This window comes from Anguilla rostrata, chromosome 8, assembly GCF_018555375.3.
Source record: "Anguilla rostrata isolate EN2019 chromosome 8, ASM1855537v3, whole genome shotgun sequence".
NCBI lineage: Eukaryota > Metazoa > Chordata > Actinopteri > Anguilliformes > Anguillidae > Anguilla > Anguilla rostrata.
In genome coordinates, this window is record NC_057940.1 from 7,963,882 (window position 1) to 8,086,429 (window position 122,548).

At 45.8% G+C, this 122,548-nt stretch overlaps 6 protein-coding genes across 10 annotated transcripts; 3 read left to right on the top strand and 3 right to left on the bottom strand.

Annotated features, from left to right (window-relative positions):
• Positions 1-38,315: 38,315 nt before the first annotated feature.
• LOC135260712 (uncharacterized) lies at positions 38,316-42,917 on the top strand. Of its 2 annotated transcripts, none has more exons than XM_064346172.1 (2): positions 38,316-39,084; positions 39,749-42,917. In XM_064346172.1, exon 2 carries the CDS (start codon positions 39,760-39,762, stop codon positions 40,534-40,536), a length of 777 nt encoding a protein of 258 aa, XP_064202242.1. In that variant the 5' UTR covers positions 38,316-39,084; positions 39,749-39,759; the 3' UTR covers positions 40,537-42,917. The 2 variants fall into 2 exon arrangements, with proteins under 2 accessions (XP_064202242.1, XP_064202243.1); XM_064346173.1 differs by having other exon boundaries at positions 38,317-39,084; positions 39,753-42,917.
• A 4,004-nt stretch (positions 42,918-46,921) lies between these two features.
• On the top strand, positions 46,922-50,772 carry LOC135260713 (uncharacterized). Of its 3 annotated transcripts, none has more exons than XM_064346174.1 (2): positions 46,922-47,027; positions 49,080-50,772. In XM_064346174.1, exons 1-2 carry the CDS (start codon positions 47,014-47,016, stop codon positions 49,690-49,692), a joined length of 627 nt encoding a protein of 208 aa, XP_064202244.1. In that variant the 5' UTR covers positions 46,922-47,013; the 3' UTR covers positions 49,693-50,772. The 3 variants fall into 3 exon arrangements, 1 of the variants encoding a protein (XP_064202244.1); XR_010331734.1 differs by having other exon boundaries at positions 46,928-47,027; positions 49,076-50,772; XR_010331735.1 differs by lacking the exon at positions 46,922-47,027 and adding an exon at positions 47,642-48,124 and having other exon boundaries at positions 49,076-50,772.
• Positions 50,773-64,424: 13,652 nt separating this feature from the next.
• On the bottom strand, positions 64,425-97,103 carry LOC135260715 (protein disulfide-isomerase TMX3-like). Of its 2 annotated transcripts, none has more exons than XM_064346175.1 (16): positions 96,968-97,103; positions 96,682-96,736; positions 96,008-96,047; positions 95,323-95,446; positions 93,088-93,133; positions 92,220-92,300; positions 90,817-90,916; positions 90,084-90,161; positions 86,631-86,697; positions 78,477-78,575; positions 75,060-75,117; positions 74,288-74,341; positions 71,356-71,412; positions 68,936-69,065; positions 67,370-67,438; positions 64,425-65,812 (listed from the first exon to the last, which is right to left on the bottom strand). In XM_064346175.1, the coding sequence occupies exons 1-16, from the start codon at positions 96,999-97,001 to the stop codon at positions 65,441-65,443; spliced, it is 1,464 nt and encodes a 487-aa protein (XP_064202245.1). In that variant the 5' UTR covers positions 97,002-97,103; the 3' UTR covers positions 64,425-65,440. The 2 variants fall into 2 exon arrangements, with proteins under 2 accessions (XP_064202245.1, XP_064202246.1); XM_064346176.1 differs by having other exon boundaries at positions 65,672-65,812; positions 68,932-69,065; positions 96,968-97,102.
• LOC135260716 (uncharacterized) lies at positions 81,516-85,018 on the top strand. The gene is made up of 2 exons (XM_064346177.1): positions 81,516-81,796; positions 84,314-85,018. Exons 1-2 carry the CDS (start codon positions 81,754-81,756, stop codon positions 84,892-84,894), a joined length of 624 nt encoding a protein of 207 aa, XP_064202247.1. The 5' UTR covers positions 81,516-81,753; the 3' UTR covers positions 84,895-85,018.
• A 535-nt stretch (positions 97,104-97,638) lies between the features above and the next one.
• On the bottom strand, positions 97,639-101,663 carry opn4.1 (opsin 4.1). The gene has a single exon (XM_064346178.1). The coding sequence runs from the start codon at positions 99,863-99,865 to the stop codon at positions 98,399-98,401; it is 1,467 nt and encodes a 488-aa protein (XP_064202248.1). The 5' UTR covers positions 99,866-101,663; the 3' UTR covers positions 97,639-98,398.
• A 156-nt stretch (positions 101,664-101,819) lies between these two features.
• Positions 101,820-117,032, bottom strand: LOC135260718 (PX domain-containing protein 1-like). Its single transcript, XM_064346179.1, has 5 exons — positions 116,496-117,032; positions 106,603-106,694; positions 106,017-106,134; positions 105,391-105,502; positions 101,820-104,391 (listed from the first exon to the last, which is right to left on the bottom strand). Exons 1-5 carry the CDS (start codon positions 116,749-116,751, stop codon positions 104,268-104,270), a joined length of 702 nt encoding a protein of 233 aa, XP_064202249.1. The 5' UTR covers positions 116,752-117,032; the 3' UTR covers positions 101,820-104,267.
• Between the last annotated feature and the right edge of the window lie 5,516 nt (positions 117,033-122,548).

A 122,548-nucleotide genomic window follows, 5' to 3' on the forward strand; every position in this document is an offset into this window, starting at 1 on the left:
GTTCAGTGAAGGAGAAGGCCACGGTGTTCCTTCTGTAGAGTTGCACTTTTGTTGACGACTGGCTGCAAGACAGCCATCTTTGACCTTGTTTCGGTTGGAACACCCTATATGGGGTATGGGGTATGCAGGGTACTCCTGAACAAATGCTTGGAGTTTCCCCACAACAGAAGCATCTCAACTCCTACGATTTCAGAGCAGTGTACTACCACATTTCTATGCGTCTGCACCGTTCACCCAGATGAACCCCTTTAAGGTGAGAGATTGCAAATATGTGAGCAGAATGTTCTCAACTGAACATTCTAATGCTGATGTAACAATCACTACTGGTAACTTTAAGCAATGGAGTTCTAGAACAGCGACTTAGAAGTCAATTTTTTTAAACATTCCAAAAAAACAACTCTTCAAAGGGTTAAACCAATTTAATGATTCCGTAGTGATGCGGTGGATGCAACTGATGGAGCACTGCCGTTGTTCCCCAGAGCAGGTACTTAGCCGAAATTGCTTCGGTATGTATCCAGCTGTATAAGTGGATGCCACGATTAAAAAGTGTAAAATGAATGCAAGTTACTGTGGATAAGAGCATCTGTTAAATGCCAGTAATGTAATGTATGAACAGAAACAAAGGCGCTGGGAAGAGATTTAATGACACCACACCCTAATCCACGGTGATCTCACCATGGGTGGAACATTCAGTTAAAATTGAGGACCCTGGGGAAGTTGCATATACATTTCCTGCAGCTGCAAAATATGTAGACTCCAACTTTTAAACAGCATAAAGATTAGTCATCATTCCCACTCATTATGTGATACATCTGATGTATTTTAAGTGCTTCTCGTTAAAAAGGTGGTTCTGGCAAAATTAGTCTAAACTTTCCGATCTGTATTTTTGAAATCTGTTCAGTTCTGTGACATTATCTGTTTAAGCTTTTGATTTTTTTAAAATAAAAATCTGCATGTCGCCGTTAATAAATTGTAGGAAATGAGCCAAGAAACAGGTCTGGCAGGAGTATCTACACTTCATTGCCCAATTAATTCTGTCACCATCTTAGAAAATTGAAACGGTTGATGCAGAAAGCCCAGAATTAAAAGAAATATATATTTAGATTTATTTCATATTAAGATAAATGCTCGAGAAAAGTGTTCAGTTTGCTCTAGTTTAATTTCCACGTGTGCGAGTGTGAAATGCATATCAAGAGCATTTCTGGCAATAATTAAACAAATAAAAAAATAGCACTGGATAGCATGCAAATCACTGCCAGGAAAGGTCTCCGGTAAATTCCGGGGATTTGAACTTACGACCCTCATTTTCTGAACCTCAGCACCCTAAACCACTAGTCCCTCCTGCGCAACCCACTGCTGCCATTTCCTCTGGCGGAAATGCACCAGAAGTCTCGGCTCCAGAGTTAAGCGGAATCTCCGCAAAGCAGGAGTGAAACGCGGACGATGAGAGAGCGCTATGGACGCTATCGAGGAGCTTTGAGGGCCAGAAAGTAAAGACATCAGGCTCACTAGCTGCTGAAGAGCTTGTACAGTAGCTTCGGGCTACAAGCTACGTTATATTTGTTCTGGCTCAACATCTGGCGGGAGGGAGATTGCACTCAGGATGCGTATGCCAGTCAAATAGTTTTTTTGTTTTTGTTTTTTTTTTACCAACTGAGCGCTCAGCCCCCGCGACCAGAGAGCTGCAGCTGAAATCAAAATGGAGGTGAGGGGCTCGGGGAGTGAGATGTAGAAGGAAAGGGGGGAACTGTTACGGGAAGGGAAAGAAGGTTTTTTTACCGTTCCAAGATGTCGATGCGTGGCTCTTAATGACTTGACACCTCTTGAAACGGTATTGGGAGGAAATGTGGGATTTGCTGCGGATTCGCGGATTAGCGAGAACACAACGCCCGAGCAAAAGAAAGAGCGTAAAATTGGCTTTGATACCGAAATGCCTGAAACCAAGTTTCATCTCTGCAGTGCCCCTCTTTATGAAGGGAGTCACAGTGTACTATTCTGACAGAGAAAGGTTTACCCTCAAGGAAGCTGTCTAGTAGACATTAACGGTGGTCTTGCTCTCGAGAAGTTTGATCACCCAGCCTATTCCCCTTCCCGCAGCAGTGACTGGAAGTACAAATTCTCTCTCTGTGGTCCAACTTCTAACTTTTGAAATGGATTTCACTTTGGACTTTCGGCCTTGCTTTGTTGGTTTTCACTGATCTCACATTCACAAAGCTCTTTCCACTGTGCTAACTTCCAAGTACCAAGAGCTCTGTTGGACCTGTTTTCACTCAAGGATCGACCCACCTCTCCACACCTCAGTTCTGATGTCATCTAGCCAGGCAGACAGACCCTAAATCACAGTGAAGGAGGGGGGGGGGATGGGGTGTGAGAGTGAGAGGGATAGAGAGGAGGTTGGAGAGGGTGTGGGTGCGTGTGTGTGTGTGTGTGTAGTGTGTGTGTGTGAGTGAGTGTGAGTGGGAGGAATGAGAGAGAGAGAGACCTTAGAGAGCGAGAGATAGGGTGTGTGTGAGTGTGCGTGTGAGAGAGAGAGAGAGAGAGAGAGAGAACTAGGTTTAAGCTGTTTTCTAGATTAGGCTCATCCCCACGCCTTCCCTGCATATTGCTACTCAGGGAGCTCAGGGACCAGGTGAGTGATGATGCACAGTGACTAAAGTGACAGTGAAATGCCTGCTGCAGTAATCATCCATGTTGTGTGAACTGTGATGGAAATGTAAGGAACAGTTCAGTCTTGTATGGTTATATGGGAAGGGGTAATACAGTATATTTAATTCAAAACTGAGTTGCTTTTTGTTGTTTATAAAACGGTAGGTCGAAAAAGGAGAAACAAAAAATCTTGTTCCAAGGAGCAGGTGTAGAAACGCTTCCAGAGAGATCGTAGAAGTAACAGACAATCTAGCCAGGCCACCCACTCTTGCAAACACTGAATCAAGCACCCTTTTCCTGCAGCCGTATGTTCCGGTCTCTTCTGCGGTATGAAACCCTCCCACAAAGTACGACACACGTGTCTGTATCGGACCCAAGGTAGCCCAACGGCTAAAAAAAAAAAAAAAACGCTATTGAGATTCGGTGAATCGATTTTAACAGTGGATCGCAGTGTGGATAAAGCAGTGTGGCGGCTTCGTATGACAGCCTTCAGGACAGCATTAAACTAACAGTGGGCAATTTGCACTTATGAAACACTTGAACCGGCTTGTAACATGTTATCGCCGAGAGCCTCGGACCCTTGCTGCTTTCAGGAAGGCAGAAAACTCAGACGGCATACGTCCCGTCACCTGGCCTGCCCCTTTCTTCATGGTTCCCAGGATGTGTATTTCACCTGAGAGGGACTTGAGTATGAATACAAAGCATAGACGCATAATGTTTATATATGTGGCATCATAAAACCTAAAAATGCAAACGGTAAACTGTGTATTCCCCCACTGTGGATATTTCCTGTCCTCTTTCAGTTCCTGCAATGATGTTTTGTTTTTTCTCGTCAATTTCGTGGTTTTATGTCGATATACTAACATTACCGCGCTATGTTGCTAAAGCCGGTGGGAATCGTTTTGAAGGACTGAGCTCATATATTTTTGGATAAAACTAGAAGCCACTTCCTGTCTTGCAATCTTTTGATTTAGGTTGGGCAAAAAAGCCCTGCTTTTTGTAACCTGAGATGTATTTTAGCATTTAGCACTCTGCTAAAGTGCAGAGTAACTTACTTACTTTTTTTTTTTTTTTTGGCATTTTTAGAATTTTTATATAGTATCCTTTTTTTTTACTGCTGGATATGCAGTGTACCCTACCCATTATACCACACTGTCACCCAAATTTGCAGATGAACAGCTGTTTCAATTTTGGTACAATTTGAAAACCTGTTCTATCCAAACAGAAGAAGTGATAAAGTAATATTGAATATTCTTTTTTCTATGAATTTTTTTTTCTATGAATTCTGTGATGGATGAATACTCTCTTCTCATTGGCTGATATCCGTGCATATGTATCAATACATACTGCGTAGGGAAGTCCTTCTCATGAATCCTTGTACATACAGGACACATTCAGGTTCTCGGGTACTTTGCCGGACCAATGTCATCATCCTTTATTGGCAGGTATTTTACACCTGTGTGCCTTTAATTAAACGTGCACATCAAACCGGTCCCCTTAACGGTCGCAACACTTTAGCTTCACTTCACTGCATTGATGGAGGAAGCCCCCCCCCCCCAGCTGACAGGATACTGATTTCTCAGACACAAGGGGGGGGGGAGGGGGGGTTAACCGCACATAGAGAGCAGACTCAGGGGTTATATCTCTTCACCTTCAACGGAAAATCCAAGGAATAACTCACGGAGGATCTCCGTCCCCCGTTCTCCTCCGGTACAGGTCAGTTCAGGACCTCTCCCCCCCCCCCCCTCTCGAAAACCTCGGCACAGCAGGAGCACAAGAGGGCCGTGATGGGCTTGCAAATTTTCCCGCCTGCCTTCTCCGGACAAACGGGCGCGCGGCTGTGACAGAAATCAATCTTTTGCGTTTGAGGAGATTGAAGAAAAAGGGCAGCAGCGCTGTCCAATGAATGCTTATGTCTTATAGCGCTGCTCGACCATCAAGAACACTGATGTGTTGCAAGCGGTCTGTTAGTCACATGGATAAATTGCAATTCAAATATTTTCTAAATGTAAAATAATAATTATTATTATCATTATTATGTGATTATAGGGCGGTGCAGTGGGTAGCACTGTTGTCTCACAGCAAGAAGGTCCTGTGCGGAGTTTGCATGTTTTCCCCGTGTCCGCGTGGGTTTCCTCTGGGTACTCCGGTTTCCTCCCACAGTCCAAAGACATGCAGCTAAGCTAATTGGAGAGGCTAAATTACGATAAGTATGAGTGTGTGAGTGAATGGTGAGTGAATGTTGTGTGTGCCCTGTGGTGTATTGCAGGGTGTATTCCTTCCTCTCGCCCAGTGCATGCTCCAGCATCCCCCCGTGACCCTGCCCAGGATAAGCGGGTATAGATAATGGATGGATGGATGTGATCATATTATTACAGTTTCCATCTAGTAGTTCTGCTTCAGTATATGTTTAGGTTTTTTTTTTTTTTCTTCCTTTTTTTGGCATAGTCAGTGTTGCACCACAAAACGATGGACTTGGTTGGCCGAGTATATTTAGGCCGACTTCGTTCGCCGACCACGGAGTGGAACGCACTCGCTCCGACTGCAGTCTGGCTTCTGGCCTCGTCTGGCGCACGATCAGAGAGCGCGGAGGAATTCCTGCGCATAGCTCTGCGTGTGGAGAGAGACCCAGACAGCGTCTTCTGGACCCACTGGTGGCTCAACCTCAAGTGAAGTGACACCACCCTGTGGGACCGCTGCCCACACATGTTACATGAGTGGTTAGGTCCTCTACGTAAGGGGGGGGGGGGGAGGCGGTTCCCCGGGACCGCTGGGGAAGCTAATTGTAGCCCAGGGGATGAACAAGGCAGTTAACGCCTCTGTGTTACATCTTTAAATAGGGCACAGAAGGGTAGGTGGGTGCAAATGAGAGGCCTCTCAAACTGGGCTGTGGACAGACACCATGGAGGCGACGCCAGAGATTCTGGGCCCAATGAGAAGATCTCGCAGCGGGCCCCCAACAGCCCCCCCCCCCCCCCCCATCCCTGCATAATTACAGCACTATTTTTTTAGGAGTCCCTGTCAGTCTGGGCCCTTGGAACCCCCTCACGTCCATCCCCCCAACCAACCGAACACCACCAACACCACCCACTACAGCCACCCTGTGGACAGAAATGGCAATGTCTGTCTCAGAAAGAAGACCTTTTGAGGTTCCAAGTTCTTCTAAATGAATTTGGATGTGCCCAATCAGTCGTCTCCAGGGAAACACCTGCTTATGATATAACACATCCTCTTGACTTTTGAAATAGTTCCTTTATACTTTTCTGCTAATCTTTGGTATTACAGCTAAGTCCCTGAGTGGTTTTGGAAGTTCGTTGTGTGAAGCTCATTTGAGCCATTCTTATTCAGCACAGACATTATTAATTTAATGAGTTCATTCCACTAATTTTGTCAATTGAATCATTTTTGCTCCTGAGCATCACATTTGCTGCAGCAAAGGGTCTGAATGAAATCGAGACATGTCTTTTTGACGTGTCGTTTGTAATTAATGGATTACTATGTATTGGTTTGTTTAGTTGACTATGCCACGAGCAGAAATATCAATTCTTATTTAGAAGTTTCATGATGTTTCATAACAGTATGCTCGCTCTGTTTTTTCTTTGTTTTTAGTTTTTTGTTATACCCCTCTCTCTCTCAGAGGCTTCAATAGATCATTTTGCAAATTATAATTGTAAATAAAAAGGGAAGGGGGGGAGGCAGTAGTCGAGGGGATTAAAAGAAAAAAAAAGGTTTCATGATTTCAATCTCTGAGCCAGCAGAAACCTTCAAGGGACTGAACGAAACTTCAGAACATACTGGCCGCATACTTTCGCAAAACATCATTGGCTGCATAACCGAGGAGCGGAATTACCTCTTCTGTTCCAGTTTTCTTTCAACAGTGTCCTTTTCCCAGATCAAGGGATAGAAATGATCCAAACATCTGCCACAGACAGATTGGGTTTTTTTTTTTTTTTTGCGTGTGGTGATGTAATTACTGACAATCTGAAAACCATAACATGGGCCACATATTGTGAGGTACAGTGCAAACAGAGAATTCAGCAAGAGGCAAAAAATAAAAAAAATCAATCCCAAGTATTTTAGTCTCATATTTAGAATTAAAATTTTACTTTTGCTGAATAGGAAAATATTGCCATATGAGTTTGTTTCATTTCAATGACCCTAATTCATGCCAACAGAGTAAGAAAATTTCACTCATTTTCTACTTGAGGAAAAAAATTATGTCTCATTTATGAATTATGACTAAAACACTTGTTAAGACAGACATAAGACAGACAGACTTTTTGCAGTATATTATCCACAGTGATCTTACAGTGATGACTTGGGCCCATCAAATGTGTAAATACACAAACCTGCCAGTGAATGATGGAAGATAACATATTTTACAGTGACATCATGAAACATAGTCCTGAATTAAAGCCAATTCATGTGTATACTTTAGAGAGGGAAATGTCTTATAAGTGTCTTGTAAATGTTTGGCAAATGTTTTGGGGGAAGAAATGACTTAAAATTGTGTGTTTTGGATACATGGCAATCATAGTAAAAAAAAAAAAGTGATTTCAACACTAATGCATTTTTTAGTTCTTTTGTTTTAGGTATAAAGGTAAGAGAATGATGGAATCTAAAATTAGTGGGGCGGGGGAGGGGGTGGTAAGCAAATGAACCTGCTTTGGCCTCTATTTTTTTCAATTTATTGTTTTACTAGTTATGGAGTTTTGAGTCAGACATGAAATTTAATAAGCAGCCGGTGCTCACAGCAGTTAGCACGCCTAACCTTTCCGTGTGCTAGCTGAAACTCTGGGTGGCTCATGTTTCATTCAGTAGGTTAGGCCTCGCTCTCCCTGCGGGGTGCATCTGAGTAGCTACAGTAACACAGTGGTCAGGATTTTAGGAAGTTAGCTTATCAAACGTTAAACATTGAAAAATATAAATAATATTAATAATGAAAAGTATAATGCATTTTCACACAAAAAAATAAATGATCATTTTCAGTTCTGGAATGGCACATTCTATCCTGACCAACTTATATTTATTTATTTATTTACTTACTTACTTATTTACGCAGTCACTTTGTATTGTTATTGCTTCCCTGCCTGTGGTAAATATACATACTGCTTCCTTTCAAGCTTGTGGAAAAACTTGAGTGTGACATCCAGCATGGCATTTTGCTTTTTTGCTTCTTTGTCACAAGGTCTGGATGTTTCTGTGTTTTGCTGTGATGAACAGAAAGCCTGAGCTAACAGAATGAGTCACTTTTTATGAGTCTTGTTTTGTGTGTGTGTGTGTGTGTGTGTGTGTGTGTGTGTGTGTGTGACAGGCCAATGCATTTTTCTTTCATTTTTGGCATGCCAGCCTTTCTGTTTTCAGAGCCAGAAATGACCTACCCTTATCCCTCTCTGCCTTTCTTTCATGGCACATTTAACAAGTTATTTTAAAAATCATTTTAAGCCGAATTCTATTTTATATGACATATAAAGCACGGTGGAGGCGTTGCTCTGGATGAATGAATTGCCTCGGTGTTCATAGAGTCATGCCCCATTGTATATTGGGTAATACCTTTTGACAGCAAGAAGCATATTTCTTGTGGCTTTCTAGTGTTGCAGAGCACAGTTTACAAGTTTCACTCCCGCAATGACAACAGAGAACAGCAGCAACAATCAATGTGTAATTGTCCCTGAAGGGAAGCAAGGGACACCTGCTTGCTGCCAGCGATCAAAGCGTAATCAATAGAGTGGCAATCCATTAGTCTGCCTCCACCAAACAGGAACATGAGGGGCTAGCTTTTGATAAGAGGTATGAGCCTCACTATACTGTCACAGGAGAACCACAAGGCATGGATGTGACAGTAACGAGAGCACTGTGCGCCTTCCAACCTTGAATTCTCAAGGTTTATAGATTTTGTTTAATGTATTTTTGTTTTATTTGCGCATCTTTTAATCCGCTAATGAATAGTTATTGTCTTTTTCTCACAGTTCAGAGTTTGTTGTTTTTCAGCCCATAAACTGAATGTTCCAGGCTGGAGTAGCGCACGCAGGCACATCCATGCACAAACATGCACAAGCATGCACATCCATGCACAAACATGCACAAGCATGCACATCCATGTTCAAACATGCAAACATGCACAAGCCTGTGCATCCATGAGAAAACATGCACACATGCGCATACATGCGTAAACATGCACACATGCATATCCATGCACAAACGTGCACACATGCACACCATGCACGCACATGCACACATACGCACATCCGTGCACAAATATTCACATCTATGCACGGACGTGCATCCATGCGCAAACATGCCCATCCATGCGCAGACGTGCTCTACACTCTCAAAACAGATGTGTTAAAAACAACAAACAATGTGCCATACCCTGGGCCCCCATCAGACCTGGGCCTGGGAGAAATTGACCAAGTTGCCCCCCCCCATCTGTGGCCTCGTGCGGAACCACAGCCGGCACTGGTACAGTGGAGATTTCATTCCTGGGCCAGGACTAGTACTTTGGCCGGACATGTCACTCAAAGGAGACGGAGAAGCATAAGAATAAAAGCTGAACTGGCGTCAGCTGCAGGGGGAAGTGAAAGTAAAATGGTGGCTGAACAGGGCACATCTGAGATTTCCGAGTCTAACACGCAGTTAGCTTTAAACGGTGTTCCTTTATTCAGGGGTGTCCACTTACGTCGTGTATAATTTTCAGCAGGTCCTTCCAATTCGAGGCTTTTCAATGTGAAGACGACACAGAGGGTGGAGGAGAATTTTGGAGGGAAGGGGTAAATTCAGCCAGGAAGTGGAATGGCGGAGAAAGGAGATGCAGTCAGGGAAAGCTTATTTGAGCTGATCCAGATATCCTTTTCTGTGGTTTTGCCGTTTTGCAAAATTACTGAGAAAGAGTGTGAAAGCTGTTACTGGACAGATCAAAACAACGTTCCTCTGTGATTTTACAGCCTTTGAAGCTTTCAGAAGTTGTCAACCAGTTGGTTTTGGTTTTTTTTGGTCATCTTCACAACAAAAAGGATGAAACAAAAATAAGTTAGAAGTCCTACACGGTTTATTCAGTGTGTGTGTGTGTGTGTGTGTGTGCAGACTAACGGGTGAAATTACGTTACATTACATCATTACATTATAGGCATTTAGCAGCGCTCTTGTCCAGAGCGACTTACACAGCATTTGCATTGTATCCAATTATACAGCTGGACATATACTGAAGCAATGCAGGTTATGACCTTAAGGTTACAAGCCCAACTCCTTACCCATTATACTACACTGACGTCCATGTCCAGTATAAGTTTTCCCAGATGATACTGTATGCATGTACCTATAATGCGCTCTCTTATCACCAACCTCGTCAGGGTTATGATAAGTGTGATTGCGTGGCACGTCACTAGTTCCATTGCCTGGTGGTGCATCTCATGTGGAAGGGCGTTTTGTACTTCCGCTGCCTCTTGCCCCTGGAGATGGAGATCTTTTTTGCTAAGGAGTAATTTTATTCACAACTTAATGACTTAACAAATTACCCACTAAGTGTCTGCGCTCTCATCAATGGCAAGGAAACTTACAATGCGATGCCCGGTAATTAATTTGAATTCTTCCCAGAGGGGAAATTTCAGTCTCGTGTTGTATTATTTCTTACACTTGAGAAAGAAAAAAAAAAAAAGTATCTCATAAATGGATGTTCAGTGCCCGAAACTGAATTTGTGAAATCCAAACAAGCCTAACAAGACACACCAAAACAAATGAGAAAATTGAGATTCCAAAGACGCCTTGTAAAGTGTTAGGTTCAAATGATATCTTCAAATTTATCTGAAACCTTTATTTCCCTTCATGCTGAGAAAAAACGTTAGTGAATTGTTTGGAGGATACTGGAGAAAACTTTTTTAAGAGCATTCTGAGCCTAAAATGAGATTACAGTATTTCCCTCAGGGGAATGGCAGCCACTGTCTAAAAGATTAGTTTGTAATAGCTAGTCACACGGTCAGGCTAACAAGGGATAATCATGGGCTACACATTTACTTTTAATGAGAATCCAACCATAATTCTGTATAAATATTGTGTTCTCTGACAAACTGATTTGGAAATTGATTTTTGTACCGTGTTTTCCTTTCTGTTAAACATGTGATGGCTGTAACAATTCGTAGAGATATCTGAGATAAATAAAACGTAGTAAAATATTTACGAACCAAATGCAGCACAAAGTATTCATTAGCATCGTTGGGGTTGTTAACTTGTAAGACACCACATCACAGTTTCTGTGGTTACGCTGCACATTCCATTCAAGGTGGTGAGATGATAAATTAGCCTGTAGCTTGTGGTGATGTCAATGTGCGTGCCATCCCAAAAATGAAATACAATGGATATCTGAATTAAGCTATTGTGCTTGTAAGCTATTAGCATGAACCATTATGTTAGCTGTGAATAAGCTATTATGCTTTTACGCTATTATGTTTGCCTGGAAAAAAGTTTTTTTTTTAATTTAATTTTTTATAACAAAACTAATTTTATGACAGATTTTTTTTATACCTTTTTTCTTTGCTCGCGATATGGAATGGCCAGTTGCATTTCTAAGCTCATTCCATTTGTTCTACGCCATTCATCCGTTTGTGAACAGCACAGGGCTTTCGCATTCTTCCTCCAAAACGTTGCAAGTCAGCCAGTGGTTCCGTTCACTGTTCAGACCCCCCTGCTGGGGCTGCACGGTCATTGCATTGCATTGCAGAGGGGGTGCTGTGCACACCTAATCAGCCAGACGAATCGCTTTCGCGTGCAGCAGGGAAAGGGACTCGGCACTAGAGGGACCAGTTTCAGGTGTCATAAATCTCGGAGGCTTGATTGGAACTGGTCTTTAAAAGCATGCTTACTTATAAGATTCCTGCAAAAACATGTAAATCCCTGAAAAAAAACCAGAAGCATATCCATTTTAAATTATGGTGGCTCTTGACAATGCAACAGTTGATGAATGCCTTGTGTTGGGAATATACTGTTCTTTTTTTATCGTATAAAAGAAATGACAACGTTAGGGCCCTGCACCTGACACAGCACTTTGTGCTAAGACTAATTCCATCAGAGACCTTAAAAATGACAATTCTTGGTCACTAGCCAATACAGAACTGGGGGTGGGGGGTTTGGCGGGGCAACGATACTGTAAAAGTAAGATCTTAAAAACATCCTAGAGTAACTAGTCTTGCGTAGATATCTCCATGCAGGAGAGGAATGGCGATTTAGAGAGTAACTCAGAAACAACCACTGGAAACAAGAGCACTAAATTTATTGGAGAACCCACACATAGCTGTCTCATTGAGAGAGACAGGGACCAGTCACCGCCCCCCCATTAAATCTCAATTTCAGACCCAGGAGGTGCACTGGCTTGTCACAAAGATGCTGCCGTTCCGAACAAAGATTATTACGCGATACTCTCCCGGGGGGCAGCTGCCTCATATTATTGCGCTGATTGCTTCGGGGACCGACATGGTTTCTTTGATGCATTGTTGTGGTGGCTTCGCCTGCCATCCACGCCTGAGGGATTGGATCGCCCACTCCATTTGCAGTAAAAAAAAAAAAAGTACGGTCGGCTGGAACACGTATTCTGGCAGAAACCAGCGCTGTACTGCGGGATAACAGGAGATAAATTAGGCAAAAAATACAGCTTGTTAAAATTAGCGAACGCCAAATTTAATGAGAAAGCAGTTCCTACACTGAATGGAACAATACAAGCATCTCTTTTTCAATTTTATGAATTTTTTTATTTTTTATTATAATTTTTTTATTCAATATTACATACATTTTTTTTGACTGACTCCATACTACAGTGTCATACACAATTATATCTGACCACCCGACGTGTCCTCCTCCCCTACTTCTCGCCGAGCAGCCATTTGGATTCCGTACCTGCGGCAGAAACTGAAGATCTGAAGAAGGGGAGACTGCCTGCCTGCCTGCCTGCCTGCTGCTGAGCCCCATTTTCTCTTATCTTTCATGTCTTTCCCCCTTTCATCAGCGCGATGCCGGGCGGCCTCACATCAAAGATCACGTCAAGCAGCAGGGGGGAGAGCAGGTGGGAGCGTGCGAGAGTGAGGGTAGTGAGCCTAGCACCCCGCGTGTTATTATTATTTTTATTATTATTATTATTCGCGATGATTTATGATTATTGGACGTAGGACAATAGCTATTTGTGATTTTTCCAAAGTCACCCTACCCATGATTCAGAAAGAAGACCAATGTGGGTCAACTGCGATAGTGAGATGGAAGCCATAGTCACCTCACTGGTGCTGATAAGACTGCTGAATAAATTAGTTGACTGATGAAAGGGGGGGGGGGTACAAAGCTGTGTTGTTGGCATATAAAACGCAGCTCTCTTCTAGAAATTTTGTATAATCACAAAATGTTGCGCCAGAACTTCTTCAACGTGAAAAGGCCTTGATGGAGTAGATACTAAGCACGTGCAAGAAAACAAATCTGCCAACAGCCAACAGAAAACAGCTTTTCTGTTGGCTAAGCATACAAATTATTTTTAAAAGCTGAAATCGTTCTCGCTCTCCATGAAGGAGTATGGCTCATGGAAAATCGAACAGCTCAGGTAATTGACTGCCAGTGAATAGCCAATCACCGCGCATTAAATAATGTTTAATTCCATTCAAATGAGCATTATCTTCCCTCAGGGCAAACTAATTTGGTTTAAGAACATTGAATTTGGATTAAGCCATAAAGGCAACATATAAAACGGAGACAGCCATTAATGACAATTGCATAATGCCTGGTATAAATACATATAAATGTGCATTAAAGTAGTGTTTGTTCAAAAGCAACCAAATTCTAAGCATTTTACTGTCTATCAAAAATATTGAATTTTATGTGGCAGGTTCTCATTGAAAAGCTGAATGCCTGCAAATCAGGCTTTTTATGCTAATCCCCTGTTCTAGCCCATATGTAAAAATGATATGGAACTATATGAGAACTGCGTGTATTTTAATATGTACTTACAACACAGTTTTGTATGTATTTACATCATCTATTTACATACATATCAAATATTGTGAAAATGTATTTAAATATTCAAAATTGGGCACTTTTGCATGTATTTATGGCATGTATTTACATTTAAATTTAAATACATTTAAATATTTAAGTATACTAATATTTGTGAGGCATATGTGAACTACAGATATTATACATTATATTTAAATATACCTCTGTTTATGGAAGTTTGCAATATTTAATCATCTATGTGACTGAACTATTACTTGAAGATTTTTCATCAACGTAATGAAAAGGTCCTTCGTTATCTTCATGTATGTTCTTGTAGTTGTGAGTGCATTCACATTTCATTAGTTCCCCCCCATTAATTCAGTCCTTTCCTGAATTCTACCCTTTTCCTTTTATAGTGCTGTTCTATGATCTCTGTGGAGGTTCTTCTCTCTTCAACCACCAATGAGAAAGAACTTCAGAGAAACACGGGGTATGCTACCATAACACAGTGTTTGGTGTTAATTCAACAGTCGCAGAACCTATTTTGAATCTGATGAAAGGGATTGAACCAGAGGAAAAAAATGTATGTTAAAAATTTTGCTTTTAGACTTTTGCTGATATGAAATCAAATTCCTGTGTGCAGGAATTTCAAAGGTTGGGATTAGGCGACAGGTATGGAAGGAAGTCAACGAAATCACCTACCCCCACAGAAGCTTGAAGGACAGGATGGTGCGCTAGATTTTCAAAGGGGGGCATGCCTTCCCACTGCAAATTTGATGTTGCTGTCAAATCTGGTCATTGAAAATGAACGGCTATTACAGCGTTTCTATTTATGCTCTCGTGTGCCGGGTGACTTCTGTCAGACTGGCAGGCTATTCTGTGCTCAGAATTGTATGCTTTTTTTATGTAAAATAACCGAAACTGAATGGGCGGTTATTGAAATGATTTTCAGATGGATCTGAACTGCCAGCTTTATTATGGTAATGCATGTAGCAGTAATGCATGTTTAAACAGTCATCATAACACACTGCAGAAATATTAGCTTGCCATTATTGTGGATAATTTAGTCATTGATATTAACCGTACGCCAGAAAAATAATACATTTAGAACCTAGGGCATTGATCCACTCATGCTATCATATGGGTTGTCCGTATCTTTGAATAACAAATTAAGCAAGCATCCTTTTTTCATTTGTTTTGCACCAATGACAAAATGTTAAGTACATTTGAAGTAAAAAAAAAAAAAAACTGTATATTTGAACCTAATGTGAAAACGGTCTATGAAGAGATTACACTAATCCTTAGCCTACACTGGTCAGTGATAACATTTCACACGGTGGCAAGATCACAAAACAAAAACACTGTTAGTTTTAAGGAAATTCAGGGGCCCCTCAGATTTAGTTGAGTCACGTTGAACAAAGAGCCTCAGAGCCCAGGGGTTTGTGGTCAAAGCTTGGAGGGTTGAGGCCTTTGAAATTAAGTGGCACAAAGTCCTCAGAAGAGTCCTACCGTATGCTTTCAAAGAGTAATTCAGCCAAAAGCAGTTATTCGATCAAAGCAAACACTTTCAGCGCCCTGAACTACAACGAGCCCGAAGTCGAGAACGAGACCGACCAACATCTCAGTCGTCTAGGAGCGCAAATACAGGAGGACACCCTCGCGGGGGTGGGGGGGTGTGAGGGGCGGATGCGAGGGGGGGTCAGAAAGTTCAGAGCAGAGCCAGATAGCTCTATCCATGAAAGCCCTGTGGGGGATCTGCGGTCGATGCCTTCGCGAACCCGCGGGGTCGACAAAAAAACAAGAATGATGGGACACGGGAGGAGGCCTCAGGTCCTGACCAGCGGGAGGCTCACTCGCACGCGCGCGGAGCCGGGCGGAGCTCCTGAGCGCAGGGCGGGCAGCAGGAATCGCGCGAGGGCGCCATGTTTCACAGCGGGTGCGATCTGGCTTCCGGCAAAATCCCGCTAGGGGACGGGGAGGAGGATATAAGGGGTAGGTTTGGGTGGTAAAATCCTGTAGAATCGCGGTGCGGAATGGGACGAGGGGGGTTCCGTTGTGCTGGGGAAAGAGTCTCGGGAGGTTTGAACAGAAGGAGAGGATTAATTTGGATTTCCCATTGATGCCGAAGCCTCTGATGCCTGTTTGGGATTCAATGGCTGTGGATTGACCTGAAAAAACGCTTCATGTTAGCACGCCGTCCTGACTGTGGTCTCAAGACCTGAAGCGAGATTCCCACGAATGCTACTTCTGTAGAGCACAATGAGTGGACTCATGAGACCACTGGAAAAAAAAAAACCTTGCATTACTATAATTACTTTGCAATATCATTAATGGTATTTAACGGCTCCAATGTAATTTGAGACCGAGAGGGTTTTTTTATGAAGTTTTGCGTTTTCTGAAAATGAACACCAGGGAAACGGTTTCGTTCACTCTTGCCTGATGACGGCTAACAATGACAGGAAGTTGCACCGGACGTGATTTGAACCTACAGCCATCTGGTGCTCAGTACTGATGAATAGGCAGGTGCTTCCTGTTCAACAGTGACTGACAGCTGACTACTCAGACATGCTGATGAAGCGGACCGTGGAGACCTTGAAGGACTCGGGTAGCACTGATAATTTAATTATGTTTACTATGCAAAGTGCCTTCCTGATTATACGAGTGATAGGATGAAAATGGTAATACACGAAATTAGAATTTAAATGGAAAAATCTATCGCTTTTCCGTTCTTATCGTTATTGGTAAATAATGGAGAGCAGGAAGTGAAAATTAACTGTCAAAGCAGTGTGTGTGTGTGTGTGTGTGTGTGTGTATGAGAGAGAAACAGCGAGAGAGAGTGAGAGAGAGGTGTGTGTTGAAGAAAGGGAAATGAACTGGAAATGTCAGTCTCTTTCTTTTCCTCCATGAATATATTGATTGGATTTATTATTCTCAGAAATTGCTATTGGGGGTGGAGGTGATTTAAAATTTCTGCCAACATGCTCTTGTGAATGAAGAGCAGTTGTATAATGCGTCTTTTTATTTTTTTTCAACTTCTCAGTCAGGACTTCTTTTGCTTCTGTTTTTCAGCCTGTGCAAAGATATAGGCTATACAGTAATATAAGAGGCAAGAATTCAATATCCTTTTATATCACGTATGTGTGTGTGTGCGTGTGTGTGCGTGCATCTGTGTGTATCTGTATGTGTGTTTGTGTGTGTGTGTGTATGTGCATCTGTGAGTGTGCATGTGTTTCTGTGTGTGTGTGTGTGTGTACATGCATCTGTGTGTATCTGTGTGTGTTTGTGTGTGCGTGCGTGTGCGTGTGCGTGTGTGTGTGTGTATGTGTGTGTTTGTGTGTGTGTGTGTGTGCGTGCGTGTGCATGTGCGTGTGCATGTGTGTATGTGTGTGTGTGAGTGTGTGCGTGTGTGTATGTGTGTGTGTGTGAGTGTGTGCGTGCGTGCGTGCGTGTGTGTGTGTGTTTGTGTGAGCGTGTGTGTGTGTGTGTGTTTGTGTGTGTGTGTGCGTGCGTGTGCGTGTGTGTGTGTATGCGTGCGTGTGTGTGTGTGTGTGTGTGTGCGTGTGTGTGTGTGTGTGTGTGTGTGTGTGTGTGTGAGTGTGTGCGTGCGTGCGTGCGTGTGCGTGTGTGTGTGCGTGTGTGTGTGCGTGCATGTGTGATTATTTATTAATCTGTATCATGGCACCTCATTTCTGCTCGGTGCTCTCTGAAAGACAGAGAATATTAATTCTGCGCATCGGTGTGTTTTAAAAACACGGGTGCTGCGAGGCACGGCGGTGCTGGATCTCCCAGAGGTGAGGACTTTTGTTTTGACAGACGGTTATCTCGCGATAAACCCGATGACCCCCGAATCGAACGCCCTCGGCGCTGGCGTAGCGCCGCGCCGGTATGATTGACGTGACTCGTGATCTGTGCCGCCCCCGCATGTGCTTCTGAAATTATGCGTAAAATATCAGAAGGGCTCTTTTTTTTTTCTTTTCTTTAAAAGAGCACCTCGGAGGGGGGGGGGGGGGTTGAAATCATCTCTACAGCGCTCTGTATCGCGAGCTCTCGCGCCGCCACTTATCCAATAATCTACCGGCACTTCCTCTTGCGAAAACTCCCACGGGGGGATTCGAGTCCAGGGATACAATATTCAGAGATTTCATTGCGTATCGTCGCTCGATTGTCGGAGAATAATCTTTCTGGCGTCAGGAGACTCCAGCTCCGCAATCGACTGAGCGCGCGTCGAGCGTACAAAACACCTGCTTCGGCAAAAACCTAACGGGTGTATTAATAAACACGACAGGCCGCCACGTCGCGGCCGGGTGATACGTTTGCGTGACTGAATCCCGCAAATTTGCCTTTCGCGTCTTCCTAATTCATTTCACCTGTTCCTCACCTGCCTGCTGGATCGGATTTCACAGAAACCCGGCGTTCCTGCTAATGAACTGCGGAGTCTGGAAACCGTTTCCGGCGACACCCGACGTGAGCGCGGTGTGACACTGGGCTTCGGAAAGCTCTTTCTAAAGAGCCGGCGGTAACTTTCCCCCCCTAAATTTAATTGTTTCTGTATAAACTCTGGCCCCCAAAGAATATCCCTGTGAGAGGGGGGGGGGTTTTGCTTTCATATCCCAGGAAGAGATACGAGCAGCTCAAGTGTAATAAAGATAAACTTAGGCCAAGTTATAATTTCGAAAAAAAGGGCAGCCTGCTCCCATTGCCATCCCCACTGGGGTGATGAATGTAATAAAGTGAAATATGGCACGGAAACCCAAACCAATGGGAAGAGAGCTCAAGTCCTCAATGATTGTGTGAACAGGGAGGTGGGGGGTGGGGGGGGGGGGCGCTAAGCCAGTTCTATCCAGGATTCTGGCATTGGTAAGCAACTCCCCAGCACAAGCCCCAATGCCATAAGCTTTTATTAATGCTGTGCTCTTGAGAGCAAGCTAATCGGCGCAGGCAAGATCCGGGGACCAGTTCAGCAGAAGCACTGGTACCCAGCGCTGAGACGAGCCTCGCGTTCTAGCCCTAGCTGAGCCGGCGCTGATCATGGCCCAGAATCCCACAGGGCGGCGCGTTAATCGGTCGCACTGTCATCCTTTAACTTTGACCGTAGACTGTATTGTCTACAACACTTGAGGAAAAGTGTGTTTTTTCTGCTTCGAGTTACAGTGTACAAACTTTAAAAACATAAACAGTCGCCACTCACGTTGAAGTCTCATTCATATTTGAACATTCAGCCGTTCAAATAGCAAGATGTGATGCGTACATAAAAGGACTGCCGCATCGGTCCAAGGTTCAGTAGTATAAGTGGCACAAAACCTTATCCTGTGAGGTAGAGATTCAGTCATCAAGGACGGAAATTGGGGAAGGTGGGGGAGGGGGGGGGCGGGTTGCCACTCAACTGGTGGACTGTAGAGTGAGAAGGACAGGGGGGCGTGGCTATGTCCATTTCAGAGGACACGCATGCTAGCATTTACCTCACAGGACTTTACCTTGAGATTGCCCAATTTGGAAGGCTACAATTACAAAGGAATATTCCAAATTGTGCAATCAAGAAAAAAAGAACTTGTGATTTAAAAGTAGATGCAGAACGCCAAGACACATCAACTCCACTTTGAGGCCTTCATTTTGTGATTGCCCAATTTGGAAGTCCACAATTACAAAAGAGCATTTCAAATTTGGGAAATCAAGAAAAGAAGAACTTGTGATTTAAAAGTGGATGCAGAAAGCCAAGACACATCATCTCTACGTTGGAGCCAAGAAGTGACAGTTACCTGTGCCCAGCCACCCTGCGAATCAGCCATCAGCCAATCCAGCGTTTTCAGCCAGAGATCTCAATTAACCTCCACGGTGTCCATCAACTTGGAGAGCTGATAGTATCTGGAGGTCCTGCTATCTCTGGGCCACTGAGAGAGAGAGAAGGAAGAGTGAGCGGCTATGTTCTCTCTCTGTCTGAAAAGCCTCCACTCTTTCCTCCATCCCTTTTCTCCGGGTCCCAGGTGCTCTGTGGCGATAATATATATATATATTTTTTTAACTGGAGGGGAAATCCTGGCACCAGTACAATAGGCATTTGTTCAGCTGCCAGCCTCCGCGGGGGTCTGACTTATCGGATATCGATGAATAAGTGACGGTTTCTCACACACACACACACACACACAGGGCCTGACGAGGCCTGCTGGCAGCACTCCCAGGTCTCAAACTTCGGCTTCCCTCGTCGGTATGCAGGTGTGTTCTCCTCTCCCTTGCCTTGACACCTTTCAAGTTGTATGCCTTATCTTTGAACTCGCTGTAATGTTAGCCGCGGCAGTTAGGAGGTAAGGACACAGGGCACAGGCTAATAAGTGCGGTTCCTTGAAGGCTGTAATAATGGAGGGTTTCCAGCTCTCTAAAAAAACCGTTAACTTGATGCAGCAGAGATGATTAGTCTGCCTGGAATGAAAAGCTTGCAGTTCTGGGAACTGCTTTCATCCAGGACTGTGCTGAGTAGCCCTGGCCTACTAAAGGTGTCCCTCACAACATAGTAGTGTCATTCCTTAAATTATTCACCTTTATCAGCTCTCTTTTTAAATGAGAAAAAGGGCTAAGCTTCAAATAAAATTGAAGGCCGGCATCTGTTATTTGAGCAAGGAAGTGTTCGGATAATGTTAACATTTAATGAATAGGACTTTTGTGGTTGAATTTAATCCTGTCTAATATATATTTTTTTAATGCATAGAATAACATTGCACACAATATGTCCTCCAAACCGTACTGCTAATCTTCTGTCAAAGGAATTGTCGAAGAAGCAGATGGATTTGAGAAAGAACCAATCACTATGTCACCCCCCACTGGACGCAAAACCAACGGCAAGCAGCCGATGGCTGACTAACAGGAAGTGGCAATAGCGGCCATGTCGGTGACAGCTCAGGGCCTTTGCGACGAACAGATTGAAACTGATGCTGTGGCCTCCATCTTAAATCCTGTCTTCAGCTATGCAGAATTTATTTAATCCCTTTTAACCCAGTTTCAGGTACAGAAAAAAATATTGCATCTCTCGGTCGGTTATGGCATTTTATCGGGACCCAAACTGGAAATTTACTGAATGAGGGCGGAAATTGTTTTTTAAAAACTTTTCAGGCTTGCAAAAAAAACATGAGGTTTGACGGTGGAATTCTGGGAATCCTCGACATGATGATGATTATTTGTCGGGACATCTGATATTTGACAGCCTTAGCGGAGCTGGATGCTTGCTTAAAGCAATTCAGGTTTAGTTTCCTGACACTGTGGACCGCATGGGTCCAACAACCCAGACTCCTAGCCTGTAGGCTCTTGCAAGTAAATGAAAATACATGAAGGTAGCTAGCTGTAGGAAGCCAAAAAATCGAGTTTTGCAAGCACAGGTTTGCAGGCGCAGAAATGATAGCATTACTTCCAATAAAGCTGGCTGTGTACCATTTATTCAAGAGCCGGTGTCTGTTTGGGGGAGGAATTCATTTTACGGTGTAGCTTTTAGGAGCAAGATTTTTATAGCAGACTGAGGTGCATTCAGCAACACAGATGTTCACAGCGCAATATACTGTCTTCAAGCATATGCTTGCCAACATGGTAATTATGCAGTTTTTTTGGGTTTTTTTTGTGACCCCGGTGCATTCTCCTCTTTCCTCGGCTGCTTTGTCTTTAATCTCAAACAACCAGATAAATAGCTTTTCTATTTCCTATCCATAAATACCTCAGCAGTTCCAGGTCCACAGAGCAACTAGAATAATTATGTTTGGATCAGTGGTGGCTGCTGAGCGGGGGGGGTTGTAACCTCACCTACAAACCAATCATTACGCTCAACCTGTTTTCATTTACTAATTTACTTTCCTTTATTAGCTATCCAGAAGTTAATTAACAGCTAATGCCAAATAATCATGTTCTTAATCATATCCTCTAACCAAATAAACATATCCTTCATTATCCATGCCCTAATTCTAGGAACATCAGCATCATCAATGGCATACAGATCCAGTCACCTAATTTGAGTACGTTCAACAGTAATTATTCTCATGATAAAATAAAACACAATTTGCTTGCAAATGCGCTTTATTGTGTTCAACACTAAACTAATACACAGTTAAGAGAGCTAGTTATACCTCTTAGGTGACAGGAAGCAATGTTTAAACATGCAGTTAAGAGAAAGCTCGGGGATCACTTGCCATTGGACGTTTCAGATATTTGACACTTGTTAATCAATCCAAATGAATTCAAACTGTTTGAAATAGCCGGTGAAACCAGTTTAAAGATACAAATTCTTCCACCTCACCAACCGCCACTGGGCAGAATTATCACTATGACGCGGGCTGCCATTTTAACTTTTAATGTTTAACGAGCTTTTGGCTCATTTACACGGCCTCTTACTCCGCTGGCGATGAGGACCGGGGCGTGTAGGCCAAATGGGGCCAGAACCGAGGAGGGAGGACTATAAATAGGGGGAGGGCGTGTGGAGAGGCTAACAGAACCTCATTCACTCTGATTCATTATTCATTAATGCAGCCTGCAGCTGTGGCGTGGTTTGAAGTGGTGTGTACTGTACTGTGCGTATGCCTTCACCAACAGGCATGAAGTGCATTCCCTTGTAGCATTTACTTAATTGCTTGGGCGGGGGGGGGGGGGTCATAAAATAAGTGGTCGTTAGGAAGTAGGAGATGTATTTGAGGAGGGTAACACTGCATGATGCTGTTGCAGGTGTATGCGTGTGGGATTACATTTTTTACGTTCAGCTAATTTAAAAAAAGAATAACAATTCCATTCAGCTAAACATCCCATTCAGTTTTACAGAATTATTTCTTTACCAAAAGAAATCAAATTCAATCCTCAATGCTTATTCACTCCACAAAATTTGCCTTGTAGTCGTGCATCAAGAAACATACTTATTCTTGAGTATAATCGGCAATTCTCTCATGCTGGTGTTCACCAGAATTTGAAATTAGTTGTTATCAATGAACATCACATCAGTAATCCAGCTGTTTTGGTTACAGGGTCACCAGTAATACAGTATTTGTTGCTACGGTTACAGTCGTAATCCACCTGCCATGTGTAATCATTCCCTTTGTAGTCACCTGTCCTATTTCATGCTCCAATATCCGTATGTCTGCATTTAGCAGGCATTTATCAAGAGCAACTGACATCTTTGAATACAATCCACGCACAGAGCTAGATATTTTACTGAAGCAAAGCAGACTGTTCAAGGCATAATGGCAGTGCCCTACCTGGTATTCAAGCCTGAGTTACAGGCCAGGTTCCCTACCCATTATACTACAATTATCTCCCCCCCCCCCCCCCCCCAAGAGAGGGAGGAGGGATTCAAATGGAAGTGAAGTCATCTTCTGGATGGTAATGCACTCTGCCACGGAAGGACGTTATTAGCAGAAATGTGAGAGACTGGGGGGAGGAAGGATAAGTTTTGCTTGCGAAAAGAGCAATCCTTGCACCTCCGTACTGGCTGACTCACCGCCCTCTTTGCGTTGGGTTCTGCGCGTATTAGGGCATCGTGTTATGATTTTTTTTGTTCTTTCCTCTTGGAGGAATTAATGATGTGCGGTATTTTACGGATACATAATTAACCGCAGTGACTGACAGCTCAAGCCTTGGAGATGAAAGTGGATGCACGGTATGGTAAACACACACATTACCTTAGTAACGCACGTTTATTCCCGTCTAATAATTGTTTTTCTTTTCCAGGGGTTTTTTCATCTTGACATGCGAGTCTTTAAATAGGCAAGTAGATACTTTTCCTTAGCGAGAGAGAAGAGGGCGGTTTCAGATTAAATGAACAATTGTGTTCAAGCCACACACCGGCTGACAACCAAATACCTTTCCATAAATCCCAAAATCAATATTCACAATATTCACTCAGTCTTCAGGTAAGGGGATAAAAGTAATACATTGGAATTGAAATAAGTTTAGACAAGTGAAAACTGGGAGGTGGAAGGATTTGAGGCCATGGATGTTTTTTTTTTTTTCTTGTGAAATTGGGCAAAGGCAAAAGAATATAATAGAAGTGCAGGATCAAACTGATACCGTGCTGGGAATGAATTTTTAAAAAGGCATAGAAAAATGTATTGAACTAGAGAGTTTTATATATATATATATATATATATATATCGCTTTTTTTGCTGCGTACTTTTCGATTTGTGTGTTCGTGATAACGAGCTCTCCCTGCCGTGACTCCAGCTTGTTAGCGGGAGAAACCATGACAATGAACTGCAAACAAAAGGCTCTTCGCCGGCAGATGGGAATAGAAGAGGTTAAATCTGGAGGTTAATAAGTCGGCCTCCCCTGTGAAGTGGCTCCTTCATCAGGAGAAATTCAGTTAAATGTGTTTGTTTGTGTTAGGGTTGAGATGCCGTTGGTCCCTGCGGTACTCTGACAGGAACTTACACAAAGTTCCACAAAGATTTTGCACAGCAGCTACTCCCAGGGACCATCTCCAAATGTTTGTCTTTTCTTCTGGTGATGTCCTGCATCACTGTATCAAACCAGAAAGCGTTATTGCTTTTGTATTGTAATTCAGCATGCACCCTTGCCCAGGGCAGCTAGCCATGTATGTCATTGTGAGAGTGGTCTTCATTCCTTGTTCTGGAGAGCCAGAAGAGATTCTTCTGGATTTAATTTTCACCTTAAGATCAGCAACCGATTCAGACTCAAAAAACCAGGCAACCTGAGTTACCCCTGCAATTAGCTGCTATAATTGCTCAATTTCTGTGCTAATTAAGTGCGGAGTAGCAACAAAAGCCAGCACACCCTACACCACTTCTCTACAATATTAAAAACAACAAGATCTAGAAATAAATATTAAATTTTTGAAATCTCTCAGACTGGAGCATACGGACATAAGTGATACGGACAGTGTTAAATATTCGTCATTTAGGAAGTTCATGATTTCTATTAAGAGTCTTTTTAAAACTCTATCTATTCCACATTGCATGTGCAGAGTAGCCTGTTAGATTAGGTTTGTTCATGGAGTGTTTTAATTTGCTGCATAGTCCAAACTGAATGCTGCAAGGTTCCAGTGGTGCGCAATTGTACATAGCATCGCCCATAGAAGGAAGATTTTGGTCAGCAGGACATTAGCCATTCCTATCATAATGAAAGTACTGTACACAGATGGTAAAGAGTAATTTTAGGATTATTTAGCTCTGTTTTTTGATTAAAGCTAAGCCCGGATTCTGGTATGCATCTGTGTCTAACATGAGAATCTTTAGGTGCGCGCTAGAGAGCACATTAAATGGACTGGGAAGAGTCGAATTCACTGCCGCTAAATATTTTATAGACAAGTTAGCTATCCATAAGGAGGCTTTATGAGCCAATGGCAAATGTGATATTCCATGTTGCACGCATCATTTCCCGTTAAGTTAATTAACTCCGCGTGGAGTACCGGTGACATCACTGCTCCAAGTCATCAGTTTCATCTTCTCTCTGGCTCAGCAAGAATGGCGGACGAGGCTGGATACACTTTCACGAGAAAGTTCTCGTATTTACGAGTAAAGTTTTCCCTTTACGCTTTTTAACGATATGAATACTGGTTGCTGTAAAATATTTACTTGATTTAATGCGGGGGAAAAATGAACCCTGATGGTGTTTAGTTGCACAAGCCAAAAGCCAATTACATCAATGGCCCTGACCAGGAAAATTTTAAATAAAGATGCCTTTCCAGAATTATTATTCCCAGAAAAAGTGTCTTATTTAGCAGTTTACGCTATAAAGGACGGTGACCGTAAACCTCTTAGCTGAGTACCTCTGTTCTGATCAATTAAGTTCATTTCCTGAAACAGAAAGACAGGGGGAAAACGATCGTAAATGAATGGCTAGCGCAGCAGAGAGAGGCAGAACTCTCGTGATGTTTGTTTGCTCCGCTTTGCTCCCCCCTCCCCTCAGGCGCTTACCTTGTCGAGCGACCGGAGGGGCGGACTGCGATCTCCTCAGGAAGCGGCGCGTTTGTCACCCGACAGAACGTCGCGCTTAATCAGCGCGCGGGTGACGGGAAAGCAGATCCGCGCGCGGCGGGGCGGCGGGAACTCGGCGGGAAACTGGCGGTGGGGGGTGGGGGGGGGGGGAAGGGGGGAGGGGAGGGGAGGGTGGGCAAGTGAAGAAGCTCGGCGACCGGCGTTCTTCTGAGGATTCCCCACGGCTGTTTCGCGCTCGCCATTTGGCGCTTAAAACGATCGGCCTCAAAGGAGGAATAACCCGTCTGATGGGGGAAGAAGAAGAGAGGATCGTTGCATATTTTATGAAGGGGGGCGGGGGAGTTGGGGGTGGGGGGGGGAGAAAGTCTGGCAATTTGAGTTTCTCTAGGCAGATTGTTTGTTGCCGCTTTGGGAAATGCGTTGCCATCTGTGGAGAGGAATGCAAATCACTCTGGATCATCCGCTCAGAGCATGGTTAAAGTCGTCCAAAACCCTGCTGGATCAGACATTTTCTCTTCATTTTTTCCCCTTACACAGCTACTTGTATCTAGTGCTTTGTAATCATTCATCTTTTTTTTTTTTTTTTTAAACGGCTGTCTTTAAGTGAAACTGACGTTATAGCGTGAGTAAATCTTCAATCAGGGGTTCATACACACAGGACTTACAGTGAGGCCGTTTTATAGTTATGTGAAAACAACGGGGTTCCCATGTGTGCAATGCAGTGCAATACTGTTGAACAGGTTTGGCAAATCATCCTCCTGCATCGGTTGTACACAGTGGTAGTGCGTACATGTCATCACACTGACGTCTAATAGGAAGCCCCACCTTCATTCACTAAACAACCGATAATTGCTTGTGTGACACTGGTTGCATAGTTACAGCCTCCTCCTTGACGGTCACAAAACCTGTACAACCCTATGCAAACCGCCCCTTCCTTTGCATCGTTTTGGCCTTTAGTTTTCTTGAAGCTCTGTCCTGACAGCTAATCTCCTGAGGGCAGACCATTTGGAACTGGTAAGCAAGAATGAGCAAACAAAAAAGCGTGTTGCAGATTTTATTTAATCTATTGTCCATTGTAGAGTGCGAGTGAACGGTGAGTGAATGGTGTGTGTGCCCTGCGATAGACTGGCGACCTGTCCAGGGTGTGTTCCTGCCTCTCCATGCTGGGATGGGCTCTAGCATTCCCTGCGACCCTGCCCAGGATAAGCGGGTATGGATGATGGATGGATTGATGGATGGATGGATGGATGGAGTGTTATTTATTGTCATTCTGAAGAGGCTGCAGCCAGTTCCACGTCCTCGATATAGTACATCAAGAAATTCAATTTCTGAGCCCCGTTTGTTAACAAAGTGCAGTGATGTTGTGCTCCTGAATTCTAATATGCTTCCTTCTTCATTTGCGGCATTCCGGAACCTTCCACCCTCACAGCGCCATTTTGTATTGCTGTGATTTTTTTATAAAGCTCGCACCCTCTGTTTGCCTCCCCCCTCTCCTCCTTTTGTACGACTCTGTGTCACGCAGTAGCTCAGGAATGAGGCTCTGCCGTCTGTTTCCAATACTCCACTAATTTTTTCCAATCACGTCTCCGGGTGTCTGGAGTATTCTCCAAGCGAAACGCAAAAGTTTGTTTTCTGACTCGGTCCGACGATGTTCGGGGTAAAGCACCGCGAAAGCGAAAGTTGTCTCCTCGCCATCTCACTTGTTTCATTTAACAATAATCAGCAAATCAGCCAAAAGATAAGCAAGACAGAGCCTCCGAGAGATATGCTCAGAGTGCTTTTTATTGTGCAAAAGCAGTATGACCAAGATGTATGCGATTTACACAGAGGTGATATTTACAATGGCGAGAACAATATCTTTGTAATGAAACCATCTCATCTGTATTGTAATAAAACCACACAGAAAAATATATTTTTATCAGCCTTGTAAAGGCCATCTGTTTTCCTTCCTCAAAAGCTTGGTATTTCCAGCAAGCACTTTCCCAGATTACAATTTTTCTTTGAGTGTTTGTTCGGTCATTTTTCAACCGCTTAAAAATTGAATAAAGCACAGAAAGTTCATATATAAACCTAAAATAGTACTATTTGTGAGCTGACATTTTACTGAAGAGGGAAAAAAAATTGGCTCTGTGCTGTTAAATGTGCATTTCATTCGTCTCAGAGATGAGATGCTGTGTGTGTGTGTGTGCCCAAGAAGCAACATATCCGATTACCATTCATTGATTCAGAAAATACACACCGCAAAAAAATCAAAGATTGCAATTTCACGCTTTTTTGGAGTTATTGATGGCGGAATGAAATCCAAGGGGATGAGGCATGCCGCAGAACGTTGGCTCGCAAGCCGCCCGAATTGAAAATAGAGATGCAACACAATGCGGGCCAGGCAGCCAGACAAACATATTGTTTCAAGACAAATACATGGAAGACTGCGGAAGAAAGTATAAATGAATTTTTTTGCAGGCCTTGCAGAAGGAAAGGCTGAGCAGGATCCATGGGTGTAGGACACAGAATTTGGACACCCTTAAACTTAAGAAAAAAGAAGTAAAACCAGATACAAATCTATATAAAGTCATGGGGGCGACATTAACTCAGGAGGTAAAACTGGTCGTCGGGCAGCTGGAAGGTAGTCAGTTCAATCCCCGGTCTTCTGAGTGTGTCGAAATGTTCTTGAGCAGGACACCAAATACCGAATTGCTCCCGATAAGCTGGTTTGCGCCTTGCATGGCTGCCATGATCACCACTGGGTGTAAATGTGAGTGAATGGGTGAATGCAAAGCATTCATTGTAAAGCGATTTGCACAGTTGTTGCTGTAAAATGCGCTATATAAATACAGTCTGTTCACCATTAATACCACTGTGAGTGGGCCAGTACAGCTTCTGTGCTCCCTGGCATTGTGAAGCAGATGAGATTCTGCTGTGTGAATACTACACCATGGTAATGCCGAGTCCTGCTTAACTGATGAAAGCTGATCCTTCCAGGACATCCCACAAATGTTTGATTGGCTTAAGACGCACTGAGAAAGTTGTGCTTAGTGGATAATATCATTGCCATGCTTCACAAACCACTGTGTGACTACTTGGCAAAGTCTTGACAAACACCACTCTGCTGGAACACTTTTTTAATTTTTTTTTTTTTTTTTTTTTTTTTAGCAAACCCTCTGAAAGCGAAGATTGTCCTAACACACTTTCCCTACCTCAACACTGAGTTCCGAGCAATCACCCTGAGTAAAATAATTTACTGGTCAAATTTGTAAACAAAACACAACATAGGTCAACATATGTTAGCTGTTGTCGGGATGCAATTACTACTAAGGATTAAATTAAAAAAACAACGACTGCTTAAATCAAGATTAATTTCCTGCTGAGAAGGGTTAGGCCTAATCAATCTGTCTTGTTTAAAGGGTGAAAGGTTTTCTATCATCATTTGGAGCAAATCACTTCTGGTAGTTTGCAGCCTTAAATGTCCCATAAATCTTACAGGGGACATAATTTGTCTGCACTACTTGTCTATAAGGGGGTGAGGTTTATACTGAATTATATTTCTGTTTTTCCTCCTCGCTAATTACTCATTTGTCATTATTTGTGAGGGGCCTCAAGAAGTTGAAAAGAAAGATCATTTTTTATACATTAATATTAATTGAATTTAAATCATTTTTGCAATTAATCTGTATTGTCTCGGTCAATGTGCAGAGGAGCAAAGTAGCTGGTCATTTGGTTTTGTTTTTCATATTTGTATCATTTTCCAGGCCTACCTCATTCCCAGTACATTCTGCATGTATAGACTCACACTTTCCTCTATGGAGTAATCTTCTGCCATAAGTTACATAAGATGATTGATTTATGCTGCAGGGGGGGGGGCGTTTGGGATGTTTTCCCATCTATTTGCTTACTGTCAATGTACGTCTACAGATGATAAGTTTTTGATTGAAGATGTCTAAGCCACATTATCATTGCCAAAGTGTAATGCAGCTTGAAGGTTAAGTTGTGGTTAGCAGCTGGTGGCTGTACTTAAAATAGATAGAAGGAAACGATTGCTAATGATCATTCTTTAAGACAAAGCATTTTTCCATTATCGCCTTTTTGTGTACTTTTACACATTGTTTTTTTTTATATATTCTATAAAATAAGATGCATTAGTTAAGACAATGATCACAACTAACAAGAATCTATCATTGAGCTACTGATCCAAAAATTATTTCAATGTTAAATAGCAATGAAAGTGCATTGCCAGAAATGCATTACATAAGAATGCCTTAAACAGACGAATCGGGGAAGTACTAGAACCGCTAAATGACTTTGAAACAGTCCGGGCCATGCATGTTTGGGAAAAGATCAATGACATTATAAAGCACTTGAAGCGCTCTGAAAATCTGTTTCCTTTTCAGAGATCTTTTTGATCTTTAAAATTAACCAGTAAATGTGATTTTCGGAGAGAGAGAGAGGATACAGGAGAAATGTTATTTGCGTGTGGGGGGGGGGTCAGGAGGAGGGAACGTCAGACAGTCTGCCCGGGCCCATTATCGAGGAGTCACGCCCCGGCACTCAGACAGTCCATTCGGGGGGGGGGGGGGGGACTTTGACAGACTATCGAAGCGACTTTAATTAATCAATGTTTTCCTCAGTGGCTGCCCAATCATTTCTGTGTTAGAGATGAGCCATTGGTTTAGGTACCGCGGTAATTGCTCGGCCGAGCCATAAGCATGCTAACTGGAGAGCACAGGGCCCATTAGTTAATTACGGTGCATTTTCTGCAAAGCCTCCCTGTAGTCATTCTGGTCTCTTGCTCTTTTTTTTCTTTTTTTTAATTGAAACTGCAATTTTTTTTTTTTAACATATTGATGATTTTAAAAGGGCCGGGTGGAGGGCTGGATGGAACTAGATTACCGGAGTGGTCCATATGATTTAATGGCATTGATCTTTTCCCCAGCAGTTAGGGAACCGGCAACCTCGTTATCTTGCGGCCTGATCCATGTGCTTGTTTACCGTCCAGGCTTCAAGGCCCGTTCCGTCGTGCCTGCAGGCATTTTTGTTCTTCTGTTTTGTTTTGTTTTCTTTTTTTTTTTCTTCCTTGCATAACACAGTGTGAAATTGTGTACAAACTGCACGGATCCTGGCATGATTATCAGGCAAACTGTTTAGACGCACAGAATAGATTTCCCATCCCGTTTCCCATTTCCCATAGCACCCCTTCCCCCCAGACATGTGTGATAAGGTAAAACTGAAAATATATCAAAATAAAAATTATGATAAGTTTTACTCTGCTTCGCCAGATTTCATAAGCCTCCAAAATGAAAAAGGGCAGGATGTATATACTGTATTTGCAGTCAATAATGTCTAGACACATTTCCTCATGGAATTCAGGAGGAATAGCTGGTATAAGGTAGGCCAGCCCTGATGCTTGCAGAGCTATGTGTTTCTAGCTGGTTTCGCTTGCACTATTTGCTCAAGTTCATGCAGGACGACCCAGGGTTGTCTCTGACCCTCAGTCTTCCTGCTTGGGGGGTGTTGTCTGTTCCTCTTCTGTGGTTTACTGGTGTGGCAGTGGTAGTAGTCAAACTAATTACCGGATTGCTAACACCTGGCAAGCGATTAGCCTATAAGAAGACTGCATTTGCCACCCTACGATGTCTCTCTTTTCCTCCGACCTCAGCCCCTCCCCCGACCATGACCAGGAATAAGTGGGTATAAATAATGGATGTATGGATTTATTATGTATTTATTTTAGTCATTTAGCATTTGACATGCATACAATCAAGTTGTATATTATAAAGTAATGCTTTTCTTTATAGTATTTTATAATGCTAATTACATAGCAAGTTGATTTTATTATTTTTGTTTTATTAATGCGTCATTTACATACATTCCTTCAGTCTCAAAGGATTTTTTAAAAATATTACAATTTTAAGCAGGGTGTGCCAACCAGCCTTATGACACGATCTTCTGCTTCAGCCTCAAGCTACATTACCAATAACCATGCTACAATGTACTCTTTTTTTTGTAATGTAAAATTAAAAATGGATTTTACCATATGCTACAGTACATAACCGTAGTTGGACTTATTGCTTTGCCAGACTGTTACGGGTTAGTATGCAGGACACTGCCGTTGCGCTGTTGAACGGGGCATGAAACCCAAATCCCTTCAGTAAACATCCAGCGTTATAAATGGGTATAAGTTATTAAACTGCGAGCTGTAGACCTGTCTTCGGATTGAGGGCGTCCGCTGAGAGAGTAAATGATGATGATGATGATGATAAGCTGTCACGGGCGCGTCGTGATGAAGGCTGCGCCCATCATCTCTCGCGGGGGCCCCGGAGCGCAGGCACGCATCGTGGATCAACGCGCTATCGTGCTATCGTGCTATCGCTCTCCCTTCCCATGAAATGCGTGTCAGGGGCTGTTTAAAAAAAAACTGCAGGCTGGATGCTTCCCTACAAGCGCAAGCGCACGTGGGAAATCTGTGCATCCCGGCCAATTATTTGCAAGAGTGGTGGGGGGGTGGTGGGGGGTGGGGGGGTGGATATTCTGAACGATATCCTGTTCATTCCGGCAGACGCTCCTGCGCCTTGTGACATCCGTGCTCCGGGACGCATTCAGCGAAGCAGGCGAGGCGGAATATCAGAAGCCGTCAAACAAAATTCCCTGTGAGAGGGGGCGAAATTCCCGAAGGGGCTGGAGTACGCAACCGGAGAACAGACGATCGGATGCGAAACCAGTGTTCCGTCTGTCAAGGTGACATGCAAATACGGTAGCTGTGGATTCACCGCTGTTGAGTTTCTCAAGGGGCTGAGGATCGTTTTGTGTACCGAGAAGAGGCATTAAAAAAATCACTCGCTTACAGCCGTTTACCGCCTTTTTCCCGGAAACGTACAAATACCCGTGCGAGAGGCTTGGTACACACTGAAAATTACGGAGCTTAATTTTCTGCAGTGTTCATTCCTTCTTTCAGTGTAATCACTACAACCCCCACGACCCAGACGAGGATTAAGTGGGTATAGATAATGAATGGATGGATGGATGGATGGACTACAATCACCAGCATGTTATATAAAAAAATCACAGTGTGCTGCACACGTCTCCCATGATCCCACAGAGACCAACCGACGTTGTTTGTGACATCATCGCCCTGCCAGACACCAATCACTGTTGGACACTAATGGAGCGCAGATGAAGAATCCCTGTGATACGGGGCTCTCGCCTGATAGGCACCCGAGGGCATTTATTTATTATTTTGGGCTGATGTACCCCACAGCCTAAAACGTATTCCTACACATAACAGTGGCTACTGTTGTCAGCCGCAGGGGCATCATAGTTGGGGGGGTAGGGGGGGGGGGGTTAAGAATTTTTTATTTCTTTTTATTTCTTTTAAGAATCCAATATATTAATTTAATACAGGGGTTATCATGTTTTAAATCTACTGAAATTATCTCGAAAGCTAGTACCGCACATGTAATAACAAAGGCACGATCGCCTACGAGTGGCAATCTGACCGTTTTGCGGAGAAGCCACTGGCGGCGTTGACTGAAAAGCTAACAGAAGGGTATAAACATCCTCCTGTCTGTCACCTCCTTCAGGAGAGTAATTATTTTCGCCAACTTTCAAGTCGCAGCAAAATGCCTATTCTTAGCAGCCAGCTACAGAGAAACAGAGGGAAGGGTTTCGATCGCTGTGTGTTTTTAACACACCCAGACGAGGCCTCTGTGAGAAAACCATAAAAGTTAAATATCAAATTATCTTAGATGACCATTTATTTCCCTTACATCAGATATCTGAATTGATTCTCAAACCTTTTGTCATGTATCTTCTAAAACTAGTTTTCTAGTTTTCAGGGTAGAAATTAGAAAGGAATGAGATCTAGATTGAGAAAACGGCATTGCACAAAATGGCGGCAGGTCCAGCTTCAGTGACAGACTGTAGCCATTGTGGTTGGTCATAGGCAGGCCAGGTCATACCTTCCTTCTCAGTGATGTCACCTTTCACAAGCTATGAATCCATTTTATGTCCTAGAACAGCACCAAAGTGACTATTTGTTGCCCTACCTGTCAGTTGCCTTAATCCTGTCACCATTCGACCAGTAGGGTTGAAGGGCTTGAAAAATCATAAAAACTGTCAATAGTGTTGATTGAACAATTCCCGAGTTTTCCTCATCGATGTCTTGATAGACTAGTTAATTAGTCGAATCAGGAGTCATAGCGCTGGGCTAAAACAAAAACCTGCACCCACACCGGGCCTTTTCGGATAAGACTGGACACCCCTGATATAGAATGTTCCGGCAGACACACTGCCTGGATGGGAACTGTCCCTGACAAGCGCATGCCAGCTCACCTTCATCACTGTAGTACAGGCTCAGCCATTTTCAAGATATACAAGAAGAAAATACGGACATTATAAAAACCAATTTTATTTAATTGCTAAAAAATGTCATTCCCAAAATGGGGAAAGAAATAACTGTAATCGCTCCTCTGAAGACAGAGCTTGCGAGCACAATCTCGGAAAGAAAATTACACGGAACGCTCCGTATCCACCTGCAATCCTTTTACATTTGTGACTGCTGCCATTAAGAGAGAAGATTTTTTTCTTTATTTTTTTTTTTGTTTCACTCGACGGGCTGAACACGTTTGAGGACAACCGCGTTCTGTTCGAACGGCTTTTGAAAGGCAGTGGCCGAAAACACAGCGTGCGCTCTCGTCTCGCGGAGATGAAAACGACAGGCGGTTTGACTGGGACGGCGAACGGTGAACGGCGCCGCGCCCGCGCGCGCGGTCGCTGAACTAAACTGATGCCTGCAGACACCTGCCCATCAATCATCATCATCATCATCAGCGGCAGGTGACAGGGCGAGCGCGGGCGGGCGGGCGGGGCGGCAGCAGCCTTCGTTTCCGCCGAGGTTTTTTTTCCTTTTGCCGGTGCGACGCTGCTCTCGCACGCCGCCGCCGCCGCCGACCGTCTCTGACCGGCGCGGCGTGACTCAAACTCGCAGCCCCCCGCACTGTACCGCATCCAAATAACCGCGGGAACCGCGGGGGAGCCTGCAAGAGACAGTGGAGAGGGAGCGAGAGGGAGAGAGAGAGAGAGAGAGCGCGGGGAGTCTGCAAGAGACGGTGGAGAGGGAGCGGGGGAGAGAGAGAGAGCGAGAGCGCAAGGAGTCTGCAAGAGACGGTGGAAAGGGAGCGAGAGAGAGAGAGGGAGAGAGTGACAAAGAGAGGGTTTTAAACTGTCACTCCTCCCTGGTGATGGATGAACGTTTGCTTTGCAGGAAAGCAGCAGAGAGGGAAACAGCAAGCAACTGAGACTGCTGTGAGATGTGCATTAGGCCCTACCCTCTCGCTCTCTCTCCCTCCCACCCCCCCCTCTCTCTCTCCCTCTCTCCCTCTCTCTTCTTTCTGTCTGAGGCACTGGCACTAATAACTTCTCTCTCTGATGGATTTACCTCCAAGAACCGGCCTGTTTGTGGTCCGCAGCCAACCACAGAGAGAGAGAGACAAGCACAAGCAAACAGGCTTGCCCACTGAGAGGGCCAGAGGCCTGGAGGTTTCCTGGCAAGTAACGAACAGGAAGCACAGAGGTATTAAAAAGTCAGTTATCTGCACTGAGACCATTCCTGCCTGCCTGTGTATCACCCATTAGAAAAAGTCTTCATAATCATAACATGCAGAATAATCTTATTAAACAAATGAATGGGACCGACTTACATTTGCCTTTTTTTTTTTTTTCTTGCATTTACCCTATAGTAAACTTTGTGACTTTGCCGTTGAGTTCTGGTCTTTTACAAAGGGTTTAGTGCAATTGCTCAATGGAGCTTCAATCCTTCTTTAGTGATGTCACAGAAGCGTATGTGTAACATGGAGCTAGTAGTGAGAATGACTGTCACTACTCAGATATCATTAATACACCGATATTTCATGAAACTCCCAGCGCCCAGTTTCTTGGTCCTTCTCATTTCCTTACGTTTGTTCTAGAGACACAAGGAAGGGGCTCAGTGACGAAGCACGTCGTCGCGCGAGGTTTGGGACACGGCGAAACCTTTCTCCGCTAAGCAGCGGAGCGCCTCGACACGGGAGCTCGTTTCTGGTATCACCGTGGCGATGGCGCGCGCGCGGCATGTGATCTGCACGAAGGCCGAGGAGAACGCCTTGATGAGAAACGCATTGATCTACCCACCACCCCCCCACCCCCCCCAGCCTTTCAACGCGCTCCCAAGTAATCCTGTCTCTTTGTGACCTTTGATGTGGAAATTGGCCCATTGTTCCAATTTATTAATTTATTTTTTTGTGTGTGGGGGGGGGGCAGTGGGGGGGGGCAGTGGGTGCTGGCCACGTGCAGCAGCTTCGTATGTTCTCCTAAGCATGTCTGACTATGCGTGGAAAGAACAAATGACATTATACTTGCAGATAGGACCCACGGAACGGCTCTGCCTCCTGCCACAGGCGGGGCACGGAATCAAACAGTCCGCCCAAAGGTAATCTCGGCTCCCGTGTGGAGGCGTGTCACCTGTCGCCATGGCGAGGGGAAGAGGAGGAGTCTGCCGGAGTGTTTGGCAGGGGGGTAACAAGTGAACCCCCCCCCCCCCCCAACTGGAACAAGGGGACAAAACCACAACTGCCGCTGAAATATCCTCATGAAAAATCAATAATTCATCAATCCTCATTGCTAAAATAAGATACACGATAAAATGTTCTGTTCATGCATCCAAAAGCCGTAGTAAAGTTAGCACTGGACATTTTTTTCTGTGTCGCCCTTTACACTGGGTGGCAGTGTGGTGTAAAGGTTTGGGAACTGGACTTGTAACCCAAAGGTTGTGGGTTGTTTCAGTAAAAATACATTTAAAAAATGAGAAAGTTGTGTAAATTGCTCTAGATTGGAGCATCTGCCAAATGCCTTTGATGTGACGTACTGAAAATTGAAATTCAAACCCAGACAGTTATATTTGAGTTTCGCATTGAACAAGTTTTGAGCAACAAACACCTTGGGTAAAAAATCAGTTTCATTATAGCTCACTTCAAGCTTGAGGCATGGGCTTGATACATCTCCCTCAAAAATGACTGCACTTGAGGTTCTGAAGAGGCCCTCGACTATAATCTCGCAACACAGCTAACAAAGTTTCACAACTCTCCAAAGTTTTGGTCAAAATGTCACAAGTATAATTTTGATTTTTGTCTGTTTATGCACAGTCAGATCGTGCTCAGCGTCATAATGTATCCTGTGTACGTACTGTACCTGCAACTGGACTATTTGCTTGTTTTCAAACTCATTCCATATACTTAAATCCAACAAACCAATGAAAACGGAATCCTAAAGTAAACTATTACATTTGTGCGTCACAAAACTTTGTGAGTACCAAATTAGAACCGGACCTTCACAGATCCGCAATAATCTTGGGATAGCATCGAAGTCTCATTCCAGCTATCTTTGTCCTCTACGAGTCCACTCAGATGGCATAAAGGCTTTTGGATCAGCACGAAATCTGCGGCAAACCAATCTGGCGAACAAGCAGATGGTTATGTGTTCATAAAAAATGTCACACAACTGATAAAACAACAATGGTAAAAAACCATGCGGTAACGGTAGGCTATTGTCAAGCTTTGACGCGTGTAAAATTTGTTTCGAGCTGCAGTGAGCGGGTTAAGTAGCTGTCTGGATAAACAACCCAAATGTCAGGATGACAGAATGCTGTGTCTACATGCGGAATGTTGTGGTTAGCAGTTTAGAAAATTAAGAGGCGTTCTCCAGGAAACCTCAAAAAAAAAAAAAAATGCACTTCATCATGACATCAGCAGCCTTTTTGCCATTTTCGCCATTTTCTCCACCCAAGTCCAGTTTAAAAGGAGTCCAGGCAGTCGGCACACGCCGAGAGAAATTAACGCTGACCTCACTGTGGGGAATTCTGCTCTTGCAGACGGCTCCTTCACAGCCCGCTTTCGAGCGATCAGACGAACGCGAGCCGCTTTGTCGCGTTATCGCGCCGCGCACGTCCTCCGGTGAGGTGCATTGTGGGATATCGGAGTTTCCTGCGTGGCGTCCGGCTGTCTCCGTCTCGGGGCCTGACCCCGATGACACGATTTCGTTCAATTACGGGCCAGAGAGATAAGCGTGTGGGGTGCGTACGACGCTCCGGTGAGAATGACAGCACGCGCGCAGCGCTATGTTACACGGACTGCGTTCATGTAGCGCTTTTATAGCGAAATCAGTGGGAACGTTTTTTTTTTTTTTTTTAAACGTCTCCTCTTTGCTGTTTTTCAGGAACAAGCTGAGGCAAAGTTGGAAGGTCAACGTTTCAGAAGGTCGACATTTTGTTGTCGTTTTGTAATTATGTGCAGCATATTTTCCATTGAAATTGTATTTTATCAAAGGAAGTGCGTTCCATTTGCCATGTTTTGTAACCCTTTTCCTTTTTAACATTTCATTGTGAGCACAGCTCATTCTGATTTCAGAAAAAAACATCATGAACTGTGCCTTTCCCACAAGTGGCTAGGTACTAGTAACTAGTGTTTAGGTATATAGGTACTGAAACGTTTCAACAAGATCCACACTGCAACAATAACAGCAACAGAGTGCGTGCGTGTATGTGTGCATGGGCGGACTTTAAATCATTATCTTGATTTTGTCTTGCTTGCTAAAATTCAGTTATTGGAGTTTATAGGCAATTTATAGGGTTGGCAATTTTCCTCCACTGGCTGGAATGAGATTTGGGGGGGGGGGGTGGACGATTGCGATCATAACCAGGGGAGGGAGGGGAATTTTGTCCGGCCAGCTGACACATAATTTGCTTACTCAGGGAGTGGCCTTGTTTAAAGTTTGTGGCATTTCTATTTGGCATGAGATGCGTCTGGGTAGCGTGAGAGCATTAGACCGAGCCTGCGAAAGCTTGTGTCTGACTCCTAAAACCGTGAGAGTTGGCAACACTGATCGGTTAGATTCAGATGTTCTTCAACCAAAAAATCCAGGCACAGTAAAGAAATAAACTAACTTGCACGTAGCAACGCTGTGTCCACATCCTCACAGTGTTTATAAATATTTTAACAAAACGACAGTAAAATTGTGCAGTAGAGCATGCAGTGCAGTCCTGCTCCCAGGAGTTACTAAATTGTTCCCACATGACACTAATCTTCTCTGCTCATGTCCCCTCTGGGCTTCCGTACAGCGATGCAGGGAGAGAGCTCATGTAACAGCTCGTCTGCTCCACTTCCATTTCGCTCTCGGTGCAGACTGCTGCTGCTAAGCACACAGTTCCCAGGATAACTCCCATCAGAAGGTCCACAGTGTAGTCCAAAGGAACGTTTATACTTATCAAACTTTGCAGCACCTCGACCGTGTTTCTTATCAAAGGCTCCACGCCCAGGCTTAGGGACGGTGTCCCGGGTTTTTGCAAGGCGAGCAGCTGCCACTCATTTGGACTTCCATACGTCTGCTTCCGTACGTCTGTAGGAGGAAGTGGGACGTCAGTTCTGGTTGCGCTCGGATTGACAACCTTCAGAGGAGACTGGGAAGGACTGGGAGTCGCCCTGCTGTTTACTTCACAGCGGACTAATACCGTCTCCTTCGTCTGGTTGTGGACCGTGAGACAATAGCGGTAAGGAAAACTTTTGTACACTGTAAAATGCCCATGTGTTAAGTCAACTCGAACAGAGTACACATGGTCCAATAGGAACCAATATGTACTCTATAGGAGTCAATGTAACAATAAACATTTTGCTGTGTATGATTAGCTGATTTATTTTAATAATAATCTAAAAGAAAATACATTAAATTAGCATATTAATGAATGAATAAATCATACATTGCATTTATATAGGACTTTTCCAGACACTTAACATAAACTGTGGTACTTACTGCCTGGTAGTAATGGAAATGTTGTCGATGAGACAATGACTCACATTACAGACTTGTGCCAGTACAAAAAAATATTTAACTATAACTATTACCACATGGAGATATGCTATCAGTTCATGGAGATTCTGCTTATTTCAAGAGTGTGTAATACTGAGTGCCTGACTGGCTAGGCCCTGATAGACACATACAACACACATGCATTCAACTTTTTTCACTAGGAAATAGCCAATACTGGAACTGATATAATGTAGATAATTAATGCAAGATCAGAGTAATGTGGATTGTGGCCAATATAATTAATAAGGTTTTTTAGTGATTGTGAGTATTTGTTGATTTCTGAAGTGATTTGAACCATCTTGCCTCCATAGCTTTGAACAATGTTCCCTCTGTGTTCCTTACCTCAGACAGGTGCATTATGGGAGACACACGTTTTCTGTGCATTCTCCTGCTGGCTCTCAGCTTGGCGTCCGTCTCAGGCCGCCCTGAGGACACCCTGAGAAAAATAAAAGATCTTGGGGACAAAGACTTTGGCCACAATTTCCCACGGCATGGGCTGAATCTCCTGTACTGGTTCTGCCGTGAGTACATCACGTTTGATAACAACGACAACATGCAACCGGCAAAGGACCCAAAACAAGCTGCATTTGGATTTCATTACTATGGAAACAAAGAGGACCTTCTCCCTTCGTTGCGCAACCAGAAGGGGTACGCCTACTACACCGTTGGCAACCTGTTCGACGACAGAAACTTACCCCAGGACGAAAAAATGCCAGATTACGTCTCGGAGGAGTTCGGACGTTCCAAGAACCTGGATTCCCGCGATCAGAACAACAAGGACCGGATCATCGTCAGGAGGACGCCGTACGGCGCTATCGACCGCGTCTACATCACGCAGCACTACGACTACAGCAGCGACCGCGGGAGCCAGTACGACCCGGACAACACGTACGCCGTCGGCACCGAGCTCATCAGGGCCGTACGCAACCTCACGCGCGAGAAGTTCCTCAAACCCTTCGCTCCGAGGACCAGGGGCCACTACGCCCTGTGCCATCCGGAGAGAGGCTCCGGCCCGCCGAAAAACTCCGAGGAGTGCAGCCACAGGTTCTCGGACGGAAGCCGCCAGTCACCCGGCAGCACCCTGGTGTGCCTGTGCTGTGCGGTGCTGGGACTGCTCATTGGCTGTTTCCAGTAAGGGTGTTAACCTCGGCCTTCAGCACAAAAGCAATACCATTTTGATTCTTGAGGTGACGGTTCGATATTTGGCAATACCGAAAAGTTTGATACGATCCAAAAGCTATATATATATATATAATATATACAGTACTGTCCAAAAGTCTTAGGCACCCTAGATTTTTAAATATAATATATAGTATATATTTGGTCTTAGATGTTTATTTTTTGTTTTCTGAATTAGTGTGTCAGTAGAAAAGAGCAAATTTGAGATTTCCAAACATGAATTTTCCAAAAAATGAAATTTTACAGATACATTTTTGTATTTTGTTAAATAAAGTAATATTTTATGTAACAGACTACTTTTCAGATAAAAACTTGATCAAGGGCCTCTGGGAGCGAAACAGCCTAAATCTGCAGAAGAACTGTGGCAAAATGCTTGGAACAACATACCAGCCGATTTTCTTATAAAACTGCAGGACAGTGTACCTAAGAGAATTGATGCAGTTTTATTATAACCTTTCATTTCATGATTTTTGAAAGCATCTTAGCTGTACAGTATTTTACAGGTGCCTAACACTTTTGCACAGTACTGTGTATATATATATATATATATATATATATATATATATATATATATACAATCCAGCTAACATAAGCCTGTGACAACATACACATACAACAAAAATGAAGTTGAGGATGCAAAAACCTTTTGACGTCACATTCAACAGAAGGAAAAACAGCACTACCGTGAGGTGAAGCCGGAAATATAAACAACGATGTTGCTTCAGAGCGAACCGCTGTAAGATTACGGGCATTTAAAAAGAAATATTTTGCTATGATTCATAACGATATGGATCGATTTTTGCATGTTGCATCGATTGGATCGTATTGTCCATGTATCCTTACAACCCTACTTTTTAGGTGTTTACAACCCGTACTGCAGATTATTGCACTGCCAGTATTACAATGCCTGTAACTGTATCCATTTCTTTTGCAATATATATATTCGATATATTTTGGCGATATATATTCCATATGTTTTACAATGTTCAGACGTGTTAGAAATGTTATCCATTGACTGTTCATGCGGTCCCTGCATTGTCCTTATCTGACCTAGGAAACCCGGTGTCCCTGTTGCTTCCCCACTCATTTGCATCAGGGACTACTGGTGCTGTAAATCAGTGGTTTCCATTGGGAACCCCACAGACCACCAACCTGCTGCCTACCGAGTCGATCATTAATGTCCCCTTCACAGCTCCCGGTGTTTGAGAAGTTATAAGTACAGTAAAACAAGAAGTGCACATTGCAAGGTATTAAATCAAGCAAAATCTGAAGTTCCTGTTATTAAGGAAACTCCGGTATATCACAGTATTAAGTCAACGTGGGGCATTTGCACTAGTACCCTGATGCATGCTATTTATATTATCCACTTCAAACGCATCCTAAAGTATTGTTTAACTGTATGTAAATGAAAGGTGCATGGTTAGTGCGAACAGGTTCCGAAAAGCACAATACCACCAGGAACTGAACTTTCTAACCCATCTGTAGACTGAAGTTTAAATTTCATTATTGATTAGATGCTGAAATTATTTTTTACCAGGTTCCTCGCCTTGAAATTAATTTCCCTTCCCATATACTAAATCTGCTATATAGTTAGCTGTTTGTGTTTGTTTACAAATAACATATTTATTGATTCACATCAAAACCCAATTTATTCCTACAAATGTGGGTTATGGAAAATATTAGCAATACTTGTATATGTATCTAGTATGGTGACATTTGCACTGTAATACGAGATGGATTCATTGTTTTTTTTTTTCACATACCAAAATGAAATATTATTTCCATATTATGTTTAGCACTGTGTCAGGGTTTCTTACCAACTTGTGCACTTAGTTAGCCAAATAATTTTTTTTTATCTGATTTTTTCTTGATAATGTAATGTAATGTAATGCATGTGCTGCAGCTTCAGATTGTATATGTATAATTGTTTTTTTTTTCTATAACCCCATAATTTGTATGCAAATTAAAATATTTAATTTGTTATGATATATGGACATAAATATGTGCAGGTATGGATGGTCACTACCCTTCAGTCTAACATGACCATTTGACTTGCTTTTTTTGGACAATGTCAAACCTCAGGTGCATTGTTTAATGTTTCCCACTTTCATCCTAAAACATTGTTCAACAGTCTTTTCTTGGATGGTGCTAAGATGTCCACTTCTATAGGTATGTTTTGTCAAAATGACCTTGATTGGAGGTGACAGAAAATTTCACGCACCAGGATACCTGTCTCCCCTCTTCAGTGAAGTGAGATAGTATTCATGCCCTTGTTTGTATGCAGATGGTTTTCTTTAATATTTTGTATGTTTGAATAAATAAGTTTAAAAAAACTGATACATTTTCAATGAAGTCAATCTGCAAAGAATACAATTTTAAATTAGCCCACGTTCTGGAGAATGGAATAAGCACACACAAGTGTGAACGTGATCGTCCTCTGTTGTCCTTAAAGTGTTTCCGTTTGTTTCATTTGTGAAGTAACATCTGTGAAGTCCATAACCTCAAAGCTGATGTTCACCTGCCATGATGTGTTGCCTGCACCTAAACCCTTTGAAGAGAAGATTTTTGGAATGTTTTTTTTTTCATAATTCTAAGCCACTTTTCTAGAACTCCATTGCTTTTCAATTGCTTTCATGTGATTATTACATCACCATTAGAATGTTCATTCTGATTTCATATTTATGATCGGACACCTTAAAGGGTTAAAGTGCCGCTATGGCTGAAACAGTTAGCTACTGCTAGATAGATAGGCATTTCAGAATAAAGACCGCATTGAAAACTATTTGTCTGAATGCACCAGTCTTAGCCTGTCTCTGCCATGATTTACACGGGTTTGTGTGCTTAAAAATAATCCCTTTTTATTCGAAACAACCGTTTTTGAACAAGAGATTTAAAAAAGACACATTGTTTTGATTTCGTACAGTTTGCAAGTACATAGACCTCCCCCTGTCTGCAATTAGTCCATCCAAATATCCCATGGTTGGTTCCCATGGTTTGCATCATGGTTGAATGGCCGGGGGCAGAGTTCAAATTTACTTTTCTGTTCATCTCATTTCTGCACTGTCATGTCTACATGGGATACAGATTTCAGAAAGAGGTGTCCTATCCAATTGGTTTGCCAACAATAGAAGAATTAAATCATGCCTTATTCCTCCTTGCAAGAGGAAAGTTCGACCTCATTTGTTAGCCAAACCTAGGATAAATCGTTCGGACGAAAAGGTAGACAAGCAGAAGACAGGGAAACTAGCAACATTAGGTAGCTGAGTTCTACCAAATGAGCTCAAAATTTCCTCAGTTTTTCTTCTATCGTGGCAAACCTATCGGATGGGACGCCAGTTCCGTTAGTGTCTTTATTCATGCTATATTAATACATCGGCACATTCACTAAAGATAGCCACGCGGCACTAAAATGGAATGGGATTAAATACTTCCACCAAACATCACTAGACAATGATAATAAAACTGGCATGTGTCAATTGCCATTAGTTTTAACCATAGGGTTTAACCCAGTTTTGTTTTAAAATGATTTAAAGACATTCCAGGAGGCTAAGGCCCTGTTCAGACCTGGCATTAAAATGCGTCTTGGGTGACCCGATCACAAGTGGACAGCTCTAACTACAGGTGTGAATGCACCCAAGACGCATTGAGATCCGATCACTCAGACCACATTCGGAGGTGGTCTGGGGTCGCATATGGCCACATTATTTTAGCAGTGCGTGCACGAATGCGTCCTGGGCCACACTGAAGGACCGCCTAGTCAACTGACGTCCTCCGCTTGAGCGGAAGTACGCACTCATTCGCACGCCAACGGCGTCATATTAAAGTGCGAAACAACAAGAAGAAGCCACAACAACAGGCAAAATGGATTCTCGTGGATGGAGTACACACGAAACACGCTGTCTGATTCTGAACACGTCAAGGAATAGACCCAGTCTGTTTTTGTTTTGATTTTGCCCACGCGCCAAGGTCTTTGCAAACTTCTTCTTCTTCTTCTTCTGCTTCTTTTAATTTCCGGCAGACCAGGCACAGGTAGTGCATTGCTGCCTCCCGCCGGTTAAAAACAGCAACGCACTTGGTCTTTGGAAACGGAAATGATGTACGTGTTTATTTGCATATTGAGCGGGGAAGTGAGATCCGATCACAAGTGGTCACTCGAGACGCATGTGGAGACGCATTCTGACGCCAGGTGGGAACTGACATCCGTCTCGACAGAATCTAGACACAATCTGGATATATCGGGATACAAAGTACAGGTCTGCACAGGGCCTAAGTTAAAATTAGGTTAGATGTCAGTCTGGACCGGGCTAAGAAAGGAATAGCATAACAGTGAGTTTCATTGATGCCACACATATCTGCATTCAGTGGACAGGCCTATAGAGCTAGCCACAAACTTTGCATGGCACTAAAAGTTAAGTGGATCACAACTACTGCTTCTCATCAAAGATGCCACTAGACATAGATAATAAAACTGGCTTACAGAATAGGAAAGTTAACATAGGCAATGTCAGTTGCAGTTGGGCACCTTTAGTTGCTAAGTCCCCTCCCACCCGACCAAAAGGATCACAGAGCTTCTCCACCCTAGCTCCCCAGTGGTGGAACGAACTCCCTGTCCCTCTCCGAACCTCTGCCTCACTACCCATCATCCGCCGTGGCCTGAAGACTCATCTCTTCAGACTATACCTGGACTAACTACCACCACTCTGTATATTTCACTCTAAATCCACCCCCCCCCCCCTTTCCATGACACTTGTTACATCTTGTTACGTCTCTCATATGCAGTGTCACTGGTGATTTGGTGAGTGGGTGGCTAGGGAATTCTCAGCAGAAGGCTTTGAAGCAGACTCATTATTGGAAAGATCAAGTTTGAAGTACAAGCTGAACACATTTCAATCAAAGTTTCTGAGGAGGCTTTTATCTTCAACCTCAAAGGACAGAGCATAGCTGCTGTAGTGAGGTGGGATATTCCGTCTAACTGACACTGTGAGGTTCTTTGATCTCAATTATGAAAGACAAATTGAAGCAGCTTTCCATTGTTTCAATTCTTACACGATATTTCCTATAACCCAACGGACTGTAGATAATGGTGGCAGTGTAGTATAATGGGCAAGGAACCAGTCTTGTAACCTTAAGGTCACCAGTAAGATCGACTCCCAGTAGGAAACTGCTGTTTGTACACATGAGCACGGTACTTAATCTGCATTGCTTCAGTATATGTCCAGCTGTATAAATAGATAAAATGTAAAATGTTGTGTAAGTTGCTCTGGATAAGAGCATCTGCTAAATTCCTGTAATGTAATTGTGACACAGCTCCATAGGACACGAGGCTTCTTGGCCTCAGCCAGAGACACAGGATCCAACTGTCCGTTATACAGGTTTGGCATGGACGCCATACATTTAAACTCTGTCATGACAGAGCTTCCATGTGATGGGATGTAGATAACTGGCAGAACCTCCTGCGACACAGTGACAGCCACTCCTGTGCTGGTAATTGCTGGCCATTATCTCATTCTATATATGGCCAGTCTATAGCGACCAGGGCAGGTGTGCTCTTTAATATCCCCACACTAGTACAGTTAGTTTCATATAATTTAAATCAGTACTGTTGTCATGCTGACCTCTGAACTGGCCCTTAAAAGCTCTTCCTGGACCCTACCATTTAAATTTAGTAGACACTGCTAAATTTAGAAAGGTCCTGACAGGATTGACAACTATCTGCAGGAACTGAGCTGGTTCTATCATTATCAAAGCAATGATGTTCTGGATACCCACTAGTACAGTTAGGCTGTGCCTAGTTCAAACACCCACTTCAGCTGAGCTTGCCTCTCTGAAAGCACAAGCCACATTAGTGTCCGGATGTTTTTCTAGAATGGCAGCTGTGTTTAGTGAAAATAAGAAAAGATACTTAGCGGCTGCATCGTATCGGCTCACACTATCAATCAGGAAGTGGTCGTGAAATCTTGGTTTTTAATGGCTCTTGCTGTCCTTCGAAGCTGAGCAGTTGGAACAGTCAGAATTTTGTTGTTGTTGTTTTTTTAATTATGTGCAACATATTTTCCATTGAAATTTTATTTCATCAAAGGAAGTGTGTTTCCATTTGCCATATTTTGTCAAAAGAAAAAGTTCTGATTGCGCTTAGATCAAGTTTCAAGTTTCATTTATTAAAGTTTGACAAGGCAGGGTGCAGCAGCATAAAAACACCGTTTTCAAACAGTGAATCCTGAAATGCGTCAAACAGCAGCGATCAACGCCGTAAGCAAAAAGCATGAAAGCCCAAATTCGCGCGGGTGCCCTCAGAAGCGCCACCTAGGGAGAACGTCTAACCTTCAGAGGAAACAGGAAGGAGTCGCCCTGCTGTTCACTTCACAGTCGACTAATACCGTCTCCTTCGTCTGGTTGTGGACCATATACCGTCTCCTTCGTCTGGTTGGGGACCATGCGACAAAAGCGGTAAGGAAAACTTTTGTGCACTGTAAAACGTCCAGTGTTAACTCAACTAGAACAGAGTGTACATGGTCCAATAGGAGTTACATGTACTCAATAAGAGTTCATGTAACAATGAACATTTTACTGTGTATGATTAGCCGTTTTATTTGTTTATTATAATCTACCAGCTTAAAAAACACATTAAATTAACATATTTAATGAATTGATTAATCGAACATTGCATTTATATAGCACTTTTCCAGACATTTAACATTAAATGTGGTACTTACTGCCTGGTAGCGTGCAAATGTAGTCTATGAGACAGTGACTCAAATTACAGACCTGCGCCAGTACAAAAAATATATTTTACTACAACTATTACCGCATTGAGATATGCTACAAGTTCATGGAGATTCTGCTTATTTCAAGGGTGTGTAATACTCAATGCCTGACTGGCTAAGTCCTGATAGACACATACAACACACATGCATTCAACTTTTTTCACTAGGAAATAGCCAATACTGGAACTGATATAATGCAGATAATTAATGCAAGATCAGAGTAATGTAGCGTAGGATATGTAGTGTTTAGATTTTGGCCTTGGAGAGGGAAACAGTGAATAAGAATGCGGCCTCCCTGTCACAAGCATCAAAGCAAATGTGATTAGGGTATCAGTGGATTTTAAATTGCCCCAATCTAGGCAGATAATCTATGGGTCTCACCTCCTCAGAAGAGACAAACCAGATGACACAGAACACCACATCGCGGGTCAGAGACCCTGCATAGCTACGCGCCTAACATTTCTCTTTACCATGTCCTCTTTAAGTTTGAATGCAATCTTTAGGTAGGCCAGTCCTTGTCATAAATTAGTCTGACCCCCCCCCCCCTTCCCTTCACTCCTACACCTCAACTCGGCATCATCCAATCAGGGCAAACATCCTCAAGCCATGCTAGGTAAGGTATTTAAGAGAAAAAGCTGTGATTTGCGTTTGGTTTCTGAGCCTGGAAGTAGAAGTTTACATCTTTTTATTTTGGTGGCGGTTCCTTGGTTGTGTGTGTTTTTAGCTTGTTTCCTTTCATCCTGTGGCACTTATACTGGAAGTGGGTGATACTTTGGCAAGGTCTGGTTTATGAATCTCTCTCTCTCTCTCTCTCTCTCTATTTTTGATATTTCTAGATTAATTGTTTAATGTTTTGTTTAACGTCTTCTGTTTTGTAATTTAGACGTAGTGTACTTAGACGTAACTTAAGTTAAAGTTAAAGTTAAAAGCCTGGCTCGCGGTTGGTTTTGGATGGGCTTGAGGTCAGGGCTCTGTGCAAGCCAGTCAAGTTCTTCCACACTGTTCTCGACAAAATCATGTCTATATGGACCTCGCAGTGTGTGCCCGGGGGCATTGTCATGTGTGGTGGAAATTCTATCAAAAACTGATAAGCAGGATACATATGCATACTCAGTAACATTCATTTTAGAAATTATATTTTGGTAGATGTGTGCTGAGGTGGCTTGTCTGTCTCTTGGCATATCCATTTCTCGGAAACGTCTCACTTCACAAGAGAGCAGGCATGTGTTTGTGGTTGGCACATCCTGTAGCACGTCAGGGCTGCAGGCCTCTTTTTCACGCACGCACGCACGCACGCACGCACACACGCACACACGCACACACACTTGCCAAAATGTAGACACACACATCTTTACTTTGAATTTCCCCAACACACATGCTGATACAGACTGAAGCTCAGGATAGTCTAGAATGTAAATGCTAATATACTCAAAATATGTGTGTAGCAGTTGGTCCGCCTGAGAGGCGGATTGGTCTGGGCCATGCCGGCTGTTGGAGAGAGCACATGCACCTGGGCTGATTAGCCAACGCAGCCACATAAAATATATTTTACATGTAGGTTCAGTGAGGGGTTCTAGCACGCAATATTTCTTGTGTTCAGTATTCAGATTGTGGCCAATAGAATTAATAATGTTTTTAGTGATTGTGAGTATTTGTTAATGTCTGAAGTGATTTGAACCAATCTTGCCTCCATAGCTTTGAACACTGTTCCCTCTGTGTTCCTTACCTCAGACAGGTGCATTATGGGACACACACGTTTCCTCTGCATTCTCCTGCTGGCTCTCAGCCTGGCGTCTGTCTCAGGCCACCCTGAGGACACTCTGGAAGAAATAAATGATCTTGTGGGCAATGATTTTGGCCACAATTTCCCACGGCATGGGTTGAACCTCCTGTACTGGTTCTCCAGTGAGTACATCACGTTTGATAACAACGACAACATGCAACCGGCAACGGACCCCGAACAAGGTGCGTATGGATTTCATAAGTATCAAAACAGAGAGGACCTCCTCCCTTCATTGTGCAACCAGATTGGGTACGAATACTACACTGTGGGCAACCTGCTCAAGAACGAAAACTTACCACAGGGCGAAAGGCTGCCAGATTACGTCTTGGAGGAGTTCAGACAGTCCATGACACTGAATTCCCGCAATCAGAACAACAAGGACCGGATCATCGTCAGAAGGACGCCGGGCGGCGCTATCGACCGCGTCTACATCACACAGCACTACGACATCAACAGCGACCGTGGAAGCGAGTACGACCTGAACAACACTTACCGCATCAGCAAAGACCTCATCAAGGCTGTACGCAACCTGATGCGTGAGAGGTTTCTCCAGCATTTCGCCTAGAGGACCTGGAGCCCCTACAGCTCGTCTCATCCGCACATATGCTTAGGCAGGTGGCCATGAAGCACTGAGGAATTTGATTTGATTTATTTGCACTTATCATATAAAAATTACAAAATAGAACAAATACACTTACTTAAAACAATACAAAGAGGACTAGTGAGATGTTAAAATGAGAAACAATTTGCAAGGTACTGAGTGCGAGGCTTATCCATTAAGCCAGCAATAGCTGGCTCATTTTCAATGGGGTCCTAGACTGGACTATTGACATAACTAAATATACAACAAATATACAAATCTGGATCTCTACATTTAAAAATGTCTACAGTACAAAGGCACGCACGCGCGCGCACACATACACAGGGCATCAACAACCACAGACAACAGTGGTATTCTCACTTCCTTCTGGTCGAGAGAATGTCACGCACATCTGTGTTGCCGCTTCTCGCCGCTGCTTCTTCTCCTTCGGCGTCCAAGCTCTGTGTGTTTCCTGGTTCTGCCTTTCATTGTTGGCAATTGCTAGCTAATATACCGTCTATATTTTTGCTGTACAATGCAAATACATCTTTTATACTACTATTTCCCTAGCCTTCCCCCTCTGTCCATCACACCCCCTCCTACCACCACTGCACCACTGGTCCCATTGCATTTTCTCTATTGTATGTGTTTTTATTGTATCTTTGTTTCTTTGTCTTTTTTTTGTGATAATTATGCTTGTATTCCCTGTGTTGTAAAGGGTCTTTGAGACTGTGAAAAGAGCTATATAAAATAAATTTATTATTATTATTATTATTATTATTATTATTATTATTAAGGGTCACTGGGCAAGAAGAAAGCGCTTTAAATGATATTTAAATACATTCAGAGAACTAGCCGATTTGATTGAGTCAGGAAGAGCATTCCAATCTCGGATTCCAGTAAAATAAAATGAGGTTGATGCGATGCCTTTAATCTTGGGAACAGCATAATTGAATAGACTATGCCTAGTGAAGTAACTATGAACAGAAATAATTGTGTTACTGTTTTTAAATCAAAATTAAAGATGAATGAATTGCATAATAAAAGCACAAACACTGAAAACAAGCTTTACAACTGTGTTTCTTTTATTTACACGCACCATATATACATTTTAGAGCACTCGTGAAGTCAGTTTGGCTCCACTAACACACTGACATACAGAAACTTTGATCAATCTCACATCGTTTGCATCTACAAACGATCTATGATCAAATTCGTTCAGCTCACCTTCAACAAGTAAGGTCCAAAGTGTAAACGGGATCATCCTCAGATCAACAGTTTTCCTTAAAGTGCTTCGGTTTACTTTGTCTGTCAACAAACATCGAGGAAGTATCTACCCTCCTAGCTCATATTCACATACCATCTGTTGCCTGCACCTTTGAACCCTAACCCTTTGATCAGTAGTTATATATTTTATTTTATTTTTTCAAAAATCTCAGTGCAATCAGTGCAAATTTTTTGCTGGAATTTTATCCTATTTTATATTTTCACCCAATTTAGAATGCACTGTAACAGGGGTGTCCTGTCTTATCCGAAAGGGCCGGTGTGGGCGCAGGTTTTCGTATTAGCCCAGCGCTACAACACCTGATTGAACAATTTAACTAATCATGGCCTTCAATCAAGACCTTGATAGGTAGAATCAGGTGTACTAATTCTGGATTAAAACAAAAACCTGCACCCACTCTGGCCCTTTTCGGATAGGATTGGAAACCCCTGTTATAGAGCATTCTAAATAGCTAAATAACTGCTCCATAGCTTTGGGAGCACTCTGATGGTAATTATAATTATAAATAATAGCAGTTAATAATAATAGCACTTAATAGCTAACATGACAGGTATGGACTTTGGAGCAAGTTCCCCCTTGTCTATTTTGCCAATCACAGCTTCCCTGTCATTCAACGAGCCAAACTGCCGGACCATGGTGCTTGTCCGACAGAGCGAAGCGGGTGAGTGTGTTGGCGGTATTGGATGATGTAGGAGGCTCCTGACACCTGGAGATGCCTGCCAGGTGACAGTCATGGAACTTTGACTTAAGGGACCAGGGGCTGGGTATAATAATTTTTTTTTTAAACCCTTCGAAGAGCAGGTTTTTTGGAATGTTTGTAACTAATTCTACCTCAGTGTTCTAGAACTCCATTGCCTTCATTTATTCATGCAGTGATTGTTACATCGCCATTAGAACGTTCAGTTAAGAACATTCTAATCACGTGTCTGTGATCTCACGCCTTATCAGGTTAAAAGGAGGTTCGGTTGAACACATGCAAGGTCAAGCCCCTTGGGGACGTCATGCAGGGTATGAGAAATTGCACGGTGCACCATTTAACCGCAGGTTAATTTATTTGGTCTTTACTTCCGTGGAGCTCCAGCAGTAGGACTGCAACGCATGAGATGTTGCCGGCTTTCTGAGCGGTCGAAAGAAAATCTTTAAGTGTGGTCAGTTTCGAGTTCAACATCGACAGCAATTGTTCTTGCTGTTGCCTTTCTGTGGTCAGTTCACGAAATGTGTTGAAAAGGGCCCCCTCAAACCACGAATTATAAATGAGACAGAAGAGAGGTAGAAGCCGGAAGCTCCGTAGTTGTGAGAAGCTGGCTAACAGCTGGCTGGATCAAATCAGCCTCATTCCCTGCGGAACAGAGTCAAAATGAGCCAGCCCTTCTCGTTTTTTTAAATGCACGAGTTGCTGCTGCTAAATCAGTTCTCGGAGCGTCGCAAGTGGAACGAAAGCTGACACCCGTCGTCGTATTTCACGCCTGAAACCTAATAACCTGACGTTGGTGCCATGCTCTTCAAACGGTCGGGGGGAAAAAAACATCATAAAAGAACAATATCTCACTGCGAGCAGTTTGTTACTTGTGAGAGGAAGAGCGAGCGGGTCAGAGATGTAACAGACATGCATCTGATACCGAGCATTTTATAAAGGCTCAGGATTTTTTGTTTTGTTTTTTTTTTCGTCCTGTCCGACCACCAGATGTGGCCCTTAAATTTTCAAACCTGTGAGCTTAAAAACTCGGTTTAGAAAAACATGGACTGTAATGTACATGCGATAATTACTTATTTACCTGTTAGTACAGGTCTGCTGCATTGAGGATAAAAAAATCAACGCCCAGCAGTAGTTTGTTTCGAACGACAAAATAGTGCAATTTGGTTAGATGGATAACTGCCCAGGGTAAGTGGATGAATGGATGGATGGATGGAACAATAGAAAGCAAAACATGATGGAAGATTAATAATTACAGTAACCACCTTGATTTTTAATGCATTAGAGAGGGTTTGGTGGCCTTCTGATCACACAAAGTGATAGACCAACACCAAATACCAACAAACAAAAAATACTTTTATTAAATTAATATAATATTTGTGTTCCCCTTGTTTTCCTTTTGGGCCACCCACCAAAGCCTCCATCCATAGGTCCCCCCCCCCACTGGAACCTAAAATTCTCCCCACTCGCTATCGTTGATGCCTACTGGGGCCATGGTGTTAAGCTGGAAAATCCGCTGGGACTCAACCCGCTTCCCTTGTATGGTGATCCAAGCGCCCTGGGTTTGCAAGGCAGTGCTCTTCAGAGAGGTAACGGGTGGATCTGGACATTATATGGTCACTATATGGTCATTTATCTTTCTTACAATTAATACATCTAATTAAACATAAATGGCCTCAATAAGAGTTCTAAGTGACCGAGGGCACTAAGCCTGAATGAATGAATGAATGAATGAATGAATGAATCATTGCGTTTATATAGCACTTTTCCAGACGCTCAAAGTGCTTTACAGTGACCAGGGGGAAACTCACCTCAGCCACCACCAACGCGCAGCGCCCACCTGGGTGATGCTTCGGCAGCCATTTTGTGCCAGGACGCTCACCACACATCAGCTGAGGGTGAGAGGAAAGATGACGATTTTGACCAATTAAATCAGGAGCATGTCATCCAATAGATCTGCTTGGGCCTTGACTCCCAGTCCTATCACAGGCTGCTAACAGGTCCACAGGGCTTCTTTGTCATCCGCAGTGTTCCCCCGTGCGTTTCTGCGAGCAGACGCAAACTCCATCTTAGGGCGACGCTTGGCGTTACATTGTACCCGGCGTCCCAGGAGCCCCATTATAAATGGTCACATGACGCTGGAGAACACATTACATTACATTACATTACAGGCATTTGGCAGACACTCTTATCCAGAGCGACGTACAACAAAGTGTATAACCATAGCCAGGAACAAGTATGACGAAACCCCTAGAGAGAAGTGCCCGGTCCAAGTGCAGGGAACAACCGCATAGTTCAACTTGGACCCTGAAGGTTAAACTGATTAACACTAACACAAACGAGAACAGCAATAACGCAGTCTATGCAAAAATACAAGCAGTAGATACGACGTGTGCATTAAATAAGTCACCTACGAAACAGCTACCTAGTTACAACCCTAAGCTTACAGTCATTTAAGAGATTACAGGGGGGAAGGGAGGGATGGGGAGAGGTGCAGCCTGAAGAGGTGAGTCTTCAGTCGTCGTTTGAAATGGGTCAGTGTCTCAGCTGTTCTGACCTCCACAGGGAGGTCATTCCACCATCGTGGGGCCAGAACAGACAGGAGACGTGTTCTGGAAGTGCAGGTGCGAAGAGGGGGAGGTGCTAGGCGTCCTGAGGTAGCAGAACGGAGGGATCTGGCTGGCATATAGGGTTTGAATATCTTGTGGAGGTATGCTGGGGCTGATCCCTTGACTGCCTGGTATGCTAGGACCAAAGTTTTAAATTTGATGCAAGCTATAACAGGCAGCCAGTGGAGGGTAGTGAGCAGGGGAGTTACGTGGGAGTGTCTGGGGAGGTTGAAGACCAGACGAGCCGCAGCATTCTGAATGAGTTGCAGGGGTCTGGTGGCAGAAGCCGGTAGTCCAGCCAGAAGAGAGTTAGGTATTTAACAGTAGTTGACTTAAAACAATATACACATATATATGGCTATACTGTTCCACCAGTTAATTTTTTTTTTCTCACCCGAAATCAAAAAGTAACAGGTTCTCTCCTCTTCCAAATTTCCTGAACAGGACCCTAATCTTGTCTAAGTCCTAACCCCAACCCAAACATGGAATCACAGTTTTCAAATATTAATAATCTTAAGTGGTTAGGTAACGAATTATGAGGTGTGGAGGTAATGCTGCCTGTCAAAATTAGTCTATGTTATAGCCTGCATAAGTTAGCACACAATGCATTTCCCTCGTGCATAGCCACCGACGTGACGAATTACGAGTTTTTGCGCATTTGATTGGTTTAAAATCCATCACAGAGTCAGCCTCGGCTTACCTGGTCCAACTAAGAGCAGCTGAACCTGTTAACCACCTCCAGTTCCTCACAGCTGTAACTTTCCCTGCTGGACGGTTCGTTCATTTACATAATTAAACTGTATTGTGTGCATTACATTACATTACATTATAGGCATTTAGCAGACGCTCTTATCCAGAGCGACGTACAACAAGTGCATAGGTTTCATGATGTAGAGGCGCAAAAGAAACACTAGAGTGAAGTAAGGATCGTAGTGCCAGAAGTGACCACATCGATCAGGACTCCAACCCTGTAGAGTAAGCTTGTTCAGCAAGCAAGAATCCTACCAAGTACAAACTAGCACTGGAATCACACCTAATCATACAAGTGTGCACACTCCCATAACTTGTTCCGACAACATATGGATCTTGTTCCCGCACATTAATAACTTGTACCGACAAGATGCAATTTTGTTCCCACAACACGTGAAGCTTGTTCCCACCACGCGTTAACTTGTTCTCACAATAAACAGATCTTGTTCCCACATAACAATAACCTGTTCCCATAAACATAAGACCTTGTTCCCACCAGATAAAATAAATCATTTTTCATAACTTTGGCGGGGAGTTCCGTACCTCCTTGGCTAAGATGTGCGCTAGTTATGGACACCAGGAGGTCATAAGATCAATCACCGTTCAGCTACGGAGACTCAATTTTATTTTTGTACAGCAATGCAATTTCCAATGTGTCTCTGGACGGGCAAGAAGCATACTCCATTTACTCGTTCCCCTTAAAACGAAGGTGAAATAAAAATCCATTTCGCTGCACGTGTCAGTGCAGAGGGGCACAGTGGTGCTTTAATGCACTCTGATTGGTCGGAGCCTTGGTCGCGATTTGCGATGGCTCAGTAAGTAAGTGGGAGAGGGGCAGCACTGTTAGACCGCATAATTTGGCAAAGAAAGACAAATGAGAGCGTAACGCTGGAGCCAGGGCAGGGAAATAAATCAGCAGAGCTGATAAGTAACATTGCATTACATTTATTAGACTTATTCTTCTGAGAAATTGCAAGAAAAAAAATAATAACAATAATAATAATGCCGGCTATGCATTATTGACATTGCATGCTTAAATAATCTCTTTCTGTTTTTTGTTCCTGCGCGCTTTCCAACGCGATGCGCAAACCAAATGAAGTTTGTTGTACAAGAAAGCATTTACGAGCGCTTGAAATGACGGACTTGCAGGAGTAGGAGTTTTCTATTAATAAGCAACTGTCAGCATTGATTCATGCACTGTTTTGGCCTCGCCCCCTGGCTTTTTTTTCCTAATTGAGCGACTTGTTCTTTGTGCAAACGATAGGTCCCTTGGTCTGTATAGAATCCTAATTGTACCAGTGCGGTCTGTGGTCAGACTCCTGCAGGGTAATATATAATATATACTCTATATGGCCATATTGTTACCAGGGAGGGAACATTTCTGTCAGAGAGTTATTCCCTGCCTTGTTGCTAGAAGACATCTCTAGTCAATCATGACCCGCAGTCAGATCTGTTCTGTTGGGTCAGTCCTCCTGGGCAGTAACTGTGTTCAGGCAGTAACAGAGATCAGTCCTGCAGGGAAGTAACAGCTCACTGGTAGAAATAGGGACTTACTGTACAGCTCACTGGTAGAAATAGAGACTTACTGTACAGCTCACTGGTAGAAATAGAGACTTACTGTACAGCTCACTGGTAGAAATAGAGACTTACTGTACAGCTCACTGGTAGAAATAGAGACTTACTGTACGGCTCACTGGTAGAAATAGAAACTTACTGTACAGCTCACTGGTAAAAATAGAGACTTACTGTACAGCTCAATGGTAGAAATAGAAACTTACTGTACAGCTCACTGGTAGAGACAGGGACTCATAGCTCACTGGTAGAAAAATTTTGCAGACATTTATGACTGTCATATATTTTTATACTCAACGGATCCATTGTGTATTTATACACGTCACAAGGCAATTGAATTTGACAGAGATAAAGGACATTTCTAATCTGCACTGTGGTGTTTCTTGGCCTGTTTTATGAGAGGTGATAATAATGTGTTCCTGATGCATTTCCACATGCTTCGTTCTGTCCACTCTCTGACCGGTACACACACACACACGCACACTGGTGCACAATGAGCGAGCGGTGGTTATTTTCCCATCTATGACAGTGACGGATGTCTCCGCTAACCGGGTGTGACAGAGGAGGATATTCCAGGACCTTGCGGATCCACTCTCTGTCCTCGCCGCCTCGCTGCTAACTACCGCCTCCAAGCTGGGCCCCACGCAGCACCACCGCCTCTACGCTGGGCCCCACGCAGCACCACCGCCTCTACGCTGGGCCCCACACAGCACCACCACCTCTACGCTGGGCCCCACACAGCAACACCGCCTCTACGCTGGGCCCCACGCAGCACCACCGCCTCTACGCTGGGCCCCACGCAGCACCACCACCTCTACGCTGGGCCCCACACAGCTCCACCACCTCTACGCTGGGCCCCACGCAGCTCCACCACCTCTATGCTGGGCCCCACACAGCTCCACCACCTCTACGCTGGGCCCCACACAGCACCACCACCTCTACACTGGGCCACACACAACAGCACCACCACCTCTACGCTGGGCCACACACAGCTCCACCACCTCTACGCTGGGCCACACACAACACACGGTCAGGTCTGCTCCATGAGACTCCATTTTTATTCTTTCCTTCCCCATCTGATTTGCACTCACTAATTCTGTGCCTCCCCAGTGAAGACGACTGCTGGTAGAGACAACTGCACGAGAAACATGGTATGCTGATGCACAGTGCATCCCTGCAATGGAGTCACCTGTGAGCTACTGACGGGCAGGTAGAACACCAGGAGAGAGCCAGTGTCCATCTGAGTATCCCTCACTCACTGAAGATACCTAGTAACCAGTGGCAGCGCTGGCAAGCTTAATGTATATTTTTTATTATTATTTAACCAGGGTAGTCACATTGAGATGCCTTTTGCTAGTGGGCACTTTTTCACGGCACAGTGTAGATCGTGGCCAAACAGGAGCCCCCTGAATCTCCACTTCAAAACAATTGGTCCGAATCATAACACTGAAAACAATATCCAGTCACAGGTCATAGGTCATAGGTCATAGGTCATATAGTAACTGACAAGTCGCAGCTATATTCAGGCAAGCAGCCATGTTAGGCCACAGCATCCGGCCTCGGTCAACAGGAGGAATGAACCGGTTGGCTCTCTCAGGGCCAGGAGGTTACTTTGACACGGAGGCGAATAACTGCTCAAAAATAACAAGGTCTTGCAATTTCCTGCCCGTAGTGCCTATTCCCGATCTCACACAATGTTTGGGAAATCATTTGGGATGGGGGGGGGGGGGGGGGGGGGGTGGAGGGGGCGGGGAGTCATTCTGAGAATCTCATCTGACACGAGGCTAAGGGAGACAGCCAAGAACGGAGCGGAACGCGTTTCCATAACGGGTTACAGAGGTAGCTTCTCCAGCGTGCTTGGCGGATCCGTCCTTGGCCTTACCAGACCCGCGCTATACGCCTCTCGAAGTTTGGACGCCGCCCACCGCCTGCTTAGATGGTGGCCAACAGACCAGACCACCGCTTCTGCTTAGCCCTCACAGGGCACCACCACCTTACGCTGTGACACCAACAAACACACCCCTGTAACTGTGGCCAAGCACACACTCTAGTGTGACACAACAACACCACAACTACGTGGGCCCAAAACAACAAACACTCTACGTCTGGGCAAAACAGTCAACTTTTATCGTGGGAAGATGACTCACAAGTATACGTGGCAAAGAAGTCACACTTAGGAGTGGGTCAAAATGACACATCCGCTCTCTGGCATGCAGCTCCCACTTCTAAATGGCACACAAACAGCCTTCGACCATCTACAGGGCTGGGCCAAAAAAACAAACTTCAGTCTCTCCATGTAGAGCCATTTTATTTTTTCTTGAGTCATCTGAGGCAGTCAAAATCTGTGCCAAACCCAGAAAGCACATACATGACGCTGCGGAGAACCGATCTGTCACGAGGAAAAGCAGGTATGCTGATGCGGACAGGAAACCTGCAGCAGGCCTGTGAAGCTACAGACAGGGCTAAGAACAGAACACCAGCAGAGGCCCAGTGTTCGCATCTGATCCATCGATACAGTGCACGAAAACTTCCCTGAACTCCTCCATTGGCAATTGTGAATGAATTTATTTAAATGTATTTAACAAGGGTATCGACATTGCTTAGAGGACATCAGAGGGCACTTTTTCACGGCACAGTGTAGATCGTGGCCAAACAGGAGCCCCCTGAATCTCCACTTCAAAACAATTGGTCCGAATCATAACACTGAAAACAATATCCAGTCATAGGTCATAGGTCATAGGTCATATAGTAACAGACAAGTCGCAGGGATATTCAGGCAAGCAGTCATGTTAGGCCACAGTATCCGGCCTCGGTCAACAGGAGAAATTAACCGGTTGGCTCTCTCAGGGCCAGGAGGTTACTTTGACACGGAGGCGAATAACTGCTCAAAAATAACAAGGTCTTGCAATTTCCTGCCCGTAGTGCCTATTCCCGATCTTACACAATGTTTGGGAAATCATTTGGGATGGGGGGGGGGGGGTGGGTGGGGGGGGCGGGGGAGTCATTCTGAGAATCTCATCTGACACGAGGCTAAGGGAGACAGCCAAGAACGGAGCGGAACAGGTCGTTTCCATAGAAGCAAAGTTCAGAGGTCACAGCTGTCCTCCGTCGTTGCTAATGAAGGCGATCCGTCCTTGGACCTTACCAAAAGACCACAGCGGACATACGCCTCTGCGGTGGAGGGAGGTTATGAGACGCCGCTCCCTCCCATAAAATGTGCTTAGATTGGAAGTGTAAGGCAGTGACAGATTCTTCAGACTCACCAGCTTCTGCTTCATAGCCCTTTAAGGTATGAGGTCACAAATATGTGATTAGAATGTTCTTAACTGAACACTCTAATGCTGATGTAACAATCACTACTGGTAATTGTGAGCAGTGGAGCACTGACTTGGAGTTTTGAAAAAAAAAACATTCCAGAAAACTCTGGCGCCAAATTACACTACTAAACATTCATTGCTACAATATTGTGCTTGGTAATGGCAAGTTAGAGTTTTCAGAATGGAATCTTTTGGCATTCGTAGTAGGAAGATGGAACTTTCAAAGTTGAGAATATAGTGCAGTATTTAGTATAGTATATTAATATAGTGAGTATTTGATGAGTCAAAATGACACATGGCCGCTTCTGGTATTGATCAGTGCCACTTCTAAAATGTGAGGAAGAACGTCCTTCGAGATCGTAAATGGCTTTGGAAAAAAAAACAAGAAACATTTCCATCTCTCCATGTGGCAGTGATTACTCTGTTGCTGGGGAGGGGTCTGTTGAGTCATTCTGAAGGCAGTCAGAAAGCTTTCAGAAACGGCCAGGAAAGCACCACTACATTTGGAACCGCGTGGCCCGGGGAAGCTAGTCCAGCCGCGTTGATTGCTCGGTCCACTGTCAGGTAAAAGCACGCGTCCATTTCCGCATGGAAACTGGCGGGGAAATGGAAACCGACAGCCAGGCCTGATGTACATGACTACAGACACCGCCTAACAGAACACAGCATTACACCAGCCCACGAGCGCCCTCAGGTTTCAGCGTCTTATCCAGGGCCTACTTTTATTGTTAGGATGGGGGAAGATGGGTACATTGTACACATACACACGCGCACACACGCAAACACACACACACACACACACAGCCCTTGCTTACTCTGCAGCTCATTACCAATGTCATTGCAGTACCCTTGGAAAACAAAAGAAGCAGCTCTGATGCTCTGAGCATAGAATGCTGTACCCGTGTGTGTGTGTGGGGGGGGGGGTTCGTAGAAACCGTAAAGGAAGGAGGACTCAAAAGCAGTATTCACACATACCCTGGGGGTGTGTGTGTGTGTGTGTGTGTGTGTGCGTGTATGCGTGTGTGTGTGTGTGTGTGTAGGTGTGTGCGAGTATGCGTGTGTGAGTGTGTGCGCGTGGGTTTCGTAGAAACCATAAAGGGGAACTCAAAAGCAGTATTCACACATACCCCGTGCATGCGTGCGTGCGTGCGTGCGTGTGTGAGTACGAGTGTGTGTGAGTATGCGTGCGTGCGAGTATGAGTGTGTGTGAGTATGCGCGCGTGCGTGCGAGTATGAGTGTGTGTGAGTATGCGTGCGTGCGTGCGTGAGTATGAGTGTGTGTGAGTATGCGTGCATGCGTGCGTGTGTGTGAGTATGCGTGCGTGCGCGCGTGAGTATGAGTGTGTGTGAGTATGCGTGCATGCGTGCGTGTGTGTGAGTATGAGTGTGTGTGAGTATGCGTGCGTGCGTGCGTGAGTATGAGTGTGTGTGAGTATGCGTGCATGCGTGCGTGTGTGTGAGTATGAGTGTGTGTGAGTATGCGTGCGTGCGTGCGTGAGTATGAGTGTGTGTGAGTATGCGTGCATGCGTGCGTGTGAGTATGAGTGTGTGTGAGTATGCGTGCGTGCGTGCGTGCGTGAGTATGAGTGCATGAAGGAGTTAGAAACGGCGAATGAAAATCGGCCCGCGGGGTCTGTAAAGATTTAATAAGCACCGCACTCACCCGTGCCTGACGGAAAAGCCGGCCACCCTGAGCTGGTGAAAGCCGATTTCCCCGCTTTTTGAATAATCAGGCCGCCGTCCTAAAATAACCCGCAGCAGAGCCTGCGTGTGTGTCCTCGTCCCCCGGGGGCCCGACGCCCAGGTGGGTCACCTTGGCTGCCGGAGGGGCCAGGCTACCCTGCTTTCACAAATCAGCTCAGCATCCGGGCCGAACTCCGCCTCTTTCAAAATGGCCGTCAAACCGCAACGCATTTCAACAGACAACGCGACTCTTCCCTGCGCACACAAATATCTCAGAACGATCTGGATGAATGTCTGAGGCTGCAGGAAGATGCCTGACAGTGGGGGAATGCTTCAGTGCCCTCTGGCCCAAATGCCCTGGTCTGTGATTCCACCGTAAACGCTGACTGCTGTCTGAAGCAACACAAACATAAGACCCATAAATAAAAATTTAGTAGCGGTTACATTACGCACTTTCATACAGCTTTTCCCTAGAACACGGTCACATTTTATAGGGGCATTACAAAATGAGATTCCTCGTTCCCTGAGATTGTTTGTGGCAACCAACAGCTAGGACCTAGACACGGAACACTACCTCATGTTTTTTTTTCCATTACATCCCCTCTCCACTGTACACCGTTAAAAGGCTGTTAAGAATCAAGTCACAAAATAAATCATTTGAAGAGAAGGCGCGTTCCGTTTCACATTCAGCTCACTCATCTCAAATATAAAAGCAGGACTTTAATTCGGGGGGGGATGGTGGTGGTGGAGGAGGACATCTTTCAGTATTACATGAGCAGGAAAGAGAATGAGACCCAGAGGAGAAACGCATTCTCAGAAAGCAGGAGACGAAACGTGGGAGACGGAAAGTGCTAGAACAGCGGCGTTCCCTCAGGGCTACCGCTCGTGGTGGGGGGGGAGAGGAGGCGGGGGGTCTGTTGAGTCTAGGACCAGCGCGGGGGCTGAAATCACAGGAACAGGCTTTTTACGGCCCAAATGGACAGGATCCCCGGCACAGGGGGGGCAGAGCTGAGCAGTGTGCCTTAATCCCAAATTTACACCCTGACAGAGGCCAGCGTTCCACATCGGCGCACACGAAACGTGTAACCGAGGGCGTCTCGCGGTGATGACCTCACAAAGGTAATCCCCCACGGATCAGCGCCTGCGCTGCCGAGATGCCCGGCGAACGGCGGTTAAGGCTTCGGGCGCTATCCCACAAGGCCGCGGTGCGTGCCCCGCGTCACCTCGCCGCTCAGCGTCGCGTCCTCCTCCCGACGGCGCGATCGCTCAAAGTCCGGGTCTGAACGCCGCACGAGCCTGGATACCGTTCGGCCAATGCAAACGGCCCAATCCAATCATGTGACCAGGCCCGTGGATTAAACCGCTGGAGTAGCCCAAATCATCCCTCGCCATGTTCAGCTCAGCCCTTCTCCCCCCCCCCCTTTAAAATGTTAAAGTGACACATTTTTTCTCTTTAAACGAGAACCTTCGCGTTTTAATCGGAACAACTCGACGCCATTTCCCACCGCACACCATCCGGCATGCAAATATGTAAATGTTCACCGTGGCTATTTATTTATACCGGCGCCGATTAAAAGAGTGTGTATTAAGCGATTACCGGAGCGCTGAATCCGGTTTCATCCAGTTTCCACTTTCGAGCGATCCGTCCCGTCCCGTCCCGTTTCCGAGCGAGCGGCTCCTCCTCGTTCCCCGCACAGCAGGGCTCGTTCAAGCGTCCGAAAGCGCCAAACGGGCGACGGATCATTCCGGAAGGGCTCTGTGAGAGAAAGGAGCGCTTCCCCGACACGTACGCCGCCTGAAAAGAGCACCCACAGCCAGACCTGGGTCAAATACCTATCTGTTCTGGCTTCAAATACTTTTCTACTCTTTACTGATCTTGTCTGGTGTATCGGAACCAATGAGATACTCTCAGAAAAGTGCAAACCCCGCCTTCTGGTCATACTGGCAGGCTCAATTACACTAGACAAGATCAACAGAGCACAGGAAAGTGTTTGAATCCAAAACAAATAAAAATTGGATCCAGGTCTGCCCATAGCACACGGTTTCATTTTCCTTCATTAACTCCTTTGTCAGACGGTTTTTCCACAGCATCAGAGCACATTTGGACATCTATTTTCACCAGGGAGGGTGAAGCAAAAAAAATCGTAAATTAGGGGCAGTCCTACTGAAAATGGATACAAAAACACACTTCACTTTAAAATTCATTTATTTTTGGTCACATCTCCATGACTTATTTTCACACTTGTTAAACCGTCTGCAAGAAATTTCAAATTTTTTTTATTTATTTTTTTAAATAAGGTTTATCACCGTGCAAAGCCAACAAGTCTGGTCTTGGGGCTCCATACTGATTAGTGAGGCAATGAAGCCAACCTCTCGGTAGCAGATTTGCATGATGGGATTGCGTTTGCAACAACCCTCACTTCACATTATCAGGTCATTCTAAATGCATACATACTCTCTCTATATGCTATGATCTGTCTCTCAGAAGAGGACTCAAAGGGAGAGCAAACACACCGTTTGGAGGCGTGGGTCTTGGCATGCCACGTCCCCTCAGTGAGGGGTACTTTTCTCAAAGCTTACAACTGAACCGCAGGGGGAGAAATAAAAATAAAATGAACAAAAACCACAATTCCCACAATGCATTCTTGCCCCATGCTTTTGATTGACAGTGAGTCCTCATGCCTACCCTAAATGCCTACCCAAAATGTCACTCATACCATGATAATGGCTGGGGATCTGCTCAATAGCCACAAGTTCTAAAGCATGTCTTCCCATGTTTAAGACATTAGTCTGCATAAGTGACAGGTATACAGTATTTATTTTAATATTGTTTATTTGTATTGTGACTCTGTTCATTATGGGAAAAGACTAGAAGGTCTTTCTTTTAAAGAGTCCATTATTCTCATAAAAAAAGCCATGAATGACATCTCCTTAGCCCTCTCTCGTACAGTAACTGAGGCGTTTATAAGGAGAGCCAAAACGTCAGTTTAACCAGCAAATACACAAAAAAAGAGATGTTCTGTTAAAATGCAGCGCTGTCCAAACACTCACCTTCAAACAGAAACAACACAAAAAAGACCGAAAAAAAAACACACCCACAAAGAACACTGTTTCTGCCTTCCCCTCAAAGCAATCCCACTAGGGGAGAATCTGACTCACAATACAGTGGAGTAAGAACTGAGTAAGAAGAACTGGAGCGGTGGGCAAGTTGACCCTGCGGTGTGGTTTTGTCGGTCGTGCGAGAGCCAGGATTCGGTGATCTCAAGTCTTTCTGAACCACGAGAGCCCGGCGTGTTTCACAGAAACAATCTGCCAAACATGCGAGTTAAAGCCCTGGAGGAAAGGGGGGGGAATACAGACACAATGAGCTCATAAGGTGGACTTAATCCTGGACACCCCTGTGGCCCGCACGACAATGGTACAACCCGAGCCTGCATTGCCTCCAGTTAAAAACGATAATCAAAGTCTCCAAAGTTCCAAAGACACACACCACCATCCCCCCACCCCCAACTTTCCCAAACACACACAGACCTCCCGCTCCTGTTAGCGTTACCGTATCCCCCACGCCTCACCGTTTACATACACTCCTCACCCCCCCCACCCCCCACCCCCGCCGTCAGTAACAGTCGCCTCTCTCTTGTTCATTTCATCTCCGAGGCTGAACACCGTCATCGCCGCCGCCTCAAAAAGTGTTCAGAAAAATGAAAAAACAACACGATCTTAGGCTGGGAGGGTCTTAGGAAGGAGGGGGAAAATTAAGAAGAAAAAAAGGGAGATAGATATTTCTTCAACCGCTAATCGACCTTCTTGTCCACCGAACTCTTCACCTCCTGCTGATCCTCCTCTTCCTCCTCCTCCTCTTCTTCGTCCTGTACATCTCCCTCTCCTCCCTCCTCCTCCTCTCCCTCTCCCTCTCCCTCTCCCCCCTCCTCCCCCTCTCCCTCTCCCTCTCCCTCCTTCCCTCCTCCTCGTCCTCTCCCTCCTCCTCCTCCTCCTCCTCCCCGGAGCCCGTCGGGCCCGTGTGGGCGTCCTCCTCTTCCTGGTTGGCCTGGTTTTGGGCGAGCGCCTCGCTCCGGAGCAGCCGCGGGTCCTCGTCCGGCTCGGCGGTGCACATGCCGTAGCACATCAGGCTGATGATGCCCAGCGGCAGGCCGAACAGGAAGCAGCCCAGCAGGGGGGAGCTGCGGAACACCGACTGCAAGGGGGGGGGGGGGGGTTATTTCAGTAATCATTTTAATATTAATAATCCTGGGACATAACACTGTTATGAAAGGGCAAGGCCACAGTGGCAGACAGCTTAAGCAGAAACAAAGTTCAACCCCTGTCTCCCTCTCTCTCTCTCTCTCCTCTCCTCTACCTTCTTACCCTCTCCCCTCTCTCATCATCTCCCTCTCCTCTCCTCTCCTCTCCTCTCTCTCCTCCCTCTCCCCTCCCTCTCCCTCTCCCTCCCTCTCCTCCCTCCCTCCCTCCCCTCTCCTCTCTCTCCTTTCTCTCTCTCTCTCTCTCTTCCTCTCTCTCCTCTCTCCCTTTCCTCTCTCCCTCTTTCCCTCTCCCTCTTCCCTCTACCCTCCCTCCCTCCCTCCCTCCCCCTCCCTCTCTCTTTCAGTAAGAAACACAGCCCCGCTGAATGCCTTTGATTACAATCTCATTTCCCCATATCTGCAGAAAGCCGGTGTGCACATAGTGGCGCTTTGAAGGCGTCTAACCAATTTACTGCGTTCCTCTCGACTGGGACGCCTTGGAATTACAGCTAGGCCTTGAGCAAACCAGCACATCCCACAATCCCGCTGGAAAATTCGCACGGTTAAGATTCAGTTCGGTCTGACGACATTCATCTTCTCCTACGACTTCCCACAGTACGTGAGCCACCCTGTGGATGTGTATTCTTTTTTGTACTTTTAACTGTAGCTTTCATGTGCTTTTCTTTAACGTGTTCTTTTAAGCACCAAGTCGTCCTTTTGATATTCTCAGAGCTACAGTCTCTAGGATTTCTCATCCGAATGAAGGCTCACCGGTCATATCCCCACTGTACCATGTCATCATAAACTTGGGTTTACCGCATTTTCGATCTCTACGCACTGCTGGGTGCCACGGGATGGAATTTGGACAGGGAATGTTAAGGTTCTAAAGCAGCGTTCAGTGTTCAGGTTCTGGGTGCAGTTCCCTTGGTCACTGTGTACCGCTCGCCCTGCTGTCCTGGAAACTGAACGCAGTCTCTGATTGCTGATCACAGGGACAGGGCAGCAATCACAGCAACAGACCCAGGCAATCACACAGGACAGCAAGGGAACGGCAGGGGTGTGTGTGTGTGTGTGTGTGTGTGCGTGTGTGCGTGTGAGAGAGTGTGTGTGCAGGTGTGCGTGTGAGTGTGTGTACATATGTGTGTGTGTGCGTGTGAGTGTGTGTACATATGTGTGTGTGTGTGTGTGTGTGTGCAGGCGTGCGTGTGAGTGTGTGTACATATGTGTGTGTGTGTTTGCAGGCATGCGTATGACTGTGTGTATATGTGTGTGTGTGTGTGTGTGTGTGTGTGTGTGCGCCTTTCAGGTGCCAAGGTTAACCTACCGATCAAGGGCATCATCATGTTAATACTGCTTCCTCACAATGACAGATACAGAAGCCCTGCCAGGCCCCCGAGCCCCCACGTTCGACTTCAATCTATATTTAGGCTCTGACTCAACCTTTTCCCTTGAGCACACGGTAAATTCCTCATTAGTGGTTGTCCCTCCCGGGCCACCGTACGCACACTCACCATCACGGTGGACCTGGCGTCATACGCAATCCTCTTGGCGCGCTGGAGAATGCTGTCCCCGCCTTGCGCCTGTCCAAAACAAACACAGCCACGCCGGATTTAACTACAAAAACCGCGCTGCACAGACAGGCCCTGTCCCTTCACTTCAAATCACGTCCACAATTCTCACATGAACAGCCGAGCCGGTGAAGCTTCCTCATTACGTTTTGGGTAAGGTTCAGTCATGCTGTGGATTCAGTTATTCATTTATGCTACTCGGTTACGCTACTCAGTTGTGTTTTGTACGTTAAGATCGGCCTCTTCCCAACAGGCTGCCATGCAGAGGTAGAGAGATAATATGTGCCACGGGGAATACCACTGTGTCGGCATCTTCAGGAACATTTCACGTGTACAGAACGTGTAATACAGAAAAGCGCCTTTTATTAGGACTGGCTGGCTTATGTCAGTGGTGGCCAATCAGTTGCATCTCAGGGTCTGAGTGCTCTGAATAGGCACAGGACTTAAAGCTCCCGCTTCCCGAGATCAGAGAGATCCTTTATTTAAAAAGCGCGAGCGCTAACTCAAGGAGCCGAGGCTTCCGACGAAAAAAATAAATAAAAGCAACAGCTGCAACTTGGCGTACGATAACAAGCTTTCGACCGCCCGTTCCCCCGACGAAGCGGACGCCGCCTCCTTTCAAGCGATCGATTCTTTTCATGTTCGCGGCCACGGACTTGATTTTTTGTAGTTTTTGTAGTTCCGCGACTAAAAAAAAAAAAAAAACATTTCCAGCAGCCCCGAGTAAAGAAAACGAGCCCGGCTTTCCCCCCTCTGTGATTGGGCCGCGATCGTGTGACAAGGGCCCCGATCGTTTACTGCCGATTGGTTTCCGACAGAGAGCGGCTCCACGGCACGGACGCACTTTAACATGGTAAATGGTGAACGGGCTGCATTTATATAGCGCTTTTTATCCAACGGCTCTGTCCGAATCAGCGCACTTGCCTACTATTGAGTATGGTTGTTGAGTACACTGGATGAGAGTTGTTAAGTAGGTGAAATTTGCTCTAAAAGTAGTGCGCTTAAAATCCCTGGATGATATACCCATTTCCAGGGTTTTTTGCTGGGACCGAGCTTTTCAGGAAGTGGATGACCATTTTTTGTTCCCATAAATATGACGTGCAGCTTCGCTTTAAAAATCAGGCCCAGCTTTGCTCATGTTAGGATATTTTTCACATAATGCCCATCGCATACAAAAACGTGTCTGGAATTTGATTGGCCACCTCTGGTGCCACCCCCATTTTTCCTCATAAAATAGCGCATTAACATTGGCTATAATAACCGTTGGGGATAGTGTGGCCCCCCCTTCACTAAGCCTATGACCCGCCCCATGTAAAAAATCCTGGAAACCCCCCTGTTCCACAGTACGGCTGTAAAAGAGTATGGACGATATTTTTGCATACAGCCCACTGCATACTGAAAAGTACGCACTGCGCTTAGCGAACGGCACATACTTTGCAGTTAAGAGGCTGATTTGGACAGGGCCAGGGACTCTAATATGAGGAGAGAGAGCCCTCTGGGTCTACCGGCCTTGGCGCTGCCGTCCAGCACGCCGCTGATGAAGAGGAGGAGCTGTTCCATGGTCTCCACCGGCTCCTCGGGCAGGAAGTACTGGTCGTTGGACGTGTTCAGCACGATGATGGAGGGCACGGCCACCTCACTGCGGATCAGAGGTGCATTTCACTCCACTATGACATCACAATTTTACTCCACTGTGACATCACAATTCCCTGAACAAAACCCCATTATCACCATAACCTAGTTCAGTTTACTAGATCAGTGTGTGGCAAAGCCATCACTATATACATTACTCACTTGACAATCATCTTTGAAATGCCCATAATGCTTTTCTTGAAGTACTTCTATCAATTACTTATGCCAGCAGACATACACAGTGCTTCCATGACACATTAAAATCATCCATCAACATTAGAATCTGCTTATTGCATCCAATTGGGAAGAACAATTACGCGTGTTGTGTTGCCAAAAGCACAGCATGACTCTTGTATTCCATTTATAAACGCATATGTGGAGTGGTATGAAGAATTAAACAAGCTGGCGTCGCAGTTGGCTCCATAAGACAAAACAAAATCCTGACAAACACGAGCACAAATATTATGTCAATAACAGAAATTATGAAGTCCACAAACGGGCCCGGAGACAGGCGTTTCAGCATCCCTCGCGGTGGGCTGTAGATTCCCCACCCCCCTGAAACAAACGCTAACTGAGAAACGGACGACTGGCACGATGGAGGACGGCGGACGGACTGTGGCTGGACGATGGAACGGACCACCTGGCTATCATACTGACTGGCTAACGGGCTGACTGGCTAACGGACTGACTGACTAACGGACTGACTGACTAACATACTGACTGGCTAACGGACTGTTTGGCTAACGGACCGACTGGCTAACGACTGGCACATTGACTGCTAGGGGCTGAGGCTACGGACTGATGATAGGACTGACTGACTAAATACTGATGGCTACGGATGTGGCTAACGGACGACTGGACGACGTTGTAAGTTTGCGGACAGAAGACTGTTGCCGACTGTGTGGCGATGGCAAACGAGGATAATTCGATGGCATTGGGCAACGAACTGCCCCCAGTGCTGCCACAGAACTGCCACACTGCAGCAGCCGATGTCGGGACCAGGACCTAACTGGGGGAGGGGCAAAAAAATAAAAATAAAAAAACTGGCCAATAAAAAGTAGCTCCTGAGAGGCGGCCAAACTTTGCTGGAAGGGCTATCGGCGAACGTGCCCTTATCCGGTGGTGTCTTTTATGACGGCAGTAAAACCCGGTGGTAAAGGCAGTTAATTAACCTCGACTGGCACCCAGAAGTCACTCCACAAAGAGATTCAAACTTTAAACATTGATTTAAACACTTAAGGACCGGCGAAGCGAAAAAAGACTGGGCTGAGACGTTCCTGAGAGACAGACGGACCGGCGGAGAAACGGGACCGTTTCATCCTGAGCGCGGTATTCCCCGAAGCAGAGAGCGGGCGGGAGGATGAAGGAGGAGGAGGAGGGTGGGGGGAAGGTGTGGGGGGGGGGGGGGAGAATGACGCCGTATTTGTTCCACGGAGGTCCTGAGAGAACCGATCAGAAGGGAGGCGTCTGACGGGGAGCAGAATTTCTGTCTCCACAGAGAGCAATTAAAGCACTGCTGGGCCTGCCGTCACCTGCTGGCTCAAAGACCTCCAGCACACACACACGCGCACACACACACGCACACATGCATGCACACACACACACACACATGCATGCACGCACACACAGGCGCACACAGCCACACACACACACGAACACACACACATACACACGCGCGCGCACACGCACACACACACACATGCATGCATGCATGCAGCGACACACACACAGACAACACACACACACAGACACCACACACACACACACTACACAACACACACAGCCAGCATCACCAGACACGAGCTACAGAATACACACACAGCCGCGCATGCACGCACACACACACCGACATACACAAGCACACACACGTAAACACCCACACGCACACACACACACACACACAAACACATGCACACACAACCGTGCCCCTCTACTCCGTTCTCTCTGTAACCGTGGCGATGACACCCAGGGACACAATTAATTAAAAGGGCACAGAGCCCCAGCTGCAGGTCTTCCAGGTAACGGCCCAGCATGCACCACTCTGCCCGGCACCCAGAGCCTCCCTCAGGACACTGATAGCGAGATTTGGCTTTTTACCCCCCCCCCCCACACCCCCACCCCCCAGGCACAAGGTGCCACAGACCCAACAGCGCTGAAGTGTAGCGCGGACCGAGCAGCGATGACGCGTTAGCTTTGGAGGCCGCTTCTCACCGCGCCCGCTAATGTGGCTGACGGGTGGTTATTCCAGAGGCTTTCCCCCCTCTAATCGCTTCGAGCGGGAGGAGGAACACGCTCACCCCATAATCAGGCTGTTGATGTAGGCGTTCCCGTCCATGTGTCCGAACTGGAAGTCCCTGCAAGGAGCACAAACGCACGCGCTGGTTTCGAAGGACAAAAAGCATTAACAGGCACACACGCTAACACAACGTCACTGTAGATGCAATATATATATGCTTATACGTTAATATACTCAAAGTATATGAGTACAAGAATATCAGAAAAACAGTCAGTAATGCATTTATATATTTAACGGGCTTTTGTTGAACTGCGGACGGCGTGGATTTGCTATTGTCCTTACTGCATCAGACAGAACCAGGCCTCATTTTAAAAAAGACCAGGTTAAAACCTAGTATATGGCTGGACCTAACACACGTGATCTGGCCGACCAATGGTGTAACTCCATAGCTCGGCCGACCAATGGTGTAACTTCATCACTCAGTGACACAGTCACAGACATTCGCGTTTGTAGGGCTGTCCCCGCTGTTGCGGTCCAGACAAAAACTACATGCTACACTACATGGCCAAAAGTATGTGGACACCTGACATCCAACATCTCATCCAAAATTATGGGCATTAATATGGAGTCAGTCCACCCTTTTCTGCTATAACAACCTCCATTCTTCTGGGAAGGCTTTACACTAGATGTTGGAGCATTGCTGCAGGGATTTGCTTCCATTCAGCCAGGAGAGCATTAGTGAAGACGGGCACTGATTGGCCGATTAGGCCTGGCTCGCAGTTGGCTTTCCAATTGATCCCAAAGGTTTTGGATGGGCTTGAGGTCAGGGCTCTGTGCAAGCCAGTCAAGTTCTTCCACACTGTTCTCGACAAAATCATGTCTATATGGACCTCGCTGTGTGCCCGGGGGCATTGTCATGTGTGGTGGAAATTAATCAAAATCAAATCAAAAAATTAATCAAAAACTGATAAGCAGGATACATATGCATACTCAGTAATATTAATTTTAGAAATGGTATTTTGGTAGATGTGCGCGGAAGTGGCTTGTCCATGTCTTGAAATTCCTTTTCTCAGAATCATTTCCCAGTCTTACTTCACAAGAGAGCAGGCAGGTGTTTGTGGTTGGCATATCCTGTAGCACGTCTCTGCTGCAGGCCTCTTTTGCACACACACACACACACACACTTGCCAAAATGTAGACACACATCTTTACTTTGAATTTCACCACCACACATGCTGATACAGACTGAAGCTCAGAATAGTCGAGAATGTAATTTCAGGCTGTAGCATTAAGATTTGCCTTCACCTTTTGCCTCAGGGGCCTAGCCCAAACCATTATAGAACAGCCCCAGACCAACGAGCGTCCAGATACTTCTGGTCACCTAGCGTACAGTGTGCTACGGATTTACCGACTGTCTAACCGAAGACCCGTGCTCCGTTTCTTCATCCTTGCTTTGACATCGCGATGTGATGAGCTCATTTGGTTTAAAGGAGGGAATAACACACTACACTCTGCCAGGCAAACCAAAGATTAAATCTGATTAGAATATATGGAAACCAGACACCCCAGGGAGAAGAGCCACGCCACGAACACACACACACCCGCTGAACCCAGCGCGGAAGTCACAGGCCGCGCGAGCTCCTTAAAGAGCGAGAGCTCTCTCCCTCTCTTTCTCTCTCTCCTTCTCTCATTCAGCGTTCACTCGTTCCCTCAGCACCCTCACGGCGCTTAATCTGTTTTTCTTCCTTCCGGTTTTTCTAAAAAAAAAAAAAGTGGCAGATTTCCCGAAAGATAAGGGCCTGAAGAAATTTCATTTCTATTGAGCGAGTGGGGGGGGGGGGGGGGGGGCAGCCGAGGCCACGGTGCATTATGGGAAGGAGATCCCAGAGCAGCTCCGGAGCAGAACCGAAGCCGGCCCGGCGCCCCGGGGGGGTCGGGCGTCGCCGTGGAGACAGCGTGTGTTCCAGCGGAGAAACGATCCCGCACCTCTCTGCTCCTCACCAAACCCGTTAATTACAGGTGTCACAGGACGGACGCCGCACACCCGCCGCCGGACCGCTCATTAAAATCGATCGGGGGGGGGGCCCATAACGCCCCATGATTTCACCTGGTTTCGACCCCCCCCCCCCCCCCGGTCTCCAAATCTAAAAGGCATTAAGCCTCTTTACGCACGGCGTCTCCCTGGTTACTCTTAGAGCCAATGTGTTCCGCCACTGACCCCGAGCGGGTTGGCGAGCCGTCTGAGAGAGAGAGAGAGAGAGAGAGAGGGCGGATTCGCCCGTCTCATAACCTCCACTGGAGTAAGGAGGGGTCCTGTGATTACAGACACACCGAGTGCGTGTGAGTGAGTGTGTGTGTGCGTGCGCGTGTGTGTACGTGTGTGTGAGTGCATATGTACACGTGAGTGTACGTGTGTGTTGTGAGTGTACGTGTACATGTACATGTGTGTGTGTGTGCGTGCATGTGTGTGTGTTGTGTCTCCCCCACCCCCCCCATCACAAACATTACAGAAGACAGCAGAATACCTCACCCCGCCACCAAACCCACACTGACACCACCCACCTATTATTGGAAACATATATTCAAGCCGCAATTCGTTTGCATTCATAAAACATCATTTATAAAATCAGCAGGTGAATCGGTGGCGTTCCATAATAAATAACATTGATGAATTTTTCATGAAGAGTTCGGAGAAGTAGGGCGCACATTATTCTAGGTAACACACGACCCGTGGAGCTTGGTCAGTATTTCTGAAAAAAACCACACTCAACAGTATACAGCTTGTATGTACCCAGAAAAAATCAATTGAAAGCTTCCTACATGTTACAGGATCTAAGACCGCATTAATTAAATGGAACTGTGTGTTTGTGAGTTGGGCCATCGTTTCCCTCAACAAAATAAGACACTTTCCCCCCCATGAAGAAGGTTTTACCTCTTGGCTGTTTAACATTTTATTCACCTGTTCAGCAGTGCAATGATGAATCACAACTCACCTGCTGTAATGATCTCTGTATTCGGTCGCTAACCTATGAATTAGCGTCTTGTACCTGAGGGGGGAAAGGTGGGGGGGGGGGGGGGGACAACAACATCAGTAACATCACCTATGCTGGTGGTGCCCAATCACATGCCATGGAGGGCTGAGAGTATGCAGGTTTTCAATCCAACCAATCAGTACACCTGCTGATTTCACCAATTAACACACCGTCAACCAGAGAGGAGGGAGCTGATTGGTGCAGTGATTGGTCGGAATGAAAACCTGTGTACTCTCAGTCCTTACATGGCACATGATTGGTCACCACTGATCTATGCAATAACTCAAACGCTTAGAGCAGTGATACCCAACCCTGTTGGTTTCCACTCCAACCCTAATTTGGCACACTCGATTTTACTAATTAACAGCTTAACAAGATCTGAGCTGTTGAATGAGGTGTGTTTTGTTACGGTTTGGAATGAAAATCTACAGGACGGTAGATTTCCAGGAACAGGTTTGGTTACCACTGACTCTGAGCGTTTATGAGCTGATTGCACAGGAGCTGCAAGCTCACACCAAAATCCAAGGGATTTGCATAAGTGTTCCCATGAACAGATTTGTGCTCTTAACTCGATTCACTTACATCGCACACAGCCTTACCCTCGTCAGCTTGTACTTCCCATCTTCCCCAGAGGTACAGGTGAATACTGAATAAATTTAGGGTGAGCTACACTGCTTGGGCGTACAAGAGCACTGTCCTGTCTGGGACCCAAAGTCGAAATTAAAGCATATACCTGGAGCCTTCTTCTGTTGGATTCTTCTCATCGACAACTGATATGGCCACGAGCTTCCCTGTGGGGAGGAAGGACGTTACAATCCATTACATTACAATCCATTACATTACATTACAGGCGTTTATCAGAGGCTCCTATCCAGAGCGACTTGCACAACTTTAACATAGCATTTTTACATTGCATCCATTTATACAGCTGGATATATACAGAAGCAATGTCAGGTTAAGTACCTTGCTCAAGGGTACAACAGCAATGCCCTATCTGGGAATCGAACCTGTGACCTTGTTATTTACAAGACCAGTTCCTTACCCATTATACTTCACTGCCGCCCACAATCCACTGCATTACGCGTGGCGGTCTATAATATTCACAGTTTCACAAAACATTCTCTTTTTTGCGCGGAGAGCTGCTTTTTGCCGTCTCTCTTACCACGAAGGTAAAACAGAACCCTTTTTTTTTTTACCGAATGAATCCGGGTCCATTACAGCCAAAGCCCGCCCTCTAGTGGAAGAAGTGCAGAACAGCACAACGGATGCTTCGGAAAAGCCTTCGCTCCAGGGCGTCGGCACCACACCTTCGATATTAAAAAGCGGGGATGCCCTGCAGTCACCTGCGAGCAATAGCACGTGTAAAGACCCTTAGACCGACACGCGGTGTACTTTTCCCCAAAGGGACAAAATAAACCGCGGCGGACGTGGACTGCTATGCAACAGCAATGCCTCTGAAAACCGAGATTAGCCATTTTTAGAAATAATCTGTTACAGTTAAAATTGAAGAAGAAGAAAAATATTTCAAAACAAATGGGAAAAGTCACTTTTAAACTGTCAGCTCATAATCTCATTCGGTGAGTGAACTTAAGATTCCCAGAATGCACAGCGTGGAACGGCCAAAAGGGGTCAGGAGAGTGCCGTTCTCCAAAAAAGCGGCGGCCACCAATCAGGGTTTAATCACGCATCCAGCAAGCCCCCCCCCCCTTTCCCACGGGACGGGGGGTGATAAAGCGGCAGACTCGCTCCACTGAACAAACAAGGGAAAATTCGGGGGGAGCGCCTTTCCCGAAACCCTTTCACCCTTCAGACCGCGGGAACCCGGGTCACACGGGCAGGCCGGGACGCGGCCCGCTTAATTAACGGAGCGGTCGCGCTCGACGGCCCCGGGTAATTTCCCCCCTTCTGATTTAAGAGGGCCGAAATGTTCTGGAATGTTCCGCTGCCTTCCAGCGCAAAAGGCGGGTTGGGTCTAAACCAAGACAGGTGGCCTGCCTGCAGTCTCCATACAAAAGGGCTGAACTATTTGAACAAGCTGTCATACGAGGGGGAGGGGGGGTAGTTTAGCAATAAAAAAATAAATAGATAAAAAAACGGATCCATAGTTCCAACTAAAAAATTTCAGCGTTAATTACAGCTGGTCGGGACAAGCATCCCCTGTCCTCGCCCACCCAGGTCAGCTGTAGATCAAGCGCCGACACCCCAATCTGAGAGAGCGGTATGAATCGATAGCACAGACGGGCACGGGTCGGTGAAAGCCGGCCCTGAAGAGCCGGACGTGGTCGCGCCGATAACACAGCCGACGTAGCTCGCCGCATTAGCGCTAGCGAGCTCGCGCGTCAGGTGAGACGCGAGCCGCTCTTTCACGATTTAGAGAAACGCGATGATCTACAGGACCGTGCCACTCCGGGAAATTCATTCACCTTGCCCTGTGCTGGACAGCCCCAGTCCTACTTTCTCCCACATTTTTAATCTTTTAACCCTTTGAAGAGTAGATTTTTTTTGGAACGGCTTTTCAAAAATGAGTCCGTGTTCTAGAACTAGCATTGACTGTTAGTGATTACATCATAGCACTAACAGGTTTTTATATGGGTTAAATCAGTGTTGTCAGAATGTCCATAGCAAAGATATGTGCCTCTACATGTTTGGCAAGAATGTACATCAGCGTTAGAACGTAGGAACATTCTTATCACATATTTGTGATCTTACGCGGTGTAGTTCAATGGGTAAGGAACTGGTCTTGCAATCTAAAGGTTGCAGGTTCGAATCCCGGGCGGGACACTGCCGTTGTAATCCTTGAGCAAGGTGCTTAACCTGCACTGCTTCAATGTACATCCAGCTGCGCAAACAGATGCAATGTAAATGCTATGTAAAATGAAGCGTGCACGTTAAAGGGTTAATTGGCTGGTGGAGGAGGGGAGCATTGCCGAAGGGACTCTGGCTTGCGTACCGAGCGCGCTCAGTAGACACATTCATGTTCCAGCTTCGTGGGAACTGCTGACTCAAGGTCTTTCAGCAGGGGCCGTGACTACTCTTTGCCGGTAACTCCCAAAAAAAACCAAACAGGTGCGCCTGCCTATCACATGTCAGACTGTAACTGTAAACACGCAGACATCCATCCGCCTCCGTTATGAACCAGGAGAGGGGGAGCAACGCATCAGCGTAGCTCTGCACTCCCCCCATTTCACAAACATTAAGTCCGCGACGGCGAGGGGGGGGGACACGATTCTGGCGTGCTGGCTGCTCCCAAAATTCCGCACTCTGTTTGACCTCCCCCCCCCACACACACACACACACACACCCCCTGTCCCACCCCAAACTCCCCTGCAGCTGCGTCCGCTGCATTCCTTCAGAGCGAGAGCAGGTGTCCTCGTGCTGAAGAGGACGGAGTGTAGCACAGTGGGTAAGGAACTAGACTTGTAACCGAAAGGTCGCAGGTTCGATTCCCGGGTAAGGACACTGCCGTTGTACCCTTGAGCAAGGTACTTAACCTGCATTGCTTCAGTATATATATATCCAGCTGTATAAATGGATACAATGTAAAATGCTATGTAAAAAAGTTGTGTAAGTCGCTCTGGATAAGAGCGTCTGCTAAATGCCTGTAATGTAATGAAGAGCCGTCAGTTGAGGTGAGAAACGGGCGCTCGTCTTCGCCCGCACAGACCACCACCGTGCAACATGACCGCTGCTCTCCGGGAGGAGGCGGATCAAAAACGGATCGCGCACCCGTTGTCAGGAAGCCAAGCGCCACAGGTGGAAAACAGGCCGTCGGCTAAGAGCTCATAAATAATTCCTACGCGATGACGAACGCAAGGTAAAAAAAATAAACCGCTGCATCGACAGTGCAGTGCAGGAACAGCGCTGTCAGGAAAAAAACAGTTTTGGGAGAAAGTTTGTGGTTAATCAGAAGGTTTACATTAGAATGCAGCACATATTTACTGTCCAAACGGGTGACTGACAGCGTACTGCGTCCTCTAATCCCGTCAGCCAGCAATGCAGTAATGCAGCTTGCAAGGCGAGTCGCAGAATTCCAAACACGAGGTGGCCTGCACCGAACATGTACATGTGGAAGGGTTGACATGAATTGGTGTGCGTGCGCATGCTTCTGTGTGTGTGTGTGTGTGCATGCTTATCAGTGCAGTCACCCCACCTGTTTCTCCGAGCTCATACAGGATGAACCCATCGATGTTCAGATAGCCAAGGAAGCGCTCCCTGTTCACCCAAGTCGACAGATCGCCATCCCGGTACTCTGAAAAGAAAACAGACACGGAAACAGATAAAAGCACAGTCCTAAAATATCCCACTACTCTCTAATACTGACCTCCCAATATCCCATCTACTCTCAAAGACTGATCTTCCTATATCTCATCTACTCTCAAAGACTGACCTCCCAATATCCCACTACTCTCAAAGACAGACCTCCCAATATCCCATCTACTCTCTAATACTGACCTCCCAATATCCCATCTACTCTCAAAGACAGACCTCCCAATATCCCATCTACTCTCTAATACTGACCTCCCAATATCCCATCTACTCTCAAATACTGACCTCCCAATATCCCATCTACTCTCAAATACTGACCTCCCAATATCCCATCTACTCTCTAATACTGACCTCCCAATATCCCATCTACTCTCTAATACTGACCTCCCAATATCCCATCTACTCTCAAAGACAGACCTCCCAATATCCCATCTACTCTCAAATACTGACCTCCCAATATCCCATCTACTCTCTAATACTGACCTCCCAATATCCCATCTACTCTCAAAGACAGACCTCCCAATATCCCATCTACTCTCAAATACTGACCTCCCAATATCCCATCTACTCTCAAATACTGACCTCCCAATATCCCATCTACTCTCAAAGACTGATCTTCCAATATCTCATCTACTCTCTAATACTGACCTCCCAATATCCCATCTACTCTCTAATACTGACCTCCCAATATCTCATCTACTCTCAAATACTGACCTCCCAATATCCCATCTACTCTCTAATACTGACCTCCCAATATCTCATCTACTCTCTAATACTGACCTCCCAATATCCCATCTACTCTCTAATACTGACCTCCCAATATCTCATCTACTCTCTAATACTGACCTCCCAATATCTCATCTACTCTCAAAGACAGACCTCCCAATATCCCATCTACTTTAAAATACTGACCTCCAAACATCCAAGATACTCTCAAATACTGACCTCCCAATATCCCATCTACTTTAAAATACTGACCTCCAAACATCCAAGATACTCTCAAATACTGAACTTCCAATATCCCAACTACTTTAAAATACTGACCTCCAAACATCCAAGATACTCTCAAATACTGACCTTCCAATATCCCAGCAACTCTCAAAGACTGATCTTCCTGTATCCCATCTACTCTCAAAGACTGACCTTTCAATATCTCATCTACTCTCAAAGACAGACCTCCCAATATCCCATCTACTCTCAAAGACTGACCTCCCAATATCCCATCTACTCTCAAATACTGACCTCCCAATATCCCATCTACTCTCAAAGACTGACCTCCCAATATCCCATCTACTCTCAAATACTGACCTCCCAATATCCCATCTACTCTCAAAGACTGACCTCCCAATATCCCAGTTACTCTCAAAGACTGACCTCCCCATATCCCAGTTACTCTCAAGAACAGACTTAACCCTTAGTGGCCGTACTGTGGAGGACATACATGTTATTTTGGCAGAACAGCTTCTTCCCTGCTCCACATAACCTTCACAGAACAGGTGAAAAGTTCAGGAATGACTCAAGTTCTTTTTGCGAGCCAAACATTACCAGGCTAAACGAGGCGCTGGGTCATGGCCATTTTTCGCGTACGGCAAATTCAAAACCGACGGGGCTCGAGAGTCGTTATCAATTAATCTTCCCCGCCAGCACGACCTCGACATTTTTCCGCCTTATCTAACGTCTTATCTGCGCAAAAATGAAGCGTGTTCGCTCACGTCAGCCGGGGGGAAATTCTTTAGCAGGGCTCGTTCACGGCCTCCAGGTGAAACGCGAAAAACGTGTCTGGGCAAACCTCGGACGGACCAGTTCAGCGCCATAAATAATTCAGTATAACCAAAGGAGACGCTACAGGATTAGGCAAATGCGGACAAACATTCGCGATCGACAGCCGGGGGGCGGAGTTCTGCGCTTTCCGGCTCGGAACGTCTCGACGATTCGCGAAAAATTCTCAGAACCGCGTTTATTCTGAGGTCCGCTGCGCTCGTTTAGTTGCTAACGACCGTGAATCTGCCGCAGCCGAAATTTCAGGAAAAAAAAACAAAAAAAAAAAACCTTTTTTCGATTTCCGGCACATTTTCCTTTAAAATCACAGCCTCCACACAAAAAAAAAAAAAACGATCGATATCGTCCGCGATACTGGAGCGAATGCAAATCCGCTATTCAAATTCGCGGACAGATTCGTGCCGCGGCCGCGCCGGGGAGAGACCGGAGAGCGACGCGCTCTTAAAACGCGCCGTGTCACGCCGAACATCACCGGCGTCTCGCCCCCCTTCGGCGGTACAGTGGGGGGGGGGGATCGGGGGGGTTAGAAACCAGCAGCTGCTTTACACTCCGGTTACCGCCCAATTAGGCGAGACGCTCGTTTAGCCGTCGCAGCGCCAGCGTTCTGCCAGTGAGCTAACACAACGCTGAGCGAGCTGCGCGGAAGACGAGGAGCGCTACGCTACGCTACGCTACGCTACGTTCGGCTCGTCTTCAAAACCCAAAGCGATCGACGGTGGCAGCCTCACGCACAGGCGATACCCATTATGCAAAAGAACACAGAACCATGCACTTCCCCACAGTGACCGCCTGTAGCCCCCGGGACACCAGCGCGGTGGCGCGGAGGGGCACGAATCTGGACAGGCGAACGGGAGGTCGCGGGTGTGAGTCCCACGCTGTGCTGCTGGGGTCGTACTTTTCCCGACTTGCTTCAGTAAATATCCTTTACAAACATACGAGAAATTAAAGCCACGCAGGAGAAGCGGAATTTTACAATAATAATAATAATAATAATATTCAGCCCCGGACCTGGCCTTATTGACGAAAAAATTATGGCTTGTCAGCTTCAAGTGTACAGCGGTAGAGGCATTATTGACCAAATGGGAGGGAGGGAGGGAGGGAGGGAGAGGGGAGGGAGAGAGAGAGAGAGAGAGACAGAGAGAGAGAGAGAGAGAGGCCACCTGACACACTCAGGCACAGGTAAAGTGTCTCTCCGCTTCCTCTGTGATTGCAGTGCGACAGCAGGCTCTTCAGGAAGCAGCAGCAGCAGCGGCAGAAATAGGAGAGCTTGCAGCAGACCTGGAGCTATTCAAATGTGACCCCTGGAGCACCTGGCTAATCTCTCTCTCTATCTCTCTGCCGTCGTTCCCGCCGTGCCCTCGAACCCGCGCCAGTCTGGGCGGATGCGGCCGCCACCGGGACCCACATCCAGCTCCGCACGGAGTCGTAAGTACACGGGGGGGCGGGGGGGGGTTGTTGTTGTTTAGAGGTTTTGTGTAACCGGGGTGCGCTGAAATATTCCGCTTCATCTTTTCAACCGATACTCTCTCACGTGCTCGCAGGGAAATGCAGTTTCACAGCGCTTCATTTGGTTATACTTAGACCGGTGCAGTCGCTGGCCAAAACACAATGGACACATGAAAGAAGTACGTGCATGTGTGTGTGTGTAAGCGTGTGCGTGTGTGTGAGTGCATGTGCATGTGTGTGTGCTTGCGTGTGAATGTGTGTGTGTGTGCATGTGCGTGTGTGCGTGTGTGTGTGTGGTGTGTGTGGTAGAGCGGTGTGCGTTGTGTGAGTGCTGTGCTGTGTGCTTGTGGTGTGTGTGTGCACGTGTGTGTGTGCTCTTGTGCTTGTGTGTGTGTGTGTGTGTGTGTGTAGGGGGTCAGAATCTGAAATAGTCTACCCTTCACCGAGCTCTCATTCAGGCACAAGGACTTGCTCATAGACCATATTCACAATGCTACATGTATTTTCTAGTTCAAATGAGGCGCAAGTCATATGAAATTGTGTCCTTCAGTTAAAACTAAACAACCACTTAATATCTCACCATGTTTTTTTTGGGGAGTTTTTATTTTATACCAGTTTGGCCTCCCAGACTGCACCTTGTTTTTCTCTGTACCAAAACGGAGGACTACAATCAGAGTCCTCCAGCTTCCCATCAGCCACCGCTATCCCAAAGCAGACGACCGTATTTGCACAATGAGTCAAGATCATCCGCATCTCAGACGAAAAACTCGACGGGCCGGTTCGGCGAGAGCGGGGGGGGGGGCGGGCGCTCGGCGCCCTGCGAGAGCTGCGGAACGCGCCCGTTCCAGGAACTAACGGCCCCGCCGATCGTCAGGCGGCATCGCGGCGCCGTCTGCGTCCTCCCAAGCGGCTAGCCGCAAAGCAGACCGGAAAGAAACTCCGTTAAAAACCGTTACAACCGCGTCGACGGCAGTGCGGGGCGGCCATTACACGGTCATTACCGGGCTTAAACACTGAACACAATAAAACCCTGGAGGAAATGGACATCCTGGGAGCGGGGCGGGGGCTAGCTCTGGACCCTAACGCGTCACGACTTTAAAAGTAAGAGTCGATACAGCCACGCGAATCTTAATTTGAATCCTTTATTGCAGTGTTAAAATAGGCCACGTGTTAGGTGGGTCCCAGAATGGGTCTGTAGACCACTAGGGCTGTGGTCAGTATGTGTATTTGATGGGTCCCTGAAAGGTACTAAATCTCTATTTTGGGTCCTGATATTAAAAAAAGTTTAAGAACCAGCGCTTTATTGGAATCCACACGTCTAACCCTTACTTAAACCATCTCTTATTTTGGCTATATATCTTAAGTTAAGTTAATGAGCAATACTCGAGCATAAAGCAGGACCTCAGTCTCTCTTCTTTTTGCCCTCATCTGCTTTTCAGTGACTCATTGGCCTTTGGCCTCTGTCCAACTGTTTGACTTTGTTCTCGGGCTTATGCATCATCAAACACAGTTGACTTTTCCACCATCGCTTTATTTAGCAACCGGGACAAAGCATGTGCCGTTCGTCTAGTGTTTATAGGAGGCTACACCCCACCCACCCCACCACCCCCCCCCTCCTGATTTTTTTGTGCCTGTGGAGTTGGTTCCCAATTTAACGTGACGCTCCAATATTGAAAAGCGGGCGTGACCTAATTAACACGCCTTACAGGCACGCAACATTTCACTTACGTAGTTGACAGCACTCAGCCGAAAAAAGTATCCCTCCTGCTCTCTCAAATATGAAAACAATACGATATAAAATCTCAAAGTGTCAGTTACCGAGGAACAGGAAGCTTTTGACCAAGAGGAGGCAGGGAGACGCAAGGTCCAGGCGGCAAGTCAGAAGCAACAAGTGGTTTTTTTTGCCCTGTCATCGCAACTACCAAGCTCTGCTTACTGTCGATGACTAAAAGCATCCATCGACGAGTCATGGCTTGCTAGGCTAATGCTACATGCTGTACATACAAGTACTGTAGTCTTAAATTTAGACTTAAAATCTTAGTTCTATTCTTTTGCTAAATAAGACAAACAAAATAAGCCACTGAGGTGTGAGACAGTTCTAGTCATTTCAAGATTTGCCAGATGGGGTAAGACAGTTTCTTAAAATAAGCCGATATTTTCTACTTGAGGGAAAAAAATAAGTCTGATTACAAGACTCAAACTCTTGTGAAGACAGACTTTTTTTTGCAGTGAAGGTACAGCTCCACTATAAATAGACAAAGTCTGATGCATGCAAATGTTCATCATTGTACAGGCTGAAAATATTTTTCACAGAAGAGGAAAATACTCGAGATGAGAATCCAGAAAGTAAATAAGCCTAATACTCAGGCGAAATAATTCTTATCACCATTTTTCATTTGAATGCGAAAATACAATATGTTGAGCACACAATATATCAAACAGAACTTTCGGAAGTCTTGTTATTAAAAAAAACTTTTTCTTTCTTTCCTCCAACAGCTACACTCGACGGCCAAAAAAGACCCGCAGTGCAGCTGCCCCTCCCAGCGTCGCAAAAAATGTCAGCCCACCTGAGCCAATCAGAGGGCAGGACGCAGCCCGTTCCAGCCAATCCGCACCAGCCCAGCCCGTCCGCGTTTCCCCCGGCCCCGCCCGCCACCGTGGCTGACGCCGCGGGATGCACCGCGCTGGACGGGACGGGCGCGGGGGACGGGGAGGGGGACGGGGACACCCTGTGCATCCGGGTGCTGGAGGACTCTCCGGACGCGGGCGTGTTCGTGGTGCGCGTGCAGTGCCAGGACCCCCTGCTGCTGGCCTACTGGAAGCGCAAGGCCTTCTTCTACAACGGGCAGGTGCAGCAGACGGACGCGCGGCTGCGGGAGGACGGGGCGGGGCTGGCCTTCGTGCTGCACGCCCTGCACCGCTCCCAGCGCCTGGCCAACTCGCACTACTGGACCCCCTTCGTGGTGGGCCTGTGCCTGGACGCCCTGCTCTTCCGCTACCGCCTGCCGCCCAGCCTGCAGTGGAACGGCGACATCCAGCACGTCATGCAGGAGAACACGCTGGTGCTCACTCGCTGAGAGGGGGGCGGGGCGTGGCCTGTGCTGAGGCACTGAGGAGGGGGTGTGGCCTGTGCTGAGGCACTGATGGGGGAGCGTGGACTGAGCTGAGGCACTGAGGAGGGGGCGTGGCCTGTGCTGAGGCACTGAGGAGGAGGGTGTGGCCTGTGCTGATTAACTAAGGGGGGCGTGGCCTGTACTGAGCACTGAGGAGGGGGCGTGGACCGAGCTGACGCACTGAGGAGGGGGTGTGGCCTGTGCTGAGGCACTGATGGGGGGGCGTGGACTGAGCTGAGGCACTGAGGAGGGGGTGTGGCCTGTGCTGAGGCACTGATGGGGGGGTGTGGCCTGTGCTGATGCACTGAGGAGGGGGCGTGGCCTGTGCTGAGGCACTGAGGAGGGGGGTGTGGCCTGCGCTGATGCACTGATGGGGGGGTGTGGCCTGTGCCTACGCACTGAGGGGGTCGGCTCATGTGGAGCCAATCAGAGAGCAGGACACGGCCAGCTCCAACAAATCGGCACTAATCCAGCACGTCTGCACTCTGAGGGGTGTGGCCTGTGCTGCTGCACTGAGGGGGGGTGTGGCCGGAGAAACGCCCCTCCGAAGACGCCCGACCTCCAGAGGACATCACTGAAGTACACATGCGCATCCCGAATCACGGGCAAACGAGTTTACAAACAGAGACGGGACATAACTTCATTAGGAAAGCCGGTGAGATCGCGGCGAGACAGATGCTGAGACGAGCACGGCCGTTTCGGAAACGCGGCGCGCGCGCTGCAGTGCTCTGATTGGCTGGCCCGTAAGCACCCCCCCACCCCACACGTTTTCCCGTCTCTAAAGAAAACATCACCGTAACAACGCGCTGCCAGACATTATCGAGCTGCAAATCACCGTTTGGACGGCATGCCAAGTAGCGTTGCTTCGATCAAACACTAGAGCAAATCAGGCTAAGAGGAAGGCAGGTGCCACAGAAGGCTTCTCATTGGTTCTCAAAAAAAAGCGAACCTCCCAAATCTCCTTTACTATGTGAAGAACACGCTGGGGGAAAAAACATACCAAATATTTTGAGTACGTGTACAGTTAATGGTGGCAGGGAAAACAGTATTGTGAAGTATATGTATATGGGCGGCAGTGTAGTATGAAGGGTAAGGAACTGGTCTTGTAATGTAAAGGTCACAGGTTCAATACCCATGGAAGGATACTGCCGTTGTGCCCTTGAACAAGGTGCTTAACCTGCATTGCTTCAGTGTGTATCCAGCTGTATAAATGGATGCAATGTAAATGCTATGTAAAAAAATGTTGTGCAAGTCGCTCTGGATAAGAGCGTCTGCCAAATGCCTGTACTGTAATGTAATGTCATGTAATGATAAATAAAAGTGCATTACCAATGTTCTTAAGTCCCGTTGATGAGAAACAACGATTTGCATAACTATGAAACTGAACTACACCGTAAAAACTGAAGAATAAAATGTAACAAAACAGATGAACTATGTCCCTTAAAATGTATCAACACACAATAGAATAGCATCTGCTGCATATTTATACAACCTATCATTAGAAAAGAGCAGGCAGAACAGCTGCCGTTCAGCTGCATGGACAAACACTTAAATGCTAAAACACACAAATGAGAAACTTGATCGACTGCAGTCGTGGAAACGAAACAGACGAATGTTTGTTTTTGTAGTCATACACCAATTCCGCCTAACAACCCGCGGAAGTAAACTCGGTTTCCCAGAGATGAAAGGGCTGGACTCACCGTCGTACAGGAAGTAGCTTCCATCTTTGAACACCGCCACGGTGGGGATCTCGTGCAGAGTCACGGTCTGAGAACACAGAAAACACGTTTTTTTCGTTTTTTTGACGCATGATCCATGTTTCACTTCAAAGGGCCGCCGTGTGACAGAGGTCAGAGGTCAGAGAGCCTTCTAGCGAAACGAGGCTTAGCAAGCTTGTGTCCTCGAGGAAGCCGTCTGGCCCGAAATGCCTCCGCAAATAACCCGCTGTGCAAACGGACAGCCAAGGAGGTTGCCATGGATACAGGAACCGACAGTGCAAACAAAGGAAAAACATCACGCAATTATTAAACAACGATCGAACTGAATCAACTTTTTAAAATTTTTTCCATCAAAGATTAAGAATACTTGTAAGCAGTACAAGGACACTAATCTCTACTTACGTTGACATGTAGGACAAAAATATTTGTGGAAAGTTCCAGTTAAAAGGCCCTGAAAATTTACCTATTTATAGGAGCTGTGCAGAAATGATGCAACACGCATAAGGCTGATGTGCAGCTTTGTGCAGGCTAACCACGTTATGCGTTACATCACTTACAGTATGTGTTATATTATATGTGTCTTTCAGAGACTGGGTCCCTGCGTACAGACACACTGCATTTTAAAACATCTAGTGCAGGGATCATCAACTCTGGCCCTCGAATCCAAATCCGGCCCTGGTTTTCTTTTCTCCCGGGTAGTGCTACTGATTGGCCAGACTGTCTTCACACCTGACCCCCAGGCAAAGGGAGGGTGGAAAACCTGCAGTTCTCGGCCCTCGAGGACCGTGAGTTGCTGATCCCTGATCTAGTGGGTATGTGTTCGCTCAGGACAGGGGTTCCAGTGCCGCCAGGGATTTTGGGCCCCAATTTCCCAGGGCCACCCCATCCCTGCACAATTACAGCACAGTTTTTTGAAAGACCCCATCAGTCAGGGCCCTTGGATTAACCCCCCCCCCTCCCCCAGCCGACCCCACCCTCAGCACCAGAACGAAGCGAGCGCTGCTCTCCTAATAACCAGCAACCAGCTTAAAGGTATCCTGTGACATATGACATTAAATTTATTAGTCCGTTTCCCCCCCCCTGCAGAACAAGGAAATACGAAATTTAAATTAAACTGGAACTTCAGAAAATATGCACCGCACCAAGCTACCCGTGCCTGATTCGAGTTGAGGCATATTAAAAATGAAACGAGAGACGTTATTTGGCGAGGGGGCGGGGGGTCGCCAAAGTTTCACATCTCCTGGGGCTCGCAGGAAGAACCCGCGTTATGAGGCGGATCTCATTCCGTAACCGGAATTATTAAATAAAGCCGAAAGTGGATTAAATGAATTTGAGTTGCTCGGGCCTCCCGTGAGAACCCATTACCCAATGACAGCGCGCGTAAATCCTCCAATAAAAGCGCGTGATGTATGCCGGCGCTCGCCCGAATGGAAATTGAAGCTCGCTCGGTAAATTCATTTGCATCGCGGGAGTTATAAAGCAAATGCCGCACGCTCCAAGCAATTATCAGCAGACTCGTCGGCGGATTTTATTTTCCGCTCGGTGAACCTCCATCCAGAACGTAAAACCCTTCATATGCGACCCATACCCCCCCCCCCCCCACATCAAACCGTTTTCCTCCCTGTTAATTAGTACACATGAATCTTTCAAAAAGAGACGCACAAGCGTCTGTAAATCGGAACAGAGGTACAGCAACTAAAGCCAATTATTTCGGAGATACCGAAGCAAATCGGGATTCTAGTAGCACATTTTATTAAGAAACGAAAAGAAAAAAAAGAATAAACTGCAGCGATTTCACACCGATAAACCGCAATCAAAACACCGTGGGGAGAAAAAAAAAAAAAAAGAAGTGTTAAGGTCTGGGATGCAGCACGTTTTCCCAACAGCCATTTCCTTTCATGCCCCGCACGTCTGGAATGAGTTACAAGGCATTCTTAATCTGAAATCCTTACCCTCTCTTGACATGCATAAAAATATGTTAAAATCTGTTTTTACTGAACAATGTTATTGCTTTTAGCAACAAGTGCCTTTTAGCTCCTGATCCTTGCATGTCTGTTTTTTTTTTTTTTATTATATATATTTTTTTATTTTCTTTGGTATGTTTTTAATATGAAACTTTTATTTTCCTGCTGCCATCTTGACCAGGACTCCCTGGCAGAAGAGATACTGTATCTCAATGGGACCTTCCTGGTTAAATAAAGGATAATAAATAAATAAAATGATGTGAGACTGGATTAGACTCGAGCCCCACAGTGAGTAATCCTCAGCTCCCTGACCCACTGAGAAGGCGTCGCTCTCACCCGCGCCCTCCTCGCTCCCTCAAAGGGGAACAGGGCAAAGGGGCCAGGCCTTCGGGACGCTGTGCTGGAGCCCTGCTCCGACGGGACGATCCCTTCAGGAGAGATCCCTTAATCTGCTGTGCGCAGGTGCCCCGCCCCGCACCCCCCCGCCCCTTTACCCTCCGAAGAGCTCAAACGACTGCTCGTAAGCACAACTGCTGGGTTAGACAGGGGCGCTGGGTTACACAGGGGCCTCCTTCTAGGAAACATGCCAATTCTGAATCATGTAATGCGTATATATATATATATATATATATATAGTGCTTTTCAGATATCAAAGGGATTTGCAGTGTGGTTGAGGTGATTCGTTCCGATCAGACGCTGTTGTTTTTCTTCAGACTCGGTGTAAAACCTGCTACCAGGCGGCGAAACATAAACCCTGCTGAATCTCGCACGTTCAAAAACCCGCGACAGGAGCGCGTCGAGCACGCTTCCTCTTAGAAAGGGTTTCTTTGAGCCTTCGTCCCTCACGTTCAGAAGCGCAGCGCATTCCTTTAATTTGTTCCATCTTCACCCCCCCCAGCCCCCACCCCCCCCACCCTTCGCTGCCCCGCTTCCTGAAACTACAAACCGCTTAACCAAAAAAAAAAAAAAAAAAGAAAACGCTCAACTTGCTAACACTCTCCCAAAGCTTCCCCCCTCCTCCACTAAAGATGAAAGGGAGAGGCGGAGAGGGGCGCTAAGAGGATCCAGATGAAAGGGCCGGCCCTGCCGCTATCTCTGAGGGAGCGCTGGAGGGGCGAGCGGGGCGAGCGGGGCAGGGAGGGGGAGAGAAGAGAGAGAGAGAGAGGGAGGGAGGGAGAGGGAGAGGGAGAGGGAGAGGGAGAGGAGAGAGAGAGAGAGAGGGAGAGAGAGGGAGAGGGAGAGGGAGAGGGAGGGAGAGGAGAGAGAGAGAGAGAGAGAGAGGAGAGAGAGAGAGAGAGAGAGGGAGAGGGAGAGAGAGAGAGAGGGAGGGAGAGAGAGGGAGAGGGAGAGAGAGGAGAGTGAGAGAGAGTGAGAGTGAGAGGGAGAGAGTGGGAGAGAGAGGGAGAGGGAGAGAGAGAGTGAGAGAGAGAGAGAGAGCGAGAGAGAGGTCTGTCCTCACGCTCAGACTCACCTTGGGCAAAGCGTCCTCTGAGGCCAGGAAGAAGTAGGTGTACACAATCAGCTCGGAGGCCACCTCGATGTACTTCTCCTGGGAGACGACAAGAAACACAGCCGTCGCAGCGAGAGCGAACAAACGCAAAAAAACAAAAGAGCAGATAGCATCAACCCCAGGGGACTGCCATTTTAAGCGCCTATATCGGTTAGGAGAAAGAAAGAAAAACCCTTTCCTCAGCTTTGTTACCAGGACAGCAAGGGACTTTCAGATTCTCATTTTCAGACAAACACCTCATTAATTCAGCTTTTGAAATAGGCTCGGCTTCTGAGCCGGCATCTGGTTGTCGCGTAAGTTGCAACATAAAGGTAGTGAACACAAAAAAAAAAACTGTAAGCTCAACAGTGAAGGAGAGTTGTGTTGTGCATAACCCTGGTACGGTTTAGGCAACCTAAAAACCCACAGAAGGCAAGGCTGATCACAGTCACAACTTAATGGTACTCTCTACTTGCATCAACTAAGCCTGAGTTAACTGACGTTCTCGTAGAAGAGCGTTGTGTCACTGCAGGTCTCCAGGCACTGGCTAACTCTACGCCACTCCACAACAGGCCGTTTCTGTGCGTGTGGCGATTCAGCTAGCGACTTCACCCAGGCGGTTCCATTTTTTGTTCAGCATCTGCACAGTGGACGGGGGTCACATGGGACACCCTTATGGCTGTTCGGAGAGGACACCCTGATATCAGAGGCCTACCTTCAGTGGCGACTCCCCACCGATGTAGACGAAGACCACGCTGTGATGGGTCACAACGTGCTCAAACATCTGCTGACTGGGGAGAGGGCGCACCACAGGCCTGGAGAGAGAGAGAGAGCACGCACACACACATACATACACACACGCATGCACGCACGAGCGCGCACACACACACACAAAGGGCAATTAACCTGAGGTTCTCTTATGGGAGCAATCTGGAGAGATATTCCTCTCAGGGCTAGGCTGCAGTTTGACAGTAAACACTGAGCTGAAAGGTGATCCCATTCATCAGAAAAGTGCAGCAGTTAAATTGATTGGTATGTGGCGCCACCTAGTGGCAACAAAGAAAGCCAGCCACAAAAACATGCAAGTGCAAGTGTGACATGTCATGAATGTGTTTACTACTGCAAAAAGTGAACCAATCCATAGGCCTCTGAAAGGATTTTAGATTACACTGCATTTGATTATCTTCTCTAGAATACCTGTAAAAACAATTAACCATTGCAATTAATCACATTTTAATGCAAGTTAAATGTTAAAAATCTCAAAAATATCAAACAAACATATGTCCAAATTTTATCATCTCTCAAATCATCTCTCTTTTTAGGAACAAATTTCAATGCTTGCTAATTAATATTTTTTAAAAGTGCACACATTAATAAACTCAACAAGACAATCAAGTACACAACAAGACAGCCAAGGAAAGAGTGATGATGAACTGTGAATCGGTGGTGAAGCAGACAGGATACAGTAAAAGAACAAACTGTCTGACAGACTTCCTGACATATCTCAGCTTTAGCCGTATCGATTAATCAATGCCCTGCTATTAATCTGAGGAGGCAGCAGCCCAGGTCTCACACTGGAGCCATCTAGCTGAGCTGTGCAGCTGTGGCACCACCGGGCTGCACCACATACACAACTACTGCAGCACTTCCCAAAAGGGGGGGGGGGGCACAGAGATACACTGTGGGCGGGCAGGAGGAGGTTGAAGGATGTGTGAGTGTGAGCTGGGAGGGCGGGGGGGTGCTTAGAAAAATTCCCTATCAGGGGAGCATGACCAAAAAAGTTTTGGGACCCACTGAAGTATTGTGTGCAGAGAGCAGAGACCAGACTGTCTGAATGAGGCAGGTATAACATGGGATGCTATGGCCTACTCTCCACCGCCCAGCCAGGCCCCAGCTCACATAAAGGCCTTTTTATATGACTGGCTCACTTCACACTAGCATTCCGTGGACTGTAAAGTGGCGGCGAGACGTCGCGGCTATTCGCGAATGCTAACGGCGGGGCGAGAGCAAACGCAGCCAAAGGCCTGAAGCCGAAGGCGTCGGACAGAACGATGTCGCGCGACGTAAAAAAAACCGCCGACGAACGAGGAACACCAGGGCCCAGCCACGCCTCCTTACCCCGCCACCCTGTTGGCAAACTCGATGATGTCATCCTTGGTCCTGGGCCCTCTGTAGTTGTAGGCCAGGTCTCCCTTTATCCTGTTAAAAAAAAAAAAAGGGTTACCGTCGGTTACAGAACAGCGTTCAAAGGACAGGGTGGCAACCCCAGTCAGTGCAAAGAGCCGGACAGAATATTACTGGCTGGCTGACAGTGCACAATCAGTGGGGTCGCAGTACTGAATGGCAAGGTCACAGATACTCAAATCCCGGCCCTCAAATCCAAATCCGGCCCAGGTTTTCTTTTCTCCCAGGTAACTAACTGATTCAAACAGTGCTACCAATTGGGCAGACTGTCTTCACGCCTGACTCGCAGGTAAAGGGAGGGTGGAAAACCAGCAGTTCTCTGGCCCGTGAGGACCGTGATTTGAGTAACAGGGGGGTTAAGTAAATAGACTGCAGGTGGCACACGCTGTATCGCGTCCATTTCAATTCAATTCAGGAAACAATTCAAATTCAGTTGAGGAACTGAAAAATCCTCAACTCTTTTTCAATTCATGAATTTAATTTCTATTGATTTCCTTCACTGATTTGAAATGGGACTGGTCTCAACCAGGCACGCGAATTATCTACCATCTCCAATCTTCAAACTATCTCCAAGCGAGCCATATTAGTTCATTTGTTTTTTGTGCATCGCTTATGAATACCTTTCAGAAGGACTGAAAACCAGTTATTCCAGACTAATGCAGTGCTATTAATGCCACACATTTTTCTGAATGTAGGCCAAGATCCGTTTGTCTTACGACAGCAATCGCAGTATGTCTAGGTGCTAAACCCAGCACCTAAAAGCACTGGTGCTAGAAAACAAACTGACAAAGTTCAGACTTACAGCTTTATAGTGGGATAGCCACGGACTCCAAACTCAGACGCGACACCTAGAAGAGATTACATTTCTTTTTATTACAACACAATGTTTTCCAAACTGTCATCAATGGCTTGCTTATTATATAAACCACTCAATAAATCACATTACCCGGTGCAAAGTTAACACAATACTCATGTTTTCAATATATACGTATTCCACAAATGGCAACATAAAGCCTCATGACCCATGGTCATGATTTAAGTATTTTTCTTCACACCAGAAAAATGGAATCCCTTACGGAATGACCATATCTGTGTGAAATTCCCAACAATAGTACACCATAATGTGACCACATGCCCTCTATTAGCTTCATTAAGAAGCACAGCAAGCTTTGCTCACACTCCATACACTGTACTGGTACTATGTGCGTCTGCTTTCCACTCCGAACATTTATTCAGGTTCGTTTTAAGGGAAACCTCCACTGAAAATAACATGAAATCAGAACACAGAGAAACACCCTCTTAATTCGGTTCCCACTATCCTCGTATTTCATAACTGAAAATTCTAATGTTGATGTAACAATCACTACTGGTAACTGAAAGCAGTGGAGTTCTAGAACACTGACTTAGAATTCTGAAAAAAAAAAACTTCCAAAAAACCTGCTCTTCGTAGGGTTGTGCAAACTGTTCTATTCAAACCCCGTATGTAATAAGTCCAAGAAGCAGTTTCACCATCTGCGCACGGTTTGTGTAGCCCAGCTGTAATCTACAGCCCATAAAATAAAGTTTTTGTGATGATGTTACCCACCTACTCATAAACATCTGGTGTAACCACACTAACATTTTTTTATTTATTTTTTTTGGTCCAAGTGCTAATCACTATGGCTGCCTGTCACCATTGTGTGAGCATTACTGAAGAGCACCACGCCCATTATTAATATCCATGAATCATTACAAACACAACAAAGAATCCATTGACTCCCGATTGAGAATCCATCGACGGGCATCCAGAGGACGGGGCAAAAGCGCGAGAGAGCGAGAGAATCTCGTTGGCACGGACGCGATCCTGGCCGTCGCCACCCCCCGGTCGTTATAAATAGCCACCGCGGCAGGATTTGGACCGGACCGGACCGGACCAGACCGGACCGATCCGCCAAACCGCATTAAAACGAAAGCAGCCTCATTAACTCCTGGGAGCAGACGTGAGGGACTTAGAAGGGATTTGGCGGGGAAAATACCCCCGGAGAGGAGCTGACGACGCGGTAAGGCCATCTGGAACGCCGACCGCGCGTCACGCTCGTCGTTTCCGTGGGGGGGGGGGGGAGCTTTCAAACGCACCGCAGTGTCATCGGCGAAGTGCAATATAACCAAATCTTCACCCATCGCCAAAAGTTCCTGTGTGCCTCATTACAATAACTTATTTGTTTTTTGTTAGGAGCAACTCTGCAAGCTAGGGAAGCTCACAAAGCTTCTATTGACCTTCTATTGATACACTATATGACCAAAAGTATCTGGACACCCCTTGGTCTGGGGCTGTATATCATGGTTTGGGCTAGGCCCCTTAGTTCCAATATAGGCTAATCTTACTGCAGTGACATTTTAGATGATTCTGTGCATCCAACTTTGTGGCAACAGTTTGGGGAAGGCCCTTTCCTGTTTCAGCATGACAATGCCCCCAGGCACACAGCAAGGTCTATATAGAAACAGCTTTGTCAACAACGGTGTGCATGAACTTGACTGGCCTGCACAGAGCCCTGACCTCAACCCCATCCAACACCTTTGGGATCAATTAGAAAGCCACCTGCGAGCCAGGTCTAATCGCCCAATCAGTGCCCAAGCTCACTAAATGCTTTTCTGGATGAATGGTTGAAAATCCCAGCAGCAATGCTCCAACATCTAGTATAACCTTCCCAGAAGAGTGGAGGTTGTTATAGCAGCAAAGGGTGGGTCAACTCTATATTAATGACCATTATTTTGGATGCGATGTTGGATGTCAGGTGTCCACATACTTTTGGCCATGTAGTGTGTTTGCCGTTTACAGCTGTATTTTTATGGAAATATGGTCAGGGTGGTGGGGGGCCAGAGCCTATCCCAGCATGCATTTGGGCAAGAGGCAGGAATACACAGGTCGGCAATCCATTGCAGTGTGACAGGCCAAATAAAGAAGGGATTTCGAACAGCATTAGCAGGCATTTCTGTATGAGTGCAGGAGTGTGGGTCAGCTACCTGCAGCAGGGTGCATGGCCTGGAGGTGACTTACTGGAGTATGCTGTGGCATCCATCCTGCCCACATTGATAACGGACCCCGAGCTCTTGAGCTCCGCCCCAATATCATGCCACACTGGCTCCAGCTTCTTGCAATACCCGCACCACGGGGCGTAGAACTGCAACACAGCCATTCACACGAGAGACAGCGTCAGCTACCTCTAACCCAGGAGGATGTGAGATCACGTGTATGCGATTAGAATGTTCTTAACTGAACATTCTAATGCTGATGTAACAATCACTGATTGAAAGCAATGGAGTTCTAGAACACACTGACTAAGAATTTTGAGCTAAAACATTCCAAAAAAAAAAAAACCCTACTCTTCGGAGGGTTGCGGTGCTCAATGATGTCATTTCCTGTCTGCCTTTCCATGCTTGGATTCATCACTTCTTCCATCACACTATAGCCCATCTGTCAGTTTGTGTGAATGCATGTCAATGGGTACTTGTCTGCTAGACTTGCCATAACTCCATTTCCAAATCAATTAAGTTACATTTTCCATCTGCTGGCCATTTTGTACATCTATCAGTGTCCAGTGTCCACATGTCTGTCTGAGCACAACATGCATCAGTTCCAGGACTGGCTGATGGGCAGCATAGCCAGGAAAAACACTCAAGAGTTTTCCCCAGACCACTAGCGTATGTGGTCCTGGTGACAGTGAAAGTCTTAAATTACTTACTTTCACCAGCCACGCGTCATTCATCCTACCATCTTTAAACCTGCAACACAACAATATGAAGAACGATATGATTAGCACAACAAACAGGTGAGCAATTGCAGACAAGTCATGTGCATGTATGCACAGAATTGTAACAGCTTGGAGTTTGGCCCTTTGAAAAGCAAACAATATATTAAACAACAAAAATGTTTCTGAGACACAGTGACAGGGGTGACATTTTACCCACCATGTGGATGACTGTAATGCAGCTTCAATAAGCATGCTGTATGAATGCATCTCATACACGATCTTTAAGCTAAAATCATAACCTTGAATCTGGCTAGATGCGTTAACATTCGCAGCAGGCGATGTGCACTACTGAAGCCGAAGAACAGCTACAAATGTCAGCTACAAATAAGCGCTGAAAAACGACAACAAAATTCTAACATGACGACCTAGCATCAGCTAGGTAACCTTGTGTAAAACTGAACGAAGCCCTTCTGCCTGAGGGTTGAAGGCTGTACCAAACTCATCTCGGAGCGCATCCGTCCATTCAGCTATTGTGTTCCCGATACTTTTCTCTCCGACGTCATTGTATTGATGCCATGTTTTTGCATGCATATGCAATACAAGCGATGAAAATTGAACACCTAAATAAACCATTTCAAAGCGCCCTTTTAAATTAGACCACTTACTTGTCATCGAGGTCTTCCACATAGGCTAACGACGCTGCTATATTAAATAAAACCACTGTAAACAGAAAAAAACATAAACAAACTCAGTCAAATCAAAAGTTATTAGCGAATAGCTAAGCTAAATTGCACCTATTAGGAGAGGGAGATTGCGTCCTGCAATTAGCAAGATAGCTAACTGGATGGACATACTGTAACGTTAGCCAGCTAGTTTGATGATACACTTCGAAAGAAAACAAAACAGCATGTTTACATTGCAGCGCAGTTGTGCTTTATGAAGTTACATTACCTGCACAAGTCAAGGCAGCTTTTTCTTTTGCCATCTTTCCGAATGAAAACAATGTGAACAGGAAGCCAAACGAAGTGACGTTTTTCCGAGCATGCGCCCAAGCAAGCGCAAGGCGCGCCTCAACGAATATGAATTCTACACAAGTGGCGCGCAGATAACGGTCTTGATTGCATTTTGAATGAGAGATGAAAGATAGATTCCAGTGGGTTCGTTTATGAGCTTATTTTCTGTGATACCAAAACCTTATAGGTGTCCTTGAGATGAAAAGCTCTGGAAAAGTCAGGGTACAGGACTGGTCTCCACATTCAGAAAGACACAACAGGAAATAATAATCATGCCAAAACCAGTTATGCCCCAATATAGCAGAACAACACGATTTAAATATGTCAACTTGTATAGTCATAGTTCCACACTAATGAATTTATGGCATATGGTTCTAATAATAAATACGGATATTTTGAGAAATTTTAACCATGCATTTCCTTATTATATAGGCTACAGTATGGGTTCCACAAGTAACAGTGATTACACATTTGAGTGTAGTACTAAACCAAACTTAAGCGCAGTACTAAACTAAAACAAAGTAAAATAAGTAAAACACTCCCAAAGTGATATTAATAGTGTGAGCACATGCAGCTCGATGATGGCTGTTGAAAAAAAAGAGCTGAATATCAGTGTCATTTAAACTCTTTATTGAAAGACAAATTACATTGACATGAAGCTTTCATCACACAGACGTGGCAGATGATCTCATTTATTCAGCTAGGCACATCGAAAAATCTAATAGAATTTATTGTTGCAATATAAAATGAAATATGCTGGGCCTGAAAAATGAAAAAAGACATTGGGAGACACGATGATGGCAAAATGTATGGACCATTTCAATAAATACATTTTAGAGAATTGCCATCATAACTCATTATGAGGAGCAACTGTACAGAATCATTGACTTTATCTTACTTTACAGTTCATTTATTAGGTTAATTTTGGCAGTTCATCGTGGTGCATAGAGAAACCTGTCCAAAGTACTTCAGCTAAATTTCCTAGAAGATGCAGTTAAATACAATGTCAAACATCAAACATAAATTTACGCACATAACAACATACTTTGTGTCCAGATCTTATACATTACAGTAGGCCTGCAATGACCTAAATCGCTGGGAAAGGTGAAACAGACATGTATGCATCACTGAGTGAGTTATTTAATTCCCTTTTTTGGAATTACTTTTCAAAAAAATCGAAGTCAGTGTTCTAGAACCCCATTGCTTTCAGTTACCAGCAGTGTTTGTTATATCAGTGATAGAATGTTCAGTTAGGAAAGTTCTAGTCACATATTTGTGATGTCACACCTTAGCGGGTTAGACTGCGACTCACCATCAAGACAAGGCTCTTCTTTTACTACGCCACCTAAACGTACTTGCACCCGTTCTCTCAGTTCCCGGCGAGCAGGAAAGCTTTCCCGTCGCACTGCGCGCCCCCGTCTGGGACGTCTTCGTCCCCCACCGCGGCGGCGGCCGCGTTGAAGGCGGGGTTGGGCGTCCCCCTCGGCTGCTCCCCCTCCCGGAGGACCTCCACGGAGGCGCGTCGCGTGACGGGGAGGGAGCCGTCGACCTCGCTCTCCACCCAGCAGGACTCGGTGTCCGAGGCGGACGAGAGGCGCGACTTGCCCCAGCGGCCCGTGGCGCGGGCCCCGACCCCCAGGGAGCTCTGGCTGGTGATGGTGGCGCGGCGGGAGGAGGAGGAGGAGGCGGCGCCGCTGAAGGAGGTGAAGGAGGAGCGCAGGTCCTTGTCCCGCACCCGCAGCACGGGCCGGAGGAGGGGCACGTAGCGGGCGATGGCCGCCCGGTACTTGGGGTGGGTGATGGCGTAGATGATGGGGTTGTGGATGGCCGAGGCCTTGGCGATCACGGCCGGGACGGAGTTCATGTAGGGCGTCAGCAGGTGGGAGTAGCCCGCCGTGGCGGTGAGGGCCACCACCGAGTAGGGCGACCAGGAGACCACGAAGAGCAGGATGACCAGCAGGGCCACCTTGGCCATCTTCCACTCGCCCTGGACGCGCTCGTAGGCCTTCTGCATCTCCCCGGAGCCCAGCTCCCGCACCTCCCTCTGGGCCGTCCGGACGGCCCGGAACATGGCCAGGTAGCAGGCGGCGATGGCCCCCAGCGGGACGAAGAAGACAAAGGTGAAGAGGAGGACGGTGTAGGCGCGCACCGAGGGGGTGAAGCTCATGTAGTCCCAGCTGCAGGACGTCTGCAGCCCCTCGGGCACGTAGGCGCTCCACCCGAAAAAGGGCGGCAGGCTCCACCCCAGGGAGTACGCCCACAGGCCCCCCAGCACGAGCCCCACCCGCCGGCGGGTGACCCCGCCCAGGAAGGCCAGGGGTCGGGTGATGGCGAGGCAGCGGTCGGCGGCGATGGCGGCGAGGGTCACCATGGAGCAGATGCCGAAGAGGGCGCCGCAGAAGGCGTAGAGCTCGCAGGCGCGCTCCCCGAACGCCCAGCGGCGGCGCAGGCTGGCGGCGAAGAAGACCGGCGACTGCGTCAGCGACATGAGGAAGTCGGCCGCCGCCAGGTTCACCACGAACATGTTCCCCGGCGTGCGCAGCGCCCGGCTCCGGCAGAACGCGTAGATCACCAGGGCGTTGCCCAGCACCCCCGTCACGCCCACGGCCAGGATGACCGCGCCGATGATGTAGTGGGCGTGGTCCGGGACGTCCGCGGCGGGAAAGTGGGGCGGGTCGGGGAGCTGAGGGTAGGGGGGGACGGCAATGGTCGGGTGGTGGTAATGGCGGTCCGGCAGCCGGTAGTTCCTGGCGAACGAGGGTTCCCTAAATGTCCCGTTGCAGTCGTGGTGGCCCGGGCGGCAGCCGACGCCCATTCTGGCAGAGTGGTAATTCATGGCACCGCTTTTTCAGGGTCGAAGTGTGTTGATGATTACGAAGGTTCCTTTTTTTAACTTGTGAGGCGGCGCACGTTGTAGAAATATAGAAGCAGCGAACGCTGGTTCTTGTGCACGCTGAGCTTTTCAAATGAGTGACCGAAGCAGGACCAGACAGGTTTTCCAATGTGTTCTTCTTCGTCAGCACTGCAGAGTTTGCCTTCTCCACACCAACTGCCCACAGCTCCCAAAGCGTCCGCTCTTTATATACTGATCAATGCCGTGACGCCAAAATTATCGGCTGTTCCTTTGGCTGGTCTGGTTTATGCTTCCGCGCGGTGATCAGGTTGATGTCCGTGTCATAACAGTGCCATTGACCCAATAAGAGAGTGGAACCAGTCCGAACACAGATCGATGACCCCGTTTGCACAAAGGGAAGGTCTTGCTCGACAAAAGCTCAAATTCTGGAACGAAGCACCTTGAGAGAAATTTCTTCCAGGAATGTGGGTTGTTTTACAATTCTTGCTGACCTTAAATGGTTTCCCCGTATACGGGCAATCACTGCCTAGGAAATATAGGCCAGGAGAAGAGCAGACAGGCGTAAACAGGAAAAGCTTATCTGCTGATGCTGGCCCAGTTAGCCGTTGATAAAAGTGCACTTTTTCGGCCTAAAAAAAAAAAATGACCTGAAAATGGATTGTCTGAGTGACCGTACAGTGCCGATCAATAACAGCAACGCGTGGCGCAAATGTAGGGCGCGATGTTTGTTCCCGCGGGAGTGAGAAGAAAAAAAAAAAAAGCATTCCCACCTAGTGTGTGGTGCCTACTGACCTGGATACTGATGCAGCCCCGTTCCACCTACAGGAAGTACCGAGCGTCGCAGAGTCACCGACAACAGGAAGTCATCCCGGTACAGCCGACCTCTCCGCCTGACCCAGAGCTGAAGCCTTGTTAGTCATCATCTTCTAAGGTTCTGATACTTTTATACATGTATTCATTTATGACTCAAGAGGTCAAATGATTTCACAGCTGGGCAGTAGGTACAGTAATTATCAGGATATGAAATGATCTTCATTTTGATGACTTGTTTTTAAACAATTCAGTTACAAGTCATCCGTTTGTCATAATTCCAGTCGGGAATGACTGGATAAAGAGCACCTTCACTTAGCTTAGCTTAGCTTAGCTTGAGCATTGAGTTTGTTACAGATTTATATGCGTATTTACATAAATATTGGTTTAAATGAAATAATAAAGACAATATATGGTGAATAATTGAGAGAATAAATATCCATGAATGGGATATAATCATATAACACCAATGAACAACATATACTGTATCATAGTCCTTTTAAGCCTGGTTTATTGATGTTGGCTTAGGAGAGAAAATTATCTTTGCCATCCTCTATCTAAATTTAGGTACTCTGTATCATCAACCAGATAGAAGCAGACCATTTATAGCACAATGGATAAAGATCATTTAATATTGATTTTGCTGGTGTGACGATGTGTTTGTCATATCTTGTTGCAAGAGGGAGCTGATTTTCCCAAATAAATTTAGAGCAGACAACTGTTGTATTACAACAGTGCTTTAGTCATTCAAGGAAAAAACAGAAAATATCAGAAATGTTTTTAATTAACAAAAAAAGGTCATTACTATCCTGTTAGCAGATCAGCATTTTCAAAAAAGAATAGAACTACTGTTGTTTTGTGAACTTCAGAGCAGTAAGTGACCAATTTTAGCCACAGGGGGCAGTGTTTCACATATAATTGGTTAAAAGGCCCTTTGAACTAAACCATGGCAAAAAGCGAAAATGGTCTTAAAAGTGATATAGATGTTTTCATCAACATGCACATTAAGATTTCCTGGCAATATGCATATTAAATTCACTTTGACCTTAATGAAAAGGACTGTCACCCTGAAACTTGAAAATAATAAGTTGAAAAAGACTGAAAGAGAACCTAGAAGCACATTCAATCATTTTAATGTCTTTTTTTATTAGAAATATTTTAATATACACATTACATGCTATTCATTGATCAAAGCATTCCGTGGTTTTATTAGGCTTTATATAAATAACACTGTTTCAACATTTATCAATGTTCTTCTGAAAACTGATTATCAAGTAGGATTGTGGGTAATTTTAATTTCGATGTTTCTTCCACTGCAGAATTCATCAAATGTTGCCTTTGCACGGCAGAAAGTACAATGCAGATGAAGATGCGGGATTCAGTGATAAACAAACCATTTGAAGCTAATCTTGTTAAGACTGTGCCTAAAAAAATAAATTATCTTTTTTCTATTTTACATATTTTATTAAATTAACATCTTAGTATAAAAGCACATCTTATTTGTCCTCTGTCTTTAATTCTAATTATGATAAACGACTGTGGTCAATGATAACACACATTAATCTGTAGCCGAGAAGTCAGGACTGTCTGTGTTGCACAAGTAGCTAGCAAACACAGACACCGCAGGCTGCAGAGTTCATTACACAGACTCATTCAGACTCCTACAGATCAAAATAAACTCGTCAAAAATCAGAATGTCAAACAATCCATTCTCAGCCTGCGTACCCAGACTGTTTGTCCATTTTACCTCCTTTCAATACAAGCCATGCAACTGACAATTAGCAGTTACACCGAAAGATTGGCAAAATGTTTTACTTGAAGCATATCTTACACATCCGCACGCACATATCACATGATATGCACTGTATTTAGCTTGCTTGCAAGTTAACTGATTTTAAAAAGAAAGAGAATAAATCAAATACTCTCCTAGACTGTTAAAGGTTATTTTCTCACAGATAAAAAAATTTCAAATTAAAATTTTTCACATGACTTAATAGTCAACCTAGCCCATCTGTTGTTAAGCCAGAGAGACGAGATCACAGTGAGGGAACAGATACTCCAGGTAAAGGAAGGGCTACACAGCTGAATGCACCTGAATGCACCTACTGTATACGACAGGTACTACAGCTGAAGAAGACACAGTCTGCCTGAAGGGGGCGCTGGGCACTGCACTCCACTCAAAGCATAAACAGACCAACGGAAGCTGGCACAACCTTTAGTCATACAGGGCGGGTTGACTGAGCATGCATGCTCTTTTACAGTAACACTCTGTGAATGCCCCCCCCCCCCACAGTTAGCCGCTGTCTTTGGATTGTGGGAGTACTTGGCGGAAACGCTGACACAGGGAAAATATGCAAACTCAACACAGAAAGTGCCACTGCACCATCGTGCCACCCAATATCTACACATCAGGCTGCATTAATAAAGCAAATATAAGGCAAACGATTGGCCATCAAATCCTTTCAGCTGTTACAATGTCATCCTGTGTATGGTTTTAGTAAGATCTACACTGAACGAATCTGGATATTCAAGATGTTAGATGACCTTACATATATGCTCTTTTCATCTCCAGAGTAACGTGAACAGATTGTTTTCCAGTTGTCTAAACAACAGGTGTGTGCTCTCTGTGGATAAAGTAGATAAAGAATGAGGACAGTTTTGACATGCCCTTCCATAGCAAAGCCGCTGTCCCCTAAAAAAAGCCAGTGGCTTGTAGATCTGTGGTGGGATACGCAGGACTCCAGCTCCCACTGCATTCTCAACAATGACTTCACACTGAGAACAGCTTTCATAAGAGAACAAAATCCATCCCGGGATTCTGAGGGCGAGGCTGTGCTATTCGTGGCTTTTAAAACAAAGCTTCCACGTTCTTTATATTATTATTTGGATTTTTGTTTCTGCATGTGTGCGATCACCTAACAGGGTACGGTCCAGGAACAGGGATTCACAGACAGTTCATGTCTTTGGGGACCAGCAGCCCAATGGAAACCAGCTGGGGAAGCTGTTTTCGTGTTAGCCTTTGGGGTACTGGGGATCCTGGAGGGGTCAATTCTGATTAGCCAAGGGTTCTGTGGAGCCCAGTCGTGCTCCCCATCCCAATACGGGACATTCAGCCCCTGGGTATGAAGATAAGGGTGCAAGGCACATTGGTGGTGTTAAATATGAGAGGACAGCTTCTCGTTGCCCAGGTCTATTTAAGCATATGACCCTGTTTGGGTACAGAACACTGAGATCAGATCTTTTCTGGAAAAGACCAAAAATCCAAACCAGCTGTGTTGGTTTTCTTTAAGGTCCAACTTCCCAACTTCCTAATCCCCAGTCCAATTCTTCCTCAAGGGAGGACCCTGAAGCACCAAGCAATACGGGACAGCGACCCCACCCTTTTCAAAAACAGGCGGAGGTGACATCGCTGCCAAAAGCTCATTCTGCAACACACTCCACGATACACTCCACATCGGGATCTCCGCAGTCAGGCAGATAAGCTGTGCAGCCGGACTAAAATCTGCGCGGCCTGACCAGCACCAATGCAGCTGAGCCTGAGTGTGCGCAGCTGGACGGGCGTCTGCGCAGCACCTCACTCCAGGATGTCAGTCTCGAAGGGCACCAGGTGGTAGTAGGACAGATTAGTGAGGTACGCCTCCGGGTCGTCATCGCCATTATCCGGCTCGTCCCTCACAAACTCCTCGCTGTTCTCAAACCTGCACCATAAAAATAAAACAAAAAAGTATTAAAAAATGAGCAAATTAAATCTTAAATAATTGTCATGAACTGTTCTAACATTCTCAAGTCCGTTATTATAAATAGGAAGTAGTAAATAAACAACAGCTTCATAAACGACCTGCATTTCAACTTCGACACACCTTTTTTAAATTTTTCTGAACAAAACATTCCTTAACAAGCAAACATTGGCCAAATTCACCACTGAAATTCCTTAAGCATGTGCTCTGTTATGGAGGTATGAGCTCTCAATATGAAGATGCATGGCCTTTGTTTTCAGTCTTCTCCTTCTGCCATTCTTGACATTTTTCTCCCCTGACATCACAGGAATGCATTTCCTCGCTCTGGTTTCCCCTCCCCTGCTCTTTTCCCTGGGAAGGAAGTGACACGCTGAGCCACTTCCTGTGAGGAGGGGCCCCCGAGAGGAAGTCCCACTTCAGAATCCCAGTCGCACGGTCTTCACCGTCCTCTCTCCCATACTCTCAGGACTCGGACCGCCTGTCTGGACGACCAGCCCGAACTCTCAGTGTGGTCATAATGAGGTCACGTTTAGGAAGAACGATTTATTCGTCCTTTTTCGGTTCCATTGCCATTTCCTTGCGTGACACTCACGGTCAGCGTTGTTTCAGTTTTGCAAAGCCGGCTTAATCCAGTCTGTCTCGCGAATGCAATGCGTGTGGGGATCGATACTTTCACCAGAGGACGCCGTGGTTCAACTTTATGTGCTGTGCTGTCAGAATCCATCAATACCCCCATGCCCGTTTGTTGCTACACTGACCCAAAGCGCAAAGTCCATCCGTACAGCCATATCAGAATGGGTGGGTTAATCAGTGCATAAGTGAACGACTAAAGGGGGGATGAATTGAACTGACGACAGCGAAACTGGAAAACCAGCCAATAGATGAATAAGGCATTCAGACAGAGGGAGGGAATAACAAACAAACGAAACAAAATCAAACAAGTGATAGACGACGACTTACGGGTGTTCAGCGGAATCCGTGGAAGGGGGCCTCTCCTTGCTGTGGGGGAGGCCCTCGTCAAAAACAATGGTCTCGGTGTTGGCCAGGCAGAAGCCATTGGACCTCATGATTTCTGTGGGGTCAAACACGGTCAGTTGGCCGGACCGCAAAGCATTGACTTGATGCCAGTTTTCCAGCTAGGAATTTTGAATAGCAAAATTAAGATACTATACACAGTTATTTATAGTCTAGGTGCCCCAAAAGGTGCTATTGCACCTGTGTTATGGCAAATTATAATGGGTTGTTTCAATCTTGGGTTCTGATTGGCTGAGACCACTTCCTACAATGATTGGAAAACCGATCTGAACCATTAATCAAAAAGAATCACTTACAAATATTCCAAAATGAGTAATACTGAGTCATCAATTCATTGTTTCTATATGTTGTAACCGTTTTATAAGAGCAATACGGCACTCGAGGTCGTGCTGTATCCTGAATACAGTCATGGCTAAAAGGGGTTGCCGGTACTCCACTTCCCATCCTGCCTAGCAACACCGCTGTGGCTGTGACTATTCACCATACAGCGCGGCCTGAAGTGCCACATTGTTTAATTAAACAGCAAATGGAGCATAAGGGAGAATGCATACCTGATATCTTGACCGGACTCTGAAAACAGGGCTGGATCTTGTGGACATTGTCGTTCTTCAGCACCTGGTCTAAAGGTGACCTCTCGAAGAACGTCAGCACCACTTCTGACCTGGAATACTGCAGAACAAGAGTTTATTCGGCATTGACCTGTAGTTACGATGAGCTTACAGTACCTGTCCTGTAAGATGACATCAGGGCGAACACTTAAAGGGGAATTTCACTTTATAACACTTCTGGGGTCATTTTCACACCTGCCCAGGCTTTGTGTGCACCCCAGACAGGTTGCTTGCTTCAATATTTGGATATTTAGATATACCCGTGTAAGCATACCCCCCCCCGACCGCATCCAATAGAAGCCCATTCAACATCACACTCCACGTTAGACTCATAAAATGGCATAGCGTGTGAGTATTTCAGTGAAAATGTGTGTGAATAAATATTCCAGTGTGTGTGTGTGTGTGCGCGCGGACGTGCTTGTGTGTGTGTGTGTGTGTGCGCAGACGTGCTTGTGTGTCTTTGTGTACACGTGTGTGCACATGTGTGCTTTTGTCTGTGTGCGTGCGTGTGCATGTGTGTGAGACCAACCTTCCATGGCATGTTGATGGCATTCTTCAGCAGTCTCTCCACCTCATTCAGTCTGGCCTCAATGTCGTTGGCTTCTTTGATTTTCACGAGCCCTGGAGAACACCGCAAACACACACACACACACACACACGCCATTAACATCACACTTTACAATGCGCCATTTCACACAGCTCTACCCACAGCTGCGTTTAAATCTACATTTTTGCACACCCGCTAACTGCTAATTACGAAACCCTGCCTGGTTGCCGGGTACATTCGGCAGTTTTAATATGCTGGAAGGCGGTTGTTTCTAAATCAAACTGCAACCAAGATCCTTGGGAGTGGAGCACAGTTTATTTAATCCAGCTTCCTGTCTGCACCCCAACTTGAAATTAACTTTACCACAGCCGGCATAAATCAGGGCCTTTAAATGTCCTCATTAATTGCCTGGCCGGCCCGGTCCCTCATTTTGACCCATTAAAATGCCAGCCTTCCCTTTTGCATCAAACGAGACGGCCTCGTACAAAAACACGAAGCTTGTCCGCTGCTTTCTCAGCGGTTGAATACACACGTGAAAGCCAAACTGTAAATCAGACCTCTGTCGTATCCGTGACGACGACGCCAGGGAAACGGTGAGTTCCAAAGTGAGTCTGGCCTTTAGCTCTTGAATTATCTGGCCCACCCTGTGACCTTTTGTTTTTCAGTCCCAGATAAGACAAAGGTTATCGCTAAAGGCCTAAACCGAAATCTGAAAATGAGAGGATGCCAGGGGAAAAAAAGAAGGAAAAACTGCAATTCAAGGGATAAAGGTGGATCGTTGCTAATTGAATCAACCATTCAGTTATGCCGGGTTCCTTGACCTTTATGGTCAAATAGGTCAAGATGCATTTTAAGAAGCACATGTTTATGCTGTGGCCCTCACCTGTTTGCTCAGCAAGAGCTCCCAGATAGCGCAGATTACTGACTTAGAGAACTGCATGCTGGGAGCTTGAGAGCAGCATAATTTTCCCAAAACATGGGATATGACAACCTTAGGTAATTATCACAACAGGAGAAAAAACACAGAACATATGACACACCTGACATAGAACACATACACAGTCAACCAACAACTAGCTTCCCCAAAATGTGTTTTCACCAAAAGAATATTGTGTCACATGACACATTATATTAGACAACACCATATTAGTCACCTATCCTCAGGGTGTTTGCTCAGTCAAATAAGAATGATGACAGTGATTATTATTATTAGGCACTAGTTTTGACATTTAATAGGCATAGTGTTATGAGCAGCATGAATGGGACTGTTTCCTTGCTCAGATCAGTTGGGTTTGAGACTTAAGGGTCACATGGTGCAGTTACAGATGTCAGCTTGAACTCAAGGCTCTGGCTGGAGCATAGTTGGTCTACAGCATCACAACTACAACAGCTGTTTATACTGGCCTCCATCTTCCATCAATTTACCCTGAGGGATTAGCAAAAAATTTTTTAAAAATGGCTAAAAGGAAAACTAGGGATGAAACAGCCTTGTGCCTTTCTGTGGTCTTCCTCACAGCCACAGTGATGTCTGATTCACTGCTTCCTGGACATCTCCCTTTCTGCTTCCTGTGTGCCGCGAGCACTTCCTGGATGCCAATACCCAGACTCACCACGGGCCCCCCAGAAACAAAAAAACACCAGGATGTACTGTGAACAGACCTTGGCCCAACAACCATGAACAGAGGAACGAAGTGAGCAGCGCACAACTGCACAGCTCTCAAAGCCGTGTCCTTCAAAGCCCTTTGCGCTACTGAGAACAGCTGGGTATTTCCGTCAGCAAACGTAAACGCCGCACAGACAGTAGACAGTGGAGTCACCACTAATGAGGAACTCTCAGTCCCAAACCATTCCAACACCGGGGTGCAAAGCACATCTCTGTTTCCCGTCAATCTGCGTCTCAGCTGAGAGGTAATGTTCCCAAAATAAAGACACTGGAGTGTTTGTCAGTGCTAATCGCCGGCAGGGCGTAACTTAGCGGTGACTGCACAGCCGTAGTGATGTCTGTAGCTACCGTTGTTAAGAATCCTGTACAAATCGTTTCCTCCGGGTTTGGAGACTCCTTGCGAAATGCCACAGCAGCACATCATGATGACGACTGTGTCCGTTCTCAACTGCGTCCGCAGGGTTCTGTACGGGGCATGGGCTGCTGATCTCATACGTTTGGTTCTGAAATCACATGGTTCCTAAATTTTACCGGCTATTCTTTACTGGCCTGACAACGCCGCCCTCTCAGACAGTTAACTATGACTGCGCATCTGAATCATCTTGCATTACCACAGCCATTACAACTGTACATAGCCTAGAATTCTGCCCAGCCTTACCACAGGGAAAGAATGAGTCATCTGCTAATAGCTCGTGTTCCATTCTTCCACCTTCCTGATGTCCAGTGAACATAAAAAAAACATTTAGAGGTGATGAATGGCTTAATAAAGCAAGCTCATATTCAGAATCGGCTAGCACAGCTACAGTCTTATATCTGACTATTCTATGAATGGACACAGGCGTAGCTGGTCCAGGCTCAATTCTTTGGGAGCCATGTGTTTCCACATCACTGGAAACTGACGCATGGAATTACTGGTTGAGCCTTTGAAGGAGAGTAGTTTTTTTTATTTTTATGTTTTTTATAAATTCTAAGTCAGTGTTCTAGAACTCCATTGCTTTCAGTTACCAGTAGTGATTGCGACATCAGCGTTAGAATGTTCAGTAAGGAACATTCTAATCACATATTTGTGATCTTACACCTTAAAGGGATAAGACAAGGAGGTTACCCTTTGTATGACAATGAGTGCAAAGGAGAGATACAGCTCCGGATTACGGAATACTCAGGATTAAAAGCAGTGTGCCGACTGTGAATGTGATTGTGATACACACAGTAGGACATGTGGATTCACAAGCGCACAGCAACAGCTGCAGCAACAGCAACAGATGCCACACTTGTGCAACTGCGACAGCCCTAATGGCTGAATGAGTTCAGAATCATACCGCCAGTGTCACGCAACGCCAAGCACACAATGGCTCGGACAAAGCCGGAGGGAGAGAGGAAGCAGGCGACCGCCTTTATCTGCTCAGAGATCAGTGGCCATTCTGAGACAGCATGCACAGGAAGACAGCGCACTTTTCCTGAAGACGGGTGTGGACAGATGGACTTCTGTCCGACCGGCTGTTTCCACCTGCGTCGCACGTCAGACGCGAGGCAACGGCCATGTCCGAAGCAGCACACTTGCCTACTATTGAGTACACATGTTGAGTACGCTGGACGAGAAAGTTGTTAAGTGGTGGAAATTCTCTCTGAGTGTAGTGTACTTAAAATCCCCAGATCATATACTTATTTCCAGGCTTTCACTGGTGTATATTTGGAAGCACACTTTTCAGGAAGGGAGACCATGCTTCTTAGGAAGAGGTCCCATAAATCGGAGAGGAAGAGGCGGGGCCTTCATACTACAAGGGCGGGATGTCTTATGGCACTGCAGGCGTACCATTGGAAAACAGTATGGAGGATATTTTTCACATACTGCCCAATATGCGCTAAAAAATATGCACTGCACAGTAAACAGTATGTTTAGGAGACGGAACATATTTTGAGGACGCAGAGGCTGTTTCAGACACAGCCCAAGCCAGGAGCAGGCTTGTAGTAAGTGCAGTACCTACTTGACAAGAAGAAAGTACGCCTGCCATTTTATGTAATGTTGAGTAAATGGGAACATCTCCAACATCCTCTCAGAGGTAAATCAGAAACGATTCCTCTCTCTTTGACTGTTAAGATCTTTTCACTATTGATCATGTCCTCATTTGGGTGAACATCATTCTAGAAGACAGGGGGAGGAAGCAAAGCCCATTCACGAGAGTATTGTCATACACACTGCAGTCCATTCACAAAGATATATCCAGTGTTCTGATTATAAAAGAAGGGCAGCTTTCTATATACACAGAAGCAATCAGGGCTCACCAATCAATTCGGGTGTGACTACACTGAACTAAATTACTCACAGATGGCTGTATCCAGGGCTATGTGAACATAGACTTCATTTCACGTGTGATAAATCTGTTCTGTTGCAGTTGTGTGATTCAAATAGACAATCCATCCCAACAGCCTCCAGGTCAAACATTCAGTTCAAACTGCTGCACCAAACAACCTTCTCTAACGATATAAAACTGAAGGACAACAGGAGCTTTCGGCTGGTGTAGCAAATTACAATCTACAATATAGTCCTTTAGGAGATTCTCTTAGACAATGCTAACAAAAAACTGCTTTTCACATGGTAAACAATCACCATTAGAACTAGAGATAGGTACAGTTATGATCATATAAGTGCCACCATCCAGGTGTTCACCTCAATACCTGCAAGATAAAAGCAGAGAAGGGTTGGTTTGTTTGTTTTTTATAAAAATGTTATGCTTTATTCTTGAGGATGCTGAACGGAGTGGTGTGGTTGGAGGGTATGGCGTGATCATCGTCTGAAGCCAGGTAGGGCCGGTAGCATTGCACTCCAGAGACGCAACACTGTGTTTAAGAATAGCAGGGTACCAATCATAATGTAGCATTGGCCAAAAATTTGTAACAGGCTAACAGTGTTGTAGCCCAGGGAGATCCATAGTAGCCAGAGCACGACAGAGGCCACTGCTCCCCAGCGGGTTAGTCAACCACAATAATAACCATTGATCCTGGCAGGATAGGCACTGCCTAGCACGTCATCTCTCCTCATGCACACACTGTAGGCCATGGGTGCACAACTCCGGTCCTGAAGGGCCAGCCTGTGTGCTGGTTTTTGTTCCAACCAGTTACCTTAGTTCTAGTGTTGTGACGGCTCCATAAGCCACGCTGGCTCTCTCCTCTCTAGCCGGGCACAGTAAAACCTTTAGGATAAACTTGCAGTCTATACAAATGTCAGATGGATATCCATCCATCCATTATCGATACCCGCTTATCCCGGGCAGGTTCGCAGGTGGTGCTGGAGCCTACCCAGGCCGGATTCGAACCCAGGGCCTTCTTGCTGTGAGGTGACAGTGCTACCCACTGCACCACCATGCCGCCCTGTCAGACGGATATGATTGAGCTAATTATGGAGTTAAAAATCCTGAACCGGATCGACCCTTGTCATGGACTCCCCCATGGCCCATAGATGGACATTTCTCCTCACGTGCAGAACCATAGGCCGTACAGCTTTCTCTCAAGTGGCAGAATTCAGTGCAACACTGGCACAGCAGCACAATGGAGCCACTGTGCAGGGGAATGCTGGGATAAGCACTGCGTTCCACGTTCGAAAAAGCACGGGAGAGAACGCGGAGGGGAATTTTTTTTTTTTTTTTTTTTTTTCCTCCCGTGCAGACCCAAGGTCGGTCGACTTGGCGGCCGGCGTTCCGCGATCTCGGAAACGCGCGGACGCCGCTCTTCGGTTACTCCCCGACGCGAGCAACGTTAGCGATGAGCGCTTCCCTCGCACCAGACTTACGGAAGTCCTTTATCTCCAAGACACAGCCGTCACTTCCTTACGTGATCAAACGAGAGGCCCGTTAAACCAGCTGCGCAAATGAGTTTGTCGATGCCCTGATGGAAGGCCTACCTTGCCCATTATTGGATATCGGTTATTTTTGTAATGGGACTGGAAAGACAAAATATGTGTAACAGCAGTGAAAAATAAAGCGATTTTCTGTTTGTGGACTTGCATCTGTCAGCGGCTTTAAGATGGCATCTTGCATTTGCCGGTAAACGCTGTCTATTTAAAGGCCCAAGGTCTGTAGAAATGAGCTATTCAAACTGTCTGCCTTCCTTAGTCAACTCACTTTTCCATCTCTCGATTTACTTATCTCACTGCCTTATCAATCACTGGGGCTGCCGCAGTTCCACCAAACCAGTTCACCGATGCCCAAAGAGTCATCCACCAATCACGATCATTCTGGGTTCAGCCTGGCGGCAGCCCACGCCCCTCACGTGCACCTAGAGCCAATCTGCATTGCTCTGTGCTGTGAACGTTTCAGCTGAACCTAGTTCATATCTGCAACTAGTTTCATTAGCACACTGGGCTAACAAACCAAGGCTCCCCTTGAGCACCACTGCTTCAGCACCCTCTCAATGCCAACCCACCGTGTGCCAAACAAGCAGGAGATGTGGTCAGCAAGACACCGGCCTCTCCTCTGATAAGTACTACTTCTCTGACACCATTCTGTGTGCTCTGCAGTATGAAAAATAGCCACAGTCTCTCAAGTGAGAATACAGGAGGAGTGTATGTGTGTTAGTGCTCTCGGTCATCCCCCAAAACAATGTCTGTTGAATATTCTTTCCTTAAAAATTTAACCATTCAAAACATATTTGGAACATATAGCATTGTATTAACATGAGGAAATTCTGAGGCTGTAATAATTATGCACACGTTTACCAGGGCTGTGGTGCATGATGGTCCTGTGGCCCACAGCAGGCAAAGGCTGCGTGGATCAGGAGGAGAACAAGCCATTGTGATTGGCTGTTTAAACACTGGCGCCTCAGACTCAGTCATCTCTCTGAACACTGCTGGATCGCTAAGCGCAGGAGTGGACCTCAGGTCACAAGGCATCGTGGGATATCTGAGCGCCATTTCGCAGAAATTCTGCAAAACTACTGCGCCCTCCTGCCGAATCTTCTCCCCGAGCTACACGGAATCCAAAAGCTTTCCAAACATTGCTTTTTAGATGGTCCAGGGAGATGATCTCATAGATGGTTGGAGCTTTCAGCCAAAATGTTCGTTGGAGCTTTCATCCAAAATGTTTTATCTTTAGCTTTTGGTTAGCTTTTACATGCCACTTAACCATGAGGGAGTGCAGGAACAGAAATGACGCCGTGGCAACACAGCTTCAGCCACTCGTTCGCTGCCCATCATTAACCCTTTAAGGTGTGAGATCACAAACATGTGATTGGAATGTCCTTAACTGTATATTCTAAATACTGATGTAACAATCGCTACTGGTTACGGAAAGCAAAGGGAGTTCTAGAACACTAACTCAGAATTTTGTGGGGGGGAAAAAACTATTCAAAAAGCTACTCATCAAAGGGTTAATCTCAAATGCAATTAAAGAGGGATGCAGATTAAATATCGACCCCAGGCAGAGAAGGGCATTAGGGACTGCACTCATCAACGTCCTGTGAAACCCACTGATTCGGGTGTGGCGCATACTAAACTTGCCCATTAACCCGTCCTCCGAAGGCATTACAGTTTACCCACAGTCCAGTGCGGCAACAGGCGCGCGACAACAGACGAGCGCGAGACGCCCCAGTGTGGCACCGCTCTCTGCTGTCTCAGCTAATTCCACAGAAGCAACACAACATGATTTAATAGATAACCTCACATACAAAAAAACCACATCCTATACTGCTGAATAGGACATAATGCAGCAGAGAGCTATGACAACAGAGAGGGTAAGAAATCAGAGACGCCGAGAGTGCGGCCCTCCCCGCGCGCGTGTGGCGAACCAAATGGGGAATCTGTCACGTGAAAAGAGTACTGCAGTCGGCACCAGGTTCTGCTTAACGCAACGCAAGACGTCGCTTTTCATCTGACAAGCCGTTTACGCCTACAACGACCATTTGATTGGTCGGTCTCCGTTCAAGTAAATTAAGGACAGGCTCTTATCGGTCAGTTCTTTCCTTGTGACACTCTTCACAAAAAAAAGTGTGTCCTTGGGCTCAACGTGGACAGTGCCGTGTGACAGCAGAGAAGCTGACATAATGTGGAAGGAACCTTACACGAGGAAAGGAAAAGAGGTGAACAGTGTGACCAACGGTTTTGGTTTTTAAAAATATGGTTCCATGTCCCGGCAGACAAACTCCAAAACATTAAAGGGTTTGTACACTTAGCACACAGCATCATCAAATAGCATTATTTCAATAATGCAGTTGCTAATTTGTCCATTGAGAGATGGCAATACTGGACAGGAGAAGAATGTCGATACTACAGCATCCTGTTTTGCAGTGCTGCCCAACCCTGCTCCAGGAGCTCTACCATCCTTATATGTTTTCATTTAAACCCTAATTTGGCACACGTCATTCTACTAATTAGCAGCACAACAAGATGGCTAGCTGTTGAATGAGGTGTACTTTGTCCGGATCGGAGTGAAAGCCTGCAGGATGGTAGATCTCCAGGAACAGGGTTAGGCAGCCCTGCCATTTTGAAACCCACAATGTTCCCAAAGTTTTGGGGTACAAGTCTCGTTTGTGGGTGCCGTATCGTTGTGGTGAGGTGAGTCACTACCCTCATCACAGTTCACTAGTTTGAGATAAAAAGGCACAACATAAAGCAGAGGGCAGGGGTCATCCCTCCCTACAGTGCATTTTCCCAAAACCCTCCCCCTCCCAACATTACCTCAGCTGGAAGACAGCTGTCCCCCCCCCCACCCCCACCCCCACTCTACAGGGCAGTCTTGCCCGAGACACCGCAGCGAACTCCATCTTTCACCCCTGGGAGCCAAGAGCGTCTAAGCAAATGAGAAATGGAGTCCATTAGGACCAGTTCCTGCTGCCAGACTTTACTTAAAAACCATTTCTCCACGTACAGCATTACTCGACCTGCCTGTGTAACGACTGTGAAGACTGCAGAATTTGCACAAACGCGTGTGCATACCACAACTGGACGGCATCCTGAGAACCGGGCAGGACACCTGTAAATCACACACAGCCCTGATGATTGGTGCTTCAGACGGCACGGGGCTAATGGAGCAGTGTGGTACAGTGGTTAGGGAAGTGCACCCGTGTCCGTAGACAGCCAGGTTAAAATCGCAAGGTAGGGAGCGTTTATTTTCTTCAGCAACTGAACTAGTGTAGCAAACACCCAATAACGGCACACACAGTTGGCAAGTTATTTCATGTATTCTGTATAAGCTGCCCTACACGAGGATGCAAGTCAAAGAAAATGATGAACTGATAGGAATGTATATTCAAGAAAGGAGCCCAGTTGCGAGTTTTCCTCTCTCCTCGACCACAAAGCAGGTCACTTAGAAGTCCATTCGGAAGTGACTGATGATTTCTTTCTGACTATGTTCAGTAAGAACGCTGGAACTTAATTCATTTTGCTTACACTGTTAGAGTTATAACCACATATAAAAAGGTGCGTCTTTTTAAACTGCTTCTGAAATCGCTTGAATGTTAAAAAATGTTTGGGATAATAAATATTAATCTTATATCAAAGAGGCAAAGACTAACGGTTAGAAAGTTGACCGGCCGTTCTGAAGTTACGAGTACATGCACCAGGGGGCGACGTTCGAGCTTTCCCTTGGTATAATAGTCATGCGTATTGACAGTAATTTCGCTGTAACTGGACTCTTCAGAAGTACAGAATGACGAGTCCAGTGTTGAGTCAAATGTTGTCTGGTTCTGAGAAAGCAGTCAATTTTGTTGAGTAATCGGTTATTCCAAATGGCCAACTTGGCGGTTTGGTTTCGCGTATCAGACTAGCTTGCATTATTAACGGACGCGCATTTAGATCACACGCGCAGTACGTAAACAGAAGAGAAATACGCTGTGGGTGCAAAGACGACCCGTTGTCTGAACTGTCAAATTCCTTAAAAATTGTGATTTCAGTATAAAATCATTCGGGATTTCTACGTGACACTGACCTGTTGATATTCAATCTAAAAAAAGTTTATGTTTTTATTGTTACTTGTTTTTTGCTTGGTCTATTCACCAGAAATTAGGTTTAACGTGTATTTATTGTGTGGTCCCTTTATATGATAAAGCATAGTTGCGTTCTCTTTAGTTAAATACTTAGCAAACTGCAGCACAAGTGACATACAACAAAAGCGGTTTTTATGGTGTTTACGCACACAAATTCTACGGCATCCACTTTCGCACGTAAGCTAAGCCATTCCGTGTCAATGTTATTATGCGTTACAGCACACAGATACAAACCCACCATCTATGAGAGGCGACTGGGCGAGATTCCCTCTGTCCTCGGGGAAGGATTCCACGAGCCTCTTGAACAGTCTTCCTAAATCCGAATAACTCCGGTGGAGATACAGAATGTTTCTGTCCGACCACTCGGTCCTGATCTCAAAAAACTCCTCTTCCTCGCCCCGCTGGCTAATTATCAGCCGTCGGATCCCGTTAACCCAGCAATCTTTGACGAACATGTTAACAAGCGACGTGCCCTCGAACACGGCAGATGCCATTCCTCGAATCAGTCCAGCATTATTGGGTTGGGAGCCGGTGCGCCCCTGTCCACCGCGAACCAGTCCCGGATTTGGGATTTACAAGGCGTCGTTCAGGAGTCGGGCTCGCCGGAACCCAGTGGGATGTTCCCTTTCACTTATTTATGCAGCGTTCATCCTTCTTGTTAACTTGCACTGACGCAGACAGACGTTCTGAAACGCAGCAGAAGTTAAGCATCGACTTGGACTCGAGCGAGCACGCACACTCAAACGTGGCAGTGACAAGCACGGACGGAGAATGGGTAGGGCCAAGAAATGTAGTGAACTGCCAGTCCCCTTTTCGACGAAATCTCATAGGATGGGATGGGATGTTTCTCCGTAGTTTTTTTTTTTTTTTTTTTTTAACAGAGAAACGAGAAGTGGAATTCTACCGAGTGTATTTTTCGCGCTCCCCCAATACTTGTATATGCATTTCTAAACACATCGGTACATAAAAGAAAATGAAATCCGTTACCTAAACTTCCCATTTATAAATATTTTATGCAGCCTCAAATGTTTGGCCGTTCCACTCGAACTAACTTTCAACATTTCAACAAGTCATGTCACAAATGTAAAATGTGTAGCAGCGTCGGCCGTATAATTAAAAATGTAAGTAGGCTAATACATCCCATTGTTCTGTTAGTGATTAATGTAGCGTCTCTCTCTCTCTCTCTCTCTCTCTCTCAACGCAACTAGATGCTATGTGACGAATGGGCCAGGCTTTTAAAAGTGCTAGTTATTTTCTCCATTGGTTATTTTTCGTACAGCATTCAATTGCAGCAAAAAAGGTGTAAGAATGCCGTATAAAAAATTGTCACTGTATTGTGCAAAATAAATAAACTGAAATTCAACAACGGGAAAACCTGGGTATTTAATAAGGGTATTTAACGCTTTTAAATATCAGCTGCGGTGTCTGGATTTTTTTTAATTATTGGTGAAGTACGAAAAAATTGCTCAATGAATTGGGCCAGTGATTTGTTGACTACGAATGCAGAGTTAGGCAAGGCTGTGGCAAAGCTCATAATCCCGCCTATGATGGTTTAGAGGAAGTGAGTTCGCTTTGGCAAGCGCGTGGCTCCGGACAGCGCTAATAATAACTTTGAGGAAGTGCCTGGTCAGCAAGTTCAAGCGGCGCGCTCCCCACTTTGCGCATTTGTGTCGAATGCGCGTACTTTAAAAAAAATGTCATGACACATCTATTGGAAAACCAAACAAATGACATTCTGACTTGGACTGTCACGTGGACAACGAAGCTGAAAACAGACTGGGCGAAAACCGGGTGTGTCAACCATAAGTCAACCTCATATCACAATACCATATTTGTATGATTAGTTAATGCTAAGCCATGTGATGTGATGTCAGCTCCTGGACAGACCAGTATTGTCCCATTTTGCCTTGGGCCACATGCGGCCACTGACAGCGATGTCAGTAAAAAATGAACAGACACGCTTTCCACCGTGGCTAAATATGACACTTTCAGAGCCTGAAAAGGAAACAAAGAGTTCCCGCACTTTGTGGTGCAGTCGCCTCATAAAGATTCTCAAAGCTTTTTTTTTTTTTTTTTTGATGAATTACATGAATCAGGCTTTAAACAAATCTGTGTGTCACAATTTTAGAGAGGCAAATAGCCTCAGTGACTGGTCATACACAAATTTATACACCAGTTGTCGCCACTTTAGAAGAAAAGTAGAGACCTAGTCATATTAGAATGCAGGCCATTGCTTCATGAAAGTAATAAAAAGCACAGAAAGATTTGGCTACTCAAAAATTTTAAGGGAGTTTTTTTTATCTGCAAGTAAACTGAGTCAATTAATCTGGAATTCTCTAGTTAGTCTCTGTGTTTACAGGTTTTTGGGAAGGTTTTTTTTTTTTTTCAAAATACGAAATAAGTGCTTTAGAGCTGCATTTCTTTCAAGCACCAGTAGTGATTGTTACATCAGCATTAGAATGTTCGGTAAACAACATTCTAATCACATCTTTGTGGCTTTATGCCTTAAAAGGTTAAAATCCAATATTGCTTGAGATGAAACCTTTGGCACCGCCTTCACAGTTTCTATTGCTCAACAGTGACCCCTCCCCCCCTATGAGGTTACATTGATAATATTCATGTCCACACAGTAGAATGATAATACACACACACGGGTGACGGGTGACATGCGAAATGCCAGCAGACACCAGCTGGCCAGGATGTGGGGAGGTCTGATCGGACCTTTACATCGGCGGCCTCTCTGATAGCTCCCCATAACAGCATCCAATCCCTCACACTCTACCGGAGAAGACAGGGTGCTCCACTTTTCTCTGCGTAATGGCCCGTTGACAGTTACCACCCAGTAATGTCGCGTCAATGGCCCTCTCTCTCTCTGTTCATCATAGTAGCGAGGGGCAGCGCCGATGAGTTTACGGGAGAGCCGTAGCCTCTTTATGCGGTAATGCGCCAGACTGAGCCGCAATGGTCCGTGACTCTCATTTGTTCAGCGGCGAGAAGGAGGAAATGATCGCTTTTAAAAAAGGCAATCTTCGGCCGATAAATTTTTCTTTGTTCTCCCGCTAACAACGCTAACGGGAAATCCACACTGTGATATACAGCGGTTGCAAAAAAAAAACAAATGCTAATTGGATTGATCTGGCTTGCTTAAAAGGGAAATTGCACTTCACGTCAATATATGGTCTATTGGTATTAAATTAATGAGGCTATTTGCATGTCGGTCGAAATCCCCATCCAAACCTCAACAAATCAAGCGGTTGATTCAAACAATTAAGGTCGAAAATCCAGGGGAATTAACCTTTGATAGGACGAATTGGAATGGATTGGGTTTTCAGGGCTATTCCATCAGCGAACGTATGCGCTGTGCATTTCCGAGCGTGCGACCAAATGCTATCCAATCCAAAAATACGGAGTTACATTACAGCAGTTTGGTGTCGCATAATTGACCGAGGGTTACTCCTACTCTGGCAATAATCACACAATAATAAAGAGCGTTAGCGACACATAAAAAAAAAAAGACATTTCAGAATGGCAACTTCTGGGGCTGGTTACGAATCAGTATTCTGGGAAGAGACTGTGAAGAGTGATGGTGGTTCGATGTTGCAATGCCTCTACCATGAGGGAGCCCCCCTTCCACGAACAATGGCTTGCTTTCAGGAGGAGAGAGTTTACCCCCTTCCAAGACCCTAAACTGTTCTTCGGAGGAGCGCAGCTCATTAGAGGCCAAATTTATAACTGGATCACGTGCCCTCGCTGTGGGGTAGACTGTGTGTGCTACAGTAACGCCAGTTTTTTTTTTTTTTTTTTGGAGGAGGCGACCCAAGGCCATCTGAAATCTGAAAGACTTTTTTTGAAAAGAGGGGGCCTGTCGGGGGTCTCAGGGTAGCCCCATGCATTTGGGGGGGGGGGGGGGTGGAATTCCAGCGTGGGTGAAGATGAAGAGCGGGGACCAGTCCGCTTAACGGCAGCTCAGAAGGAATGTCAAGAGCAAGGCACAAAATGTTGTGCAACCGGCCATTTGGCTCATGTTTTTGGATTGGCTTCTAAGCCATGTTTGGTCTCACCTGTCCCCACTTACGAAAATAGCCCATGAGCATTTGCAAACAAGGTGGAGGTCTAAGCCAGAGCTTGATTTATCCATCAGGCAATTCACAGGTTTTAAAGAACCCCCTCCCTAATTATGTCATTATGGATTCGTTTTTGAGCTAAATTAATAAAGGTTTGCAACTCGTAAAAAGGCTCATCCAGGTCGCATGTGTTTCAAGGACAGGAATGTGTGTTAGCTGAAGAACGTGTGGGGGGCACAAGGACGTAGGGGGTGGTGGGGCAACGAACAGGCACTTTTCTGAAGGATTTTTTTTTAGGAGCCAGGAAATGGAAAACTAGAACCAGAGGAAGAGATTCACCAGGAAGAGCACAGTGAACCCTGAGAGATTTTATAACAAGAAACACAACGGAGGAGCCATTTTGGCCATCATATAAATTATCCTTTGTGCCTGTTCAAAAGTTTGTATTACTCGAAGGCCCCCCAAACTCCAAAATTTCAAAGAGTGCCAGAGAGTGTCATTAAAGACCAGAGCAGCAGCATTTTCCTGCTCTTGCCCACATGTACCAACCCAAAATGACTCAATCACACCAGCATGGTCACTACATCTCCACCGTTTCCATGGATACTGAGACACAGAGGACCCAGAAAATGGGTCCATCGGGTTTCTTATAATGTGCCTGTTCACATTCTGTCAGAGGGGAGCAAAAATCACAGCTTTAATAACCTTGCGATTCCGAGGAAGTTTTTAGAAAGCACAGCCTGTACTCCTACCTGTTAGCAAACGGCTATCCTGCAGCACTTTCACAGATCTATCTGACGCATTATCAAAGATAGTCATTTTCTTGGATCCATGACTTTCTACTTCACATGAAGCAGTTTACTGTTAGCGCTGTCCTCCGCTAATGCGATAGAATGAATTTTGAAGACAAGGAGTTGTGCTCGCCACGGATTATTATGAAATCAATATCATTAGACGAACACAAAGTAGTCTTGCCACTCCAGATTCTGCATTTGAACCCTGACGACCATTTAACACTCCCCCCCCCCCCCCTCCACATTAAGCAGTGGCACTACGAGACTAACGGAAGCCGTGATCAAATCTTAGTGCCAAGCAGAGTGAGTGTTAAGCTTATTGATGACGTTCATCGGTGTGGCTTCCCTGGCCAGTGCAGCGAGAACGCACCATAGCGTATTTCCAAATGGTGCTCATTCTAGATTTGATAGAGACTTCAAACTTTGATAAATATATTTTTGAGTCCAACTACATTTCATAATTCTTTTTTTGACGGTTTTATCTGATTCGATCCACACGTACATGGCAAAGCGGCCCACAAGACACTATTCCCAAAGCCAGAGATCTGCTCTGTGTGTATTTCAAAACCAAACAGAACAGGCTGATACCATATAAAATATGCATTATTTTGCCCATATGGTAAATGGACTGCATTTATATAGCACTTTTATCCAAAGCGCTTTACAATTGATGCCTCTCATTCACCAGAGCAGTTGGGGGTTAGGTGTCTTGCTCAAGGACACTTCAACACACCCAGGGCGGGGTTTGAACCGGCAACCCTCTGACTGCCAGACAATCGGTCTTACCTCCTGAGCTATGTCGCCCTTATTGTAACTGTATTGTGTGACTGGGGCAGTTCCCTGTTATTTGGCTGGTCAGTCAAGACACATCCAACAGATGTCTGCACTCTCCGCTGCTAATGGACTACATTTCATTGTTTTGAATCAGCATGCATCACCGGGAGAGGGATTCGATTCCTGTCCCTATCGATTTTCCGGGCTTTCTCTCATCCACACTGTATTATTTATTTATTTATTTATTTTAAAGGACAGGGAAGAACGGGAGGAGAGTCGGCCGAGGCAGCAGCATTGGAATAAGCACCAGGCCGGTGCCGGGAGAGCAGTTCCCCGGTCATTTCAGCACTAGCTCAGGCGACGGCAAATAACGAACATAGTTCTGCCCTGGGCGTTAAACATTCCTAAGATGGCACAAGCAACAGTTAATCTTTTATAGGACGTCTCTAAACTGATAACATTTAAATACCGTTACTCTGGTTAGCCTGGCATCAGTCGATATCGCAACGGTTGGTTACAGTACACGTCATGTCATTAGACAGCTACGCATAGGACGGTGTTGATATTTTGTATTTAAAGCGTTGCATATAGTAAAAGAACCCTTGTCTTCTCCATTGGACAGCTGCATCCGTTTATCTCCTGTAACCCGCACCCCCACC

Bases quoted from the DNA above. Each gene is read 5' to 3' on its own strand.
- LOC135260712 (XM_064346172.1), top strand. From the start codon at position 39,760: ATGGGAGACACACGTTTTCTGTGCATTCTCCTGCTGGCTCTCAGCTTG.
- LOC135260716 (XM_064346177.1), top strand. From the start codon at position 81,754: ATGCGGCCGCCACCGGGACCCACATCCAGCTCCGCACGGAGTC. The intron at 81,797-84,313 runs GTAAGTACACGG...TTCCTCCAACAG, and splicing joins ATCCAGCTCCGCACGGAGTC to CTACACTCGACGGCCAAAAA.
- LOC135260715 (XM_064346175.1), bottom strand. From the start codon at position 97,001: ATGGCAAAAGAAAAAGCTGCCTTGACTTGTGCAG. The intron at 96,048-96,681 runs GTAAGTGGTCTA...GTTGTGTTGCAG, and splicing joins GTGGAAGACCTCGATGACAA to GTTTAAAGATGGTAGGATGA. The intron at 65,813-67,369 runs GTGAGTGTGCGT...CCCCCCTTGCAG, and splicing joins ACGCCAGGTCCACCGTGATG to TCGGTGTTCCGCAGCTCCCC.
- opn4.1 (XM_064346178.1), bottom strand. From the start codon at position 99,865: ATGAATTACCACTCTGCCAGAATGGGCGTCGGCTGCCGCCCGGGCCAC.
- LOC135260718 (XM_064346179.1), bottom strand. From the start codon at position 116,751: ATGGCATCTGCCGTGTTCGAGGGCACGTCGCTTGTTAACATGTTCGTC. The intron at 106,695-116,495 runs GTGGGTTTGTAT...GGTGTTCTCCAG, and splicing joins CCAGTCGCCTCTCATAGATG to GGCTCGTGAAAATCAAAGAA. The intron at 104,392-105,390 runs GTAAGTCGTCGT...TTTATGGTGCAG, and splicing joins ACGGATTCCGCTGAACACCC to GTTTGAGAACAGCGAGGAGT.